Source organism: Strix aluco, chromosome 4 (genome assembly GCF_031877795.1).
Source record: "Strix aluco isolate bStrAlu1 chromosome 4, bStrAlu1.hap1, whole genome shotgun sequence".
Lineage (NCBI taxonomy): Eukaryota > Metazoa > Chordata > Aves > Strigiformes > Strigidae > Strix > Strix aluco.
The window spans coordinates 28,861,814-29,005,992 of record NC_133934.1 but is presented as its reverse complement, the minus strand read 5'-3'; the positions used below and the strand labels follow the sequence as shown (position 1 = coordinate 29,005,992).

At 37.4% G+C, this 144,179-nt stretch overlaps 1 protein-coding gene across 4 annotated transcripts; it reads left to right on the top strand.

Moving 5' to 3' along the window:
- Positions 1-50,595: 50,595 nt before the first annotated feature.
- GABRA2 (gamma-aminobutyric acid type A receptor subunit alpha2) lies at positions 50,596-119,668 on the top strand. Of its 4 annotated transcripts, none has more exons than XM_074822442.1 (10): positions 50,596-50,657; positions 52,665-52,753; positions 55,304-55,419; positions 82,102-82,169; positions 93,898-94,118; positions 95,987-96,069; positions 99,043-99,186; positions 99,984-100,136; positions 108,288-108,490; positions 112,530-119,668. In XM_074822442.1, exons 2-10 carry the CDS (start codon positions 52,683-52,685, stop codon positions 112,836-112,838), a joined length of 1,368 nt encoding a protein of 455 aa, XP_074678543.1. In that variant the 5' UTR covers positions 50,596-50,657; positions 52,665-52,682; the 3' UTR covers positions 112,839-119,668. The 4 variants fall into 4 exon arrangements, with proteins under 4 accessions (XP_074678543.1, XP_074678544.1, XP_074678545.1 ...); XM_074822443.1 differs by lacking the exon at positions 50,596-50,657 and adding an exon at positions 51,963-51,981; XM_074822441.1 differs by lacking the exon at positions 50,596-50,657 and adding an exon at positions 52,181-52,368.
- Positions 119,669-144,179: the final 24,511 nt, after the last annotated feature.

Sequence of the window (144,179 nt, the reverse complement as noted above, 5' to 3'; positions counted from 1 at the left end):
CAATCTGGAAAAGGAGATTATTAGTGCCAGGTCATTGGGGTAGAGCAATACTGGACATTGTGCAGATTGTCTTCATGTTGTGTTATTATTGATAGAGAATTCATGTAGGCAAAAAGTGCTCTCAAAAATAACTCAGGTTTTATTTATAGTAAGATATAGTTAATAAGAGAAGAATGAAAGTATTATTGTCTACTTATTAGGATCATATGATTCCTCAAAGGCTGTGTTCTTCCCTGTAGGAGACCCATAACTGCTCCATTGTACCAAGCTAGCTGCTGAAGAGTACACTTGGCCAAAACATTGTTGCCGCTGCTCATGATGAGTAGCCTAGTCTGTGTGTATGTCTGGTCTTACAGAGCCCCAGCATCAGAAGTGCTGGCCACCAGGACAAGCACAGCCTTTGAATCGGCTGTGGTGCTCTCCTCAAAACATGTGAGTGTTCTTTGCTGAATTTGGAAGGACGCAGTTTTGACAGGGTAACTAGATGGCCAGGCCTTGTGGCCACTTCACAGGATGCTTCAGGTGGTCATTTGCTGGCTGTCCTCACACTTGCGTACTTCACCTACAAACTCATGCTGCTAGCCTACTCTCTTGCACCGAACATGTTGTGTAGGCATGACATGACGTGTCCTCCTTACTGGGGAACACCTAAGCTGCATCTGGTCAGGTAAAATGAGCAAGGTGCTACTGAGATATCTCTTTTCTTGTGGGCATTCTGAGCCTAGCAGTCGTAAATTGCTCTTGACAAACTGCCTATCTCTGTCCGTTCACAGTGTTACCTCTACCATTTGCCTCACCAATTTTCATAGCTCCTTGTTTAAGTAACTCAATCAACAAAGCATTTCACTTGAGTCCATTTGATTAAAATCAGAGAGAGCAAGCAGCTGCTATAAAATAATTATGTGATCAAATTTTTAAGATTGCATTTTAGTCAGTTTTTTCACTTAAACTCTGCTAACCTCCTCTCTGAAGATGAACTTTTCCTGAAAAACAAGGAGAAAGAATGAAAGAGGGGAAAAAGAGCATGTGGTTTTTAAAAATGTGCTCTAGGGGATGTCAGTGACAACTTGAAGGATTGGAAAACACACTGGGGAGTACAACAGAATGGGAAGGTTGTGCTGAGAGAAGTGAGACCTAGGGAGAGGTTTTGCAAAATATGTATCATAGGAAGAATGTCCAATTGTTTTTTTATGGTATGTCTTCCACTGACAATCTATATGTGAGCTTGAGAAACAAGGTCAAGACTAAGATGTTTGATGATGTCACTATATGTTCTTGCTAATATCTATACTCCCTTTGTATTTGGTGTTGATGAGATTGCTGAAAGAATGCTGCGTTCATTTCTGAAGTCCATAATTTACAGGAAAAAAAAAAGTATTGGAGAAGGTTCAGAGAAGAAACAAAGAGTGCGAGAATGACTGGAAAATAGGCCTTTAGTGAGTTCCTGAAGAATCTTGGTCTATTTAACTTATCAAAGATAAATTTAAGGGCTGAAAAGTCTATTTATAATTGTGAGAACAAACTTTGGTAAGAGATGTTCAGTATCTGACTTGTGAAAGAAGAAATATTCAAACTTGAAAGAAATGAAGATTCTTATTTAAAAGTGACTATCCATTGAAATGGCTTGTCAGAGTGAAATAGATTCCTCAGCTCTGGAAGGTCTCTAGTGGTGTTTGGACACTTTTCACTTTTCTAATTTTTGTGTGTGTGTGTGTTTTGTGCTTATTTGGTTTGGTGTTTTGTTTTTTTTTTTTTTGTTTTTTTGTTTGTTTGTTTGTTTGTTTTTTGTTTTTTTTTTTTTTTACTATTAACATTACCTATCTGTTAGCATTTTAATGTCAGTCCTAAATGTTACACAAATCTTAATTAGATGGATACTTGCGATTTCAATGTATCAGTGCTAGGAAACAAAATCTTTCTTTTCAGCACACAGGATCAAAAATCAAGGTAGTACTGCCCTACTGCTGTGTGTTCTCTGCTGGATTTCCAGAAACTTCTTATGGCTTTTGGTGGTCTTAAATTAAATTTTTTTAGACTAGGCACTATATTGCCTCACTATATAGATTCACAACACTGGAATCTCTGAGAACTATAGTACTAGAAATTTTACCTATAAACTAACTGGAGGTGTTTTAGATCAGAGGAGTACTATTTGACACTCTGTGTGTTCATGTTTTTCACTTGATTCTCATTTATCATTACAGTTTCTAAGTAGCTCACACATACACACTAATCATTTCATCTTCCATAAATCTGTGAGATATGAAGGGGGAAATCAATGTTGTGTAACAGAACTATTCCAGATGAGAATAACCTTGTGCTTTGTGAATTTTGTCTGAAGTCAATGCAGAGAGCAGAGGACAGGTCATAAAAATGCATATTCAGTGTTGCTAATGCACTGAAGGTGTAATTACTTTCACTTCTGGAGTAGGAAAGCTCTTGGATCATGTTTTGAATGTTAACTCAATTCTTATACCATCTTTTTCTTAGGGATCTGTTTTATCTATTTATCAGAGTGAAGAGGTTTCCTTTTTTCCTCTCTGCAGACAGAAAGAAAGAAAGAAGCTGGGAGGAGACACAGCCAGGACAGCTGATCCAAACTGGCCAAAGAGATATTCCATACCATATGATGTCATGCTCAGTATATAAAGTAGGGGGAAAGCTGGCTGGGGGCTGCTGCTCAGGAACAAGCTAGGCATTGGTCGGTGAGTGGTGAGCAATTGCATTGTGCATCCCTTGTTTTGTGTATTCTAATTATTATTATTATTATCATTATTATGATTGTTATTGCTATTATTGTTATTGTTTTCCCTTCCTTTTCTGTCCTATTAAACTGTCTTTATTTCAACCCATGAATTTTACTTTTTTTCTGATTCTCTCTGCCATCGCACTGCGGGCGACAGGGAGTGAGTGAACGGCTGTGTGGTGCTCAACTGCTTGCTGGGTTAAACCACGACATATATACAACATTTTACCATTTATGTAGCCAAGGTTTCATGCAATTATATGACGGCTTGCTTTTTAGAGTCAAAGTATCTGCAGGTAAACTTGTAAAATAAGTGAGATCGTTTGATGTTTCGGCAACAACACAAATTTTCCTATTTTAATTGAAACATGAGTTATACTGTCTTTTAAATGTATCACAGGCATATTTCTACAGCTAATACTTGATTTTTTTTACCTTTTTTTTTAGCCGATGGATATGAGAAAGCCAGATGACATAGCTTTCAGCTCATAAAATATGCCATAAGCATCACTTCTGTTTCTGTGGTTGCTATCTGTTCAGTGTCATTTTATACAGGCATATCCCCTGCTAAAGTGTAAGCATGAGTCTATCTTTTTTGACAAGATATCTCTGTAACTTGCTGCTACCTTTACAAGAGTCATGTGTCCTGTATAGTGAGAAGATACTTTTGTTGTATTGTTTGTGTTTTGACCAAATAGCTTTTAGATTTATAAACATTTCTAGAATGGTTATAATGGAACTCCTACCAAATGTTCCATACTTGGTATGATTCATAGTACCACTTTTTGTATATCCTTGCAGTTATTAAAAAAAGCTAATTTAAAAAAGTACGGGATGCAAAGCGATACAAAATTTACAAGACTTCCTTCCAGAACAATTTGTATTCCTTTAGACTGAGTACATTTCGGTTCAGAGCTAAGAGGGTGGGTTCCCTTTTGCTTCAGTTAGTAGAAAACAGATTACATATTAATTTCCTTAATTAGTTTAAATATTTCATGTCACTAAGAAAGCAGTCAAAATATAACCACATGAGCAACTACTCTTCAAGTGTTACAACCATGAAATTCACTGGAAAGTTTCTCACAACAGAATGTAAAGGCAAAATCAGGATCAAAATAATGGGAATTATATGAACAAAATAATCACCGGTATCAAGATTGAAGTCTGAATATTGTATACTTCCAGAAAATAACACATTTTGTATTGACTCCTTGGTTACTGTTTATCACCTATACAGAATATGAAAGACGGAATAAATATTGTCACCTATGACAAACTAAAGGTAAAAGTTTAGCTCAGGAAAACAATGTCCTTATTTAAGCAGGAAAGTCTGATTTATTTATTCTTTTCCTCACAGTTTTTGCTTACTCTGTGTGTATCTCTGTGTGTGTACATGACTTCTGCAGCAAATCAAAATGCATAAGATTGAGGGTGATATGTCTCAGAGATGCTATTTGAATTGTTTTGAGATTATCAAGCCACTGTTCACAGCCCATAGGCACTGGTGAAGCCATTCATGTGCATTGTTGTAAAATAATGTTCATCATCATAAAAATGGATATACTTTTGGTTTTCTGGTTCCATTGCTTGTGGCTAGCTTAAAATTGATGTGAAAGCTCTGAAATATTTCCTGAATTATTATTTATACATAATTTAACAGAACTATTAAATATGACTTATGAATCAAGCGACTTGCCCACTGGATTTCAATGTTCACAAAATGCATACTTTTAAACTTCCTTTGTTTCTTTAGGTGTTCTTTAAGCCATGTAAGTATCCCTTCAAAAACAGATGCCTGTTATGGAAAGGCAAAACTAGGGAGATACAGATATATTGAGGCTCTAAGGGAGCTATAACCATTAGCCCCAGGCACATGGCACATGGCAGTCACTGTTACCTGATGCCAGTTTAGACAGGCAGCAGTGCAAAACAGCTTGCCTCCCTTTCATGTGTTATGGCTTTACAACACACTTATGCCACAGAATGAAGTACTTCCTTACATACTTTAAACTGAGACATTATTCTGCATGGTAATACTTCCTTTCATTGCTACTTTACCCTAGAAAATAGAAGTAAGGTGACATACAAAGATTGAACACAGCAATTTTAGGCAGCCAAATAATCCATTACTGAAGTTAAAATGAAGGTTTTTTTCTGCCATTACAGATATTTATGTTGATAGAGTTGCCTTGGTAGAATATTACCCTTTCATACATGAATGTCAGATCTATCTCAGTAATTTTAAAGTTAGTATGTCTGCCAGACAGGAGCCATTAGGCACTTCCAGAGAAGTCTGAGAGTCAACTAAGAGAAATGTTCTTTATATCCTTTCTGATTATAAGGATTAACTGTATGCGTCCTTTCCTTTATCTCCTACAATCATACTGCCTTGATGTGCATTGTATGGATTAACAAAACAGCAGTCTCAGAGGAGCAGTGTTTTGCTGGTAAGTTTTAGGTGAAACATGTACTCTGGTCTTTGCTGTTGGTATCCTTACTCTCATTTGTATTGCAGTGAAATGAAGCACCCAAGTGTTCTCTGATTGACTGATGCTGGAAGAGACCACTCCTGCTTTGTGCCAGGTGATAGCATTGCTTTGGGGAATATTGTTTTTTCTTTTTTTTTTGGTCTGCCTGTGGGAAAAGTCTGGAAAACCCAAGTTATGAAACTGTATGCAGCTTTCTTGTAGAGACTAGTCCAAAGCAGTCCAAAGAGCTGTGAGCACATCTGTGGTGAAACACACCACCCTAAGACACTCCTAAACTCTGAAAAAGTTGGGGAATGGAAAGTTACACGGGGTAATAATCCATTCTACTTAAAGGAGATCTAGTTATTTGTATTGCATAAATAATAGAAATCAAATGATAAATGTAATAGAATATGTAGTAAATGTTAATCATATAGATGGCTAATAAGATTATTTGAAGGAATAGTATAATATCAATGGTTACTTTGGTTAAAAACCATGCAGAGATTCTCTAATGTATCTGAGGAAAAAAGAGCTTCAGTCAGAGACATAGTATTATTAAACATTGATTATAAATAATAATGCAGAGAGGCAAGAGGCTCAGTAGCCAACCCTATTCTGAAGCAATGTGGATAGCTCCATCATGTATGGTGTGGTAGGTAGGTTACCAATTGTAGCAAAGGGAGCTGTGAGGCATTATCTATTAAATTTAGCTTTTTCAAATCTACATGTTTGGACAGCATATACTTAGACTTTTTAGAGGGACTCAATAAGCATATATATTGTTATTCCAAACTACATTCTTTAGCCAAACCCACAAGGATGTTAAAAAAGTACAGCTGGGTAATATTAAAGGAAACCTCCACCAAACAAAAAAACCACCCCTGTCCTGCAACCCAACGTTCAGTAATGCCTGTGACCTGACCAAGAAGGAAGGAAAACACACAGTTGCTGAGAATATTATCCCAGTCTCCACAAATGGGCTTCCAAGCCAGAAAGCATTCCTTTCTTCTCCACTCCTATCTCCAACAAAATCCAGATGTAGAGTGGTCAGAAAACTCTGCTTTCAAAGAGACAGGCTCCTTCATATGAGAATAATTCAGTGTTTCAAAAGAGTAGCACTGGAGGTACGATACTGCTCCGCTTTCTGAAACCTTAAAAAGGAGGGAAATATTTCCCAAAGCATTTTGTTTATACTGGCCTAGATCATTATAGCATTTTTTTGACTAAAATCTGTGGTGTTATGAATTCTATTTCTCTCTTTTTTTGAGGATCCACATTTTGCAGATCGTAAAAAACCAGTAAGTAGAACTGCATCTCCTGCTTCAATTAAATCTCCAGTGTCAGCTCATTGCCTAGAAGAGTCTGAAGGAATTTACATATTTTATTTACTTATTCATCTGTACCTTCAAACATTTGGTCAGATAACAGGGTAAGTTAAGAAGGTTGTATTCATGTTGTTAAATAATACCAAGAAATCTCTGCTTGTTGTCCTTATATGCTCAGAGTCACAGCAACCATCACAAGCATCTGGGAAACTGACTTCCCTAGATCTGGCTGGCAGAGGCTCTGTCTTGAACCTGAAGTTAGTGGGGCTTCCATAGATGACTTCTGAATGTCTTGTTATTTCCTTGCCTTAGGCTTTGACTTCTTGATTGTTGCTTGAAAAAAAATATGTGTATGTATTCATCCAAGTGTAAAACTTCTGCATAAAGCAAGTGAGAGGGCTCAGTTTAGGTGTGTCTGCAGGAAATTACGATGATCCATGACAGTGGTTACCCACATTTTGAACACATGTGCATCACTGTGCAGCTTTAGCTTTTCTTGTACTCTACCATAAAAGTCATAAAGAAATGAAGAATTTGTACATTTTGTTGTTTAGTAAGCCGTAGATCAGCAGTGATCTGAAGGCCAGACTCTAGGTGTAGTTAATGTAGTGGCTTCCTCTTGTTTAAGCTCTGTGAACATGGTATGAAATCAGAATTTTCTTTTGATCTTTTGTTTAGCCACTTTTTATTAGTGGGCTGCTTTCTACCCCTATTTCAGTCTTCTTTATTACCCTCTTTGCCATTGCAAGAGATTTCTGGGTAGATAACTAGACCAAAATTGCTACTGGTAAGAAAATTTGTTGCTCAAGGACATTCTTTCAAATACTCCTGTTAATATTCTTAACAAGTAAAGAAAAGTGACTTCCTGAAACAAATTAATTTAATTTCTTGACATTTTGTAAAAAAACAGTACTGAACCATCTTTGATCCTAAGGGCTCAGTTTTTAACTTAACAGTAGTCTGCGTGGGGGAAGGCATTGAGAAGTATTTATTGCCTGAGAGACAAGAAAATGTAGGAAAAGCTGTGATCTAGTGCAAGAGTAGAGAACATGAATCATGGTGTCTTGGTGTTTGTTTTTTATTTTTTTCCCCAATCTAGTAAGAAATAAGATAAACCAGATAGATAAACTTCTGAGTGCCAGGATTTCAGGTAGTTCTGTAAAAATTACTATGGCTTGAAGAATGTGTGGAAACACTCCATGAGTATTTATGTATCTCATTTGACACAGGTTAGAAAGCTATCACAGAATGACTTCACATCAATTACTGTTTATTGAGACATTGTTCCAGTTAAGAAAGGTGCATACAAAAAATGGGCTGGCTTGTCATTATAACAAAATATTGTCCTTTCCCATTACTTTCACTGTTCAGTGAAGTATGTTAAAGTTATGATTTTTTTTGCCGTTGAAGGTGGTATTTGACATACTAAATGATGCAACTGATCTTTAGATGATGTGATTAAGTGTTTTGTAAAAATAAGTCTGCCAGCTGTATACAAACTACTTTACCTTGCATGCTTGATTCAGATATACTGTAATTTAGGTACAGCTAAGGGTAAATTCTTGACTACATAAACTCTATTTGACTGATGCACATATTTATATTCCTGGATCACTGATCAAGGGCAGTTAATTACTAAAACCAAAGTCCTGCCTAATTTGAGTCTGAGAGTCTAAAACATGTTGTGACAGCAAGCCCTGCCCTCCGCTATGCCTCAATGTGTGGCTGGAACTGTAAGGTTTATAGCCAGTACGCGGGGGTTTAGAGACCCTCAATAAAGATATATACTCTAACCAGAAGAGAAACAAATTATTCAGTCATTTTGGAAGAAAGCTAACATGGAAGGGAAGCTAGGACTTGCCTGAAGCAATTTTTTTTCTGTGAAATATTCAGCATACTTGATGATTCAGTGGCTTGGGTAGTAAAAACCTTTTTTTTTTTTTTTTTTCTTTTCTAGATAAACACATCTTTTTTGACACCAATACTACTGTAAGACTGATGAGAAGGATACCATCGTGGTATCATCATATAAGAACTGCTTTGGTAATATTGGATTCAGAAGCCTGTTTGATTATAGTCCTGATACAATAATGTTAGTGGTATGAGCTTGGTTTTGGGGCTCATAGATGAGTGGAACCCGTTCTGCAAAGTGATCATCTTCATGAGGAGACTGCACCTTTGACAAAATGATTGCTCCTGTGAAACTCTGCTGAACTCGGGGAAAAATCAGAGTTTTGCTGTAATAAGCTCCATCAGAAGGTTGCCTTGTACTCTTCACCAGCAGATTTAATTTTAAAGAAAATATCTGTTATAAATGTTTATTTGTCTTCTCTACTTTTAAGCATCAAAAAAGAAATCCAGAAGAAAAATACACTAAACTAACACTAAGGGTCTGATTAAACTCGGGAAATACAGGGGTAAGATTCAACCAAACAATTCTCATTTTTGTGCTGAAGTATTGTACCTCATTTAGTGTGCAAGATTTCCTTCCCTGATAGACCATAACAGCTGTAATAGCAAACCTTTAACGAGTTAAGGACTGTTAGCCTTGACCGCACATGATTCTTAGTTTATGCTCCCCTACTTCATCTATATCCTTGAGATGCATCCTTTCATGTAAAAGGTTTATAGAGTAGAATGAAAAAGAACAAACTATAAAATGTACATACTAACAGGACTTTAAATTTCAGCCTCAACTCCTTTGTTAGTATTATGGTTGATGAAAAATTACACTTGAGCACTCTCACTGTAAAAGTGGTTTTTGACTAATCAGAATTTTTGTATGAAAATAAGTACTTTCCCCAGGAGGAGAAACTGACCTACAAAGGACAGCTAAAGAATAAGGCACACAAATCTTCCTAGAAAAGCAGCAGCAGGGTTTCCAAACTTTGACCAAAATATTTGGATTTTTATATTCTCTTCATCCATGTTTATAATCCAACATTTTGATTATGGCCATCACCTACACCTAGACACATCAAAATCAGAAGCTGACTTTATGTTTAATGACAGTCAGGAATCATGGAATGGCACTATTGATGTTGTCAAGATATGTGAAATTGGTTAGTTATTGTAATGGTCCACTTCTGCAATAGTAAGCTCAATAGGCAATATTTAAGGCTTATTGAATTAAAGAAAAGACTTCAGTTATTTTCAGAGAAGAAAATTTAGCACATGGTGTTCGTTCACTGTATATAACTTAAAACTGAAAAGTTTAATTGAGGGTAAGTGATATTTATGTACCTCTGAGAGACAGATTATTCTAGAAGATTTCACGTGGTCTCTCTAACTCCTTCATGTTCACAGTTCCTAGATGCTGACAGCAAGAGAGCATTCAATCAGTTGAACATGAAACTGAGTAAAAAAAAATATACATTTCTTTGCAATGCATAATTAACCTCTGTCATGCTTTGCCCCAAGATATCATTGCAGACAGATGGTAAGCAGGAGTCCAAAAAGTCTTAAACTTTTATACATCTCTTCATAATATTTACAGTTGCATTAGAAGTGAGAATTATAGAAAGGATATAAACATTCAAACTTCCACTTGTTTACAAGATGGGAAGACGAAATAAAATTGGTTAGTTTCAAATTTTCTTTTTTTAGAAAACCATACATCATTCTATACAAGACGAATGCTCAAGGTCTGTGTGCCAAATTCTGCGCTCCTTAATTAAGTGGTGGCTTTTGCCTGACAAAGGCCTATGGAATTCAGCCCAGTTACGTTATTTTTTTTCCATGCAGTGCTCTGTGCTGTAAATTAGGATGCAGTAGTACAACAATGCAAGTCCTAAAAAATTAATCTATTTTCATGGGTAGGAAATTATATCTCTTGCCCATCATTAACCAGCAAACAGCCGCTCTCGTTCAGTATTCTAATCACCACTGAATAGTTTGACACATCTTTAAACAGCCATTTTAACGTGTTGGGTTTAAAAGACTGTGTTGCTGACAGAGCAATTGCACAGCTGGCTGGCTGGCTGTACTTTGAGCACTAATGTAGTTGGACCACAGCTGTGGTGAAGTAAATCATGCAAAAAATACTGACTTTTAAGGTTAGTCTGGTTTGTGGTAGAATGAAGAACATGTTCCCATAAGTTTAGAAAGACCGAGATTTGTATTACTGTGATAGTAAAACAGTACTAGAGTTCATGGAAGATCTACAAAAATTTTCTGTGATGAATGCTTTCAAACAATCTGTTCTGAATGTTGTTGATTTACATTACTGAAATGAGCAAATTTAGAGGTGTCTTGTATGTACACTATCCATAGTGCATCTGAGTGCTGCATATGCTGAGTACCCCATACCACCAAAGACATCAGTGCATTGCTTCTTGGTGAGATGCTTTGCATTAAGATTAACACATACTGCTGAGAGAAGGATTATTGTTGTTGTGAGGAAACAGTGTGGACAAATTGGATGGGGGGAGAATAGATTTTTAGCCTGGGGATTATTGTAAAGAAAAAAAAAGGAGTCAACTCTTTCTTAATGTACTACATTGTAATAGAATATACAATCTGTTTTAGGCTTAAATAACTTTATATTTTCCAAAGCATGTAATAGTTTTTATGTTTTTAATGTGTTCCCAATATTTTAGCTAACAAAATTGGTATAATCTTTTTAAATCCCTCAGGGTTATTCCATCAACTTAGTGACTATCCCATGAATCTGTCAGGGAATGTGTGAAAATATATCCAGATTTTGGAACAAAGGGGAGCTTCCACTGTAATTTCAGATATGCCCTTCGGATCTTGGGAACTGTTACTGAGTCTAAACAAAATCCTTTTGGGTTTTTGGCAGTGTCATATCATATTTGGATTTTTTCTTATTGTGTTGTGAATAACCTAAAAAGACTAGAAATGCAAGGAAGTCTGTTATGAGGATGACACATGCCACATTGTGCTGAGGATGGCATGTCACTGAAATCTGGTGAGAAAGCAGAAGAGTGCCCCAGAGAGCTCTAAACAGGTAATAAAATAAATATTTTTAAAGTGGAGAAAAAGCAAAAGTTTGTGTTGCTCTTTTAAGCTTCCATAGGAGTACTTCAGCTGTAGAAAAAAATGGCTCAGCTTCTGTGGTTATTAGCCCAGAGAGAGTTGTCAATCAGTTTGACTCCCTTGAACTACTCACTGCAGACCCAATTACAGTAGTTGCCAACATTGTTGCTTATACTCTGGCAACAGAAAAATGGCTTTGGCTTAAAATTCATTTATAGAGTTTCACATTTATTTTTTTTTTTCAGAAATATTCCCTTCTTCTGATTTGGGGTTGGTTGAGAGGAAAGAGGAGGAAAACACTGTGTGCCTACAAATACTGGGGTGCTAAAGCCTCCACAAAACTATGCTCAGCAAATGCTTCTGTAGCTTTCCATCTGGGGCATCATCTCTCCTAGCTGTACCAATATTAAATGAAATTATCTTTCACAAATAGAACAACTGGTTAATGTGAGAGGTGTAGTGAGAGCAGAGTGAGCCAGACAGCAGAGAAGAAAGGGAAGTTTCAGGAGGGTGAGGAAGGGTGTTCAAAATAAGGAGAAAACAAAGAGTAGCCCCAGGGCTGGAATATATTTTAGCTATTTGATTAAACATTTGGCTTCCTGCTGCTTGATTTCTCACCAGTAACACAAAATCCCGCGCTCCTGTTGAAGACTGGAGACTCAGCAAAAACCCCTTTTCCTTGGCCTGTTCAGGCACCCATCCTGTCCATGGCTCCCGAGCACAGCAGGTTTGGAAATGCTCCTCTTCCCATGGGGGAGCTGAACACATGGCTCTGGATCCCACTTTCGAAACCTGCTCAAAGAGAAATACAAGTGAGAGACAGGAGACTTGTTTTACTAACCGGCAGTGCAGAAGGAATGAAGGAACGGTCATTTATTATTAGATATTGTAATTATAAAAATTAACTATAACAGTTACCAAACTCTGGTCTTCTGGCTAGAGTAGAAGAAAGCCCTTCTTGACCTTTCATAAGCGAACCCCCATGTGAGATACTGATGGATTTGGTTCATTTGTCCATACCTTCATTAAAGTACTCAAAACCTGAATTATTTTTATTAAAAGAGGAGTAGGAAAATGTACCATTACTGTAGATGCTGAGAGGTTAATACTTGTAGTAGGGCAGCTTTGCACGTCTGTTTGAAAAGAGGGAAAATTTGTCCCCTAAAGATGTAAAACTCCCCAATAAATCCATTCTTTACATTTTCCAATGACTATGCAAAGTAAATGAAGTTAAATCAGTAAGAATTTTCCTGATATTCAGATGAAATACAGCTCATAACAAAGTAAGTGCTTGACACATCGCTGGCTGAAAAATGTCGATGAGATTTAGACCCATCTTTCTGCATGTAGTAGGATTTAATATCTTGTTCCTAAGTATCTTCTTCTAGTTCATTATTTCATAAAAATACTCGTTTCAACAAAAAAATTAAAATGTTACTAGAGCTTAAATTTATAAGGAGTATTTGTTTTGCATAAAGACATAATGTTAGAAGAACTATTTTTCTTACAGAATTTAATAGTTGTTCCAGGAATATGAGAATCTCTTAAGATCTTTAGTTAATTATATACACTTGAGTTTTATAATATAAACCCTACTAAAATACATATTTTTTTTTTCAAGTTTGAAATTCATCAATGTGTCTAAGTGGGCATCTATTTTAAACTAAGTCAACTTGTGCTTTAATACTTTCAGAAGTCTTATTAGTTGACTATGTAAAACCACTGAAAGAATCGGCATAAGTGGAGCTAATAATCCCTGTAAATGACCTTGAATTGTGAACCCATAAATGCCATTTTCAAAATATGACATGAAGTTTTATTCTCATTATACAACATGCATGTAGCTCCCAGAAAAAGTGGTTCAAGCAGAGAGGATACATTCCCAGCCTGTACCAGTCTTACCATGAGAACAGGATGGGAAATGATTCATAGTTTCTTCAGCTATAATGTCTTAATTAGATATATGTGATGAACAGATTTATATGTGGAAAACTTAAAATGCTGACTTATTCCACTTATCACTTGAACTGCCAACACTTCATATTTTCACATTTAATGTTTTCACATAAACTAGTAACATTTTCGGTAATCCCTACTGAATCACTTTAATTGCTATATGGAAGAAAAATAAAAATGTTACTTCAGGAAGAACTGAAAGCACTATTGTTTGGTTTGGGTTTGAATCTTTCCATCTAGGAACAATGAAATTTGTTTAACAACCATTTAATTGGACTTTGTTCTGGTAACAAACAGTACTTGGCAGGAAAATGCTGCCATTATCCTAGCGATGTATGATACACAAAGGCTATCCCTTCTTGGCTGCTTTTTGAAGCCCTCAGAAGAGACATAAGTAGTAACTTTTCCTTTTGTTTTTGCTGCTAGGTCTATACAACCTTAGGCTAGTGGATATTTCCATGCCCTTTTCTCAGCTTGTCCTAAAATAAAGGTGAAATAGATGTGCTGAATTAGTTGCAATGACTGCACAAAACTCAAGGGACCTCAACAGAAGACTATAAGGAAGGCTGCATGTGAGTATGACATAAACAAGAAAAAGAGGAATCAGAATTTCAGTTGTTTTCTTTCTGGACAGCAAATGTGGGAAGGTAGCCTGCTCATGAGTTAATTCAAGTTCAGTCCATAGCAGTAATTTCATGGAAACTGACAAAAAATGCTGGGTTTTGGTGTCTTGATTCCACAGAAATTACTGGAAGTTGTGGGAAACAAAGTATTGTGATTTTATGTTCTCGATTTTTGTACAGGAATGAGCACACATTCCTCAGCAATTTACTTGTTATATCCTTTCTTGAGTTCAACACCACTGGAATAACTGAATTTTCTTCAAATGTATTAGCACAAATAATGATTTCCTGCTCTAGGTAGATACAAATACTCATTGACAATTATAAGTATGAATTGCCTCAAATCTTAATATAATTCTAATTAAAAATGTGGATTTCAGCACCAGTAACTTGTTTCCTTACCAACAGTGAATGTGATCTCTCCCTTACATCTTGTTTGTGTCCGTGTATAAAAATACAATATAAGCCTTCAGTAACAAAGCAATGAAGAAATCAAAATATGGATAGATTACTTGAATCATACTCCACTCTGAACATAGCTGCAGCAGTCTGCTCTTATGCAGCAAGCTTTCTTTATAACTCTAATTCCAGATTCACATAATCTCCCTCCTATATTAATGTGTCAATTCAAGTACTCTTTACTCTTGTCCTACATTTGATTAAAAAAGAAAAGGAAAAAAAACCCAAAACCATCTGGCCTACATAATTTTAGAATAGGTTCCATTAGTAATGGTGACCTTGGTTGACCTTATTTTTGTTTTAGAAATGTACATGCCACATAGTTGAGTGAGCTAAAGACCTATTTTCTAAGAGAACACAGAAATGAGAACATAATGTTAGTGAAAGAAGAGTGAGCCTAATCTGAAATCAGTGTGTAACATGCAGTCACAGAAGAGGGCAGGGAGAACAGGAGGCATGCATAATCCAGTAGTTGTGCCTAGTGACATGCAATATTCAAAAACTTCTCTGCAAATAGTATGGATAGATTATCTTCACTTAACCGTTTTTCCTCTCACCTTGCAATATATTGCCCATAGGAAGCAACATGTAGCTCAGCGTAATGATGAGACTGTATAGGGGAGAATTCAGATGGGAATTGACTGATGTAGTTTCCAAGCCACTCTCTGTGATATTTGAAAAGTCATGACAGTTGGGTGAAGTCCCTGATGACTGGAAAAAGGGAAACATTGCACCCATTTTTAAAAAAGGGTAGAAAGAAAAACCCTGGGAAGTACCAACCTGTCAGCCTCACCTCTGTACTTGAGAAGATCCTCCTAGAAGCTATGCTAAGGCATAAGAAGGACAGGGAGGTGATTCGAGACATCCAGCATGGCTTCACCAAGGGCAAGTCTTGCCTGTCCAACCTAGTGGCCTTCTATGATGAAATGACTATATCAGTGGACAAGGGATGAGCTACAGATGTTGTCTATCTGGAATTCTGTAAGGCCTTCAACACAGTCCCCTGCAACATAGAATCATAGAATCATTCAGGTTGGAAAAGACCCTTGGGGTCATCGAGTCCAACCATCAGCCCTACTCTACAAAGTTCTCCCCTACACCATATCCCCCAGCATCTCATCTAAACCACCCTTAAACACATCCAGGGATGGTGACTCCACCACCTCCCTGGGCAGCCTATTCCACTGTCTAACCACTCTTTCTGTGAAAAATTTTTCACAGAAGAAATCACATCCTTCTCTCTAAATTGGAGAGATATGGATTTGATGGATGGACTGTTTGGTGGATAAAGAATTGGTTTGATGGTCGCATTCAGAGCACAGTGGTCAATGGCTTAATGTCCAGATGGAGATCAGTGATGAGTGGTGTCCCTCCATACTGGGACCAGTACTGTTTAAAGTCTTCATCAGCAAGTTTACAGATGACACGAAGCTGAGTGGTGCAGTTGACACACCTGAGGGATGGGATGCCATCCAGAGGGACCTGGTCAAGCTCGAGAAGTGGGCCTGTGTGAACCTCATGAGATTCAACAAGGCCAAGTGCAGGATCCTGCACCTGGGTTGGGGCAACCCCCAGTAACGATACAGGCTTGACAATGCGTGGATTGAGAGCAGCCCTGTGGAAAATGACTTGGGGGTACTGGTGGATGAAAAGCTGGACATGAGCTGGCAATGTGTGTTTGCAGCCCAGAAGGCCAACTGTATCCTGGGCTGCACCAAAAGAAGTGTGGCCAGCAGGTTGAGGGAGGTGATTCTCTCCCTCTACTCCGTTCTTGTGAGACCCAATCTGGAGTACTGTGTTCATCTCTGGGTCCTCATTATAAGAAGGACATGGAGCTGTTAGAGGGAGTCCAGAGGAGGGCCACAAAGATCATCAGGGGCTGGAGTACCTCTCCTCTGAAGACATGCTGAGAGAGTTGGGGTTGTTCATTCTGGAGAAGAGAAGGCTTGGAGAGACCTTCCGGCAACCTTTCAGTACTTAAAGGGGGCATATAGAACAGATGGGGACAGATTTTTTAGGATGGACTGTTGTGATAGGACAAGGGGTAATGGTTTTAAACTAAAAAAGGGTAGATTTCGATTAGATATAAGAAATAAATTTTTATGATGAGGGTGGTGAAACACTGGAGCGGGTTGCCCAGAGAGGTGGTAGATGTCCCAACCCTGGAATCATTCCAGGCCAGATGGGGCTCTGAGCAACCTGATCTAATAGAGGATGTCCCTCTAGATGACCTTTAAAGGTGCCTTCCAACCCAAAGTATTTTATGATTCTATATGTAAAGTGTGAGCCAAACCTGCACAAGTGTGCCACTAGAACATGGGAAAAGTTGCACTGGGACATACAGTCTGCTCTGTCTTTTTGTAATTCCTGAATTAGACCCCTGAAATCCTGAGCTTCCCATTCCAGGATGCTAATGGTTGTAAAAGGTATTTTTGTATTTAAATGCAAATAGTTGCTTTCCTGGTCCTCAGAAAACAAATACTATCCCCAGATGCAAAGGTAGGAGGCATACCTTCAGAAGCTGTGAAAAAGATTTTCTCTGAGGATGATTATAGAAGAACAGTTGAAGGTTTTCTTTTTGTTTTCCTCCTCTAAATGGTCTAATCAGGCTTATGGGGCTTAGAAATAAGAGGCAAACACAAAATCCAAACCAAATGCCAGGTCCCAACTTTCCTAAACATGCAGCTTCTGTTATTCGTTGCTATGGTTTGTGGACTCTTCTAGGCAGCAGGCCACCAAAACATGCTTCTTTACTGACGTGTGGGAGACCTTCATGCACTGGAAAAGTTCTACCTTCTTCCTTTTTGAGTACCTTTAACCTTACCAAGACATTAGTTCATTAATAAATGAAGAGGAGGAGTGAATTAATCATGAATTGAAAAAGGCAAAGATTAAGATTCCCTGCAAAATTTCATTGTCATATGTACACACACAAATTAAAAAGAAGGTAAGGTCATACAGAAAAGATTTCAGGGGAAGAGAAGGGAACAAGTGAGGAAACACTTGAAGTAGCAGAGCCTGGGGGAGTTGCTGCCCTGGAGAATTTATGGCATAAAGTTTTGGGGGAAACACTTAACCAAATATATGTATCATGACCTATTTTTGAGGAGCCCTCACAGGCAACATAAGCTGTGGACTGAGCATGAACTTTGATCTCTCCCTCTTCCTCTGCTCCAGTACCTGTGTCTCTTGCATCCTGCTGTAGGAGCATGCACACCAGACATTGCCTGCATGTGCCACTGGCATCCCAGAGTGAGGGAGTGGAAGTGGCTCTGCAGGCAGAAGAAGCTGGGACAGCCCCTGTCGCTTGGTTAAAAATGGGAGAAAACACATCTAGCTGTACTGCTTCATGAGTTGGGACCAGAGAGGAAAGGTGGACAGGGGGGAGAAGATAGTCACGGGACTTTCTTACATCTAACTTCTGCTTCTAGAGGCATAATAGTATAGTAGGGGAAAATGTCTCTCTAAACATATAAAAACACTTTGAGCAGGAAGCATGATTCTTATAAAAGCTTTTTATCAGACATGTTTTTAGTTGTTCTTTTATGTTGAAAGTACAATAGAAAATCAGTGGCTGTACAGGCTGCAGCAGCTGAAACGTCTTTGGATTTCATTTCAGAAATTCCTTTCAGCCTATATCCTATGAAATCAGCTGACAAAAGTTATTTCACACTTACTTGAACAAAAGTGGTACTGCTTGTTCCAAAAAAAGGGCTGAAAGACCACCAGATGTAGTGAAAATAACAACATATCAAACAAGGTAGGAGATGTTTAATGAGCTGTCTTAGGCACTAACAATTTAGCAGCTGAAGTAACATGTTTCTTATGGAAAGGGTAAAGCATATCTATGAATTTCAAACAGGCAAAGTAAATGGTAGAGAAAACATTGATTTAGAGTCAAAAGACTGTATATACAGGCAAAAAAATATGAGAGCACTGATATGGAAAGATGTCTGTTAAAATGAGTGAAGTAGTTCTGTAGTTACTGTAGACATGGTGAAATATAACTTACCCCTCTCAAGAGTGTCTTTAAAAATAAAATTAAGAATAAAGTGCACAGGGGAATATTGCATGAAGGAAAACCTGTTCAAAAACAGGTTTCTCTATATGCAATTTTGACCTTAGGGTTTGTATTATTTATTATGTTAATTCTACAGGATTCAGAGAGATTTTTCCTAGAAGTGGAACACTTTGGAAAAATATCTTTAGAGGAAACTGTTAAGTTCTCCTCCTCCGAACCCTCTCACCTAAAGATTTCATCATGGAATCTGTCCTTACGCCATTACAGATGAATCAGGCTTCACTGGAGAGCGAATTACCGGATATATAATTGGCTTACAGGTGAAGAAGAGCAACAGAAATAGAAGGAGTGACATATGGAAAAAGATAAAATGGCGTTAAAAAATGCATAGCTTGGCTTCAGAAATTACTTCGGCTGTGATGGGGTTTGATGATAGTTTGCAGCTATTGAAAAAGTGTGAAATAAAAAGGAGGAAAAGAAATTGTGTGATACTTAGAGTATTTTTGTTTACACCAAGATTGAATTCAGCCATATGCTTTCTGTAGAGGTGGCTGTACATTCCTTTCAGCCTATATCCACTAGATTTTTAACGAGATAGTTTGCATTCTGTGCATAAAGACGATATACAGACCTAATATTTCACTAGCTCCTTGCCATCCATATCTCTATCCGGATCACATCTTTATAGGACAGGGAAGATCGTTATCTCCATTTCACAGATAGGAAGTCTTCCAGTGTGACTGCAGAAGCATGTATGTATCCCAGTTCAGGCTTGCGCATCACCTGCAGAGCCCTGCGGAAAGCCACACCAAGGCTCTCTGAACCATGGTCTACTGGAAGGAGAAGACTTGTCTAAAGTGGTTTATAAAAGTTTACTCCAGAAGTGTGTGGCAGGGCAGGGAGTTGAACCTGCTTGGCATGATGGGAAATAATGCCGTGGTGTGAAAGGAATCCTATCCTATGAACAGAAATATCACTCAATTAAATTTTTTTACAAACAGAAATGGATAAGCAGTTAGTCAGAGGTGGTAAGTAATACTGTTCCTATGATGAAACTTAATTTTCTCCAGTAGGAACACAGATTTTTCAGCACCTGGAAATCAGTCCATTTCATTGTGAAAGGTACATTGCAGCTACGTGAGGCTGTAGTCAAAATTGAATTAGTTTCAAATAATGTCTGCAGTGTGGCCAAGACCTTCCTGCAGCTTTATCTTCAGGCTTCCTCTCTTGCTGTTTTTTCCACTCAATAATTCTAGTAATTTTGTTGGTATGTGCAACTGGCTGTTGTTTCCTTTTCAGTGGTGCCAGGTGGTCATCATTCCTTTGTGGTAGTTTTATTCCAAGCAGTTGGCTTCCTGATAGCTGGATGTCTTTTCCCATTAGCTGGCTGTTGCTTCTTAATGATTGAGCTGCTGCTTCTTGTTTACCATTTTCTTTTCACAGCTCTCAGCTTGTTGCTTCAGTTGACATATCAGTAGACTCCCTGACAACATCAAGTATCTCCTTGTGTTACCTCTCTTCCTCCTGCTGTTTCTGCTTTTTGCTATGCCTGGCATTCTGGTTCTTGTTCATTGAGACTATTGTTTGGAATAAAAGTCAACATTTCCTCGCTGATTTTATTTCTGACTTTTTACTGATCTATTACTTTATTTCCTCTTGTATTGTTGGCTCCAAGCTCTAGAATTTTACTCAAGACAGTTGGGCTATTTTGAATCCTTCTATTGCATATTTATTGTATGTACTAAGACAACAGATAATTCTGGGTAGGCCAGAATGGTTAACTTCTGCATGTTTTAGTTGTGCAAATGTTTTGGACATTTTTAGAGTTTCTGTTCCTAACCAGCTCTCTGTGAATCATATTGGTTAATGGTGTTAACAATGACTTAAATTTGAAGCTGGACTTTATCACCTATTTCAGAAATGTAATATAGGTAACATAATTAAACTTCTTGTTAAGGAACCAAGATATGTTTTTAATTGAAAGATATAGGTTAATTAGCATGGAATGTGGATCAGAGATACTGAACAGCAAGACTTTTATTTTTCAAACTCTGATCTTCAGAAGATAATATGTGCTTTTCTGTTGACTATGCCAATGAATGGGGTGTTTTTCAAAATCAGACTTTAAAGTAACCTGCTAGCAGTGATGAATCATTTAGAAAAGAAATGAACTTCTCTTAAATTCTGAATGTGTCACATGGTTCCATTTTTGTCAAGAAGGGCTCAGACTGAGCATTCTGCCTATCCTCTGTTTGTAAGAACAGTGTCACAAAACTATGGCTCCTTCATATTTCTTATAATTATTTCTGTTCAAAGAGGCACATAAACATTCTTAGGCCACTAAACAGTTTTTGCCTTTACATGCTTTGGCCTTGTTTGTGAGATGAGATAATTTACAAAGAGTAGCACAAGAAAAAATGCTCTCGGATATAGTGATATTTATTTTCTTTTATTTTTTTGAATTTAATTAATATTGTATGTGTACTTCATTATATTGCCACTATTTATAGTCATGATATGCCGGCATGTGGCAGGTGCACTCACCCAAACAAAATAAGGCTTCTTGGCTGCTGAAGTGTAGCAGCTATTGATTGCCTCTGTTCTCAGGGCTTCACAGTAGTTGGGGCCTTTGGTCAGTAGGAACTGCTATTGACCACAGATCAGATTCAGCTGCATATAAATGGAGTCCCCTGGGGGAGCCATTTTGAGCTAGTCCCCCTGGAGAAGCATGCAGTGGTTGAGGACTCTCCCCCTGGGTTGGGATGCTCCCCATGGAAACTCCTTGAGGTTACTTGTGTTGGGATGCTGCCCTGAGAACTTCCTTGAGGTTGAGAGCTCTCACTTGTTAGGGAGGCAACAGGGAGTTTTGGGTTGTCATTAAATCCTGGGAAGTGATAGGGCATTTCGGATTGTCATTAAACCCTAGGAAATGATAGGGCATTTTGGGTTGTCGTTAAACCCTAGAAGTCATAGAGCATTTTGGGTTGTCGTTAAACCCTAAGGAGTGGTGCTTTGTTCTGCGTTTTGAGTTGTCGTTAAACCCTAGGAAGTTGTTTTGTTCTCCTCTCAGGGACATTCGAACCTGTAATTGAATAGTGTGGAAGGCTAGTTAATTGTGTTTATAGTAAATTTTAGTTTTTGGTGATTTTTTGTTTATTTGAGAGCCTCTGTAACACAGCAATGGCTTATACGAAATTATTACAAAACCCAGGTTTACAAAGTGATCTGCAGTAGCAGGTTGATGTGGAAGACAGTACAGTCTCCATTGCCCATTGTTTTCCTGATTACCATCATGTGACTAAAAGGTTTAAAAGTATAAATCATGTGACATGCAACATCCACAACCAGTGCAGCTGGTGGGACCTGGGTGACAAAGCCATCTTTGGATGGCTGAGCTTCAGTTTTCAATTAGCCACTAAGACAGAAGGAGTCTTGTGACTTATGCTAGAAGCCAGAGTGCTTTTTGAGTCAGTGGGTACCAGCCCATGACTTGGGCATTGGATGATTGTGTTCCTTTTGCCTTTTCATGTCCCTTTTTATGCTTCAGACTGCTTGACTCTTCCCATCCCATGAAAAGTAAAATCTGAGCTATTCTTTTGTGCTGTTCCAGAGCTTTATCGGGACACAGGAGCTGTCAGAGCTGTCTGCAGTCATTTGTGTGGGAGGTGTGTGAGGGGACTTATGCATTAACTGTGCTGAAATAATTACCGTATTTGACTTGGCTAATAATCAAGTGGTATTTGTTGCCCAAAAAACCACCTCTGGACAGGGGATAGAGGAATATCTTATTCATTAAACTTTGTACGCAATAATTCTACAAAGATGAAAATATAAAATGCTGATGGAAAGAAGCAATTACTTCTAAAAGGCGTAGGAAGCACTATTTATGAAATAAGCACCATTTGTTATGATTTTTCATTCAAAGTTTGAACTCAGAATACTAAACCCTTTGGGGAATAAAATGTTAAGTAATTCTGCAGTCTTAATTTTTTTTTAGATGCTGCAGTGTCCCTGTGTTGCCATGGTAACACACTTTCTGTATAATTGCCAGACTGCCTTACAGTGATGCAAATAAGTAAAGAAGTTGTCATGTGGCATGACCCAAGCTTATATCTGAGTGGAGATTTATTGCTCACAGAGCAGCAATAACACCAAAGATATCTGTCACCTGCAGGACAAGGAATTACATGTTGCTGAAGTGCTGCAGAAACAAATGGCAGTGAATGTGAAGCACTGGGCCTAGGTGTTATGCCAGAGGATTAGAAACCCTCCCCCAAGCCTGCTCTTGCTGAGCTTATTTTTACTCATGCTTTACATGCGTGGAGGATCAGAACTTCTACAGCTAACACCAGCCCTAAGCACATTATTTGGGAATTTCATTTGTCTTGGAGGTACAAGAAGAAAGAGATTTGCAAAGAAAGAGAGACAACTCTGACATTTGCTGGCAAAATCTGGCCCCTTCTCTGAAAGGAATTAGTGTTGAGATCCAAAGAAAGCCTCTCAAAAAAAAAAGAAAAAAAAAAAGGGGGGAAAAAAGTGGTGAGAAAGGGGAAAAAAGGAAGAGAGACATTAAAGTTTTCCTTAGTTTCTGTTTGACAAAGGCAGCTCTTACATCTTGCACCTTTCTTAGGGTATTTTTGATGTGAACCACAAATCCCAGTGGTTCCTGGGAATATCCACTTGCAGGAATCCTTCTCACGGCAATGTTTTCTTCCCTCAGTCCTCACTGTATTTTGATGTGTTGCTCCGTAAGAAAGAAAGCACCTGGCAATTTCTTAGTGATGAACCCTGGGCATTTCTGATGAGCAACCTGAGAGTGCTCATCATCACATTCAGTTCAGGCTGAAAATGTGGCAAATTTCTTGAAATACAAATTTTAAAACATAGAAGTCAGGAAAGAAGAAAACCCAAAACACCAAAACCTGCAAAAATGCAGTTTTACATCAGTCTTGGCACTGCAAGAATTTCCGAGTTGCTCCAAATTACCCAGTGTGGGGACACAGCAACTAGCTCAGCTGTTGTGTATATCACTTTCTCTGATGCCTTCCTCTCTTATAGGCCCTCTTTGTTCCTTTGTTAAGGATGGATTCTGCTAAAGCTCCCTCTTTCACTGCTTCAGCATCTCAACTAGGATGGGTGCTGAGGGATTACCTCATTCATCCTCATAAAACTGTTTTTTATTTGTTTGGTTGTATTTTTTTAGCAGCTCTTTCTATAAGATCTTTTTCAGTTTTTGTTAAAACTATGGTATCCCTAGAGTGATTTTTTGCTTACACTGACTCAGACTGTCTGACTCTGACAAAGACTGAGAGTCTTTGCTCTCAGTAGACTTTTCTTGTTGGTATTCTTAAATATGGCTGTGAAGTTACTTCCTCCCTTGTGAGGCTACTTGGACACTTCTTGTAAGCAGGATGGTTTCTCATCCCGTGCTACCAGGGGTTAGGTTTCTTTTCTCCTTCCCTCCAAATTTACCTCTAATTAATTAGAATTAAAGAAATCTTACACTGATATTTCCACTGTGTTCCTTAACTAGCCTTTCTTGCTTCTGTTTCTTTCTGCAAATTATTTTAAGGCTGTAACAGAACTTTATCTTCCTAGATTGGAAGTAGGATTCATTGCTTATGCACAACAGAGGGTTTATGACTTCCAGCTTACCATTAGCTTCTTTCTCAGAGACCATATGTGACAAAATTGTAAAAATAAAAAATCTGACATTCAGTCTTGTTTTTCCAAAGCTATTCTCTCCTGCTTTCTGGATGTCTGGGAAAGATCTTGTCATTGCAATATGTAACATTGTAAATTGTGAGTTAGTATGGACAAATCATGACTGTTTTCTCTGTATGAGAATCATTGTAGAATAAAATAATAAAAGCACAAAGTAGGGGAGCTGCTATCCGTAAAACTGCAGAATAGATTCAAATTGCATAGAGCCCATAGCCTCACAGGAACCACAATGATCTTCTTTTTCGCTCCTTTTCTTTTTAGAGGAGAAAAATGTGGTGAGTGGCCATATTTCATATCATGACTGGATTTCAAGAATCACTTTTTGCTTTTACAGTATGGATGGACTTTGTTCTGCCCTTCTTTCAGGAATGGATTATCAACTGGAATGACAGAATACAAAAAGCAATGTCTGAGCATATTTAATTAATAGAGACTATTACCCAAGAAAGAAAGTTATCCGTCACTCCTGTGTAGGAACAGTGAAAGCATCACTGTAAACATCCTGATCATGCAAGCTGAAGTCCATAGACATGCCGCTGACACTCATGGCAGGATAATTTAATTTTTAATATTCAGGAGACTCAGCTGTATCAAAATCAGATTCTTCCTTTGCACTTGTCTTAGAACTCTCATGTTTACAAAAATGTTACTAATTGTCACTGAATAAAAATTACTATGTCCATAGTAATTCTCTAATAAGCTTGTTTTAAATTTCAAGCTATTTTAGATGTAAGAATTAGAAGAAAAAAATTGTCTTTGAAGGTTCTGTATGTGCCACAATTCAATCAGGAAAATCACTGCAATTCAGAATGGTTCTCATTATAACATTTTACACATCCCATTAAAAAGAACATGTAAGTTGTTTGAAGGAGGAATGATTTTGTTGTTGTCTTTATAATGGCATGTTGGGCTATTACTCCTACCTAATGCTAGTAATAAAAATAATAGTCTATAATTGGGATGTCCAATAAAATGTTTTTAAATGGGAGCACATAAAATTATTTTGTGAAGGCAATAACCTTAGTAAGATAGATGAAGACTTGCTTATATGAGTCTGTTGGGAAAAAAAGGAGAGTATTGTGAATATATGTGATACAGGAATTTTAAATTACAAGCTAAATTCCTTTTCTCCCCTTTCTGGTTATATTCTCTTTTGTCCTTTTTCGCATTCTCTTTATTTAGTTTTCCATCCTCTGTTGCTCAAATGAACCACTGATAAAGCCCAAGGGAAAATATGAGACATTTTCAACTCATGCCAACTCTTTCTCATCCTCAAAACATAAGTAAACAAATACTCTTCTCTCCTACTATTTCTGAAAAGAATTTGTTACTTATTTTTTTTACTATGTGAAATCAACCTCAACTGGTCATAGCATTGAAAATCATGAATGAAAACTATGCATTTCCAGCTTTACAATTACACCAATATTTTTTAGACATCTTTCCATATGGAACTTCAGTGTCTGAGATCCACTCTTAGGCACAGAATGCCCAGACAAACATACAAAATAAATGTGTGTGCTTATTATGTCCCACATCCTTCCGATTCTGCCACTTGTGACAATGTGAATGCAGAACAGAAATCCAGAACCTCAGGAGTTCTTGCCCTGCTGTTCTTTCAAAGTGCTCTTTAGTCTTGGGCATATTACAATGACAGCTTGTTGCCACACTTGTGACCCCTTCTGTAAACTGAGCAGGAGACTGTTTCTTACCAAGTTGTCTCCCTGGGGTGTCCTAAGGATTAATTGCTGCAAGTGCAGTTCCTGGAACACATAAAGTTGCCTATAAGTATCCATTATTAAATGTTATATCCCCTCAAGTATTTATTCACATTAGTTTTTCTTACTTAAGTAACCCCAGTGATATCTGTTTCTATTAATTATTTTTACTATTTGTCACTCTCTTTAAACACACGATAAATGGCTTTGTCTGTGGGAAAGCAAATTCACCAGACAGCTGTTTTCTTCTGTATTTAAAGTATACATAGCACTGCCTTTTTCCATTGCTTTATTCACTTATGTTTATCTTTGTCAATGAATTTTTTACTCCAGTGGCTTTCTGACCCTTATTTTCCTTATTGGGGAAGTACTTAAGAATACTGGAAGTAAAAATTGCACAACTCAATAGCAGAGAAATAGAGTAGAAGAGGATCAAGCATCATACATCCTTGCAACTTGCAGAGGTCTCACGATGTCCATAACAGTCTGAAGAATGAGAAAGGATGAGGCGGCCAGGAAGGTTTCAGAAAGCTATGACTTGAGCTGGCATGCAAAAAATGTATGTTTTTAAAAACAATTCCATTAACTTATAATTAGTTTGGCATCCAGTTAAAAAATTGCTCAGAAGGCTGTTTTTAAAACTTACATTCTTTATCTGCCATTTTTCTGCTCCTTTCATTCACTGAAGCTGCTTCCTCTCTCCATGTGTAGTCTTACATAAGCAGACACAGAAGTTGTCTGTCCTGGCATCCTCTAGGCAGAGGGCTCCATTTCCTGCATTTTTCTGATTTCCTATTAGCATTCCTAGTGTATTTACAAACTTGTCTAAGCATAATTAATAAAGTTGACAAAAACAAATCAACCTATCCTCTTCTCTCCACCACCTTTCCACTAAACAAATGTAGTGACTCCCTCTATTAAGTAAACAGGATTTAAACTACTCATTCAGTTTAATCTGCAAGAACATATAGGTAAAGAAACCTAATGTGATGACCTAAATGAATTCATCACCAACAGGGAAGTTACTTCATTCTTTCTGCTGATGTGGTTGAATTCCTATTTTAGGAGTTTTCTTTGTTTCTCTTCTCCTTAACAATTTATTTTGTAACATTAGCAATGTCAGGGTAACTCCAAATTTAGGAGTCTTCTCCCTCTCCTTATTTAAAATAAATAAATACATAAATAAGTGTCATCATGAAGCTGGTTAATTGCTTAGGACATTCATGGCTAGGCCAAGATAGCCCTGGTTCATGATGAGTTTGAAACTTTCCAACCATAGTGTACTCAATATCTTCCTTGTCTTAAAAAGTGCTTAGCAGTATTAGAAACTAATTAAGGCTGAATTCATCATTATGTGTAAGCATGTTCCTTAGCTGGGGGACACAAGCAGTTCTACTGACTCCATGTTCTTATTCATAGGCTTTAATTTGAGTACCTTGCTGAATCAGAACAAATTATGCATATGGTAAATGGGAAAAATAGTTCATTTGCTCTAAATGAAAGCATATAGAACACACATTTTGATTCCAGAAAAAATATGCAGTCCTCTCCCACTCTGCTGAAAAACCCCAACATATTACACTTGCCAGATACCAAAGTAATATTAAGGACTTATTACTTTCAAATTTAAAATCTACCTTTGATTTATCTTAGTTCAAAGCCTTGGAGTTGTAATAAGTTGTTGAATGTTTTTATCTGGTTTCTGATATTCCTTGGCAAGAACACATATAGCAGGGAAATTAAAATCTTGGACTTTTTGTGGGAGAACTCTTATCCTGGGATTCTGTAAATAAGAATCCTGTCTAGGAATTTAAACTAGCCTATACTCATGTATCAACCTGTTAATGTGCCAGATCTGACAAAATGTTAAGTGTATGAAGCTGCCCAGAAACTAATTGAAATTACTGGTATTCAGTATACCAGGGATCACAACCCACATTTTTCTGTACAAGCTGTGATACATAACTGTGCAGCCAATGCCCAAAGTTCAATATTATAAAGCAGAAGGAGAACCTCCCCACCCAAAAAAAATCACACAAAATAATCAGATTATTTCATCAATTTTCCCCACACTCCATCTGCTGTATAACACTGCTTTCTAACTGCATTCCCTCCCTTTTTTCCATTCAAGAGTATTCTGTATTGTAACAAGGGCAGTCATCATCTGGCTCCCAGCAGTAAAGAATGCAAAGCAGATGGAAGCCAGCAAGTTACCCAGGCCAACAAGCATTGGCCTGGGTGAAAATAGGCACGGTGTCTCATTTACTACATGCTAAGATGGCTGTGCCAGGAAAGTACTAATTACAGATGTGCAAAATGGAAAAATCTGTGTCCTCCATGCCTTTTGGAAATCTTATACTTTGCCTTGATCTGACCATTCTCCTCCCAGACCCACAGCCTTAATGACTCACACAAGACCCTGAAATTAATCTTTCAAATTCATTTGTAATTCTCCCATGAAAGCTTTAAAATTGTCTTATATGTACAATTTTGCTGCTCTCAAATCACCTTGCTCCAGTGGAATGTGGCTCTCTTGTGGTAGGCTAGAGGTCAATCAGAAGAGCATGCAATTCACAGTTCTTCAACAAAATTTTAAGCTACAGATTTAGTGGCAACTCTGGGATCTCTGACTAAATTAGGTTTTCCAGTAGGAACCTCTATGGATTCCAAACATGTTCATATATATTAACAGAGGTGAAAGATGTTGGATAAAGATTTTGGCATCATGAATTAGAATTGCTACATTATTTTTGAGTTTACATTTAAGCCTGTGCCCTTATGCATATTTATTAGAGTATTCCATTGATTTTGAAGGGCACTGTAACAGGGTCATCTGTTCTCTGTACATACAATGGCATCTGGGACAAGACAAACTTGTTCAAGTCCTGCCATTTCTAAGAATACAATTTCTGGGAATGACGACCAGTCTAGGCTGGGATGGTGAAAGAAAGAGACTACAGATTTCTTAATGGTGTGATTATCTGACCATGAAAAGGCATGTTTTTACAACAGAAGGTAACTTAAGATCAGGAGAAAACTTGTGATTACTTTCCCTTTAAAGTACTTCATGCATAAGCCACAACAAAGATGGGGTCATAGATGATGAATTATCCAGATTCTGCCTAATGTGGGGGGGTTTTGTCTTAAAGTTTTATAAATTTTGTTGTTAGAAACTTCCTCTCAGTCTTTATGACTTACTCATCACAGTGGTTCACTAACGGATGACAATGATTGTATGTCACCCTTCAGGCATTGAGCCACTCTGGAAATGTGGATTTCCTGGCTTCTTCTCAAGAGAGCAATATATTGAAAAGGCCAAATTGAGAAGATGGAGTAATGGCTCTTAACAGTATATTTCTTAGGATATCAGTAGGAGAGAAATTATGATTGTGAAAGAGGGTTGGCATCCCAAATATCTTTGTCCTTATAAAGTATTAACTCAGTCTCTGAACACCTCCCTCTGGGGCAGTAATGACTTGCATTAGGAGTCTTAGATACTTCCATCAACAGTCTGATAGCCTTAACAAGCCCAGTGAACTCAACTGTTGGCATTAACAAGGACGAGCAGGCAGATTACATGTAATTTCCCATTAGGCTAAAAGTTCCTAAAATCAAGCAAAAAAACCCAGGTGGCTGATGTTTTTGAATAAAGACAAACTGTGGACCATGGTGGCCAGGCTATGGTCCAACTATTTACTAAGTCTACAAAAAGTGGATGTCATGGTACCCTTGGGGGACACAATCCCTTCTGGAAAGTGGACATTTTTGCTCTTGGATGCACTGGAAGGTGTTCTATCCTGTGGTTTTTCTTGTGCAATAGATAAAATAAGCCCTTATTATTCATGGGTTTTTTGGGGGGAATTTGCTGCCTGTATCTTGACAAACAACTTTCCTCAGTCTTGGACTCCATTCACAAATGTGTTCCCTGGGCCCAATAAAGTAAACACAGGATAAACAAAGTCAGCAATGCACACATTCAGATTATGAATGAATCCTGTTACTGCAAGGTATGGAGTCCATTCCTCAAGCTGCCAGAAGTGAGTCAGTGGAAATGTAGGTTCTTCCTAGGTGAGATTCTGTCCTGATACCAGGCTCTTATTTATCATTCTCAGGAGAAAGTTCACTGTGGCAAGCAATCGGTTAATGAGAAACAAATTCTACAGAAAAAAAGTGAAAAATATGACTTGGTAAGTATGTTCCTTTTTACACAACAGTTTGTGAACACATAATTAAACACTTATTCAACTGTGGACTTGATTTATGGCAGACCAACTCAGTGATATATAATCAAGTTCCAGTCTTGCCTATTTAATTGATTGATGGGAAAGTAACATGTTGTAATTTAATAAAACTGAAAGCATCAAATGTTTTCAGAGTGTTGTTATTTGTCTTGGAAGATTGATCATAAAATATGCAAGATGACCCTCAGTACTTGCTGGATCCAAAGGTCCAAGCTGCCTTTTATGCTTGGCTTTTTTTTTTTTTTTTCCCCCATAGCATGTCTAAAAGCCTTATCTTTCTCTCTTTTTCAACATACAGGCTTTACACTTTCAGGCCTGAAGTCTTTGACTTTGTGAGCACTCAAACTGCTTTATTGTTGCTTTTCTTTCCCCAAGTTTCCCATCACTTTCTCCCTTTCCCAGAAAAAATATGGCTTCTAATGTCATTTCCCTGTTCTGTCTCTAAGAATCCATTGGTATTGCTCTTTCTTGGAATCCCCATGTTCACTGATCTCCATATCAACATCCATAGCAATTTTTAAATGAAAAAAGTAGCAAGCAGAAAAATCATTACTGTTCTTCATTTCTTAAGATAGTTCTAAATGTTAACTTAAATCCTTTGTGCAAGCATTTTTTTGTGTGTGTGTGTATGTAGGCGAGGCTATGACTAATGAAGAAGTCATTCAGCCAAAAGAAGCCTCAGAGCAGAAACCATATATCCTCTAGTGACACAAAATTAACTGTGTTTTTAAGTGAACATAACACATTATCATTAGGGCTTTATTGCAAAATATTGTTGTATATTTTTCAGTTATAGAGAAGGAATATAAATATTGTATCTAGAGAGAAGTAGCTGAAGGACATACTCATTCTTGCTCTTAGAAAAGGCACAGAGACATACGTTTGCCACTGTCATTGCCTTTGAAAGACACTTGGTGCTGAGGTATTATTTTTACTTCACAAATTTCCTCCTTAGAACAAATTTCATTCTTGAAAAACATGGTGGTAGAGGACAGCCCTTGTGCTGGCAACTTTCTCAAATCCAAATGTCTGAGTGTGCCTCATATGTCTTGGCAGTGAGGATACCCTGCAATATATGCTGGCGTTCAACGGAAAATTAGCAGCAGCAGCATCTATGGTGGGAGGTGGTAGAAGTGGGAAGGCATGACTAGGGAAATGCAACAAACCAATATCCAGATGAACTTAAAAAGCCTTTTTAGGGAAAGATCCAAACAAGGGTGACAATAAAATCTCCACCATGACGGTAGCAAGGATTAGCATTGCCTAGCAGCTATCTGTTTTAGTATTATAAAGATATAGGAATTACAGCTGTGTGGCAAACCATCCACAGAGAGCAATTAGTGCTAAAGGATAAAAATAATGTAAATCTGAGAAAGGTGGTTGGAATCCAATCTTACTTTAGAAACTGTTCTTTCTCTAACTAGCTAAATTGAATCAGCTATTAATAATGCAATGACCTGATTGATTCAGCCCATAGATGTGATTTAGTCTTGATGTGCCCAGAAAACAGTGTTCTAAAAGGATAAACAAAAGTTTCAGACTACAGGGTTCTTTGCTGCTTTTCTACTATAGATCCTTCACTGGAAGGGGGCAGCAACTATACGCTGGCATCTTACTTTGATATGAGATTCAAGGTAAATCTGGTTATACATCAGATCCCGAGAAGCAGAAAGTGCTTGAGTTTCAAATTGACCCACATGTCTGAGTCTATTTATTAATTGTATTTTCACTTCTTAAGGAATTAATATGGCTCCCCCTTACAGGGAAAAAAAAAAGTAAAGTATCTGTTCCTGCTTGTATCATGATGTATGTAATAATAAACATTATTAGGTCCAACAAAACTGTTGAATAAAAATCTTCTTGGCTGGGAGCATGGCTGGAAGTACAGCTGAGCCTGTCAAATAGCTGCTGGCACGATACAAAGGCCAGTCCGGCTCCTCTTTCTGTCTCCCTGTTAAGCACTTTCCTTTTTGGGTTCCAGCACAGGCTCATTACAACGGCATCCTGTTCAATGATGAATTTGTTCAGCGTTGCTGATCCAGCAGAAGTTAGGGTACAGTTGTGGTAGTTTAGCGTTTGGGACTGGTTCACTGCAAGTGAGATGAATGATAAGGAAATAACAAGGAAAACGGTGGGAGCACTGGGCTGCAGATAGGGGTTAGTTTTCCTTAGCTGCAGTACGAATGTGCATCTTAATTGCATATAAACATATATGCATATGCACAGATGCAAATCTACTAACAGACTTTAAGGAAACATCTGTATCAGTAGAACTGGTCATTAGAGGGATACAGCGTCTCTGTCTTATATTTCCAGACATCTGCTGTCACTTCCCTTTTGCTGTTTTCTTCCTCTTCACCCCTGTGACTGACACATTTTCCAGCAGTATGACCCAAATATTATATCAATGTCCTAAGCTAACTGATCTCTGAACAGTTTGGGAAAAAAGAGGGAGTCCTATCCCATCCCCAGCGGAGGCAGCTGTTGCAGAAAGGCAGGCATTTGAAGACTGTGACTTCAGCCATGGTCCTGTGCAGTGGGTGTACTAGAGCAGTCCTATCACACCTCTATTTTGCTAAAAAAGAATGCCCAGAGACTGAGATCTAATATTGGTCTCCTGACTGTCTGCATTACTTAACAGTTAGCTTTTCTAGCTGGCCCTCTTTTGGACCACCTATCTCACTTTCTAAGGCTATGTCAAAGTGTCCTTAGTCATGTGGACACATGCCTGTCTGGCTTTTATTTAACGATATAGACACAACTTGTTTGATTTAGAGAAAAATCTTCAGAGAAAATTGCTCTACGTATCCCACAACAGTAATGTAATCCCAACCCTTTCTTAATCAATAAGTATCTTTTGTAATCCATCTGATGTGTCAAGTACTTAGTTCAGTGTGCAGGGCTAGGGTGAAGACTCCCTTCCCCACATCTTACAACTGATGTGAGTAGGTCCTGCCCCTGTAGGCACGATGTATCACTTGTCCATCCACAAAGAGGCTGGGTTTTTGGGTAAGGACCCAAGTCACAGCCAAGCTCAATTTGTGTATGCAGAGAAGGAGAATGTTGCTCAGCAATTAGTTAATAATCCAGATCTTGGTATTCAAATTACATTTACTATCAGGTCTGTGAATCTAGCTGAAGTTTGGGATCAGGTCATGGAGTGTGTTTCCATGCTTATTTTTCTTCAGTCAAATCAGCTACTGAAAAAAAAGGGAATTTTATCTGAGTCATTGCTGAATAAACCCTCAGGTCACATTCTGGCACCCCAGCCAGAATGTTGGTCCAGCAATCCTACTGCAATTATATTAATAATGAAGATATGACCTAAGGAAAACTAAACACACCTGGGTCCTCATGAGTCTTTGACAGTGCAGTACTCTGAGATAAAGACACCACTAAATAGTAGTGAAAGTGCTAAAAACTTTGAAACAATATTAAAGTTAGTATATTATCTCTTGTTCCTTTTGTAAACCTCATGGATAGGATTGTATGAAGAAGTTGACTTTGTTTTAATTGAGACATGACAGAAGGAAGTGTTCCTCTGATGTTACTTTAATTACAGCAGAAGGAAAAATCACAATAGAGAAAGTACTTGAGTAGTAATTTCAGCAGGTGTATTGCCAGTAATAAGAAATCTCATTCTTGCTTGTCAGTGTCAACAGGGGGGATATTGTTCCTTCAGCCCTTTGCAGTGAAGCACCAGATTATCACAAATCAGTCCCAAAGTGCTATTTCAATAGCATGAATTTGGGAGACCAGCAATTTTCTGATGTATTCTCTTTCTGTTCATTTTAAAATTACTCTTTCCAGTGGATAATATGGGAAATTAACTTCCTGTGTCCTCCTGGTGCCACCATAGACACATTATTTGTGGAGAGCAATATCTCCCTGGTGTACACAGTGCAGTGATGTTCAACCATTACATGTCACCATGAAGACTATAATGCTAGCCATACTAATACCTGTGCAATAGTGAATGGGAAACAAGAAGCTTGAGATGAATCTAGAGGTCAGAAATATTTCTTAATTGTCCACATTAAAAGTATGTTCATTTAGAATGGATAGTAATTGGAGCTGTTTGATAGATGTATGATAGGACAGCATTTCTTTAAAAGTAATTTCTTTATCCATTTTCTTTAAGATGCCAAAGCACATCTCCGTGATGAGAAAGAGCTCAGATGGATCACCAGAGATGAACATTAAATAATGAGGGCACGTTCCAGGTTGGTACAGGTTTTAACAGCAACTAAATGCAGCAAAGATATGGGTTCAAAATATCTTAGGTGTCTCTTTGAATTCTTTTAAGAGCTGAAATTAAAATTTCAAAGGATTGAAGTAATCTTCTTTTTCAAGCTCTAAAAAAATGATAAATATTCTCACATGAGGAAATGAAAAGCTTTGTTATCCTTAAGAGTGTCCTCGCAAAACATACAGGGTGGAAACTACTTCAGCCATACACTTACACTTCTGCATATCATTCCCTATGTCAGAGCTGTCTAAAATACATTTGAAAAAACAATGTTATCAGTTAGGGAGCCTTTTTTTTTTTTTTAAGTTTTTTAACTGCAGTGTCTAGTGGTATCTCTAAGCACTGGGATCCACTGAAATGAAATGTTTTATCAGAAGTTTCTTTCTTTCTTTTTGAGATAAAGCAGTTTCAAGGAAAAAAAAATAATAGCTAATGTCAATAATTCAACATTCCTGTGTTCCCATCACTTTTCTGGTGTTGAAGCTAAAACCATATTTACAGAAAAGGTAGTGTCTTTTGAGTAGGACAAGGACAGTGAGCAAGATATTGATGTATTTCATAGAGCAGCTAATATTGTTGAAAAAGACAAATTTCTGCTCAATCAAATTAATTCCCCTTCCTCCCCTGTCCTGGTACCTAAACATTTAATTGACTCAGCTGTAGCTATTGTGAAGTGTCAATCAAAAATATTAAAGTGAGATTATTGGAAATATTCTTTTTAATCTCTTGAATAACAGTGGGCAAAATAACCCAGCCTATACTTTTATAGCATATCATAGTGTTAAAATTAGATTACATGTAACTCATTTTTCTCTAACCTGTATAACTAGTGTGATCTCTGCACAAAAAGCAGTGATTTATTTGTTCAGTGGTGCTTGTGGGATGGAAGTAAATATTACAAATCAGGGCTGAAATGTGCAGTCTGTATCACAGGAGTTCACTGGCAAAGATACCCGTGAGATGGAATAGTTGTCATTCCTCTCAGAATCAAAGAGAGAAAAAACTCCTGTTGGACCATGACGACTGAATTTACTAAATGACTTTTCAGTCTACTTAAATGAATTAATACTAAATTGACCTATAAATATTGAGAAAGGCCATAAATTAGCAAAACTTACCCACGTAGCTGGTCTCAAATAAAGTCTGACATATTTGTGTCCCTGGTTTGATGAAATTTAAGGGTTGTTTAAACTCTAGCTGTCTGTTTAAGCCTTCATTTGGATTGGAATGCTTATTAAAGTTCTCATTCCTTTTTCCCTGCCTCAAAAATTCCATATCACAAATGCACCTTAAAAAATCAGGAAGATAATAGCAGAACTATATATATAAAGTTAGAGCAAGAGGAACACAGCAATTGCTTAGTTTTTCTCTTCCCACACGTATTTTAAAGACTGATTACTTAACACACTAGTTCAACCTTATTAGGCATTTTAAAACTTTACATAAAATCATATGCACAGCATCTTAATGTATTAAAATAACAAGGGATAAAATCTGTTTGAAATGGCTGGGGAGACATTTGCTTTATATTCTAAAATGAATTTTTATGAAACTCCTACATGGGAATGAGAAGTTGGGTTAATGGCTCTTTTAAGTACTCTAGTGAACTAGTTTCAGAAACTAGTGCTTACTTTGCAATCACCTCTGCATAGCACAGCTTGCATTTTCATGCAACACTTTCCCGTGTCATGTTGCATAAGCCATTGAATTTTAAACTTTTTCTCCAAAAAACGTTTTGTGTGACTTTGTTATTAGATACCTTTGGCAATAGGAAGAGAATAGTGTTTCTGTGCAGCACAAGAAATTCAAACACAGATGTCTTTATTTTATAGTGTATATTAATTTGAGGTAATGCATTGATTAAAAGGATTTGTATCAATGGGGAATAGAGTCTGTCACCTATAGGCAGAAACTTGGAGGTTAAGTTCAAGTAAACATTTACAGATTTTGCTTTTCCTACTTTGCTAGCTACTTATACACTTTCTGCTCTGCCAAAAATGGTATAGATGCTGAGCTTTTATATACCATCGGAGCAACTGTCCTTGCAAATCCACAAAACCCACCCACCACTCTTCATCCAAATTAGACAATTCTGAAGCATATGGGGAAAAAGAAACAGTAACTTTTCTCATAATCTTTTTTTTAAAAGCAATTTCTTCAGGAACGTGGGTGAGAATTACAGAGAATAAAATTTTTTTTTTTTTTTTTTTTTTTCCTCCTTCCCTCTAGAACACATAGCTTCTGGAAATAACCTGTACAAAGTTTCTGCAGGCTGACTTCCAAACCTGTCTTGATCACAATACTCAGGAATCTTCTCATGATGTCCATGCCTCTTTGGTCATTCTTTTTGTTTCTATGTAACAACATGGGGTACCATAGTTGAGGTGGGGTTTGTTCTGTTGTTGTATGGTGACAGACAAATTTCCCTAGTGTCACACAGAAATAGAACAGTGACTGAGGTGCCATCATGGAAGAGGTGGGCAGATAAATATCTGCCTAGAGTGTAAGAACGAAGTGTCTTGGTATTTTCTATAAATAGATCCCAACTTGATTTTTATAGTTGTAAGCTCAGGAGAAGATGTGTGTAACTACCAGGTGGCTGTTCTGGACTTTGTTTGAGTTCTCTCTCTTTCTACATGCCCTGTGTATTGAGGTATCTAACATGGGGTCTAGATTCTGCTTAAGTTGTAGTTTGGATAGAGCTGCAACTGCCTGTCTTGGCACAGTGTGCCTAGGACCTTGTGACTGTGCACACACCAACAGATTGGACCATGGCAGAACCGTTTTCCTCCTGGGTGCAATACCTGAGGTGACAACTGCACATGCAGAGGGGGTTTGCTCTCCAGAATACTACTCCTCTGGCCCTAAAGAAAGTACATAGAGTTAAATTGATTTATTGAGTTTGTTGATAAGTTTTCCCTTTCCTGAAAGGAATAAAGAGACTGTAGCTGATACAAGGAAGAATTTCTAATAGGTATCTTTAAAATGATTCACTATTGGCAAAGCTCTGATGATGAAATACACAATTCTGTCCAATATATGTAAGCCAATTCTCACCAATTTAATGCTGTTTAAATGGGGATTATATCCTTCGATCTCCAGGCAGACCTGTAAAAACAAATGGTACAATTACGGCCACAAGACACATTCGATGGTTGGTTTCAATCAAGATAAGGCTTGGACACTATGGTGGTTTTTAACTTATAAAGTCTGTGGATTCCTCCCCTAAGGGTCTGAGAAATGGAACCATGAAAAGTATTTTGTTAGTAGGCTTGAATTCACTATATATCTCCACCGGGAGGTTTCTAGAGGTCTGCAAATTGAAAAAGGTTGAAACCAAACTGCATTAGGTCATTATATAAAAGGAGGGACAGCAGGATGATAAAAATATGTATTTCAAAGCTTTATTTGGAAATCCAGGCCCTTTATTAGAAACATAACAGTGTACAAGTTAGAAGGATGATCACTGTGCTTTCATAGGCCGGTCTGTACTTGTTAAATGAAACAGAGAATGTCTAGAGAGGACCAGAGGTTTTCCTGGTGGGTAAGGGATGTAGAGGAAGGGAGAGGAAGGCTGGCCACTGGCTGACTACTGGTGTCAGCCTGCCTACAAACAACCTGAATACTGTTGAGGTTTAACTGTATTGTAATTGCTGTATAATTAATTCATTTAAGCCTTGGAGAAGTGCCTTTGTCATTTTAAATCTAAACAAATTCCTTAATCCATTAGGGCAAAATGCAATAGTCTGGAGGGGGTGTGCATGTTTTGAAAGCTTGGGCACTTAACTGAATCTCCAGGTGGACAGCTTTCATGCTGCAGATTAGTATCAAAAGCAAAACTCTACCTGGCAGCAGCAGTGCCCTGGAGGTGTCTTTTCTGCGTAACTAAGGCAGCTTCTGCTGGGCAGAGCATGACTCCGACTTCAGCAGTCCCTCTCCTGGCCGAGTGTGTGAACGACTATTCTTTGAGTTCCAGGAGACACTTGCTTTATTTTATTCTGATACTTAATTGCTTTTTGCTGAAGAAAGGCATATATTCTAGCTTCAGGTTTTATGAACACCCTGCTACATTTATTACCGTATTTTCTTCTTTAAAATAAGGGTATTGTGATTTATGAAATCGGAGAACAACATTTTGAACCAACTTTTCTGTATTTCTGGTACTTAATTTTGGATAAAGAACTGGAAGTGAGTTGATAGTGTTACAAGCTACTTTGTTAACTGCATCCCGTATAAATAACAGCCCAAAGTCACTGAAAACTGTTTTGTTCTCTGTATTTAGTCTTACCTATTTATATTAACTAATCAAGGTTGAAAAGAAGGCTGTAGAACTCTTTGGGGAATACATCCCATGTAAGAAAGGAAGAGAGGGGGGATTCCTGACCATTGAGAAAAGCTTTGTCAGATGATCACACTGTAGAAAACCTGCAAATGTTAAATCCAGTTTTAACACAGGAAAACAGCAGTACCCAGCCCAGCTAGTAAAAAAGCTTTTTCAATTGAGTAAATATTTCTGTCCTTCTTTCACCTTTGTAAAATTGACTTGTCTCTACTAAAAAGTATTTGTGTTCTACATTTTCTTATTTCAATAAAATACAATTCTACATCCAGGTATCTCTGAACCTCTGGATTCTACTTTTAGCCTTAGATATCAAAGTTCCTAATTGAATTCATGAGATAATTTTCTTTCCTTGTTATGGTCTTCCATTAACCTTTCTCATTTCTCTGAGATTTATTATCTATTCATTGCTCGCCAGTGGCTGGAATATATTTGCCATTTGCTCTTTAAAGGTCTGGGTATAGTAAGAGGGATATGGATTTTAATCACATTAATTCTTAAATGACTTTGCTAATCTTTTTCATTCATCTTTTACTTTCTTGATCCCTTTTTGGAATGGAAAGGAATGATGCATGTCTGCTTCACCAAAATCGGGCCTAACCAATCAGTTTTGTAGAGTGTATATATATAAAACTCATGGCTCACTGATGGAGAAAGAATAAATTTGAAGCAGTAGCATTTAAAAGAAATTACAGTGATATTGTAGAACCAGTAATTCTTACTATATGATAAAATTAGAAGATGCTATATTATTAAAAATATTGTTTTAAAAATACTTTGGCAGTTTTGTAAAAATACTCTCCCATTCAGTAGAAAACTTCCACACACATCTTCACTCATGCATACATTTTCATGAAACTTGAGAAAAATCACTTACTTCTGATTTATGTAAGCACTTATTTTACCCTTCCGAGGCATTCAGAATATATATTTTTAGAAAATATACAACTGTGAATCTATATTGAGCATTAGGGGGAAAATCCTAAGCTTATTAAACAAGGGAATGAGCTGTAGTCTGTTCTCTGTAGAGTTTGTCTCAACCATCTAACAAATCTTTAAAACAAGTCATTCTATGTTTAAAAACTCTAGAGTAAACAAATGCTTACCCAACATATTTTAATACTATATCTTTTCCTTAACCATTTCCAGCTGGCAGAGTGAGGTTTCTTGGACAAGGGCAAGTTTCGTATGTATGTTTGAGATGGAATCAATATGTATTGCTTGTTTTACTAAAATACAATTGTCTGCGAAGACAGCTCTGTCCAAATTCTGGACAGACATGGTATTTAAATACCTATGCAATGAAGGTTATCATTGTTGTCAGACTGACATTCATAAAAAGTGTCTGTACGCTCTTACAATAAAGTGTGCTCCTCGGTTTTGTACCATGTTTATTATAATGTTTTTGTTACATTAATTAGTTTTTACTTTTCTTCTACCACTAGACAATACTGCTGAAACATTCAAGATGTATAGAGTTAAAACACTTTGCTCTGCTCCTGCCTAAAGCTTTCCCAGTCAACACTCTTTCAGTGGACTATACTGTTGAAAATGATGAAAGAGGGGTTTCCACTCAATACTTTAAAAGTTTATAAAAGAGTGAGAAACATGTCCCAAAATAGAAAACATCCAGGAAAGGGAGAACTCTGTTCAAACTGCTGTTTTGTTGCCTTTTGCTTACCAACTATTGTGCTTGTCCCTCTCATAGTCTCCTGTTGCAGCTGTTCCACTTTGCTAGAAACCCTCTAATTTCTTGGGTACATCTGTTCAGGACCTGTGGATACCCACTTCTTTTTTCCTTCAGTGGCAATAACTCTTTTTTACTTTGGTGTTTTCTAGAGACACCTTATCAGAGTTTCCTTTCTCTCTTTGCCTCTTCTCCTTAGGCCTTCACTATAGTAGGCACAAGAAGACAAGTCTCGACTTTCCTCTGCAATAAAAGTGGCCTTTTCAGACACATGTTCCAAGTTTCAATTCCTCCTTCCGAAACACCAATTTAAAAGCTGATCCATATTATTCCTTACAGGAATAACAAGCATCTTATACAGAGATACTAAAGCTTTATTTCTTGCTTTACAGTCCCAGTTTACATCAGTGATTCAGAACCATCTTTCTTCTCTGTTTCTGATTAACACTAAGCTTAGCAACACTATAAAAGGAGCTACTTATAGATGTGGGACATGCTCTACACTGAAGACCCTGCCTGGTGGCTGACCAGACACACCACCTAAGGGGAACTTGACATGCCTGGACACCTGCATGTGTTTCTTCAACAATCTCACTACATGCATGGCCCTATTCATAGTGCAGTAGTAGTGGTTGCTATCTCCTGAGTAGACTTTGAGGACCTTAAGGAATCTTGCTCTTCTATGAATACAATAAGAGCTCTTCCTTTCTCTTTGCTATCACTTTGTACATGCAGATTTATTCTTATTTCTCTTGCCTTTGATGTTTCATGCCTTCTGAAAAGAATTTAGTCATCTGCAAGGTCTTAACTACTCAAGGCCGTAAATGCTGCATTTTAAACCTTTATCCTTGAAGCCTTTGAACTACCCTCAATTTAACATTCATTTTCCTAGGTTACTCGCCTTGAATTAATTAGTCCTCTGCACTGCCTACCCACATTCTTGATTTGTTTTAGAGGCTTCCTTACTCGTACAGAAAAAGATTTCTTCTTTCTTCAAGTGAGTGAAGTGAAATAATGGTCTTCAGTATTCTGCAAGATTATTAATTCAGGAAGTTGAAAATCATATTTCATCCTCTATGGGGAAGCCTATTATTATATCACCATTAAGTACTGATTAAATATACATTGTCCTTGTATAAATATATTATGCTAATAGTCCTTCCATGATCTTATAATACTTCAGGATTATTCCAAAATCAATACATGTAGAAATCCCATTTTCTGGAATCAATAATGTATTAATTTTCCTTTACATAGTCCATCAGATAACAGGTATAGAAGAGAGATTGTGGATCATAGGCTAAACTTTGGATTTGCAATATGTTTTATAAAAACTGTATCAGCATCATAAAGTTTTTAGGGGCACTCATCTTGATACAGTCAGTATAGAGTAAGCTGCAGATGAACACGAATTAATAGCACTGAAGCCAGGGTTAGCTGAAGTTACCTCCCATCATGTGTTCACCCTGCCATCTAAAAAGTGCCAATTTTATTGAGCAACTTTTTTTGCTCATGCTGCCAAATTCTACACTGTTAGAATCTGAGCTACTTCAAAGCTTCTTCACATTTATCTCCCAAATAACTACAGTATAGGAATGCTCTCACTCAACCATAACTTCATTTAAATATGGCACAGGTATTTGGGTGGAATAATGTTCTAGTCCCTGCCATTCTTCTGTGAAAGATATCTGAAGGACTAACCTTCAAATCAGTCTCTGAAGTTAAAAGTCTTGGAAAGAATTATGGGCCCTGTGAAAGTCGAGGGCATTGATTTCAATGTGATTGGGATTTTAACACTACAGCATGGTTTGCCTGATGACTGGAATGCAGAAATATATAAGAAGTTGTGGAGACATAGTAATAATGTGCAATTAGATACATATGATTAAGATCAACATTTTGCAAAATGCATTTATGAGAGAGTCTAAGTACAAAAAATATAAGGTCATGAAAATTGCAAGCAAGCAGAGTTTATTTAAATAATGTGTGGGAATAGTATCCAGGATCAGCTTACACTTACACTGTCATTTTCAGCCAAATAAAACCATGTTGTGTCATCTGAGGAGAGTTACATGGCTTTACAAGTACTATTCACACCTTTTGAGACATATGTTTTCAACACTTGGTGTATTAGTGAGGTATAAAATTCTTCATTGCAAGAATATTTTTTCAGTTTCTTCTAAGTGATGAAACACCAAAGACTCATTTTCTGTTTATAATAATGTACATGAAATGAAAAATGTTGAATAACATTTAACTTTGAAATATTCATTTTACCAAAGTATTTATGATGCAACAGAGGACCAACTTGAAGCCTGTGATTTCTTTCTTAAGATGGAACAGGCTGGTAGAAAATGCAGGAAGCTGAGAAGAAAATCACCCTGAAAAAGGAAGGCAGTTGGGTAAGTGACGTATTTGAAGAAAAGATTCTTTATGGTCTCTTTGGATAACTCGATCCATTTGCGTTTTGTTTTGTTTTGATGGTTTCTTTTTTTCTTTGTTTTCTTTTTTTATACAGGATAAGAATGAATTTGAGGAAACACTGTGTTTAGACCTGAATTAAATAAAGACCTACTGCTGTGCAGAAATAATGAATTTAATATCCTACATTTCCTGAATGTGTTCATGAGGGCCTGGATTAAGTGACACAAAACCAGGGAAGCAAGATGTTCTCTGAAATCCAAACTACTCCAGTGAAAATGTGAGAAAGCTACAAGTGTGCCAAACTGTACTGCAGTTGCATCTCTAACACAATTGTATAAACAGTGCACAAAGACTGCTTCTCATATTCTCTTCAAATTTTTGCACATAGGCTGTTGGTCATTTTTTGGCAGACTGATCTCTTAGTTTATACTTATTATAATGTATTTTTAAGGCTTAGAGCTACAGAAAGGTCCTTATGCAAGCAGAAACTCCTGCTAGTCTTTTTAGAATTTCAAAAATTAAGACTCCATTCAGCTACAATTTTTTCCTTGAAGAGGAACTGTGATTTGGAATTGTAACAGTCATCTACGCTTCTCTGTGGAAGTAATCCTGCTGGGCAAATACATAATTCAAAAACTCCACAAATAGTCAAGGATATGATGATATGAAGTTTCTGTTAAACTGTTGCCTGCAATAAATGAGAAGCAAAAGAGAAGAGTGGGAATTCTGTGAAGAGTGTGGAGTTGGAAGTTGGAGATATGTGACTGGCAAATTAGATTAAAAAATACTTTTTTTTGTCTGTGTCTCTCCAGTCTCTTGCATCCCAGGTCACTGCCCCTCTGCCTCTGGTGTTTGTGAGAACAGATTCAGACTTTTAGGGACAGGCAGCACTGGGGAGCATCTTGCTCCAGCTAAGAGGCATGTTTGTGACTTCTGGCCTGTTTTTTGATACAGCAGCAATTCGGGGTTAGCTAAAAGCTTCCTTCATCAGATGTGGTACTGCATTCCCCAGGAGGACCTGCCCCTGTGCTCCCACAGCATCCCTCAGAGTTTCTCAGGAAAAAAAAGGGACTTGCAATGCACCAGATCAAGCCCCTGAAGCCAGGTGGTGCAGTGAGAAAATTACGTGAAGGGCCACCAGGGAAAAGGGTTGCCATGTTCCCAAAATGTGGCATGCAACTTTGTCCACTGATGCCAGGCACTCACCAGGTTGAGGTGAGGACCTGTCCAGGTTCTTAGTTAGACAGTAGGGGCAATCACCAAGAGCTCGGAGAGCTAAGCCAGGTACCACAAAATCTATTAGAAAGGACATATGTTCTCAAAAAATCTTAGCGATGTTTAACAAACTCTTGCCCTAGGTACCCCTTTTTGTGTGGCAGATTTGAATAGCACTGTTCAGAGCTTTTGGGTAACACAGCACTTACTTTCTAGAGAGCAGCATAATATTTTGCTAGCCGCTGCTCAGTTTCTCTCTTGTGTCAAGCAGTTGCTACCCAGATGCTCTTGAGTACAATACTGTTGACAGAAACTCTCTGCCAGGTGCAATGACTTAAATATTCTCACTATGTTAGTGAGATATGAGGGCAGCTCTGTTTTTCCTTAAAAATCTCTTTGTACTTGCAGGCAGTTTTGACTCAGTGTCGTTGAAATGAATATTAAAACGCAACCTAGTTTTCTTCCCCTATAAAGCATGGATGGCTACTGCAGATGCACATGTGAAAGAGAAAGCATGCTTTGGATTCCCTTAGTGAGTCACCTCTGTTGCACTGGTAATTCATAGCAATGAACTGAAAGGAGAAGAAGGAAGATCAGGCCTGTTTACACCAAGTGTCATCCATTTATCTAGTTAGTTATTTATTTCAACCCAGGGCATTCTTAAAACACTAACTGCTGGAATGCAGCTAGACTGAGGTCTGCCAAAGTCTGATGCTTTTTCTTGAGTGCTGGGCTGTGCTTGGCACTTGCAGGTACAGAATTGAGTAGAGATGAAATGGAGAACCTCCATTTACATAAAGGTCTCTTGCACTGAAGCATGGAATAGTGGGGGAAGGGTTCATACTGCCAGCTTAGGTGCATGTTAGGAGCATTCTGAATTCATGCATCCTTGGGTTCTTCAGCCTCCTCCAGCAGCGCTGTCTGAGGATCCATCTAATCAGCTCCTTGGGAGCTGGGGTGGTTCTCATCTGCCCAGCTAAGGAGATTTCTGATCTACCTGTTGGTGTAGCAAGGGAAAATTTAGGAAACAGCAACATGTGGAGCAAATACTGAAATCTAGCAGTTTATTTATGCAAATGTCTTTACTATGATTTAATTTTCATCCCGCATAATATGTCATCTGCAGTGAGTAGAAAATATAAATTCTTCTTTTAAATGTATAAAAATACTATAATGGCATTTACTTAACCCATATATGTTTATAAATAGCTCAATGTTTTTGCAAAATGTGAGCAAACTGTCACAGGCTACAGCCTTATCCATATGCAATTATGTGTTTTATGTTTTTTTCTAGCAAACACAGGACATAGCACAACACTCTTCCTCCTAAATCTTGCTATCTAGACTCCATAGACAAAGAAGCTACATTTGTGTTGACTCAGGATGGAGCAATGTAATTTTTTTGTTCTTGTTGAATCTAGGCAAGACATTTCATGTTAGAACTGTCTTTGGATTATTTGTTGTTAGTGATAGAAGAACACCATAGCGTGTGTTTTAGCTAACATTAGTCACAGACAGCAGGAAACTCTTTGAAGTCCTGGGAGGCAGAATAATTTTTAAAATGCAGATTTTTTGCCACCAAGGTAGCCTTGGATTGGCAATAAAAGCTTTCCTGACTAGGAGCAGTTATTGAACAGACTGCTAAATAAATTCTGGCCATTCTTTTAAGCAGCACTGAAATTAGGGCAAGGGCTGAAATTTTTATCAGAACTTCAGAAAAGCATCTTTTTTTTTTTTTTTTTTTTAAAAAAAATTCAAGATTTCAATTCCCTCTTAGTAGGAATAAAAAAAAAGACCCAACATTATTCCAGCAGTTTACAGGCAACCTGGAGGTCTGTATTGTGCTTTTTGTTCTAGAGTGACTTGTGCTTGTTCACGAAAGACAGTACCTTTAAAACCAGTTTGTCTGGAAAACTCATCTCTTAGTAATCCCTTTGTTTGTCATGATGTATTCCACTTAACTTTCTGCTTGTTTTTACTAATCTTTCATGCTACTACTCTCTAAAAGCAGACTTTAACTAGTTAATTAAATATTTTAGACATAGAAGTATCACTGCTTAGCTGCGTCATCTGCCTACAGACTGCATTATAGTGGGGGAAAAAGACGTGCATAAGTACATCCCCTCAGAAGTCATCTGAAGCCTTGAGGCTTAGGCAAGCCCATTGGTCATTGATAAATTTGTGTGCATTGAACATTTAAGATGGCCAATATTAGCCAGTGAAGAGAGGAGATGAGGCCTTTGTGAAAGCAAAAACTGCTGTTGACGAATGATTCCTGGTATTTCCAGATTGCAGTCACCACATGACAATTTCATGGGCAGCACAAGGTGGCAGAAGTCTAGTGTCTCTCCTTTCTTTGTATTGCTGGAAAAAGGTTGATCTTAACTGGTCCTATGTCTGTAACATTTTCTCTGAATATCAATATCATTGTAGCAATAGAAGAGCATTTGTCTTTGAACTTCAAAATATATTCAAACAAAATTAACCTCAAAGTAGTTCCATGTTGTCATGCTGGTATTTAGAAACACCAAATATTTCTATCCTTCTAATAAGCGCTACTTGCCCCAAGCTGGACACCTGGAACATGAAACATCAAAAATCTATGAGAAACATAGTCCAGGGAATACTTGAGTGAACAGCTGAAAGATAAAATAGACTGTATTTGTACAAGTAACACAAATGTAAAGACATTTATGAAATTATTTAACATACATTTGCATTTTCTGCATTCTGTCTTGTCTATCCAGAGCGAAGTGTTTTGCTGTAACTTACTTTCAGCCTGCTGGGATATATGAGCTCCCCATAGATGTGAAAAGAAAACAGGAATTTGCAGCTGAAGAAAACTATTGCTCTTTATAAAAGCAGATCTCCCTTTCCTCTTCTCACTCAAACCAAGAGTTATGAGCCAATTCTATTTATCTGAGGTTTCCCATCCCAGTCGGTGTGTGTGTTGCATTGCCTTCTGCTGCTTGTCTTATGTTTGTCCTGTCAAGGAAGATCTACTCTAAAAGGATGATGCAAGTCTCATTGCTTCTGATAGATAGCAAAGACTTTCTGCTCATTCTTTCTGTAGGTCTTAGTGTATTTAGAGACTAAAAATCCTCATGTGGGTTTTAAGGTTCAAATTTAGGAGAAGTATAATCCTGGGAAAGAAAAAACACTCATCAATATATAAGATGGGAACTTGTGTAAGCTCATTTCAATTTCCTGTTCTGCTGAACTTACCAGTGCAAGTCATCAAGTGACTTAAAGCTGATTTCTGCTCTTCAATCAGGAAGTCTGTATGATAGGTAGAGCTTTTAAACAAACACCATCACTCTTCGCAGTCTTGGAGTGCCACAGTTAGATGGAGTATCCTGAAGACCAAAAGCTGCTCAGGCACTTACAACAGTGGGTACCATGTAAGGCTGTAAGATTTTTCTTGCTTCCTTTTTTATTATACTAGCATCTATTTTTGAATGGTGTGTTTAAAAATAATTTCACTTCTCTGAGGAATCTGGGGTGAAACCTTGCAGAAAGTCAGTGACTAGAGGGATTTTGGAGACCTGACTCATCTTTTCTTGCAGAAATCTTATTTTCGTCATCAGTTCAATGGGACATAACATTCTTTTTTGCTCAGATTAGCATTCATGTAGTTGCATGATGAAACAGTCCAGGGACCAACTTGGTCAAAAACTAATTCCCCCTTCAGGTTTTTCTTTTGTCATTATTCACATGAAAAAATAAAATAAAATAAAATAAAATAAAATAAAATAAAATAAAATAAAATAAAATAAAATAAAATAAAATAAAATAAAATAAAATAAAATAAAATAAAATAAAATACATGTTTAAAATTACATAAGCATTTTATCTTGGTTACATATCTCAAACACTTGCATTTATACATGAATGTTTAACTATTTCATTCATATAAAGATAAATTTTAAAAGGATAAATAAAACAGTCTTTCCAATAATGAATACCATATTGATTGAGAGATGTGCTTTATGCCTTTTTAGAGATTAGAATGTGTATAAAAGACATACTTTATAGTAAAAAAATCTACTGCTCTATCACATATAAGAATTTCTGACATTTCACTTCAGTTTTCACATATATGCATCACTATACTGAACCCCAATGTTCATTGTTTTTATTCTTACATCTAAGAGTGTTGCTGGCCTAGATATAAAGGTGAGGACTACTCTCAAGCAGCACAATGTATATGATGATTACCTCAATCTGCCAAAATTTTTATCTGGAACTAGTATACTACAGAACGTACCCCAGATCATTCTGGGTTAAGTACTGTTTGGCATTACTTGGTTATGTGCATGACAGAAAATGTTTACTGTCACCTCCATAGTGGCTACAAATCGGAGGTATTTTTTTTGAGTAATATTTTGTGCCTGAAGGATTGAGTAACTTTGTCATCTAAATGATTCTTTTAAACAAAATAAGGTAAAGGAACCTTTTGATTTAGTATTTTGCAATACAGAGAATGACTTGCCTGGGCTTAACCTCTCCTGGGCTTAACCTCTCCTATGTTTCTATTACCTCTAAACTGGAAGAAGTGCTTATGAAATGTCACATACCTGCCCTGTTATTCAATTTTTCCTCACAGACAAAGTGTTTCCAATCTCACAAAAGTATTGTGAAACACCATTTATCAGTGTGTGCAGAGCTTTGAGATCCTTGGCAAGGGGGAATAATAGGATTGTAAGGACCTTTATTTAAGATACCTTTCAATATTGAAATAGGGATTGAATTCTAGCTATATATTTCAGCAAATATAGCAGAAAAGAAATAAAACCTTTTAAGTAAAATAATTTGTTTGTATTTTGAAAATAACAGTTTGTAGAACTGCTGCCTTCCAGTCAAGTGTTTCAAGTCCTATTCAAACCAATGACATGACTCCTTACCTTCCAGGGCACTTGCATCAAGACTCAGGAGAGTCTCTCAAACCCAGATGACTGTTGGACACCGCATATGACTCAGAGTTAATTGAAATTCAGTAATGAATGACAGCATCCAACACCACTCTGCAAATAATAACGCAGAAGGGAAGAGAGAGTTCTCTGCTGACTACTCACCTGAGGTGGCTCAACTACGCTCCTTCTAACCAACAAGAGCTAACATATCTAGTGTTTGTGAGACATGCATGCATGCAACCCAACAAAACAATAAAACCGCAACAATACCACACTTTTCTCCTCAAATGCCTTCTAGTTCATCAGCTGTGTGGGTTACAAGGGTGTGGGACTATCACAAAGAACCTCTCTTGGGTTATAATTATATTGCCTCTGATCCCTCACACACTGCCTCAGTAATCTGACCCTGTACTCAGCATTGCTGTGATTTGGGATGCCCCATAGGGCTGTCCAAATTCTCATTCTCTTGTCTGAGAATGCGAATGAGGAGTTATTTTCAAGTTTCTGATACATCTAAGGTATGTGGTTCACCTGAAGTGTGACTTCAATGCATGAAGCTATGGTCAATCTCAGAGAACATCACAGGTAATAATTGTGACTAGAGCCTAAAACCCAGAACATTTTTCTGGCGGAAGGCTTTGAGCACAAGCTCATTATAAATACATACCTACCCCATGTGGCTTTTGAAGAATGACAATATGCTATCACACCAACAAGGAGCCACTGTGACTGCTTTCCTTAATAAATGTGTTTTCCTATTTTTTCATGCAACTCATGCAAAGATTAGACTCTAGTCTGGTATTATGGTTACTTGAAGTGTCTGTTGGGAAGGAATGCCATGAATACCCATGGAAAAAAATTATTCTGCTTCATTATGTAATGTATTTCACATTAGAATAAATCACGAAGGCTCTTCGTTTTCAGTATTGTGGGTTTTTTTCTGCATATTGATATTTGTGAAGTCACCCTATCTTAGGACAAGTAGTTAAAACTAGTTTTCTTTACTATAAGGGTTGATTCTGCCTTTAGTATCAGTGGTTAATTCTGCAGTTGCTAATGCCTAATACATGGGGACTTGCAGGCAGATCCAAAGAAGACTTGAATCGTAGATGCTTAACTAATCAGATAATGAAGAATTGTAAGCAAAGGAATTTTTCATATCTGGAAAAGGAAAAACAAGGGCCTTGTACCTTAGGCATGTCCAGGGTTAGAAGGCTGCTGAATGAGTGTTCTACAGATTTGTGGTTTTGCACTTGTGTCCTTACCATTGTAATTTCCCACAGTTTGGACTGTCATTTTACTGGTTATTTAAAAACAAAGAAATCCAGCTTGCTCCATTTCTCTTCCCAGTCTTACTGCAAGTTATGAAATATCTCAAAGTTGGAAGTAACAGATCATCTTGGCAGCCCAAGCACTTTTCATTCTTCTTTTTCCTCTCATGCTCTGCTGTGGAGTCATTAAGCCACAAGAGAAGGAAAGTAAGGGGACCTCCAGCTGTAAGCAGCAACAATTAGGAAGCAGGAAACAGGAAAAACAACAGAAAGGAAGGTAGGAAAAAGAATCCTCCAATTTTTATAGTTGATTCTATAGTTAACTGAAGAAAAATTTGTTTTCTTTTTTTTTTTTTTTTTTTTTTTCCCCCCACTATGTCTGTGCATGCAACGTCACATGTTTGTTTGGGAACTGGTAACGATTCAGAAGCAAACTTCAGCAAAACAACTTCAGTCAAAATGTGATAAGCAGGTAGGCCAGTGATGTTATAAGGATAACTGAGATATGTGTTTTCCGAAATTAACAGACTGAAAGGAAAGGAGAGGAATGGAGGTTAGTTTTTAAAAAAAAGAAAAGAAAAGAAAAAGCCATAATGTTATTGCTGGTGTTATTTCTGAGTTAACAGTGCAAAATGAGGGTACGCTAAATATAAACCCTTATCTGTAATTATCAAGCCTGTCCTGATCTATTTGTGCTGGAAAACCAAAAGTGAATGAGAATGGATCCTAGTGGTGGTCCGGTTACTACCGTAGGAGGACTGGGTATAAGAAAGGAGGGCAGCGTGCTTTAAAAGACAATACAGCGGAAAGTAATGCAATCTGGGCAAAAAAGCAAGGTTTGTTTTGTTGGCTGCCTGCATCCTGAGCTCACTTTAAGTGACAGACTTTTCTTCTCTCTGCATTTCAATTAGACTGTGCCAATGGGCAAGTGGGGAAAGGAATATTAATGAGGCAGCCTGGGAGCCGGGAGCCGGCGGTTGTTCCCACCGCAGACCGAGAAGGGCGCAGGGTGGTGGTTGGGTTAAGCCCCGTCAAACACGCGCTTAACGGGAGGTGATGCAAAGGTTGAGAGGGGCCACGGAGAATGTGGTTTACCGTTCTGGGGATCGCTGCTCGCCCTCTTTATCGTCCGCGCACCGGCGGAGTTGCCGCGCCCGCCGGCTCCGCGCAGGCGGCACGGCCACGGGAGCCCCCCTGGCAGGAGCCGCCGTGGAGCAGGGTGACTTGCATCTTCCCTGCCGCCCGCGGAGACCCGGGGGCGGTGGGCACGGCGCCGTGACGCGCCCCCCCGCGCGCCCCGCGGAGTCGCCGCCGCCCGGGCGCGCCGCCACGCGCGCCCCGGCCGCCCGCCAGCCCGCCCGCCTCCGCGCCCCGGCACGCGCGCTGCCCGCCGCCCCCCGCGCGCCCAGGCACGCGCGCGCGCCCGCCGCTCGGGAGCCGCTCGCCGTCCTGCCCGCGCCCGCCGCCGCCCCGCGCTCCCCGCCGCCCGCCGCCTCCTGCCCCGCTCGCCGCCGGCGCCCGCCCGCCCGCCCTCCCACCCTTTGCCCCCCGCCCCCCGCCCCCCGCCCCCCCGGCCCCGGCCGCCAGCCCGTCGCTCCCAGGTAGGGTCCCCGGGGGGTCCCCGCCCGCCGCGGGCGACACGGGGCCGGCAGCGCCCCCCCCCCGCCCCCGCCCCCTCTCGCCCCCCGGCCGCGGGCAGCGCCTGCCCGCGGCCGGGCTGTACTGCGGTCCGCAACTTGTCGCCCTGCGGGGGTTACCCCCCCCCCCCCCCCCCCGCGCCCCCCGCGGCGGCGGCGGCTGTCGCCGGTGTTTTGCCGAGCAGCTGTCAAACGTGTGGGGCGCTCGGCGGCGGCTGGGGGCGGCTCGCCCGCGGTCCCCGCACCGAGCCCCTGCGAATGGCATGACTCGCCCTCGCCGCCCGCCCGCCCCCCGCGGCTGCGGTGTGCCGTGGTGAGGCGAGGAATGGTTAAACCCCGGCCTTTTTATACGTACGTTTTTTTCTTTTTTGTTCCTTTTCGTCTCGGGGCTTTCAGCTTACGGAAAAGGAAAGCATCTGATGCGTCTGCTCACATGCCACTTTCGATCATACGTTGCCTCTTTGCACAGAGCAGGATCGTTGGGAAAGATGGAGATACAATAAGTTGCTAGTAGTGAAAAGTGCTGCAGGAATCCAGTGGTTTCCTTTCTCCACTGAAGTGACATATTTTTCCTCGGGTTAAGTTGAAAGCGCTGCTTGACGGAGACTGTAGCTGAGAGTGGGTTTGTGTTTTTCTTGCACGGTTAGGTTTTGCAAAGAGCAGCGATGAAGAGGAAGCTGGCACTCTCCGAGATGCAGTTGGTTCTTCTCGTTTTATTGGTGTGGCCACCAACAAGGTGAGAGGATGTTTTCGTTGTTCAGTACAAACATGTATGTTACGATCTGCTAAAGGGTGAGCTTGTGCGAGAGGTTATAAAAGTATAGTATGTAGCAACGTAATAATAATAAAAAATCTTCCTTAGCTGTTTGAATGCAGTGTTACATAGTTTCCAGAGCAAATGCAGTAGAAGGTAGTCTAGGAACCATGCAAGACTAATCTCTTGTCGTTAAACAGTTTGTGAATTGATGCTTTATTTCACCATTAAAAAAAAAATTCCTTTCAATGCCTTATTGGATTTTAAAGATTTATTTGAGTTATCACGGTATCACAGTGATTCTATACCACACAGAACAGTTAAGATGGAGAATTAGATTATTGTGAAGTCTAATAGCAAATCACAGTCTCTAAAATAATGCTCGCATATTTTTTAATATGGGCATGTCTTTTTTTTTTTTTTTTTTTTTTTGTGTCAAAATAACAGAATTCAAAATGATACTTAAGCTTTAAACCTCTAGGTGGAGATAGCATACAACTTCACAATCATATATAATAAAACAATAGCCTCATTTATTAGTCAACTTTTCTTATGTTTTTTTAAGTTCTCCATTTCTAAAGTGACAACATAAAAGAAAGTAATTTTAATCACGTAATAGTTTTGTGTTGCTCACAGTCCCTAAACACGCAACTAACTGTAGTTTGTAACTTCAGTCTACTTGCTTTGGTTCTGACTGCAGTAGGTCTTGTCCTAATATGGCAAGGGTCTCAAGCTAAATAATGCAAGTTTCCTGTGATTTGAAAAGTCTGCATTTATTTTAGTGTATTTCCTAGTGAACAAAATATTTTCTGAAACTATGTTTCCTATTTCACTTTATGCCTAACTATGATGCAGTATTAGTTGAGTCACAGTGGGCCAGATCCTGCAAACCCTACTCAAGTGAGTAATCTCACTGACGTCAAAGAGACTACATGCGTAATTAAGGAGTTTATGCCTGAGTAAAGTTTGCAGGATTCGACCTTAATTTGATATAATGGTATGATCTAATTTTTTAGTGGTATCTTGAGTTCAAAAAACTATTGTATCTCAAAAGGAGCTTAAAAAATGGCAGACTTACAGTACAGAAATAAATTGTCAAAACAAAAAATGAGCCACCCAGTAATTAAAACTAAGAAAAAACTCACACTTCAGTAAAATCACACATGACATTTCGGTATGTTCTTTACAACTTATCTGATTTTGGTCTATTCTATGGTTTATGTGATGGAAAGCACAGACTGCAATGATTTACATTTAAATACTTCCTCCATGCTGTTGAATTGGAGACCAACATAAAACCCTGTCTTTAATCATATTATAGCTTGCTTTAGAGAAAATGTCACCCAAACCCACTTTTGGTTTGGAGGAGGAAGAAAACATGCTTGTTTTTATGGCATTCAGAATGCTTTCATCAGTAGTTCATTTAGAGATGATAAATACTCAGACATTTCAGGTTAAGAATTTAGATGACTGAAAAAGGTATGAATGATAATGCATGTAGCATATGACACTTTCCTTCCTTGATTCTAATATTCCCGTGTTAAGTAGGTAAGACTGATGAGCTCATGCATTTCACATGCATGGTGCTTAAGACTGTTGGCACAGTAACATTTGTATGTGTAAGGCTTTCTGCATGGGAGTGTTTCTCTAGTACACAAACCCTTTGGTCTGGGTGTCCAGGTCTGAGAGGACTGTTTGGCACCACAGCTGACTGGGCAGCAGATTCATGTTCCAGCCCCTAGTGTTTTCCACAGAGATATGACCCATAAAGGCTGTAACATCTCTTTCTTTATTAGGGAAGTTTGAAACAATCAACGATCTATAGATTCTTCTTGACACTTCATTTATGATTTTTTCTATACAACTTTTATAAGGTTTGTCTGCATCTGGTGGAACATCAGATAGTGCTCTTTGTAACAAAACAGCATTTTAGAAACATGAAGGCTATCCACAGCTATCCTGCAGCTTGCTAGTCAGCATCGTCGTTCCCACCCACCAAATACTGACATCAGAGGACTCCCTGAGCATGATTGCTGGAGTTTTCCCCTCATGTTAGTTCTTCTGGTCATGTACGTTACATGACCATTGGGTGGAAGTATATCCACAGGATTTACCCAGAGACAGTTAGGTGAGAACAGATAGGATAGAGCTGAAAGGAGAGTTTTGTGTGTGGGAACCCGGGTTGTCAGTCGGGGAGTGACATGCCACCGAGGCCTGGAGAGCTCTTTTAGGGTTTTGCACCTGCACAGCCAAATGCGTTAGTGGAGCTTGAAGTGGCACTCACGGTGATGCAATGCTGACTAGAAGCAGAGGCTACTGGAAAATGACTTCCTGGAAATTTTAAATAGTATATCATTGACTCTTATGTTTCTGAACATGTTATATATAAATTCTGTATTCATATACTCTTAACTACACCCTTCCTGTTAGAGGGCAGCAAGTTAAATATTCAAGGCCCGTCTGCAAAAACTGCATGTTGAGTGTACATTAAAACATATCTAGCACTTTCTAAAATGTAAAATGTCCATTTAGATCAGTGCTGGCTGACTCCCTGGAAGACGAAGCTAAGAATAACATCACCATCTTTACAAGAATTCTAGACAGACTTCTGGATGGTTATGATAATCGTCTCAGACCTGGATTAGGAGGTAATAAGAAAAATTAAAGATTGATTTTAAAAGATCAGTTTTGATGTTCAGATTTTATGCAGTGATATTGTTCCTTCAGGTTTTCTTTTTTTTTTTTTTTTTTTTTTTTTTTCCCCCTAACAACTGGTATGTGTCTTGATAAATTATTTATAACTCTATATTCACCCAGCTGAATCACTTGAAGTTTGCGGAAGATAACATCTATGAATGGAAAGGAGGCACTTTCACACATTTATCTTAAGTAAAACGAAAAAAAACCCTGGTGATTTAACATAGTAAAACAGAATGAGAACAAAAATAACATCTAAAGCTTTTATTCCCGTCAGGGAATTTTGGTTGAGCAAGGAATGCAGGCTTGATTCCCTGCAATGCGATGAGTATATATTTTCAGAAATCTGCACAAGTGTTTTGTGTGGTATGTGTAAAATCCACATCTTAGATTAATTCCTTGTCCCAGTAAATTTAATGGAAATGTTGTATTTTTGACTTCCTTGGAATTAGGCTTTCACAGGTAATTAGCATTTTGTTTCTGGGTACCTTGCATGTATTTGGGCATTTGAAAAAAAAAAAAAAAGAAAAACCGGAATATTGGAGGACAGAGGTCACTGCACTCTTGTGCCATGACTGTCAGTTATTTTTCAAAATGTCAGTTCACATTTTCATTTGAAAGCTGTATGCCAACTCATGTAAGTATGCAAGCAAGAAATTTAAATAATTTGTTTGGTGTTGGAAGTATTACTGTTCAAAAATATCTCTATGGATAGGGAGGGGCAGAATATCTTGGTTTTGATAATATTTTATCTTCTATTATTGTTTATATGCCATTTATACTATCTAACAAATATTTTTATATCAGATATAACACTGTTGCTATTATTATTATTATTATTATTATTTGTAACATGTAATTGTAATTTTCAACCTGGAGACTGTTTCAGCTTGCTAAAACTAATTCTAGTGCAAAATCCCTGGGAGCCATTCCTGTTCCTGTTGATTTCAGTAAGATCTGACCCAAAGCTAGAGACCTGCTCTAACTTTCATGGAAATTACTCTAACAACAACTCTGATCAAATTAGGAATTAAAGCTCAGTTTTTAGCCAACGCTCTTCCACCCTGACCTGTGGCTCTGCTGTTCTGGTTCTGGAGAATCTTGGCTTGCATCTCCCACATAACGTGGAAGCTGGTGATAGCTGGAAATACCTAATGATACGTTAATCTTAACCCAGGATATCTTTTCATTTCCATTTCTGGCCTCTGTACAGTGGACACTTGTGCAATATTTTATATTTAAGGACTTTTTAATTTAGATGATCTGTAAAATGAGACATACAGCACTGTTGATGTGAGAATTTATATAGTGATGTTTTACATGGAGATTCGATTTCTTTGCAAAATACCCAAATTTATGAATTTAGACATAGTATAAACATACAATGCCTTGCAGGTGACTTGCAGAAACATTTCTTATCACAAACCTCATGCTTAATCGGCAGGGCTTTTAAAATAATGGTTTTTATTAGAAAAATAATGAACAATTCTTTTCTTGTTTACAAAAGGGAATGTGCCATTTAATGGGAGCAGTCTGCAGTTCCTTTGCATATCATGTATTCTTTTTAATATTAAAATTTATATTGCTGAAAACATGAATTTTAAAAATTATTTTTGTAATGGATATTTATTTTAAATTTTCCATTAAATCTCCTTCAAAATACCTCCCTCTTCTTCTTTGCCAAGCCTCCTAGATAATTAAAATATACTTTGGGAGCATAAAAATTAAAGAATTAACATCTGTTTGATATTGGCATACATGGTAATCAACCCATGCAGAACATGTGTGAAATGAAACTGTCATGCATATTAAACCGTGATGATTCATGATACATTAATCTTAATCTGCAAGAATACTTCAGTTGTGGATGGATGGATTCTTATAGTTTAAAAGAAAGCTTGTAAAAGCCACTTGTGGTAATCCATGATATGAAATATGCCAAACAATGCTTTTGTACATAATGCTTAATATTTATGGAGTATTGTATTTCAGGAATTTTGTAGCACTTTATTTCTTTTTGTCTATTAACCTGTACTCTAAAAGAAAAATGGAAATAATTCATCTTTTTTTCAAACACTATACGCCTAGTGAGTCCTGATCATTTCTAGAAATGTTTTTGCATAGACTACTGCATTTTGACCATGCCACATGTCATTCATTTAATATACTTAATCTCAGTTCTGTTCCACTTGCATTTATATGAATCTGAAATAATTCAATTGAAACCGGTAAAGCATTTACTTTGTCATAGCAGCTTGCATTATCCTGCTACACTACTATGACTGAGATCACAATCTGGCCTAACATGTGCTACAACAGAAATAGTCTAGGGTCTGAGATGGATTCTTTTAAAGTCTTCTAAAAGCAAGAGTGGTTCACCAGCCCACTTTCACCTGTTGTGAAAGACTTTTTCAGAGATGTCTTATAACAAAAATTCAGCTCACTTAAAAAAATTATTAATCTTAAAAAATGTTTTTAATAATGAAAACTGTTAGCCTAACAACTGGCATTTCAGCTAGTTATTGACCAACAAAATAGAAATGTATAAGCTTCTTCAAAGACTCTGTCAAATTCAACTAAGTAATTGTCTGTTTGGGAATTCATTCTTGAATTTAGGGATAGATTTATAATTAGTTTTACTGGAAGACTTGGTGTGAGTACTTACAGTATGTAACTTGATTCTTTACTGATACATCGATACACTTCAGAGCTGAATACTATTTTCTATAGACTGTTAAGGCAGATTTAACTTTCACTGGTGATGCAGCTCTGTCATATAAACTGGCTTTGGCTGTTGTCTATTGGCTGTCCTAGTAGCTGGGATCCTTGACTGATGTATGAATACTATATTGATGAAATATCCTGCAAAATGGGTGTGGGCAGGGAAGAGAAGACACTGCACTGTCCCCTGAAGTCAGAGACACATGACTTAAATAATACCCTGACCTACTGTTTAGCTATGGATAAGCATGAGGGTATTCAAGAGGAGATAAATTTTTCTCTGTATTCATTTTATGCTAAGCACAGGATTGCAGATGGAACACTTGATTGCACTTTCAGTTCTGACATGAACTATTTTACCCAAACATTCCATACCATTTCTGTTTAGACATCAAAATAAATTACAAGTTCAGTTTCAAAAGAAATTCCCTATGTCATTAGCCCTAATCTGTATGAAATACAGCCATGCAAATGACAAATCATAAAGAGTTTGATTGTTTATGATTTTCTTCAAAATCATGAAGGTATTTTCTTCTACTTATTTGCTGTAATGTTTGCAAGACACTTAGGGTAGCAATTTTCCATAAATCCTTTGAGTTTTATTAGCACATTGAAAAAGAAATCCACAAAATAACAGACACTAAAACTAAGCAAGAGACAAAAAGAGAATTTAGATCTTCAAATAATGAGACAACAGAATGTTGAAGCTGAGATATAGCTGCATTCAAGTCTGGAAGTGATTGAATTATCTGTCTGCTCTGTCTGCTTTACTCTGCCCCATGGACAGACATGATTAAAGGAAAAAGGGACATATATTAAAACAATCACCTCTTTTAATATGTTGATGTTCTTGTGTATTAGGTGTATCAGCAAATATGTATATATGTTTTAAAATGGTAAGTTCTTTTTAAAGTTGAGAAAGAGGAAGGGAGAAGGAATGGAGATGGTGTTAGGATCTCTTACCATCTCCATAAGGTGTTCAGCCTGTTTTACTTTCTCACATTTGAAATTGGTTATTTCCAGCAACTATAGAACTTCTGTTTTACTCTTCAAAATTTATAAAATATAATTGAATACAAGACTTAGAAAGTATAAAATTTCAATCTTGGAAAAAAACACAAAAGAAAGTTACAAGGACAGAGGACTGGACTTCATAGCCTGGAGTTCAGATTTTCAACAGCCATATTGACATTGAAAAGAGCTATGCAAATTTGTACAATTTGAGGATCTTTCCACAAACTGTGGTCAGTCTCACCTGTTTCAGGAATGGCATTCTCATTGTAATCAAAGACGTGAATGTTGGTTATTGAAAAAACTGAGGAAGATCAGACAGAAGGCAGGTGAAAACTAAATGCCATCATGGTTCCGTTTTGAAGGATCCACCTCTGCTGCAAGGTGACTTTCAGAGGTTCTGATTGCTTTAAACAAGAATCTCCTTTGCATTTCACTTATAGACATACCATAACCTTATTTCTTCCACAACATTTTGTAAATAAATTGAGCAGGAAAAGCCAAGGAGAACTAAGAAAGGTTATTGCTAGTTATTGCTATCAGAGAGATGGTGAGCAGTGAGCAATTGCTGATCATCTGGTTGTCCCGCATCGTTCATCTTTGCAGCACTGGGGATATATCATTGCATAGAATTGGTGTACTAATGTAAAATATCAGACTGTGTGATTAAAAGTTTTATGATGTGCTCACCAATATGAGCTAAAAGGGAATAAACATTTTTTCACAGAAAACTTTTTGTTTTCCCCAGATAAGGAGAGCTATATATCTATGTATGTTTGTATTTATTGAAGCATTGTATGTCTTCAGTTTCCAGAAAACAAGGCCATGATCATTTGCTGATAACCTGGAATATATTAAATTTAGGACAGTGTATTTATTTATCTCTGTGATTCAGTCTTTAATCAGCTTTAGAAGAGTTTGTAGCTGTAGCAGTCCGCTAGGTGGGCATTCAAAACTTAGTGGTGTTTTTCAGCCTCATCATCCTTAATACACATTCAGAGTATCCTAAAAGAAAGTCCTTCGACTATTTTTGCTGCAGAAACACTAAAGGAAAGCTTTCACTACTGTTTTTAAAGGAAAAAGTGCAGTTCCCCTGCTCAGTTCTGGTTGCTTCCTTAGACTTTCTTTGTTCCAGTTTCATCTTTTGGAAATGGTAATGTGTCTCTGCCAGTGCTAGTGCAGAGCAATTCAGAACAGCACTTGCATTTTCTGAAACCCCACTATCTATGTAGTTATGCCAGGATACAAAGGAGTAAACTACTTCATGCTCTTTCTTGGGCATACCTGGAAAGGTCACATGGAGTTTGGCTATAACAGTGCTTTCAGAGGAGTCAGTGAGAAACTCAGATTAATTTATGTTAGAGTTGTGGATAAGCCAGAAGACAGATACTGGGAGAACAACCCCTCTGCTATCCAGGAGGAGATAGTCAGTGACGTACTGCATCACACAGACATACACAAGTCTATGGGACCTGATGGGATACACCCAAGGGTGCTGAAGGAGCTGGCTGGGGTGCTCGCCAAGCCGCTTTCCATCATTTACCAGCAGTCCTCGCTGACCAGGGAGGTCCCGACAGATTGGAAATTGGCCAATGTGACACCCATATGTAAGAAGGGTCGGAAGGCTGATCCGGGAAATTATAGGCCTGTAGCTTGACTTCGGTGCCCAGGAAGCTGATGGAGCAGCTCATCCAGAGTACCATCATATAACATGTGCAGGACAACCAGATGATCAGGCCCAGTCAGCATGGGTTTATGAAAGGCAGGTCCTGCTTGACAAACCTGATCTCCTTCTATGACAGGGCGACCTGCTTATTGGATAAGGGAAAGGCTGTGGATGTTGTTTACCTTGTCTTTAGTAAGGCCTTTGACACCATTTCCCACAGCATTCTCCTGGCAAAACTGCCTGCTTGTGGCTTAGATGGGCACATGCTTTGCTGGGTAAAAAACTGGCTGGATGGCCGGGCCCAAAGACTTGTGGTGAATGGAGTTAAATCCAGTTGGTGGCCAGTCATGAGTGGTGTCCCCCAGGGCTCGGTTTTGGGGCCACTCCTGTTTAACATCTTTATTGATGATCTAGATGAGGGGATCAAGTACACCCTCAGTAAGTTTACAGATGACACCAGGTTGGGTGGGAGTGTTGATCTGCTCAAGGGTAGGGAGGCTCTGCAGAGAGATCTGGACAGGCTGGAGCGATGGGCCAAGGCCAACTGTATGAGCTTCAAGAAGGCCAAATGCTGGGTGCTGCACTTGGGCCACAACAACCCCCAGCAGCGCTACAGGCTTGGGGAGGAGTGGCTGGAGAGCTGCCAGTCAGAGAGGGACCAGGGGGTGTTGATTGACAGCCGGCTGAACATGAGCCAGCAGTGTGCCCAGGTGGCCAAGAAGGCCAATGGCATCCTGGCTTGCATCAGAAATAGCGTGGCCAGCAGGGACAGGGAAGGGATCTTACCCCTGTACTTGGCACTGGTGAGGCCGCACCTCGATTACTGTGTTCAGTTTTGGGCCCCTCACTACAAAAAGGACACTGAATTACTTGAGCGTGTCCAAAGAAGGGCAACGAAGCTGGTGAAGGGTCTGGAGCACATGTCGTACGAGGAGTGGCTGAGGGAACTGGGGTTGTTTAGTTTGGAGAAGAGGAGGCTGAGGGGAGACCTCATCGCCCTCTACAACTACCTGAAAGGAGGTTGCAGAGAACTGGGGATGAGTCTCTTTAACCAAGTAACAAGCGATAGGACAAGAGGTAATGGCCTCAAATTGTGCCAGGGAAGGTTTAGACTGGATATTAGGAAGTATTTCTTTACAGAACGGGTTGTTAGGTGTTGGAATGGGCTGCCCAGGGCAGTGGTGGAGTCCCCATCCCTGGAGGTGTTTAAGAGTCGGGTTGACATAGCGCTGAGGGATATGGTGTAGTTGAGAACAGTCAGTGTTAGGTTAATGGTTGGACTAGATGATCTTCAAGGTCTTTTCCAACCTAGATGATTCTGTGATTCTGTAATATATATTGGCAAAAAGCATTCCTTGTAAAAAATGGAAAGTAATAGAGAGGAGGATATGAAAATCCCATTTAATTAGTTATCTGCATGCAGATGGTGCTAAAATCCAAGAACAGAACTAAGTCAGTAGCTATAAGCATTCTAGGAAATGAATCATTAGGAAAGTGGAAGGATAAAAAAACATCAGAAACTGTTGTGATACTGAAGAACAAACCAACAAAAATGATGTAGGATAGGCTAATGGCTGAGGAGCTAAAGAAAGCTTATTTATTTATTTATTGAAAGTCTGTGAATAAATCAACAGTGAACATATCAAAACAAAATTAATGTTACAGGTGTGCAGAGTATTGCAATTGGGGAAAGTGTTGCACTGTGCAAAGTGGCAAAATGCTGTGCTTCACAACAGTTAACAAAAATCTAGGTACTTTACAGTAATGTTTATATGCCTATAAAGGAACTTATCTGGGAAGATCTCCTAGTTCACTGAACATGTATATTCAGTACTTTTTTTTTTTCTTTTTTTTTTTTTTCTGGCAAGTCATCAGCATTTGCTTCTAATGCTAGAAATATTGCTGATGACATCAAGGCTGAGTTAAGGCTTTGTTTACTTTTATTTCAGCTACAAGGAAGACATGAAAGCAGATACTGCAGATTTCTGCGGAGCTCATTGGAGTTCATTGTGAATCAGACTGACAGGATGGTTTAATTTTTCAGCCAGATTTGATGGGCTAAGAAAAACATCATCTTTTTTTTCAGTGAAATATTTATTCTGGATTATTTAGAAACTGGTTGCAAAGCAGTGGCCCTGCTGATATTCAAGGTATTCTACTGTTGAGTGTTTCCCACTAAGGCCTCTTATCATATTACATACATTTTGCAATGAGTTTGCTATCAGAAATATAGAGCTGCTTCTCACTCACGCTGACTAGTTTTAATAGCCAAGTACCAAAAGATTGCAATATTATAATTCCAAAATTTTTATTACCCTTGTGAAATGATACAATAGGTGCAATGCCACTTGAATTGAAAATATTATTTAAACAATCTAACTCTGAAATGTTTTCAAAAATATTTAAATGCCTTAGATATTCATCCAGGATATCTTTGGAGGATTTTAATGGATTTAATGGATTTTAACCAAGCAAAAAGTGAATTTAAAATGTAGAAATCAATGTATATGTTGCTTACAATGAAAAAAAAAATGTTAGTCATTCTGTAGCAACAAAGCCACATTTGTAATACAAAATTAATAGTATTCTGGGTTACACTAAAAGCTGTACTTATAAACAATATCAGGGAAATCCTTTAATATTTACTGCTATGATGTGTCCATGGAGTACTCAGTTTCATATATTCTTCGTATAGGAGGCACACAGAAAGTTATATTTCAAATCTTTTCTTTAATAAGGTGTACTAAAAAAAGAGTGCTAACTAAAGAAGATAAGAAAGAAGCTGTGGAGATCTCTTAATGAATTGTATAATCACATAAAGGTATTAAGAAAGTTTTGGTGAAGAACTATTAAACCAGCAGTTAATAAAAACATTGATGCTCCTTGAATTTTTGCTTTTAGATATACAGGACACAGACAATAGTTGGAATACACTGTCCTTCTCAGAGCTGGAAAAATGGACCTTAGGAGTACATTTGATTTAAGGAAAATGGTAGTTACATCATATGACATTGTTTTAGTGATGTTGATTTCTGCTCATGTGACAACAACCAATATTTAAGCAAATAGTCATGCATAACTTTCTTTCAAGACAATTCATTGGCAAGTTTGACATTTTATTTTCCATGGAAACTAAAAACTTGGGATTAAATGGACATGCAGAACTCCTTCAGCTTCTTTGTGTAGAAACGGTTAGGCTTTTTTAACCTCAGTTCTTGTAGTCTCTAATGGCAAATATAATATTCAAGTATATTTCCTGTATTCTAGTACTCCGTAATAAAAACTGTCATGAGACACACGTCTTACTATGTGTTTCTATTCTGCATAGCACAACAGATTTCTACTCCATTCAAGGCCTGTTTGTAATGAAAACATTGTAGAAATGCTGTCTTTATTTATGAGACATAATCTAAAATGATAAAAAATTGAAGAAATATTACTTTTTTTCCCTCCTCAGGTTTACTGGGCAAACTCGTAACTGTTAGGCTAATGATGGTGATTTTCAACACAGTCACAGAGGTAATGGTTGCTCAGAGAAGTGGTTGAGTCTTCATCTTTGTGGAGACACTCAAAATTTGAAAGAATATGATCTGGGCAACCTGATCTGTCTTCAGAGCTTGCTCTGCTTTGGACCATCCAAAGGTGCTTTTTAAACGGAATTATTCTAAGATTCTGTGATTTACAGCCAGCAAGACACTGAAATCATGGCTGAAGTTTTCCATCTTAAGTGGCAACTGTGAAAAAATTAAATTTAGAATATCAGTTCTGGAAGATATATCTGAATAAAAATACCTGTGTAGATGAAAGTTTTAGACTGCCTATGGATAGCAGAATGCAGTGTTGTACAACTCTTGAGCTTATTATTCATAAACAATCCACTGTGATGAATAGAAGATTTGGGGCAAATGAGGAAGGTCTGGAAAAATGCAGAGGACATATCCTTTTTTATGGTCTTTGCCTTGGATTTTCTAACATTCAGTAGAAGCTTGAACTTGACTAATAGACTAAAAGTGACTCTAACCACATTTTTCCCACTATCACCTGGAGTCCTGGAAAGGGTAAATATGGGAAAAGACAGGATTTAAAAGGAGAGGCATTGTATTTAACTGAATCATTCCCAATTTACTTTGTCATCATTAGATGGGCAGCGTACAGGGAACTTAAAAGCTGTACAGCATTCTCTATCCTAGAGCTCAACACTTCCTCAGGAAGCACCCAGAAACCTTTAACCCTGCCCTTCTGAAGTGTCCTGAGAGAGGTCTTCCTTTTTTCTTCTTCTGTGTTCATAGTTGCCTTTTCCCTTTCTAAATACCTATTTCATACATTCTTCTAGAAAATGCGTAACTCTCTTCTTTGACCAAAATTCCATTAATTTATTTCACTCCATCTAAATATAGCTTTCCCCAAATCCAGTCCAAACATGCCATGTAGATGCAGCTGTCTAATTTTTTTTTTTTTTTTTTTTTTTTTTGTGGTATGAAACCCAGACCTTACCCTCCTCCCAGGTACAGTTACTTACATCCAGCTGCCTGCAAGATTTCATACATAATGAAACTGGATTGGTGAAGTTGAAATGATGTGAGGGCAGACTCATGGGTAGGTAGACAGCAAAGATCCTTCTCTACCCACAGGTTGTATGGCCCTCCTTTTGTGCTAGTACAATTTTGTCGGTGGTGTTGAGTGGTCTGAGATAGATCTGTTGCTTCTGGCAGTATTCTTGACTACATATTCCTGCTTCTGTTTTCTTGGAATGTGACCATTTTGTGGCCATTTTTAACAATAACCTTTCCAATGCACAATCTAGTGCATCCAATTTTTAGAATTAGTGTTGTGTAGAAAGAGAGGTATTTCATCAACAAGGATCATGCAGAAGGACATTGTAATTACCTGTACATTAAAACTGCATCTGTTTTGTTTTTTACAGTATTTTGATCTGTATTAATTGTTGGTATTAGCTCTTATTCATGGCTACTATTAGTATCTAACAGTAGCTTCTAAAGACTCTGAGACATAGATACGAAGTAGAACATAACAATGTTTTTCAACAACCTAGCATTAGGGTAATAGAAGCCACGGTGAAAAACAACTATGAGCGAGGAACGGGGGAAAAGGCAGGAAGGCAGGACAAAGGAAATGGAGAGTGAAGGAGGGATATAAAATGATGCTACTAGACATCAGCCATTTTTAAACAACTGGCAAATTAAGACAGCTGAATGATAGGTTTTTAAAATACCCTTTGGAAACTTGAAAGTAGAATAACGTAAGCAGCTTTATCATTATACTATGTGCATGTATTTAAATTTCTGGCATTAATGTTTTTAAACAATGAGTCATCAGTCTCAAAAAGCAGCTATAGAGGATATATTGGATAACATTTTATGTTGCTGTACAATTCACCAGCCTGCTAAATTAAAACATCAGCAGAAGATTTTGAATTAATACTATCAAAAGTCTAATAAATTTTAATGATAAGAATTAAAGCACTTTAATATGCCAAGATTAATCTTTAAACACATTTTTATGTCTGTTTTTTTCAGGTTAATGCTTGAATTAAATTAATCACAAGCTAAAGGAAGTTTTGTTTACCACTGTCATCCTAATAATAGTTTGTTTTATAATGCAGAGTATGTCAGCACTAGTTTTCTGAAATTGTGTGTACATCAGGAAGGTATGATTTTGTTAACCTGCTGGAAGTGGTATTGCTATTTGGGAACTATTTGTGTGATTACTTTGTAGGACATAGCTCTTGATTTATATTTTATAATTCCTTGCCATATGTTGAGGGCTATTTAATAATTAGAGCAGTTAACTCTGTGAAAGCAGTGTAAATCTATTTCCTTCTTACCTGGGATTATTATGCACATCAGCCAACACGAAACATTTAATAAAGTTGTGTAGCTGCAGTCAGAGATTGGATTTAGTTGCACCTGAACAAATTACATTTATTTTTTATGTCCGTACATACATATTAGGTCCTGCACGTGCATTTTTTGCTGAATCAGTAGAGATCATGCATCCTAATCTGTAATTTGTTTGGGAAAAACATGGATACCTCATGTTCCATCTCCATAATCTGTGTTTTTTACAAACTGTTCAATAAGAATCAGTTAAAAACTGATGTATGCTGTAAAACCTACGTGTTTGTTATATGTACATCATGACTTTTCTCACAGCAGTGACACTGAAAATTTATCAGAGAACTCAGACTACTTTGCAAAAGAGGTGACTTTTATATCTGAGTAAATAAAAAAGGTACATGAGGGTGAAGTAACCAGGAGGTATGATCCACCATTGGTAATGGAACAGATCCATGTCTCCAAGCCCCAGTGCAGTGCTCAGTTTTACAGGTCACATAATTTCTAACACAGATTTGACCTGAATGGAAAGGTTTATACAGAAGACATATTCCACCTGGAAAGATGACTTCCAAATAAGATATTTTCTGAAACTCCTGATTTTTTTCTTGAAGTGTCTATAGTCTGCTTGCCTTTGTGATCTTTCATGCAAATGTAGTTTCCTGGAGTTTCCTATCTGCGTTTAACAGATTCTTCTGTTTTAATTTTAAAAATTGTATCCTCTTGATCCCTTAAATACCTGAATGTCAGAAAAGCAATTTATCTTCTGACTGAAAGATTGCCTTGTCTTTAGGAGTTCTTCTCTTTGTTGGTCTCCATTGCTTGTTGCTGATTCTCTCAACCAAGAGGCAATTTTCTTTCAACACACTCCCTGCTTTTTCTTTCTTATATCCTTTCTCAGTTGTCCTAAGATAATAGGTTCTTCAGACCACTTCTGTCAGGAGCTTGGGAGTTATTAGAACCATCCTTTTCCATTCCCTCAAGTGTATGAGCCTTTCAGGACAACACCAGAGAGCAGAAAGGGAATGGAGGGGGAATGAGAGTGTGTATTTATGTTTAAGAAATTAGAGGTGGGTTGAAGCGACAATTCCTGCCTTGAATACACCAACCTAATATTCTAGATATTTCATTCTGACTGACAATTTAAAGGCTACTCTAGATGCTTTTTTATTCTCATTATTTGAAGTAATTTATATTTTTCACAATTTATAGGCTCGCTGAATGAGGAATATAGTCCCTTTGGATGACGAGAGGCTGAGGAACAGTTATAGTGTGGAGTATATAAATGAGGAAAACTAGAAGTTTGAGCCTTAGTTTCAGTGTTGTGCTGATAAAACCCCTCTGCCATCCTGAGGGCATACCATGGCATTTCACAGACTGTCCTTATCAGTGTCCACAGTGCTAATTGAGTACCAGTGAACTTCTTTCTACTAGGTCTTTAAATGTGAACTTGGTATTGCGTTGCCTCATGCAGTTTCTGAACAAAAGGGAAGATATTAGGGGAGAACTTTGTAGAGTAGGGCTGATGGTTGGACTCGATGATCCCACGGGTCTTTTCCAACCTGAATGATTCTATGATTTTATGATATTTCCTCCTGGGAAAATAAATAAATAAACACATAAATAAATAAATAAAGGTGAAAAGGTAGAAATATAAGTGCCTGTGGTTTGAGATCAGAGAGTGTCATATTCTTAATAATCTCTTTCTATCTGCTGGGTGCTAAAACCTATCAGAGAATTTTTTTTTTTACCAGGTATTTTGTCTTTAGTTGACCATAAAAAAAAGAACAGATTATCTTGTTCGCTGCTGCATAATATACCATTTTTTAAAATAACCAATTGTTTAAAAATAATATTCTGTGGTAGATGCTGTCTGCATTTTCACAAAGCCGTAATACCTGCCTAGAAGAATATGCACTTTAAGAAAATGGATTCTAATTAAACTCATATTAGGCATTGTTTCAAAGTAAAAAAAATACTGTTTTGTATTTTCTGCCTGTGAAAAAGAACCCAAACCTGTTAATTTGATATTAAAAACAGATTCTTGTCCCAAATATATAGCCTTTCCACATATAAAATTCTGATGGTTTCTGCAAGTCCCATGGACAGCCAGAGGGAAATTCTCTTGTCACGGGCAACCATAAAAGACGAATCTGAGGCTGCTTAATCCAAACTCTGGGAATATCCTGGGAGTTTGTTTTAGAGGAGATTTGGGGAAACACTGCTATCTGTAAAGTAGCTTGGAGACATTCAAGTGACTCAGCTGTGAAACTATTGAGTGCTACAGTACACTTCTTGTAAGCATATTACACAGCCTTAATCTAAGACTTTTTATTATTATTATTATTATTATTATTAACTAGATAGCAGAATAGTAACTGACAACTCTGTAACATAAAATGGGATTTTTAAAAAGATTGCCCCATTACTGTCCATATTGTTGTTTTTTGCTCATTTGGGGGGTACTTGTTCAATTTAAGTATTAATATGATTCTCTGTTGGGTCAAGCCATGTACTCATCTTTTGTCAGGACTCCTGTTTAGCAATGACCATCCCACGGGTTGTCCTGTCAAACAAAAAAAAAATGTTAAGAATAAAAAAAAAAGGCAGCTTGGCAGCCAGTCTGATTTGTGCTGTGTCTCAAAACCCATAACTCCATTCCTCTTTTCCCTGAATTTCAGCAACTGTGGAGATCAGGGAAGTATAAAGAAAAAGTGTGCCTACTTGTTCTTATACACCCTGGGTATTTAGGATGTTAACATAACACAACATCCAGCTGATTTTAGTAAGTCCATGATAGCTTTTTTGAGAATATTAGAGTAGTCTGGATAAGCATTAATTTCCTGTACTTCATAGTTATTTCACCTGGCTTAAAATAGGAATTACTGGCTGGTGGTTGGAAGGATTAGAATGCTGTCAGGTTTTTTTGACAGTCTATCACAATCTTCTGAAATGTTATTACATTACAGAATTTCATACAACATTACCTATTAGAAATATATTTGAGGCTTCTGCTACAAAAAATACATTGAGTGCCCACTAATACACAGCTTTATTAAATAAAGGCACCACCTTTTCCTGTCATTGGTTCTTGTCATGCTTGAATGCAAAGTACAAGGCTAGCAAAAGATAAAAAAATTGTAGCTCCATTTTTAATGACTGTACAATCCAGGACTATAGTCACCAGGCACTATACATGAACATTAAAATGTATCTGTCTGAAAAGATCATAGTTTTCAATGCTTTCTTAAGTCTGTTGGTCTCCAGGTGAGCTCCATCAGCCTTTGGGACTTTGGAACATGTGAATTTCATACTTTGCTCTGATAGCAGTGGTCCTTGGAAAGATGCTGGCCTCTGGTGACAATGAATGCTTGGTATAGAACAAGCAAGACCTTTCTTCCCAGAGCTTCATCTCAATTTATGTCATATCCAGGGTGCCAACCCTTTTTGCCATGACTGACCACAGAGATGGGCATTCTCCAAAGACTTTCTCTGAAGTTGGCCATCACCAGCGGAAGCCTTTTTCACTGACTTCAGTGGGCTCTGTCATGCTACACAAATCTTCATTAAATAATTAACTAGGGTAATAAGCACTGTGACAATGTCTGCTTGAGCTTAGAAAAACTAGTATGTAGCCAAAGGGTGAAATCCTCTATGTATTACGTATGTATTATCACAGTTCCTTGGTGATAACTCACTCTAGTGTTAGTTCTGCAACCATTTCACATGTCCTTGATGTGGAAGGACTTTGACCTCTGATGTTTTTCCAGGGAATTATGAGAATTTGTATTTTTTTAATGTTTGGAATGTGGGAAGCTACTGAAGGAGAGCCACCTTTCATAACTTTTATTTTCACTGACAAGCTGACATGTTACCAGCATAAGTCAAAGTGTCTCCTGAAATCTAACCTGGAGAAAATCTAGACTGTGATCTTGGTTAGAAAAGCACCTGGGCCTGTGTAAGAGGAGATGAATAAGCAAATAAACTAGCAACTAAAATCAAGTGAGTCAGGAGTCACTGTGCAATTAAAAACATATCTTAAGAAGCCCAGACTTGCCACTTCATGACTGTAAAAAGAAACCTGAAGATGCTGTTTTTTAAAAATGATACTGCTGTTATGGGGAGATATGTTTTGGAGTACAGGAGAGGCTGGCAGAGTGGATGTATCAAATGGGATGATTTAAAAATGTTGTGACTTGGAATAAGCCACAGAGATTAAACATGAAATTAGCCTAGAAGGGTAATGCAGCAGAATTTGACTCTAAGTACTGAGGTCATAAAATTGAAACAAACACTAAAAAAAAAAAAAAGAGAGGGAAAGACTTCTCAATATAAGTTTCTAAAATCTGAAATAATTTTGGGTATTGTTCTGCCTTACCTGCACGTTATGGTTTCCTTTCTAACACCACAAGCCTCTAAGCAGAGTAGATGGAAATACAGTTGCATAGCAATAATAACTTTGTTATCCTTACTTGTGTGATGACACTGATTCAGGTCGGTCCAAATAATTACTGCTTCACTTTATCAAAGTCTGCTCCTTCCATTTCCAGACTTGTTTGAGTGCTCTTGTTTTCTTTGTCTTCCTCTGTTTCATTCTTTAGACAGTGTTGGGGCAGCCTGGTTCATTTTAGCTTTATCATGCTCATCCAGTTAATCTAAACAGTGCAGTAGTCCCATTTGTTACTCAGCCTGGTTATTATATACAATCTCTTTGCATCCTGATGGAAGCTGTAGTGTCTAAAGGGATAAGGTTTAGTGCTGATGTTTTATTTTTCATTTGAATGCCATGTAGTTTTGGTTTGCTGCCAAATGTGTTGTGTGTTAGCTAAATTCATTTTACTTCAACCTTTTAAGTAACCCATCTCAGTAAGATCACATTTCTTCCAGCCAAACTCTAATATGTTTTCACTTTCATGTTTCTATTGAACATTTTGTGCAACTCCAACTAAAAATGACTTACATTTGTTGTTTATGTTACAATGTTTTTTAATTCTTTTTCTTCTTTTCTTGGTGTGTGAGGATGTAATGAAAAGGGAACAAATTGAGATTTGGTGGATTTCATGATAATCTGACTTTATGGGAACAGATTTCATATTATCCGTGTGTTTAGATCACGCTTCCCAATGATTTCATTCACTCCTCCTTGTTCCTATTTTCAACATTTTGTTTCTCCCTTTGTTAATTGTACCATAGTCAAGACTACTGTTTATAATACTCAGTTGTCTCAAATATTTATACAGCCAAAGCATCCATGTTATATTTATATCTTTACCATGAACCTGTAAATTAGAGGAATACTCTGTTTAAAAGAAAGAAAAAAAAATCCAGAAAGATGTCTAGATAGTTAATTGTTATCTTAATCACTTGGCAGTTGATAACTCTGAGATTGTCAAAATGTTGCTTGAGGTGCCAAAAGTCTATGAAGTGCAACAGTAATGACCAAGAGTATCTACATTTCTTCTTGTCCCCATGCAAAGACCAATTAAGTTATGCACTTTTGGGTTGCTTCATACTCTCTCATGTTCAAATATGTGCTGGGTTTGAGTGAGTGGAGGGGGTTTTTGGTAGTGGGAGAGAGGGTTACAGCAGTGGCCCCCTGTGAGAAGCTTCTTGAAGCTCCCCCAGCTCCAAGCTGGACCTGTCTTTGCACCAAGGCTGGGCCAATTCCCTGTGCCTCTGCGATAACATATTTAAGAAGAGGAACCTGGAAGGAGGAGTTGGAGTTGTGACAAGTTGCAAGGAGAACATCTGTGTAAACACTGAGGTCAGTGAAAGAAAGGAGGAGAAGGGGGGGAGGTGCGCCAGTGCAGAGCCCCTCTGCAGTCTGAGGTGAGATGGAAGGGCTGCCCCACCACCACCCATGGGGGTCTACGGTGGAGCAGATGCTGACATGTGGCCTTTGGGGGGCCTTACACCGGAACAGGTGACTGTGCCCGAAGGAGGTAGGGACCCTGTGGGAAGAAGGCCCCGCTGCTGTAGGTCGGCACTGGAAGGATTGTAACATGCAGGGGTGACCCACATGCCCGTGGGAGTGACTCATGTCGGAGACAGTTTGTGGAGGACTGTCTCCTGTGAGAGACTGGAACAGGGGAGGAATGCCAGGAGTTCCCCCTGCCTCAAGGTGGAACAAGCGGTGGCAGGACTGACCTCACCCCCCATTCCCTGCCCCACTGAGGGGGAAGAGGTAGACCATAATGGATGAGTCATCCCTCCCTGTCCTTATCTCAATTCCTGAGCATTTTGTTTTATTTCCTTCTTCCCAGTGCTGGGGGAGGAATGGGGAAGTGAGCAGCTGTGTCTGCTTGGTGGCCCTCTGAGCTCAAACCACCAAGCCTTTTGCTTTATTTTCTCCTTCTCAGTGCTGGGGGTGGAGGGGCAGGGGGGAGTGAACAGCTGCGTGGTGCTCAGTTGTCCTCTGAGCTCAAACCATGACAAAGTACCAGCAGGATTCAAGTTAGACCCTGGTTGATTGGTTGGCCTGATGTGATATGGACTGCACCAGTCAGTATGGTAGTCTCATTAGGGATGAAGTATGTTCTATCTTAAACTTTTATTCTCTACCTGATTTGGAAAAGGGATCTGAATCCATGTCTCCCACTTTCCAACTGTGTTAACTAGACAGAGGGCTTTTGATCATTCTGGGAGAGTGGTTTCTTCCACTGGAGATGTTTTACTTCGTATAAAATATCTACATATGTGTCAGAACATGGACTGAGACCTATGTTTTGTACTACTGGAGTGCAGAGGCATTCACAGTCTTTGGCCAATCAGACCCACACAGACTGAGGGCTTAGGTTTGACAGTACCTCCATCTCTTGGACCCCATGTATAGTGGAACTCATTGCCAGGTCTCCTTTGTGGAACATGGGGCAAGATAGGCATGTTGTCACACCTCAGAAATGGTGTGGGTATAATCTTAACTGTCTGCAAAAGAGCTTCATAAAGTCAATAAAATGAGTGGGGATCTGTCAAACTAACTAATAAAAAAATGTTGAAGGGAGACATGCAACTGAAGTCTTCTTACCAACACAGGTGAAACATCCAACTTTGGCTGGGAAAACATTACCAGTCTCCACTTCATCTGTTCATAGTCGTGTGTCCACTCTAGAGCTCAGGCCATTCCTCCTTTCCTGTAAAAAGCCATGAGAGTAGCTGATAGTCTGGGATGATGGAAACTTGTGTGAGAGAGAGAGCACCTCTTGTCAAGTGCATGCTCTGATTTAGAGCAGACATGAACTCAAGTCACTGTGTGTCAGGGTCTGTCGACCACAAAGGTGAATTTCTAAGATAGGTCATTCTTCCTCAGTCTTTGGAAGGAATTATTCTGCTTTGTGCAAATAATTAGATATTGAGCAGAGACTTCAGCTTATGTCTGCTACATCCCATGAGTACTGCTAGGCTGTGGAATCAGTCTCTTGCTTGTTTTCTTGCTTTCTCTCTCAATGTCTTTCTGGCCCAGTAAATTTGTAATTATTTATAGTTTAAGGAACTTGTTGGGGCTTGGTTGAGAGCCAGTACTTTAAGCTGCTTGGCAGCATCAGGATATTTTTGCCTTAAGGTGGAAATATAAGCAGCCAGGGAATTTTAGGTACTGACAGTGTTAGACAGGAATTTGGGACTAAAGGGGATTCAGACAAATAGAAGTGCAAAATTTAGTCATTATGATCTGGACCACAGAGACATTCAGATTAACTTTTATTGATTTAAGTGGAAACTTGGAGCTTAAATAACTTTGTGGAGCTTGTCCAATATAGTTAAAGAGATAATTGGGCACCAAAATCAGTCTTTAGCCCTACCCTTGAGTGACTTTCTCAAACTTATGGAGGAAGCCTGCAATAAAGTTAAAACTGCACCTCAAATGTCAGTTGTATCCAAGGCTCTTCCTTCATAGGACCCTTTGGAAATGTGTTTGATTTTGTTACCTGAAGTAATAAGGTTTACAAATTAAAGGTCTCTTGGTAGAAAGAGAGAAGAAAAAGTAGTAAAGATAATGTTTGTGTATGTGATCTGCACTCTCTTCTTCAATTTGAGTGAGAGTTAAACCCGAAATCTGTCATATGCATGTGATAATTATCTTAGTAATGTGTGAATGTATCACTCAGCACAGAGAGAGCTTTCTAACTTTCTGTTTGCTAGCTGGAAACAGTGCTCTTACAGTTTGCACCAGTGTGTTTTACATACAGGACAAATCTGAGTAATTACCCGACTGTGGAGATATATCACATTATTTAACTTGCAGATATGCCTACATTTCATTCTGTGCACATTTTGTGGGTAACCTACACCTAAAAAAGACATTAGCTTAGCTAAAAACTAAAAATGTTTTCCCAAGTCATATTTTTTGCTAAAGAAAAGGATGTTGACAATTAAGCTAAACACTTTTTTTCCAGGTTAATATGATGTTTTCTAATGGTCAGAAAGTCTCATTCATCTCTAAAGATACACCTACTTTTAACTGAAGTTTTGTATTACAGTAAATTCTCCTACAAGTTTGTATTTTCCTGCTGTTTCAGACTATCTATATTCAATTTCAGAATAATAAATACTGGTTTTCTGAAATAAAAATTCCAATTCAAGAATGGGCTTATATACAGGACCAGGTATTAAGTTAGTCTAAATGACATAACGGTATTTATTTCAAGAGTATAGTATTGCTTTACAGGGTTGCCCAACTTCATGAGTTCTGTGTAGACCTTTGGAAGGTCTCTGATAGTCTTTACATGAAGCTGTCTATTTAGTATAAGATATAATGCCTGTTAATAGATATAAGCTCTTCAAAGGGAAATCAGTTGGGGGTCTGTTAGCCTACTGTCTTTCAATTCCTGTATCATTCTTCGAATATTTTCTTGTTCCAGTCAACACCATGAGAAATCAAGTACAGCACCTGATTCAGGTCTCATTTACACCGAAGTGAATCCAGAGAACAACTGTTAACAGTAACATAGCTATTAGTAGGTCTTACTGGTAAACTTAATCTACATATGCTTCATTAAAGATGGAGATTTGAAAGAGAAGTTTACTTATGGCTCATATTAAGAAATTGTCTTGCTGACAGCTCGAGGATAGAGTGAGGCTATTGGAAGTGAAACGCTGATATCAAGGAGGGAAGTGAATTTCTTTCTTCTCACAGGTGGCTTCAATTTACAAATTGGAAGTACATTTATGTAGACATATGTGGCTTTGAAACTGTTGTAATTTAACAGTGGATAATGAATGGAGATGCTGAGTAGTTGGATAGATAAAACTGTCACATAAAGCACCAAAACCATATATAAAGAAGAACAGGCAGAAAAGTATTTTGAAATATCTGTATTCCTATGAGTTTTGATGCTCTTACGGTTAAAAGTTGCATGGCCTCCTCTGACCCCCACTCCCTGCCAGCCAGACAGTGTCTTGAGCTGTCAACAAACACACTAAAGAGCTTGTCAGATAAGGCAGCATGTTGAGTTGGAACAGTGTTTGATGGATTAAGACCCTGGCTGTTTCACCTGTGCAATTCCTGGCTTGTATTATGAATGACAATTTCAAAGCCTTTGGGCAACATTGCCAAGCATGCCCTTGGAGACCATATTACAATGTCAGAACAATGTCAATTTCAGATAAATATTTTTTTATATCAAAATAATTAAAATAATATCAAGATTTTGACAGCATTTCCACAAAAACTCAGAAATCCTCAGTTAAGTCTCCTAGGGCACTGCAACTTGAACTCCTTTTTTATTTTTTGTTGACATAATTAAAGAGCAGTATTTTATTTTCACTTTTTTTTTTTTGTTTTGTTTTGTTTGTTTTTCATGCTATAACAGCCCTTTAGTTACAGCCTTGCAGTGTTCTCCTGGGTACTATTTACTCTACATTTAAAATAATGTTTGTAAGAAATTGTTTCATGCTATGCATTAGATAGAACTGCTTATTTATATTTTAAAAGCTCTGTCCCCCCAAGAATACTTTTGATGGTTTTGGATTACCTCAAACAGATTGGCTTTTATTTTAGCTGCTCAAACCCTGGATTTACAGTTTTATTGACTGAAAATTCAAATAAAATTTAAAAAAAGTCCAACCCAATCTATGGGCCTGTTTTCTTGTGAAGATAGCCTTGACACATTAATAGATAATATACCCAGCTTCAAGTAAACAAACATCTGGAACCTTGCTGATGGTCCACTCTGAAGACTTTGCAATGATCACACTCCTTTATTCTCTTCTTTTGAACACACCTAGAAGGAGCCATGCATGTTTTCTCCTTACTCTCTGTGAAGAAAGGAGTGTAGATTATTTTGGTGAGAAGAGAAAGAATGAGCAAAACACAGATCATTCTCAAATTTGAGAAATATTCAGAAACTTTATTTCAAGAAAGATAACCTTGCCTCAGAGTTCTCCAGGAAAGGGAGAGCTCTCAGGTGTGCCCGACACTGCATGCCCTACCTCATGTTGCAGCCACTGGAACCCTGTGTACCCCTTCAGAGATGCAAGCAGCTCAGAAGGGACATCTGAAAGAAAGCAGAGAAGTTTTGAAAACTCCCTAGCAGGCAGCAGTCCAAAGGAACTCATTCAAAATTGAATTGTATCTGTGAAAATTTCCAATTTTGACAAATTGGTAAATGCTGATGAGGAACCTTTTCATCTGACTTTTCTGACCATCTCCATTTCTCAACCCGTGATTGATTTAGACTTCAGCCACTGCAAATTCTCTGCCAAGCAGCCTACTTCAGCTGAGCCAGCTCTTCTAATGAGGAACAAGTCAGCAGGACTTTGGACCATCAGAAAGGGTTTCCTAGCAGCAGGAGAGCTGGCATAATGAAATGGATAAAGGCACTGATACCAACTCTAACTAAACTCTGAACTCCTCTTCTAATCTTTGATGCGTCAATGATATTGACATTTTCCAGTGTGGATACTTAATGTTGGAGAGCTGAAAACAGATTTGGTAAACACCTGTACTTCACATTACTTATACTTCATTTAATCCTTCTGCCTCAACTTCCCAAGTATGGAAAAATGAAGGTAATAAAATTATTATCTTCAGAGAGAGATTATTATAATTAATGGTTGTAAAATCTTAAATGTAATTAAAGCACACAGTAAACCTTCCAGCTAAGGAGACATAGGGATCTTTAAATCTGTAATTTGGTATATCTATTGCTTTTTCTTTTGATTTTTTTTTTTTCCAGTATTGATATCAGGATAGTTCAAGTAAGTAAAGGGAATCAGAGGAAACCAGTGCTTGAGAACCATGTGAAACATGATCTTAATAGTTGTTGCTTTTACTGCTACTGTAGGATGTGTTTTTCTTCCTCTCTTTATTCTTAACTTACTTGACTCTTTTTTTGTCAGTTTACCTTTGGCTGCTATCTTCTGAGAAACTGGCCTAAGCCAAGTCAGATAAAGCTTCTCTTTTAACATTTCTGACCAAGTCAAGTTAGAAATGATGCTATAATAGCATTTTCTGAATTTCAGAGCACTTCATGTGATGATGACATCTACATGTCATATTCTTTGCCCAAGATTTTTTCCCCTAAAAGAAGCATCAGAAATAGAAACTATATGCTTACCCTTTCCTGTTCCTGTTTCTTTGTTTAACCTTCAAAGGCAGTGATTCAGAATAACTTAAGAGCTCACAAATATAAATTAGTCAGCCACTCTTCCTCCCAACAGAGGGTTCTTCTTTAAAAACTAGACTGTTTTTCAAAAGCACTAGGCCTCCATTGATTTAATCACTTTTGGAAATAAGGCCTTTGAATTATGTGTTTACATGTCAATTAAAGAAAAAGATTTTAGAATTCTAGTGGAAAAACTTGTCCTTAATTTTTCTCAAAAAAAATAGACTCTAAATTTGTACATGAACACATGTTGCATCGAATATTTTTTAGCTGAGTACATTCCTTTGGCTTTACCACAAGCACTGATGATCCAGAACTCTTTGAATTTCCAGTGGGCTAAGTGTGATGACTTGTGCTGTTCTTGACAGAATGTGAGTTATAAAAAGCCTTTAACTGTGGTGCCTGCTGGATGAATTCTGATTAGAGAGTCCATCTGAAACTGTACTTTGTTCCTATGAATTGTTTTCAGTAAGTTAGTAGCAGGACAAAGTAGTATGTTTTAATAGAGACTTTATTTGATGAGCATGTATTCTTTCAAAGCAATAACTACAATATTTGTTGTAAAAAAGGAGGATTCATTTTTTCTTTTCATAGACCCTGATTCTGAAACCCTGAGTTCAAATTTGTAATTCAGAGGAATCTTTATTTTAACACTATGTAAAGTAGCAAAGAAGAAACAGACACTAGGCTCAGGCTGCTAACACTAACATATGGTAGTAGGAATAATTCAAGATTTATTACATTTCAGCTTCTTTTGTCTTTAAGGACAAGTTTCCTTGTATGTAGGGTATGAATAGAAATTTATAAAATACACAAAATTTTGAGAGAAAATAGGAGGCAGAAATAAAAATCTGCCAGTTCCTCTTTTGTGTACTTTCCTCTTTCTTTTTTTCCTGTCTTCTTTTGTTCTGTTTTCTTATCCTTCCTTTCCCCTCAGTCTTCTCATCTCTTGTAACTTTTCAGCTTCCTTTGTTCCTTTCATACCCGGTTTCAAGATGTTCTACCTACTCCCTTCACTCTCTGCTGTGGTGTGACTCTTGCCTGAGGAGAAGCAACCTGGTGGAGTGAGTGCTTGTCATCGGGGTGAACCCTCACTTCTGGGTTGTGTTAAAACTCACTGCTGTCACCATTGCCTGGAGCTATGCTGGTTTAAGGCAGTTTTGGCAAAAAAATGAAATAAAGGTGCATGATTAATTTGCATCCATTCCCATTCCTGAGGCTATCAGGGATGAATTTGCCCCATGACTTCTTATATACATTTAAGTGTTTATCTTAATTATGACAGCCTGAAATTAAGCTCTTGCAGCTGAGGATCTGTGGATAGCAAGCAAACGTCTTCTTCTTCCCATCCGTCCCCCCTCCACTCCCCAAGTCTTGATTCTGCACGCCAAGGATTTGAAATGATTTGAAGTGAGTAATGCACACCAAGGGGAACCTACAAACTGTTGTAACAGCATTTAACAATGTGTTGCGGTCAACTTGTTTGTTCTCAGCTTTGTCTTCTCATTTCTGATGGGAGGATGGATGCAGAAGTATTTAGAAATAAATTAAAACTTAAAATGCAGGCAAGCCTGAAGATTACATGTCCTGTGGTTTACTATATGCAAATTGTAAAGTCATTCCCATGTGCCAAATAATATGTCAGATGCAAACAACTGATAGCAATAGGGTGAGGTTGCAAGATGACCATACTTCCAACCATTTGGGGGGTGTGGTGTGTGCAGGTTAAGATTTGCCAAGTGACTTTGTTGCCTATAGGAGGGTTCCTTCAGATTATATCAGTATAATTAAAATTAGCCTTTGTTCTCTGCTGTCAGGATGCTTGATTTTCAGTCATATTTTTGTAAAACCAGTGTTTCTCATGGAATTGTAATTAAGATTTTGTGTTGTCATTATAGTACAGGCCAAATCTCACAGTAACAGGCCAAATTTCACAGTCCCTGCAGCACTGTTTTACCCCCTGAAGAGTAGCTCTCCTGTCACTTTTCCGTCTTGTCTCAGTCTGTGCCAGGTAACCATTTGGAGAGAATAATCTTTTTTTCTGGAGAGTCTCCCACAGGCAACATGCAGTCATTAGTCTTCTGAACTGTACCTGTGGTTTCTGTATGATATTTCAGACAGATTCATACTTTATCCTTGTTGAAAACCAAGAACAGTGCAGACTCAGCACCTCTTGTCCACTGAATTAAAATTAGTTTGTAAGATGTTTGGAGTAGAAATCAACTCAGCTTGTCTATGGATGTTGCATATGGAATTACAGAGGTCTCTATCACACAAATAAACATCTCTCAGGACATGGAGGGAAAGTGTGCTTTTGAACTGTCAGAGTGACACATAGTAAGAGTCAGCCTTTATTTATTTGCTTAAAAAGAGACAATCCTGGAAAGAAGATTCTTTCAGGTAAGAAAGGCTTTGCAAATTCCTGTATTCTAATAAGCAATTGTCTACTGTTTCACTGGAGAAGGAAATTCAAGTTTCCTTAAAGATGAGAGTGCAGGAATCTACCTCCCCTGTGCTCCAGAAGTTTTCTGAAAGTACTGTATCACACCATCTCTGTTTTGCATGCAGCTACTTCCCTTTGAAAATACATTGCTCCCCTTGCAGCTGCTCATGGAACAGTCTTGCGTTTTCCTGGTGGCTGGTAGAGCATCTGCCGTGGTGGATGAACGCTGCTGATCTCTCCCAATAGAGGGCAGCGATTATACTGTTGGCCTCAATACAATTCAAAGTAAAATCTGCCTATGCCACATATTTGTCAAAAGGTAGCTTTTAGGAATATAGAAACTATTAACTACCCATATTAAATGATGATTAAATATGGAAATCATAATATAACAGCAGGATCGCTCATACAACAGGCAGCTGTATTTTTTAGGAATGGGAAATTCTGGGGTGAGTCAAATTGCAGCTAGTTATATTCAAATATTTCTTTTCTAATCAGCAACTGGCTTTAAGGCAGATAATTCCTTGTGTTGACTGTCTTGAATGCAGACAGTAATTGGCAACTGCTGTAAGAAATTTCCTGCAAGTGTGTGCTATCGCTCTAAGTGAATATCATTCCATTTTGAGCCTAATTGAAAACTGAAGATAGAAAACTCAGCAATTATTTTTCCCTGCAGTACAATATTTAATATTCTGATTTCATGGCTGTCTGACTACAATGATTAGGAAGAACATTTTCTTATAGTATTTACAGTACCACAACAATGTATCAGGAGCAACGTGTATCAAAGGGAAGGACCTATTATGTTAAAATACGTGCCACTTAAAAACATACCTAATTAAAAAGTAGGGTGCTGTTGAGTGTTACATTTGGTCTAGTCAATAATTGCTTTGTAAGCTTTTTCTTGTCTTTGGCTTTGAAAAAGCTATTCAGGATGAAGAAAACAGCCTTGAACTAGAAAGGCTTTAATAGGAATGATCTGCAACAACAAAGATAACACCTCTGCGACAAAGGCATTTTATGTTTAGAACTGTACTGCCATGTTAAGTCCAGGACAGTGTGGTTATTTCTGCTGGTGGAGAAACAGGAAATATGTGTGGTAGTTGCTGACAGTTGTGCAGTCCTTTAACTGAAAGAAACTACTCAGTGGGACAAATCTCATCCTATAACCTCTGTGTTAAGTGGGGTAGAGACCCCCAGTATTTACAACAGGATACTGGTTAGGAGGAGTAAACAAGAACAGAAACTTGTTGAAAATGTCCCATAATTTTGCATAGAAAGTTTGAAGAAGTACTATAAATTTAAAATGTTTGTTTGTTTTTTTCTTTTTACATCAGATAGTATTACTGAAGTCTTCACTAACATCTATGTGACCAGTTTTGGACCTGTTTCAGATACTGATATGGTGAGTTTCTGAATCTTTTATATATATGGTAAATGGTGTAAGATATATACTATTAACTTCCTTTAAACTTCTATTCTGTTTTTACTTATTGTGGACAAACTGGGAATAATTTCACTGAAGTCAGGAAGTGCCAAATCTCAGTAGTTCTAAAGATAGAAATTAGTTTATAGACCTTACATGATAAGTACACTTGCATTATCTGTTTAGTTTGGACCAGATCCCACTGACTGTACTTTGGTTCATATGCTGGAGCAGTCTTGGAGATTGGTGAACTGGATTCCTCTTGAATGAAACTAGAGTGAAAGGTGCACTGTATGAGCACACTTAATGTTAGCAGCAGTCTGAGGGACCTGACTGGGGTCAGTCTAAACTGAACTTCTTGAAAGATATAGCTTGGAATTTGGGTCATCAACACGATTGATTGTTCTACATGTCTGTCCTTCATAATTTGCACTATTTCATAACCATTTAAATGAAGTCAGTGACATGAAAAAGAAAGAAACTGTCAGAATATTTCTCTGGATTTCAGTTTTTCATGAAAACAACAATGGAAAAAACTCTGAGACAAGTAGTCCTTTGTAGGCTCACTGTAAATCATACATAGATCAGTTGCACCCGAGAGAAAGATCTTCATGGATTTAACATCTCTAAAAGGAAAGAAGGGAAGAATAATCTGAAAGTTACTTTATCTGCCCTTGCCATTCCTGCAAGAAATTATTTCCTGCATGAAATTATTTTTTGAAGTGTTTTGAACATTCATGTTCATATATAGGACATATAAAGTACTACCTATGTGTATCTGTAGGTATTAAAAAATGAATATTTTTAAAAACAGGTAATATTTACTTTTTCTATGAAAACTTTCAGGTTATGCATCATACAAAAGAGAAAACATCTTGATGTTACAATCTAGGTTATAACAAATCTAAATATTTCATGGTACACTGTACATTTTAAAAATTATTTGCTCACTGACTAACAGGTAGTCCTGGCTTTGGAGAATATTTTCTGGTTTTTTGTGTTTGTTTTTTGTGTGTGATAGTTGCAGTTTTCAAGCTTTGTTTCAATTGTGATGAATACATTACTGAGTCTTTACATGAAAAGTAATTTCATAGGAAAAATAGACATTTATTCTCTTTTTGTCACTATATGTTACTGATTCTCTTGAGATGTTTTTTCCTAATGATGTTAAGTTTCTGAAATTATTCTTATTTTACTACTAAATATAAAACCCAAATATCTACAGCTATATACAAAGGGCATATGAACATCTTGATCTTGTTAGTCTAGTTTCTCATGACTTCACAGTGTTTACACTTATGGTATTCCTGTGAAATGGGGATTTATTAACCCAATTTTAAAAATGTGGTACTGAGGCACAAGAAGACTTACCGAAGGCTGTGCAAGTTATTTGGCTTAAATGGGAATTTAATTAAAACCTCCCTGAGCCTAATCCCTAGCTCCTGAAACACTTTTGACATCAGTGTGTAAATCTGTGGAGAACTCTGGGTGTCCATTTGCACAGACAGATATGACAGCACAGTAAGGGGTCAGGTCCTGTGATGCTACAGCTATAACAGCTCTGTGCAGAGGTGTTAGTCGAAACAGAATGTAGTGCATCAGAACAGCAGCTGTTACTGTAATGGGTAGGTCTACTTGCAGATAAACAGATACGTAAGAGCAGTTTAATAGTTACTACTACAAGTTTCAGGGTTAATTTAGCTTGTTCAGTTGATGGTTATAAAAACATCTTGAAACGTATGAGCAGTCAATTAGAAAATTTCAACATGTAAGTTTTGAAATAATGGCTTTCAAACTATCATATATTCTGTCAAAAAGGAAGGTGACATTAGAGTTTTTATCATGAGTACGCTTTCATTTAGGTATTGCTTTAGTGAATTGATAATGTAAACTACCATACAGAGGGTTTACTGATATTTTCTTCTGTAAACGTTGGATGCTCTGGAATATTCTCATTTTATAAGCGTCCTCCTTAAAAGGCTTCATTGGAAGAATTTGACTCTTGCTCATGTCCTCTTAAATCTCCAGAGGACCCAAAAGTGAATCTCAGATCTTTTCAGGAAGGTTGGGTCCCAGCCACTGAGGTCCTCTGCTTTCACAGTGTGCGTGGTGAGGCCCTCAATTGCATCGGGTTTTTATGCTGGACACTGCTGTTTCCCAAAACTCTCATAGTCATCCCTGCCAATAGGATTCTTTCCCCTGAGATTTTTCATAGCAATGAAAGTCAACAGATGTATGCCTGCACCCCTTTGCGTTATCTATTTGACAGTGTGGGCTTTTTTCCCCTTGGTTAGCATCTTGGGAAGAATAACAGTGCTTAGGAGAAAAGCCTGTTGAAAATAGGAAGGGGACTCACTGCCATGGGAGATGATTAATATGTGTTTATACTATGGAAGAAGGAGGTGGCACACTGAAAATGATGGGTGGATTAGAGCTAAGGACACAGTTGTTGCATAGTGATGATTCACAAAGTTGATAAAATGTCATTCTAATCTTTGCTGTTGTTGAATTGATAGCAATTTGTGAGGCTTCTGTTGTCCTTACTGAGTATAGTAGTTCCCATTAATGATAATACTGTATTGTGTGCAATCTGTGACTCAGTATGATTGCTAGAATGTAGGTTTTTATTCATATTCCCTGTATTTTTCCAGTATGACAATTTTGCCAAAAAGTAATGAAGTCCAGGGGAATTTGATCTCTGACTGATTTTAGGCTAGTTGAAGTTGTCATTGATAAATTTAGGAGGAAAAGCTGAGGTTGAAATTTTTCTCCAGCTGGAGAAAACCTTTTGATCCTTGTTGTGCATTAACATTTTGACTAAGTTAAAAAGATGCTACTCTCTGTTGTGTCGAAAATAGTCAGCTACCAAATCTGTTGACTCTTGGCCAGAACTCTGTTGCAAACTGCACTTCAAATGAACTGCTGTGACTAAAATATTGGTGTATCTGTACTAGCTGTCATAAAGTGCTATTTTATGTCAACCACAGTATTTAATGTCAAAGGAAATGCCAATATACGACAGGAATTTTCAACCGTTTTGCAAACTAATAAGAATCAAGGAAGGCAAACCAAAATACGTGATTAAACAGATTGTACTTTTACTGTTCTGTCTTTTTGAACTGTTATTTCTCTGAAATGTTTAAGTTCAATATTATGATGTTATGCCTTATAGGCTTCCAACCAGATCAGTGATACAAATTTATTTTGACATTGGCCTGAGAGAAGAAAAGCTGCATTGTTTAGAAAAACAAACCAAAAATTGAACAGAACAATTGAAAAGCAAAGCATATCTGAATTTTCTATAGCATTATAAAGCTAAATTATTATTAAAGAGACTAATTAAAACATTTGCATTTACATTAAAATATTTAATATTTGAAAATTCTGAGGTCAAGGATAATTTTGGCTGGATTATGATTTGTAGGATAACAAAATGGAAATAATTTAATTTAAACATTAAAACTGATTATTTCTCTGTTTTTTCAAAATTACTTATTTGAAGTCTGGTAGATTTACATATCTTTATCAATATACATGCTGCTAACTGATTTTAGCACTGCAAGCAAGGTACTTTTACAGCTTTTTCTCAGACTTTCTTTCCAGGCTCTCCTGACACTTTGACTTCTAAAATTTCCCAGATAGCCATAAGTGCTGATGTCCTTGGTAGAAAAAAAAATATAAATAATAAATGAGAAACATATTTACTCCTCAAGCAATGGCTGTTGAATGTTAGACAGAGTATATAGGCACTGGGAGCCTTTACAGCCTTCTGCTGTGAAGAAAGCTTTGCCAACATTTTGCCAAATTTTGCCTCAGAGCAGTCTTTCTAATTGTCGCTGGGAACAGTTGTCTCTGCTTTACTACAACACATAGTTAGTAGGTGGCAGGACCTGATTCAGTTTTGCTTGAATATTAAAACTAACAAGTTTTCTGAAAGTTTTGTGTTTCAGATTTCAACCTTAGTATTTCATTGTCTTCGGCGAGTTTTATTTACTATGGTTGCATCTTTGTTTTTCCCTATGTTTCCCATTTGTTTGTACACAAAAATTTTTCCTAGTTTCTTGATAGACCTCTATTTTTTCACTCTAGATTCAAGAAACATTAATATTTCTCTGCAGAGATGGTCATACCCAGCTAGTTCATCACTACACAATACTTCCATCTTGTCAGTTCTCAATTAAACCTTCAATAAATGTTTCCGATATTTTAAATGGATCTAGAACAGAACGTTTCAATGACAGCTGAAGGTCAAATCCAGAGATGACCAAAAGGATTGTTACAGCATCTCTCCTTACAACTGAGAATGGTTCTTTAGAGAGAGTGGCTGAACTGGGAACCATGTTTCATTTTTTGTGTCTGTTTTTCAGATTTACTTATTCCATTTTGTATTTCAGATTTTTTTTTTTTCCTACAAAACTTATTTTTTAGCTGTTTCAAAGTCTAATTATTAGCTATGGTTCCTTAACTGGAGCAAAGCTTTACAGAGGTTGTATGATATGTAAATCAGGACAGAATAAGGGAATGAACCAAGATGATTTTTTTCACAAAGATTAAAAAAACCACTGCAATTATTTTATTGTAGCTTTCGTTTTAACTCAGTAACAGAAGAGTAAAGAGTAAAAAGCAAACAGAAAAGATAAATATATTTGGTTTTCTTAGGTCTTGGGGAGCACTTAGGTTATCTTTTTATCATTTATATGTTTCTGAAAAGTCAATAAATTAGTTGCTCTATTCCCTTTTATTATAGGCTCAGGTCATTGCCTTTGCAACTTCAATCCATAGGCTGAAATTTTGAGGAGGATATCTCACACGATCTCTTGCAGAATTTCTGTCCTTTTATTCTGTTGGGAAGCCTTGTTCCCCTGTGCAACATCCTGCCAAGTGGATCAATATCGGAGATTGATTTGTCAGAGGCTGTGTCCAAATCCTTTACTGACATTAGCTCTCAGTGTACTTCTTGTTTGGATTCATGTCCCTGGCACCAGGCATCCATTGTGTTTCAGGGTTGCACTTTCTGAATGTCTGAATAAAAAAGTGTTTGTATTTTCAGTGACAGCAGTGTGAATAATATCCTGTAGTCTCTTTTCTAAATAATCCCTATTCGTATCTTTCACATTACTCTCTTATTCCTCCCCAGTGCTTATTTTAGACTCCGAGTTCATTCTACATCAGGTCTATGGAAAGAGAGAGAAAATCATTCAAACAAGGTTCTTTTCATAAATGGATATGAATAGGAAGACATTCTCTTCCCTAGACACTATCATTCAAACATTTTTTCCAGATTTTTTTCAAATACTTCATGTTTAGATTAAATGCTTAGACAAAAATGACTGAAGTTGGCAGACAAAGCAGAAATAAAAGGCTTGAAATGAGTTCTTCAAATAGAGGAAAATCATGCTACAATTCCCTAGAAATATACCACATGTTCTTTATAGTATTAAAGGTTATATATATCTGGCAGACATTATTTATGCATTTAAAAATGAATACATGTTCCTTTGAAATGCAGTGATGGCATAGTGTTTAAGTTTTTAACGGGGCTGTTAAGGGTTTTGATAATAAATAACCAACAGTGCAGTTTCAAACCACAGCCCTCCTTCATAAGGGAGTTTATTCAGAATATTTTCAAGAATTCTGTTCACACCTCCCAAAGACCTGAAAGGATTTTCTGGCCGTCTGCTATTTACTTCTATGTTCTGTGTGTTGTAGACATCAGAAGGTAAGTTTTGTAAAAGAACAAATGGACTTAGTTTATACATCTGTGCGGTGAGATTTGATGTTAGATACACAGCTAGTGAAATACTTTTACAGAGCCTGAGTTGTCAGTGTTTGTGATTGGACCACTGAGGTTTTTTTTGGGAGAGAATTGCATCCTGAACTCTTTTAGTCCTGATATTGTTAGAAATTTTTATTTTCTTTTGAGCAGAGATAAGTAGAAAGTGAGATGGAGATGACAGAAATATTGTTTGTCTAATCTGGTAGACAGGCCTAGGTAAAGCCAAGCCATACAAAGGTGTACTTCAAGAACTATGAGGTTTTGCAGGCTGTTGTAGCGTGTTCGCCCTTGTGTATGCCTTTTGCACCATGCATAAATCTGTCCCACAGAGAATAAAATGACCAAGAAAACTAACTAATGATTTGACCCTTCCACTGTAAAGCTGATTTCAGCTTTCTTTCAAAAGCTACATACAAATGCTTAGTGTGGAATTTGGTAAACTAATTTGCAGAAGTTCCATCACAAACTTGTACTCATCAAACCCACAAATATCAGATTATAGCAAGAATGCGTATACTGGGCAGATTATTTTGCTTTGAATAGAATTTTTTTGAGTTTCCTGTCTAAAACTCCTTCCTGATTTTCTTGGAAGTGTTTTTGATACTTAGTTACATACCAGCCATGTTAATATTCAACTGTACTAGTTGTTTACTAATATTGTTAATGTTTTTAAGATAAACTAAAGGAAAAATTACACATTGCCTTAAGGTATATATGACACCAAGAATGTGCTTTTTAAGAACTAAAATTAAGAAATTAAACTAATGTAAAAATAAATATTAATATGAAGCTCCTGTATTAGCTAGGTGAGATTTAGGTCCATGAATCTTATGTGTTCATCTCATTAGTGTATCAACCCCAGCATTTCTGACTGTCTTTAAGGAATCAATAAAAAGATATGTGTGCCATTCTCCCTCTCCTTATTTTTAATATTTTGTACTTGCCTTTTCAAAGTTTTATATTTTACAGTATTTTAAATTTGCTTTCACAGTTGCTTTTATGGTGTGTCAGTTAATGGCTTTAACAGTGGTCAAGAAAAAGTCAGACTTTCTTCAGAGAATTGACTGAGAAAAATCTTTACAAGTAAGGAATGAGGAACTCTGGCCTGAACTATTCACTAAACAAAATGCTGTGTTCCAGAGGGTGATTAATAAAACGTTCAGCCTGTTCCATGACAATACTGCTTGCTAATGAACACTCACAATTTTTGAGATGTTTGGATCATTTCCATCTTTAGTCCAGATGCAAAGACTGCCAAAATCTGCCAACCATTATTTGAGAGGATGAGAGTACATTTTTTGTTGTTTAAACTCTTCCCATTCAAATCTGGCCTTAGTAAAAAAGACTGCCATGTAGTGAGGAGGGATTGCTTATACTCAAGTCAGTTAAAACTTATCCCAGAGATACTAATGTCTTTTTTTACTGTGCATACTGGTATGCACAACAACTGCATATTAAAAGAAGAATGAAATTACTTCACTATTTTATTCGTCTGACCATTGAACAGGCAGAGGCTCAAGTGTTTCTTAACATGTAGTAAGAATCTCATCATCTGTACCTAAAATTTCATGTAAACTTGTATAATACATATTTGAAAGATTATGTTTAAATGTACTGTGTCAGAGCCCAGCTGTGAAAGCTCCATTTCAGACACAAATCAGTAGGAAGCATTTGCTTGTCTAGAAATGATCGCAGGAATCCTTTGTAGTCCTGGAAGTATGCTCTTGTGATTTTGTGGAGATACCACGCTATATACTGGAGAGTCGTTTCTTAATATCCAGAGACAGCACAGGTTTTTTCATATAGGATAATATCTGCAGATTGTATTAAAAGAGTATCAGGTATTTGAGTCTTTTTTTCCAGAGTCCAAATTTATGTTTCTAACAGAATGTTAGTCTTGCTTGAAAAGTAAATTTTACACAGCATTTACCCCAAAGTGGTAGATATATGGAATAGGAAATAGTTACAAAATCTTTATGTAGCATCTTTCAATAAATTGTGATTTTTTTATCACATTGATTATATTGAAAATACTTTTATTGTTTCCTGTTTTTTCATTTGTTTTGTATGGTCACCATCATAGGGATATTCATGATCATAAGTAGAATAAATTTGGCTCAGGAGGGAACATGGGATCATTGAATATAGCACTGGGATGCAAAAGGCATGGATTTCATTTTGCTTTTCATAATCACTCTGTAAATGGACTGGGACAAGTTAATTTCATCTCTGTGCTTTGTTTTCCTTCATACAAAATTGAGATCACAATGCTTCCTTTGAAAAATGCACTGAGGTCTGCAGAAAAATAAGTTATTTAAGAACTATGTGAGATTTTGTTGTTGTGGTGGTAAATGGAAGGAGAAGGTGTTCATGACCATTCACACCAAACCTTGGTTTATGCTCTGTTTCCATCTTCTAAATGGGGTGTTCTGCAAATAAAGATTTCCGTCATGGGTTGGATGAAGAGATTAGAATTACCTGTGGATCAGTCAGAGATTTATCAGTGGGATCTTTCAAGGCTGCAGCTTAGATTCTCTCCTGCTTATTCCACTTCCTAAGCAGTTGCCATGCATCAGATGTGTTTTTTTGAAATGTTGCTGTTTTGATTTAGTGTCATTTTGTGTCTGCTTTTTTTTTTTTTTTTCTATTTTATTTCTCTTGTAATTCTTTTTATATATGTTGGAACACAGTGAAGAAGTGGGACCTTTGAAATTCTTTATTGATGGAAACACTACAAAAACTTAAGTTTTGTATTGTAATCGTTTATTTTCAGGGATATTTGTCAGAGGAACCTGTAGGACTTATCACTGACTTCTGTTGAATTTCAGTGGGTTCAAAGTCTTACTCCTTCAGGCTCTTCTTTCCAGTTCTTTATACCTCAAACATCAATCTTATCATACATAGCAATGATTTATTGTCAAAGCCCCTCAGACAGAAACCACAAGGAGGCTTTTAGGGCAATTGTTTTCCCTGAGTTACCTGTTATTTCTAACCAGATTTCATACATTCCCCCTGCTTCAAGCACACTGTTCCTCCTGCTCCTGCTCCTCCATGATTTTATGTGTTTTGTGACTTTCCCCGGTCTACAGCTGAACTGATAGATAACTTGGAATTTGTAAATGGGAGTTTAAGTGACATGATATTTATCAAATAAAACAACATACAAATCAGCAAATAAAATAGGACAATTGAATGTAATCTATCATAGAGAAACGGGCAAATTACTTGTCATGAGGCAGTGATGAGAACCAGTAAAAAATCAGGAATAGTGTCAAAGAAGTACATGTTTAAGAAGTGCATAATTTTGTACTTCACAGATATATTTACTAAAAATTACTAGAGATAATAGCAACTGGCATTAGAAACCCAAGCAAATGAATTTCTAGTGTACTGTAATGTTGGTTTTATTTAATATTTGTTTGAGTAACTATAACTTTAACTAGAAAAATACAAAATTGTATTGTAGTCATGTAAGTCCTCTTAATATAGCTAAAAACTTCACTTGTGGTTTTTGTCAGGTTAGTTTATAAGCACCCCACTACATCATTCCAAAAATATCTCCCCAAGCACCTGCCACAGTTCCTAATGATAACTGCTTTCTCTCCTGCCCCTGCCACGCTCCTTCAGGTAACAAAATTCTCTTGCCTTTATTCCACATGCTTGTCTTTGCCTCTGGTGCTGACCTGGAAAAGGTCTTTACAGCTCCTTGGCTCACAGACCAAAGGAGCTGAAAAGGACTGTTGCTTCTTGCTGTCTACTCAGCACTCCTTTTATACCACCATATGATTGACTGAGAACAAAACTTAAGCCTTCTTAATCAGCACACAAGGGAGCCAGCAGAAAGTGAAGGGGGCTGATAAATTCCTTGAAATCACTTTTATATTGAAATCACTTGAATATTTTATATTGGTTAAATTTTTTCAGGATATACCCATTCAAAGATAATTTACTCAAAAATAGTTTATGTAAACTGTAGCATTTGCAGAGTAATTGCAATAGTACAGACTGTAGTAACATACTAATATTTTGAAATCATGATTCCATTTTGTACCTGTCCCACAAAACTGAAATTGCACCAAGGTAACATTTACCAGCTCACAGAATAGAGTTTGCTTCCAACAAAGTTTTTAAGTTCTTCCATTTCCAATTTATATGTTTTGCTGATGGTAACAAACCTCTAAATCCATTTACAGATCCAATTTTAAGTTAGTTAATTAATTTACATTATCAATGTTTAATTAGTATTTTTGTTTGTTTGTTTAGAAAAGCAACAAAACCCAGCAGATGGGATATCCAGTACTGGCTGACACAGACATGTGGTCTAGGTCATCAGTCTGTTTTTGCTTGCATCCTTTTCTCCACAGAATCACAGAATCATCGAGGCTGGAAAGGACCTTGAAGATCATCTAGTCCAACCGTTAACCTAGCACTGACAGTTCCCAACTACACCATATCCCTAAGCACTATGTTGACCCGACTCTTAAACACCTCCAGGGATGGGGACTCCACCACTGCTCTGGGCAGCCCATTCCAATGCCTAACAACCCGTTCTGTAAAGAAATGCTTCCTAATATCCAGTCTAAACCTTCCCTGGTGCAACTTGAGGCCATTACCTCTTGTCTTATCACTCATTACTTGGTTAAAGAGGCTCATCCCCAGCTCTCTGCAACCTCCTTTCAGGTAGCTGTAGAGGGCGATGAGGTCTCCCCTCAGCCTCCTCTTCTCCAGACTAAACAACCCCAGTTCCCTCAGCCGCTCCTCCTACGACATGTGCTCCAGACCCTTCACCAGCTTCGTTGCCCTTCTTTGGACACGCTTGAGTAATTCAATGTCCTTTTTGTAGTGAGGGGCTGAAAACTGAACACAGTAATCGAGGTGTGGCCTCACCAGTGCCGAGTACAGGGGTAAGATCCCTTCCCTGTCCCTGCTGGCCACGCTATTTCTGATACAGGCCAGGATGCCATTGGCCTTCTTGGCCACCTGGGCACACTGCTGGCTCATGTTCAGCCGGCTGTCAATCAACACCCCCTGGTCCCTCTCTGACTGGCAGCTCTCCAGCCACTCCTCCCCAAGCCTGTAGCGCTGCTGGGGGTTGTTGTGGCCCAAGTGCAGCACCCAGCATTTGGCCTTCTTGAAGCTCATACAGTTGGCCTTAGCCCATCACTCCAGCCTGTCCAGATCTCTCTGCAGAGCCTCCCTACCCTCGAGCAGATCAACACTCCCACCCAACCTGGTGTCATCTGCAAACTTACTGAGGGTGCACTCGATCCCCTCGTCTAGGTCATCAATAAAGATGTTAAACAGGACTGTCCTTTCTTCCCAAATTAGACACTAGAGAAATGTTAAGCAGACTGTGTGTGTCACCCGTTAATCATCAGTCCTACCTATGTACTTTTGTTAATAAAATCCACATCACTACGGAGCCTTACTTTCCCCTTTGGAAAAATCTTTCTCATATCAGTCTGCCTGAATGTACTGTACCCTCTATGGGTAGCCTTGTTTCCTTGCTTCCAGTCTCAGCCATTCTCTGTGCTTCTGAAATGCTGTATTACTATTCTTTAGGTGCATCTGCTGCAGGAACTACTTAATATCCTTTGGTGTATTTTTTTCTTACTTCTTAATGTAAAATATCTGTGTTTATTGAAATTACCCTTGTCACACATACTATGTGTGTCAGGTACAGAAATCTAAATATTGGAAGGGTTTGACATACAAACAGCAGCTAGCAATCGTAAAGGAGAATATCATACCCTTAATAAATTGACTTCCTTTTTATTATTCTCAATATTATACAATTTTGTGTGATGGTTTTTCTCCCTTGATAATTTTACCAAGGGAATTTTTGCAACCAGAGATTTTTTGTTTTGACCCTCAGGAAGCAGATTAATGTTTCGTTGTGTCAAAAAAAGGCATATCTTTATTCCATTACAGGAATATACAATAGATGTTTTCTTCCGTCAGAGATGGAAGGATGAAAGATTAAAGTTTAAGGGCCCAATGAACATTCTTAGATTGAACAACTTAATGGCCAGCAAAATCTGGACCCCAGATACATTTTTTCACAATGGGAAGAAGTCAGTGGCTCATAACATGACAATGCCAAACAAGCTTCTACGAATCCAAGATGATGGGACTCTCTTGTACACCATGAGGTAAGTCTTTTCATCTGTTCTTTATTCAAGCTATTTCTCAATGTGATTTTTCCAGATAACAGTTAAATAAGATTTCAGGAGGACTTTTCTTTGTTTCATTTCTGTCCCAGCAGAAAGCAAGCTAGGAAAACATATGTTTTGTTTCCAGTTCTGTTACAAGTCTGTTGGTTGATTATGAGTTAGATCAGTTTTCCTACATGTTCCTCAGTTTTCATACCTCTATAATGTATACTGGCCACCTGCATAAAGTGCTTGGAGACCTTCAGATGGGAATCACTCTGTAAAAATTGTTAAGAATAACCAAAGTTTACCAACTCCCATCTTAGAACAATTAAAATAGTATTTGACTTTTGCCTGTTACTGCACCTGTCGTACCAAGTGAGCTCTTAAGCAAATTTATTATTAAGATCAGTGCCAATAAAAAATAAAGAGGAAGAAGAAAGGGTTAATAAGGCCTCAAATTCTTTCCAGCAAGAACTACTGGACATAAAAATATGTCTTACTCTCTAATAACTGTTTCTTTATCTCTAATTACAATATTTTACTTAGACTTTTTTTTTTTTTTTTTTTTTTTTTTTTCATCCTGTGCATGATTAGCAGCTAAGATAAACATTTAGCTGGGAAAATGTATTAAATTTGTTTATAAAATAATTTATGAAAAATTTTATATACGTATGTATAGGCATAAGCAGCATTTTTATATGACTGATTTCTTCTTTGATTACTCTTGTTGCAATAATGTTGCCTATGTGAATTTTTAATCGAAATTTCCAGAAATCCCTGACCTAGTTTCTTTTTTTATTTTTTTGAGAATTTTTAATAAACTGAATTTGTTGTGAATGTAGACTTAAAATCTCCAGCCTAAGAAAGATATAAATTGTGACCTGTAAAGCAAACATGTACTGTGCAATTTTTTCCATGCAGCCATACCAGCATTCCTTAAGCCTGATTTACTATACAATACCCAGACCCTTACAAGATTGAATGTTGATGGGTAGACTGCTAATAATGTTGAGTGATGCAGTGGCTGGAGAGGTTCAGAAAAATTTGCTGGAAATAAATTGAGATCCCCATTTATAGTATTTTTCCTTGGACTCAAATCAATATTTTAACCTGTATCAGTATAAACTGACTGAAATTCTCTCCCTCCAGAAGGTGTTATAATCATATGCTACAAATAATAAGAAATACTGTTTGAAACCACTGTGAAGAATTTAAAAAACACCAACCATTTCAAACTGTTTCAAATTATTTTTTATGGTATTAATCCCCATGTTTGATACTGGGGTATTGCTGGGATATTTTCACAGACTGAGCAAAAGTGAATGTATTGTTAACATACTGTCATGCTTATACATAAATAAAAATAATAATCACAAGTAACATGGAGAGCAAGTAGCAGCAATCTTCTGAAAGAACACCAACATGTTTTTTTTCTACATCTTCCATTCAAACTGTAAAAAAAATAAATTCAGAAAACTATGGAGTACAGTCCTTTGGCAAATTAACTGTATTTTATGTGCTATTGTAATGAGCCTTTGGGAGCCATGCAATCACACATGTGCCTCGGAATATTATGAGAAGAAAATAACTGCTCTTAATAACCTGCAGTTACATAATTTATATTTTCATTTAAATGGCCTTTGCTCATAGTTTTGAGGTCAGCTCTTTCAGGTTTTTGATGTGATAAGTCAATGCCTTCCAAAGGCATAAAAGAGAAGAAGCAAGAGCTGATTTAAATTTTAATTAGTTTAATATAACATTTCAGTTTCATCTCCTAAATCAGCATGAACTCTGTTCATTTCTGTGGAATTGATTTTCTTGTCCCGCTAACTGACTTAAATGCATAGCGGTCTTTTGCCTTTCAGGCTTACAGTCCAAGCTGAATGTCCGATGCACTTGGAGGACTTCCCTATGGATGCTCACTCATGCCCACTGAAATTTGGCAGCTGTAAGTATATAACAAGAAGTACAGCCTTTGGTTAGTGAATATCTAACATTGCTCAGCATCACTTTGTTTCAGTAAATTGTTACATGAGAGGTTTAAAACACAAGATGGTACTTCTAAAAAAAATTGTAACCTCAAAAATTGACACATCAAAATCTCTTTATTTAGTGTTGATCTTCTAATGTATTTTAAAGCTTTCTTGCCTCCAGTTAACAATAAACACTATGCACCTAATTCAGCACTGCACTGATCTAATTTTATTCCAGCATGCAAACCATACCAATGAATGCAGACCTAGGTGCATGTAGCCTGTGTAGTATTAATGAAAAGCAGAATAAAGACTTCAAAGAATGTTTGTTTTCATTTACTGAAACATTTATTTTCTCTTTATTATTAATGATATTTGTTTTTATTTTTGTCAATGAAGGTAACAACAAATGGCTTCTTGTTGATAAAAAAATTTCACTCATTAGCACATCTGCATGTTATAGACAGGTGGACTTTGATCTCATTAGTATTAAGAGCAGCATAACTTCATTTACCTATATTACAGTCTTTATTCTTCTTCATGAATTAGGATGACATTATAGATATTTCCTGGATTTTGTACACTAAAAGGGTTTTTTTTTTGTTGTTGCTTTTTTTTGGGGGGGGGGAGGGGTTTGGCTGCAGCTTATGTTCTCTGCTGGGCCCAGGAAAGGGAAAGTTTTTTTGAGGAAACTGGTTAATACCTTTAAATTCTGGCTGATTTTATGTTAATTGCAGCCCCCACAGGTTGAAAAACAGGTGATAAGCTGCCCCTAAGGACATTGTTAACCAGATGAATATTGTCAGAGCACTGTGCACACTCTCTCCACAACCCCGACATATCCCTTTTCCTTGGAGTTTGGAGCAAATTAAACCAAGCTCGTGTTTCTGATGGTGTTTCCACACTAGAGAGAAATCTTAACAGTGGAGATAAAAGATCATTAGAATTACTAATAATAAAAGCCTTTTTTGCCCCCTAAATATTATATTTATGATACATAATACAGCTTAACGAACTAACACCAGAGATGTTAGCTGAAATTGGCTACTGACTAATAATATTTACATATATGTGCACAGCAGGATATGTTTGATTTATAAGATGTGGGAGGAAAAAAGACTCATATGTAGGCTTAAAACAGCTTAAAAAAACCCTGCAATAATGAAACTGATATGCAGGCCAAGAGGCTACTTTTTAGTACGACTTCATTTGCATTCCTAAGTTGGAAACCCTTCTGACTAGGTATATTAGACTTTGTAGAAACAGTTTTTTCCTTTTTCTTCCTTTTTTTTCCTCTCATTTATTTGTTTGGAATTTTTTGCTTACTAATTTGTTCTTTGGTCTCTGTCCATGGTTTCTGGTTTTCCAGTAAGCAGTAGAATTTAAACTGTAAGCAATGCGATTTTAGAAAAGCTGTCTTTAATTTCCCCTGTAGTCACCTGTGCTTCATCCTGTTGTCACATCCAGGGGACTCTTATTTCTGTTCATTTTGAATGGCCTCACACTCATTTTATTTCTTTACCTAGAACTCATTTCTAGACTACTGTGCATTTTTCAGCTTTTATTCTGAGATAGAATTTGAATGAGGAATAGTGGTGAAAATGAGCAGGAATCCCAAGGATTTTGGTTTAGCTGAGGCAAGTGTGCTTTGTCACAGCTCTTCATATGCCACTAATCTTACATTGCTAGGAGGATCATTGGCCTTACGAATGTCTCAGGATTTTTTTTTTTTTTTATACATAAGAGAAAAGCCAAACTGAATGTATTGGAGAAGCTGTAGCTTAATAGATCATCTATCTTTATTCTTATCAAATGTCTAACCAACAGTGGGGAGGATGGGGACAAATCAGCAATTGGCAATACAGCTGGTATGCATTAAAGCAGAGGTCTTCTTGTGGGAAGCTGGAAAGATAGAAGGGAAGTGTTAAAAATCTCTACATGCTACCCACCTAGATTTTGTCAGTCATGCAATTTATGGCTATTTACATGAAGCTTCTTTCTGGACCTCCAGAGATTTCCTAAGTGAAAATGTTTGCAGCTCAACAGAAATGTTGCTTTTCTTTTTCACTTCACTACAGTTATGGTATAAGACTTAAAATGCACTTTTCTCAGTCAATCAGAGTGAACACACAGTTTCTTCTATCAGTGTTTTTTTACCCTTTTCCTTTCATACTCCATTTATTAGTAGGGTATCAGACTGGAAAAACTTGCAGGACATACTCAATTTTTTTCTGTCTTACTGGAGAGGCATCAATGCTTTTTAAAATACAGTGTTGATTTGCTTTCATTCTAGTTTATTTGACAGACCCTAAGCTAAATGTATGCTTGATCATGAACGCACTGAGAGAGCAGCCTGCTTAATGTCAGTGTGTCCCACAAAAACATGCCAATGAATGAAATTTAAGAGGGTACGCAAGGCAAGGCACAGAGCCACTATAAGTTTGTTAAGGGCATTGTCACTGAACATGGCTTCCCATATTTAGGTATGAATTTCAGCTAATAATAAAATGCTTGTGATGCATTCCCAACGAGGAGAGTGGGGACAATGGAAAGTCAGAACAATATATGTATGAATTTTCAAAAATGCTGTGTGTCCTAAATCTTACAAATTGTTGTTCTTTTCATCTAGCTTACCACGAGTTTTAGGGTGCATATAATATCTAATCTCTGACAAGTTTTTTAACAGTGTAGAAGAGATGTTGTTTGTAATTTAATAGCAATAAATTGTGGTTAATAAGATCACAAATGAGTGCTCTGTTCCCATGATGCAATGGGAATTTACCCTGCAGTAATACTATTTTAAATGGCCAAACATATATTTTACCATATTATTTTAAGCTTTCGGGGTGGGTTATTTTGTTGAAAAATAAGTAGCTCTTACAATTCTATGAGTTTTAATGGAAGCTGTTTAATTTAAATTGCTGATAAAATATTTTATTTCCCCACAGATGCATACACAACTTCAGAAGTTACATACATCTGGACTTACAATGCTTCAGATTCAGTGCAGGTGGCACCAGATGGCTCAAGATTGAATCAGTATGATCTTTTAGGCCAAACAATCGGAAAAGAGACAGTTAAATCAAGTACAGGTTAGTAAAAGATACTTTGAAAAAAAAGGCACTCACCTGGCCATGAAGAACATAGGAATTGCTGCTGGTGTTAGAAGGTTACTGAGAAACACTGTTGCAAAATGTGAGATATTAGACATAGTTTATTAATGTATGGTACAAGTATCACATAGCAGCGCTTTACTGATTCTTTCAAGTTTATAAGTAACTGGTGATAGCAGAGGTGAACTTGTCCCCAGTAACAGTTATTAAATATTATCTGGAGCTTAGTCTTGAATCTTAATGTTTGTAACCCAAGACTGGGATAATTGTTTAACTTCATATGGTAAATGACACTTTTTATCTAGTAAATGGTGAAGCATGCAGGTTTCAACCAATTTTCCCTTCCATCATTTTTTTTGGAATTAAACACTGGATTATTCTACCAGACTATAGACTGTGTTCCTACATGTGCCAGGCTGTGATGGATCTCCATGATTGCCTTCTGACTGTAGATTAAGTTCTCAGGGTGCTTTTGTGTGAACGCAGAGAGTTGTTTATGTGCAGAAACCTGCAGGACTGAAGTTTTTGTCGGGTCTTACAAGAGTTCCTATAAGCTCCTGAACACTGGTCTTTCTTGGAGATCAATTGGAATAAGATATAGTTGTACTCAAAAACTTTCTTATATTCTGTAGGATGTTTTCTACTACAGAATAGATTCTGTGCAATTTAACCCTAGCACATTTGGTTTATATAAACATACCAAACTTTTACCAAAGGGACTTTCATAAGATGATAACCTTTTGTTTCATTGTATTTTGTTTGTTTGTGGCACTTAGGTGAATATACAGTAATGACGGCTCATTTTCACTTGAAGAGAAAAATTGGTTATTTTGTCATTCAGACTTACCTACCCTGCATCATGACTGTCATTCTCTCTCAAGTGTCATTCTGGCTGAACAGAGAATCTGTACCTGCCAGGACAGTCTTTGGTGAGTATACTGAGTAGCATTAGCTTTGTCTGCAACAGAGCTGTTAGGAAGCATTTCTGAAGTGTGCTTGGTAAAGACCTTTTTCATTCAAGTTAGTGTGTTTGTAGAATGTGATGTTTTTTCTAGTCCAAACAGCTTTCAACTGCAGCTTACAGATCTCCTGAGAACCCCAAAGTTTTTAGAAATTATCACATAAGAGAGAACTGTCTATATATGCTTGACTCTCTTAAGAGGAAAAAGTTTTCACAGAATGGAAAAAGATGACAATGTTTCTATTTTAAAAGTAAATTTAGATTATTTTCTGAAATGTCTTACCTTAATATTATCCAAGTATTTTGGTACTTGGTAGGTAAACGCATTTCTAAATATATTTGTAAATTAAGCAAATTAAATTTGAATTTTTTGAATTAGTTGAATGTGTTAAACTTTACAAGCTGCAGTTACTTAAAAGAAACCCTATTTCGGGGGTCTGGGCAAAACTTTCTCACTAATTCAAATTAGAATGTACTATAAGACAGCAAACAGCTTCAGCACTGTAAAATGATGCTGTTTCACTTACAATAAGGTTTTGCTCTCTTCTTTATTAAAGTACAATAACAAACATATTTCTTATTTGCATAACTTAAAAATATTTTAATTTGTTTACTTTTAAAGAAACAGAGACTAGCACAACAAAACATAAGTAATACCTGCTTGGAATCAGCCATCAGAACTGCTGCATAAAATTGTACGATTAGTCAGCAGTAAACACCATGCAGTCTTCAAAAAATAGGCCAAGCTCAAATGCATATTGAGTATGATGCACAACAAAGCACTTACTTTCTCTCCTGGTAGAGAAAATGCCACACAAAGCATTGTGAAAATTTCAGGTTTGAATATGAGCCTTACTGAAATCAGATGAAATGGGTCAGTGGTTTTAGTGGGACCAGAATTCTACAATGTTTTCCCAGGCAGTTATTAGGCAGAATTTTATCTTTCTTTCTTCAAAATCTTCTGTGAATTTGTCCATTTCTGCTTATCAAAGTGCACATTTCAGTTTTCCAGCCTTGCAAGTACACCGTCAAATCCTTCTATATCTCTGTCTTTGACCTTTTCTGTACCTCCTCCTATAGATTTAAGACAGTGTAACTGGTTTGTCCAAAGAAAAATCTCACATCTTCTCTTCCTAAAATGCGCTGTTACTGTGTTGTTGGTAAAAAGGCGCTACATCAGTAACAAGGCACTAGGATAATTTTCCTGGAATGTTGTGTCCCTTCCTGCATACCTCTTTCTTGTTCTTGATTTATTTTTTGTTTAATTTATGTTTGGGGTGGTGTTTGTTTGTTTGTTTGTTTGTTTGTTTTTAATAAATAACATCTGCATGGCAGCCTGCTGCTTTACTCTCCTGGGGGTTTATCATAATATGGCTAATGAACAGTGTCTTGTTTCGGGATGTCTTGAGGGAACTGGGCCGAGTGGTTGCAAGAGCAGAAGCACACCACCCAGTGACATAAAATCTAAGATCTGTTTACTAAGCACAATGGGTATATCAAGGAGGTAGTAATTTCTATGCTAGTATTTTATTTCTGCCACACAGACATGCACCTCACACACCAGTCACGGCTCCGTTCCTTCCAGGCCAGCTTAGACTGGCACCCTTGCTGCCAGGGGAACAAGACATGTAGAGGCTCTGCCTGATGGAACAGCCTAGTCCCTGCATGCAGCATTTGCACCTCAGGCTTAACCTTCTGCGTTGGGTTGGATGTCCCCTGAGGAGCTATTTCTTAACATTCTTTTACAATCTAGATGAGATTGTCAGCATAAGCTGCCAATGGCCTCTCTAATCATGTAGCCCCAGGAGAATCTCCCAGTCTTTCTCCATACTTACTGGCAGCAGTTGTCACTTGGATTTCTGATACCCTCTGGTCTCCTGCCTAAATGTGTTACAAAAATGTGAAGTTAGCCACAGTTACACAACAAAGTTCATCTATTGCTTCTTACTGTTTTCTGGCTTGTACTTAATTAATCTTGACAGATAGAACTGGACAGATACAGTCAAGGTCTCATTTGGATGGTACTTTCAGGTAGACTCAACCCAGTGACACATGAAGCCCATGTTAAAGTTAATAAAACAAGTTACTTCCAGCAGCGAATATAAACACTGCAGGAGATTTTACTTTACGTTTTTATTGATCATACTTAATTTTTAGTTTTTATATGGAGTTGTCACTTGCTAGATACCCATCTTTGCATTATGTAATAAATATATCAGTATTAAAATATAGTTAAGTAGAAGGTATTAGTTTCGATAAGGTGTTTTTTATAATCAATGAGAAATTTATTTCAAATACCTTCTTGAGAGCTACCAAGTCCCTAAAAAGACTAACTACTGGAGTACTGTTCCTTTCAAAGAAACATAGCTTCCAGTTATTCAAAGCACCACTTAGCATTTATTTTTTCATATTAGAAAGAATTTACTTTTCTTTCCCCTTTCTATTCTCTCGTAATGTAGTTTCAAGTTCTAGGTTAACATTAAGGGCTTGGTATAATGAGGCTTCTTTTATATTGAGCTCTTTAATCCCTTTACTTTATGGCATGTATTTAATATTGCTGACCTAAGCTATCCCAAATTAATTATGGCATAATGTCATATTGTTTCAGTTTTGCTTTAAATTATTGGAAGGAGAAAGTTTTATCTTTGTTAATTAAATAAGTCTTGAATGTGTTTTCTCTAGCAGATAAATTTGAAAAAAATTTGATTGCATTTTTAACGAAAGGGAATAAGCCTGATTCATAATGCCTTCATTTAGTGCAAGATTACAATCTGTTTCATTTAGTAATGTGTTTATTGTTACGCACTTAGTGTCAACAATATTAGCAAAACTAATCTTGCGCAGTTTATTGAATTCTCACTTCATTTTTAATGGGTCATAACATTTAGAAGCATCACATATATTTGAATAGCAGCATTAGATACAGGTGACAGAAAAATCAGAAATTAGTTTTCTTAGTGCTACAGTTATGTATGTGTTTTAGCTCACATGGAGTAGGAAAGAGAATGTTAAAATGAATGTAGTTTGATATATATTCTTTGATACACAAAGCAAGCAAGAACAATAATGAATAGTTGTATTATTTTTTAGTACCTTGTCCAAGATGTAGAATTTTAAATTCACATATCTATGTTCTTTTGTCAGGGCTATGCTCTTTTGTCAGAACTCTGTTCTCTGTGATCATTTTATTCTTATGCTGCATTCTTATTCCTGTGTTTTGTTTGTTCTTGTTTTATTTTTTTTGAACCTATATTAATTTATGTACATTTTGAAGCAAAAAGACATTTAGACCTGAAATAGACAGACTTTTTAATTGTGCAACTACAGAAAGGGGAACCTAAGAAAAGTTCAAATTTGTTCTCTGGTTATTTTTACATGGGAATTGAATAATGTAGACCCTTCCTTTTGAACAGTTCTGTATATACAAGGTACCTTTTCCCATTTTGTTGAAAAAAATCTCAACTGTTTTTACTTCTCCTTTCGCATGTTGCAGATTATCTTTTGTGCCTTTAGAGATATCCCACCACTCACAACTTTCAGTCAATAATTTCTTAATTGGGAATTTCTGCTAACTGTAAACATAACACTCTAGTGGTAAGCAGTGGGCAAGCATACCTGGAAAACTGTAGCCCTTGGAGACTGAGCTGGCTGTGAACGAACACAGCTTAGTGTTTGTTCTAGCTCATGTTCCAATAGTGTCATAATGACATGCTACTTTTACTGGAGCTGACGTAAACGGCCATTGAGCTTTGGGAATTAGCTTGGCTGTCCATCGATGGGGAAGTCTGTTGCATTGCTCAGTATTGGTATGGTGAAGCAACATGAACACTAACTGCATGATACCTATTGTAACTTAACCAACTGAATGCAACTTTTTGGAAAATAGATTATGTTATGGTCCCTGACCTCCATTTAAAAAGGCTTCTGGCCTTTTCTGTTTTCTTTTAGTAAAAAGGGTAGACAGAGCACTTGATCTATTTTCTACAATCTTTCTGTCAATGGTTGTTCAGACTTATCTCCCAGTGTATAAGAAGGATTAATGTACACTCCTTTTGTACTGTATTCTCAAGTAATATATATACATTGCATAAGTAAAAAAAAAGAAACTGTATGGTGTGTAGCCAAATATTATGGCATAATACTTAAAATTACACTATCTCCAGAATTTTTAAGCTTTTGTTTAGACCTCCAACCATTTATTCTTGGATTGATAAAATGAAGTATTAATCTGTAAATGGGCCAACAGTTTTTTCTTTCTGCTATGTTATTTGTATTTATAAATCTATTGATGTTTTGGGCCGGGTTGAGTGATCTAATTACCTAACAACATTTGCAATTACTGTTAAGAAAAAAGAAAGAGGGAAATACTAGAGTAATAGAATTAGCTTCCTAATAAAAAAAAAAAAAAAAGGAAGTAATTTATCAATCCTTTTACGATATGTTCTTCAACCATTATGTGTATCTTTGCAAAGTGCTGTGGTGGAAAGATAAAATTGTGGGAGGAGAAGCATGACATTATAACAAATAGAACACATTTTAAGCATTTTGTAGAAATTACTTGCAAAGCTGAAATACCTCTTTTGCAACAGAAATTCCTTTGGTAACTCATTATTTAGGCCTTTCACTTTCATTTTTAAAGGAGATGTCCACATTCTAACATGAGAAGGCTAGGACATGATTTAGCTGGCTAAAATCTGTTCAAAATAGAAAAATCAGTTGATACACAAGAGGTAAAATTAGGGTCCAAAACACCTTGTCCCTCTCTAGGAGTAGCCTGAATTTTGCATACAAATTTAGGCATAAACTAGTCATCATGACAGATTTTAACTTTAATATTTACGTGCTAGCTCCTCCAATTTCCACTGTATGTTTTTACTTAGGCATTTCTAGTTTTTCAGTTCACCTCTTCTGCTGTTGTGTGGCAGTGCCCTATGCTGTTGAGTGACAGAAATTGGTTGACCAAAGGTTGCTGTCTAACTTTAAACACATCTTGAATGGTATCCATCTGTCCTGGAATCCAAAATACGTCAGAGATGGTATTTTCCACATAATAAGTTTGGTGCCAGTGAAAAGCATTGACTTTGCAGACCTGGACATGGGTATTCTCTCTCCAGTGAGTGGATGCCATTTCAAAAGTGGGACCATAAAATGAAGTCCTAGGCAATCAGATAGCTCCAGCCTTCACTTGAATAGATAAACCTGTAGTGATAGAAGATATTTAACTTTTATAGGCATGCACTGCTGAGAACAAAAGTTATAGTGATGTTGAGGTATATTGACTGTCAAGTATAAAATGCTTGGTCCTCTTCAGAGAAGGAAAATGTCAATGGTTTATTTTTTGGATTCTTTTTAAAGACAAACTGATGACTGCTTGTGGTCTCTTACAAGAGGATAGCTGTCCATGTCCTTCTGGCATGCATTCAGTGCCACATCTACAGGGTGCTGGGCTATAGAAGATAGTTCTTGGCCTGTATATAAACTGTGGTCTTTCTACATCATAGTGAGATATTGTGCAGTCTTTACATAGCCTGTTAAACTATTTAGGCTGGTCAGAGTAGTTTATGATTTAGGGGAGAAGACTGTTTTCCTCTAATATTTTGGCTATCTCATTGTAGAGGGACAATCTACTCACTGATTTTTATACCAGTTTTAGTTCACTAGTGTTATGAATTAGATAATGCAATGAGGAATGTTTTTGATCTGGTCAGTGTATGGGTTTTGTGGAGTTTTAAGTTCAATCTTTGTGAAATAAATGTGTTTTGTTTTACAAGTTGACCATGTTCCTCCACATTAATAATTTTTCAGTCCTCTCAGGTTTAGCAGTGACAAGGAGGTAGGTTATTTCCATCCACTCCTTTTTCTTAAAGAAGGCTTGATAAAACTGATTTTTCAAATTAACTATAATGTGCAAAATCATCTGTCTTTCGACTGAAGGAGAATAGCAACTATAAAAATACTAGAGATTCTTAAACTGACAGGTATCACAGATTAAATTTTCTGTCCAATTTTTTCCCACTCAATTCAGGTTAAATGACTGCAGTAGCTTGAACGTCACTGAACTTATAGAGTGAAGGAATAAATGAAAGTGTGTTGGCAATTGTCTGACCATGTGCTGTTTGATTAGCATTTGGGTCACAAAGTGGTGTGGATTGCTGAACTTTTTGGAGAAACTGTCGACTGATAACAAGATAGGCAAGATGTAAATTCATGATGTTTTAATTGAGACTAGAAAAGGTCAGAAGTTAATCTTAAATTAGATTTCTTAAGAAGCCAATGTGACTTCCAGAAGATAAGTTCATTCTGAAAGGCAGGAGTTAAACAGAACACTACCTTAGCAACTGTATATATATTTACATGTGGATAAGGTCACCTTACCTCTGAGAAACAATCACTTTACTGATACTTCTGTACAATTAAAATGGTTTATCTGCATCTCAGGACCAGTGTTAAAATTTGCATGTGATAATTTTAAATGTAAGATAGACTGCCTTTTCTCTGAGGTGCTGAAAATAATTAAGTCATATGTTGTGTAAGTGTTAGGAGAGAATAAGTTCTTTACAAAATATATTGTCTACCCATTTTCAAACAATATAGTATGATAGCTGTTTTTCATTGTATAGGTTAGTAGATCCCAACGGTGTCACAGCTGATTTCAGACCAAATCCACTTTAATTTATGGAGGCTGAAAAACAGCAATTAGAGAATTATGTTTACTAAGGTGTCTGGATGACTCAGCAGGATGTTTCTATGCCTTGTTTTCCCTGCTGCACAGGGAACACATCAAAAGAGAGTCGCACTGAGGCTGAGTCCACTTAGCTTTGCTCTGTCATCCTTTGTAGCACTCTCAGAGATGGAGATTCTTTATGGGAGGGATGGAAATTGCAAAGCCTGAAGAGGTCTGAGTAGGTGTATTTGCTGCCTCTCTTCCCTCTCACACAGTGGTTAAAAATGCTTCTCTTGTAGCAGAGGGAAAAATTTGAGCTATGTTGATCCTGCAGAACCCAGGTGACAGGTTGCTGACAGTGGAAGATCTGGCTTAGGGAGACACTTTACTTTTCTTGGGCATCCTCTTACAGCAATTTTATGAGTGTGTAGTTGCTGAAGCTGTGATGTGTTGTTACCAATATTTTTGCCATGGCATCTCCTTTGCCTGTCATAATGGAGTGTAGGTTTGCTGATCTATGCTAAGTACATCACTGTGTTGCTTTTCATTCTGGAGATGTATTTAATGGTGTGCCACAAAGGAAATAGTTTAGTTTGTCTAAGTGTGATTCAGCCTGAGGTGGGAAAACTGATTTACCTAAGGAATGGAGACTGTGTTTGTGGCTGTGGGTTTCTGCTTGCTAAAAGTGATTCAGAAAAGTGTTCTTCTCTTCCTTTCCTCCCACGTACCTTTTTTTCTGATTTTTTTGAGTGTAATTCCTGTCTTCCTGGCTCTTCATTATGTACAAAGTACTCTAAAGTGCCGTGCTTTTAATAACTGCCACAGTGAAAGAACAATCTTCCTGGATCATCAAGTCTTTTGTTTTCTGACACATAATACACAGTTATAACAATCTGTCATTTCAAATCAATATGCTGTTCTAGAAAAAATCCATGTTACCTGAATGAAAACTTAACATGTTTATGTCTTCAACTATGTCACTAGATGGTTAGTGAGACAGCTATAGGTAAAAAAATAAAAAAAATCATCATTTCTAATAACAAAGTTCAGTTAGGGTAGTGTCCGTAGGATAGGTGCCAGACCTGCAGCCACTGCAGTGAAGTCATCAACATATTGATCATTATTACTCTAATGCTGCAAAATATTATGATTCCATTAAGTAACTGTTAATGTTGTCCCTTCTCCATCCTGATAGCTAAAAAAAAAAAGAAAATTTTCTATCTCCTCTAAGTAAAATCTTCAACTGGTTAAAACAGGGAAGTTTAGACTTCAACTAAAATACTTCAAAGGAAACTCCAGATACAGCCTTTAATATGGTTCTGGTCACCAACTTAGATAAGCAAATTTTCCATTGTGTTTCACAAACATGACGTAAGAATTTTTGGTTTGTATTTTTGTTAATATTCAAAATCCAAGTAAAATTGTTGATGTTCTGTTTTTTTTGTCCCCTTGCAGGAGTAACAACTGTGTTGACAATGACAACACTGAGCATCAGTGCTCGAAATTCACTCCCCAAGGTAGCATATGCAACAGCTATGGATTGGTTTATTGCTGTTTGTTATGCATTTGTATTCTCTGCATTAATTGAATTTGCAACTGTAAATTATTTCACAAAGCGAGGATGGGCCTGGGATGGAAAAAGTGTAGTGAATGATAAGGTAAGTCCTAAGGAAATAGCCCTATTTCCAGTCAATTGCACTAAAACAGCTGTAATATATTATTTTGATAGGTTTGGCTATATAAAAAAAAACCCAAACTGTTTAAATCAAAAGAATGTAGATGTATTTTCTGTCCTGAACAAAAATATATCTGTCCTCATGTAGCTAATCTCACTTGGTGTCAATAATCCAGATTTAGTTATCAAGCACATTTTTTTTTTTGTGTTGGGAATGGTCTGACCTGTTTCTTGACTCCTCAGATACAACTGTTTATCTGGTTATTCAAAAAATTTAATCCAGATTATACTGATCACTTTTTTATTATTTAATCCAATTGAATTGGAAATAAAAAAAAAAGATTAAAAAATACAATATATATTAATTTTCCTGGTAACTAAGCATCAGAAAAACAACTGAATGCCTATATATGTAAAAACTATTAATTACAAATTCTAGAAGTTTTGAACATTTTCAACATTCTGAAACTGATCCCTAATGATATGTAGGCATTAATTTTTAACTAATTTAAATAGAAGGTGTACAAAATTCTGATTACCTCACTTGTGATGTATTGATGCTCTGAGTGTGAAGAAACATAGTCACGCCTTTATTTTCTGGTATTGATAGCAGTGTAGGTGTGATAGCATGAAGAAATTTTAACCTGACAGAATTTCTTATTTTGTGAACAAAATGAACTTGGTGATACGCCTCAATTTGTGTCAAGCTTTACAGTTTATAATTTTAATAACAGGACAAATGTTAAAGCTGACTTCTTGTTTTGACTGTCTTGCTATATTATATAATTTTGTTTTATCCTAATCCCTGATTCTACCAACGGAAAAGAATTTCTTCTGACAAAGAATACTCTGATTTCTGTGGTTCTCCTTAAAAAAGGATAGACTATTATTTGCTTTCTAGATGATAATAGTAGACGTGAGGCTAAGTTTAATTAACTGATGGTTTCAAAGCACTTTGAATGCATAAAGCACAATGCATAAAGAAGCAAAATGTTCAGTTAATGGTAAAGGAGAAATAGAGAAAATGAGTATATTGCTTATAATTCCCTATGGCTTCCGGAAAGACATGAACTATTCATAGCTTCAGGATCTGTTCCCGTGTGCTAGAAGTAGATACCAAATCACTACAAGTTTATCAGTACGTCACGAGTGAAGCTTTTCAGACTGGCACATTGCCCTGGCATTGTAATAATGTAGGGAGCCCTTATAACCTCTCCAATCATCCTTTGGCTGCTCCTTTAAATTAATATAGCACTGTTGTCTCATGATCTTAGGAGTGGCAACTGTTTAACAGCTAGTATTCTTTCCCTAGGAATGACAAAATCAGCCATTCCATTTTAAGATTTATATACCATTCACATACCCAGTTCTTTATTTTCTTCAAAATGACTTTACAAAAAGCTAAACTTCTAACATATTCATAGTTTCTCATACAAAAATATGGTTCATTTTACTATGCAGGTCTCATTAATGATATTACAGATAACTTTTAAAAACACACTAAATGTGTCTGAAAGGAAGAAATTATAGATCAATTAGAGCGTTCCTCTTGTAATTTGACTTGGTAATCTGCTCTTATTTTTGCTGAATGAATCTGTGCACCTAAAGCCAGGCTTACTCTTCACCAAGTAAAGTGAAATGTGTTCCCTCAGTGACAGTCATCTGTGTTTACGTTATGTGGAAATTCCCATCTAAGTGCTGCCAACATGGAATTTGTCTCACAAGAAAGCAGATGCAGGAACAAGCTACATATTGGTCAGCCCGTTTTCATACTCCTGTCAATAAGGAACAATACTGAATTCCCACCTCATCCCAGATTTTCTTTTTATGTGCCAACATCTCCTGAGACAAGATATTTGGGGTATAACATCTAACCATTAAGATCTTATCAAGATTTTTAGATGGCCCTGATAAATATCAAACTGGAGCTAATTTAATACCAAAATTGGAAACTGGGTAGATGCCTCCCAGTGGAAGTAAAAAATTGGAATGCACCTGTATGAGAAATGTCACAAGGATTCCCTCAGGTGTGCCACTTCCATTAGATTAAAAATCAAACCAAACTAACATAATAGCTGATGATTTCTTATATGAGCCAGAAGTTAACCATTTCTTCATCTCTTTAATTCTGTATTTGTGGAAGAGATGGACTGAATCTAATATTTATTTGCCTGCTTCTAAATTATATATGGAGACCCTTGCTTCCTGAGAAACTGAAATCCTTCCATTCTTTGGAATTGCTGCAAAACAGTGAATCAATTTATAGCATTACAGTCTTATTGCAGAGCTAGTCTGTGTACCTATATATATATATAAAAATTAAAGCCTGTACTCATTCCCTATACATCCTTGTCTCTATCTATAGACATACTGTGTCCATTGGGCTGCCATTGGCTGAACTTTAGCCATTTGAAAGCAAACACCATCCCATAAAAACACAGAATTGCTGATCTTGGAAGGGACCTCTGCAGATTGTTGAATTTAACTCTCATATACTCCAAGCAGGGTCAGCTAGGGACACTTGCCTAGGGTCATGTGAAGATATTTTTTTTAATATGTCCAAGAATGGAGACTCCACAAGCTCTCTGGGCAACGTGTTTCAATGCTCAGTCACACTCACAGTAAAACAGGTTTTTTCAGATGTTTAAGTGGAATATTCTGTATTTCAATTTGTCCCCATTGCCTCTTGTCCTTCCATTGGACATCACTGAGAAGAGTCTGGTCTGGTCTTCTTTACTCTCTCCCACCAGAAATTTATACACATTGATAAGATTCCCCCTGAGCCTTCTCTTCTCCAGGCTGAACAGTCCCAGCTCTCTCAGCCTTTCATATTTCAGATGCTTCAGGCCTTAAATCATCTTTGTGGTCCTTCACTGGACTCACTCCATTATGTCCATGTCTCTCTTGAACTAGGAAGCCCAGAAGTGGATCCAACACTCTGGATGTGTCCTACCAGGGCTGAGTCAAGGGAAAAGATCACATCCCTCAGACTGCTGGCAATGTTCTTTGTAATGCAGCCCAGGAGATTGTTGGATTTTGTTACTATGAGGGCACACTGATGGCTTGTGTTCAACTTGGTGTCCACCAGGACCCCCTGGGCTTCTTCTGCAAAGCTGCTTTCCAGCCCATTAGCCCCAGCCTGTACTGGTGCATGGGGTTATTCCTCCCCAGGTGCAGGACTTAAGTTTCCCTTTGCTGAACTTCATTAAATTCTTGTCATTCCATCCCACTTTTCTTATCATCTGTTATTTTTTAGGTTCTAATCCCCATTTTTATCACTATTATGCATTTTTTAAACAATTTCTGAAAACAGGAAATAGTTCTTGCACTAGTTCTCAGCTCACTTCTGCAACTACAAGGCTGGAGTAATTAATTGCAATCTCTTTCTGACCTCTATGTGTATGTGTGTGTGTGTGTTGGACCAGGATGGTATATATACATGTAAACGCGCACATATTTCTCCAGAATCTCTTAAAAATGTAGACCATTACTGGAGTTCCTTTATATGCTGGTGGTATGTTATGAGATGTTCAAATAATAGTAATGCTTGATTTATGTGTGAAAGATGGCCTAGTTTTCATTTTATTACAATGCCGGGTAATCTTTTTTTTCCAGTCCACTCATTCACTCCTTCTAGTTCGCTTAACATTTTAAGAACATTTTAAGAACATTTTAAAGATCTCACAATTCTGTTGTAAAAAGCCAGATACAAAGCAGCTAGAGAAAGACCAACTCTATCCAGTTATCCTTGCAATCACAGTAACAGATCCTCATATAACTTCACTAGGGCATTGGATGATGCAAGAGTACATAATTTTAGAGCATTCTTATGTTACCTGTACCTTCTTTTTGGATAGACTGGAAGTGTCTTTATATTTGAATTTATCAGTATGGTATTCCTGGTATTGTTTTTACATACTCACACAAACTTATTTGTTTCTTTTACATTTGAAATGATGTTTTATGAAGTCCATTCTGGCAAATGCACATTAAATATTTAACTTCATGCTGTCTTCCAATAGAAAAAAGAAAAAGCGTCTGTCATTAAGAAAAACAATGCCTATGCAGTGGCAGTTGCCAACTATGCTCCAAATATTACCAAGGACTCAGTGCTACCAACCATCTCCAAGAGTGCTACAACTGCAGAACCCAACAAGGCAAAACCAGAAGCGAAGCCACAGGAAGCAAAGAAGACGTTCAACAGTGTTAGCAAAATTGACAGAATGTCTAGAATAGTGTTTCCAGTCTTATTTGGTACTTTCAATTTAGTGTATTGGGCTACATATTTAAACAGGGAGCCTGTCTTACTTGGTTTTGCGCCATCAACCTAAAAGCTGAATTGCACTGAGGACTTAAAGCATCATTCTAATCAGATAGCTTGTTTGCTATGTACAGTACGACTAATAACTGCTAATCTGTGAACCATTATGTACAGAGTGTATATAGATGTTTTATCTGTGTATCTCCAAAGGAGGAACACAGTGTTAACTCATGGGTCTGTAAACAGATAGCACCCATGGCAAATATAGCCAGCTCTTTAAAAGTTATACCCAGGGGAGTTCTGTTAAACTAGGATACATATATACAGAATTATATTCTCTCCGTACAATGGAATGAAGTTATGATCCTACATAATTATTTAGGAACAGTATTTTTTTAATTTAAAGTTAAAATATTTTTCTATAAAGTAACTAATTCTACTTTAATGAAAGAAACTGTCATTTAAAAAAATGATTTTTTTAAAAAGGCATAATTGTTTCATACAATAGCAGTACCCATGTACATAACAGAGTACGGAAATCGTACAGTTCTACTGTTCACAAACATTCTGGATACTAGTTAGGCTGAAGAGGTAGTAAAAACTACTATATGGCAAAAGCCACAAGTTTCTTACTTCTGTCCTGTTTGAAGTTGTTAACAAACTCTTCTAAATGATTTCAGGGAAAAACAAGTGTTAATCAAATTTCCAATATCAACCAACTTCTGCTAGTGAAACTCTTATTCTTTTCACTGTTTTATTTATCTGATGTTGCTAAGCCAGGTTGTCTGGTTCAGCAAAGTTGGATTATTTTTCTTTTTTCTTTTGTTCTTAATAGGATTATTGTCAGGTTCATAAAAGCACTCAGAAATTTTTCAGGGTTAAGTATATCAGTAATATATCACTCTTTTTCCTTGCTTAATGTTATCCTAAGACCTGCCATTAAAACATTTCCCTGTATTTGTCCCAGAAAGCATTGTATTCAAGGGAAAGAAGAACCGTGATTTAAGTTCAGGAAGTTGTCCATATAATAAAATTTACTGCTGCTTTTGTAAATTGCAACTTTACATTTCGCTGACATAACTTTACAACAACTTTGTATACTAGAAATGGTTTTGCTAAGATTTGAATGTTATTTTTTTAATAAAAGGTCATGCATTATCAGTAGGTATCAACTGTATTTCATATACACAAATATAACAAAATTGGAGCTGCCATTTACAATTTTATATGAACATTTAATACTGATCAGTAAAATTGTTTTTCATCTGAGCCTTTGCAAAGACTCTTTAAGCCCCAAAAGGCCTGGTAAATCATGACATAAGTAATAATTGTGTACTGTATTTAGATTTTAGTGTACTTGGCCAATAAAAAATATTTTGATTCACACATACATTAGCAGTTATTAGTTGACCTTTAAAAAATGATACACCTTTATGATGATGTCTTCTAGTAGAGACATATGTAGTCGTATAGTGTCATTTATTGCAGTTTTGTACAGTACTTGAGTATAGTGCATAAAATAGATATGTTCAGAATTTAAAAAAGTTGTACAAATATTTCTAAAAATCAAATAAAAGAGTATCTTAAGACATGGAAATGCGCTAAAAACAACAAAAAGAAACACTGCTTTCATTTGCTGTTTTATTTTCTTGCTTTTTCTTTGCTTTTAATGTGATTCTGTTTTGTACTTTGTGTGACAGTATAGATGCCAAGGTCACAAATGTATATTATGAATAGAATTAATAGTAAGACAGAGTTGACATCAGTAAAATAAAGACATTTCGTAAGTTCTAAATGAAAGGGAGAAGCATGGACAAGGTGTGTATCCCTTGAAGTCCCTCTAATTAAACCGTCAGATTCAACCTTTCTCATCAACAGTAGTTAAAAAATGAGCACTTTACTCAGAACATTAAAATAAAAATATCCTTATTTTCATATATATTTATATATAAATGTAGATCTTCCATCTAACATGGAGATGTGTGCAATAGTGTGATTATGAGCATAAGGCTGGAAGGCAAGCAATAAAAAAAAGGTCTTTTCATAGTATAATTATACATTTTTTAAATGTTTCATTTGTAAATTATAAATTATCCCTTTAATGTCACATTGTCCAGGTATGAATAAATATATAAATATGTACATATGTACAAATAATTGTAAATATAAGAACTGTAGAAAAATCCCTTCACTTTTAACTCTGTTTTTGGCAAAGGGCTCTGACTGTATAGTTTAATGGAGGCCCATGCTAAACTGCTCTTGAACTTGAGTAGCTCCATTATGTTTTCTGTAGCTGAGGTCTCCTTTCTGTGACCTAGTGGGAGTTCTTACCTTCTGTTCACATCGGCAGATCTAGGGACTCTCTGAACCTCACTGGACTGGGGTATGAGAAACAGAGGATTGTGTTTCATCCTTGGCCACATCCCAGGTACTCCATACCCTTCACACTGTTTAAACGATGTTGTGTATTGCTCCATGCATGACACTGTATAGGCAGAACTCTCCCCACTACAAACATGAGTGTGCTCAGAGCCATGTTTGATTACCTGATAACAAAGGATTTTGCATCTTTATCCAAGAACGGAACCCCTCAAAGATTTTTAACAGTACAAGTCTTCTCCAACAAGACTTTTTCTCTGGAAGATAACACCTGTGTAATTCAGAGCTGCATGCACAAAGCGTATCTTCAGTTTCCACAAGAAGCCTGATGCTGTCTCATATTAGTCAGTTCTGCTATTACCACTTTCATTTGGTATAGTTATTTTTTCATTCACTGATCATTTTCTCTACACTTGTGTATGTTTAGAGTCAGTCAGAAGAAAAAACAGGTGTTTATCAAGTGCTGAAGATACATTTATTGCACATTACTATAGAAAAATAGGCATACCATATAAATTCACTCAGTGGAAAATAATACATTTTAAATATCCACATGCAGTTATTGTGGGCATCAGCAAGGCTGTTGAGGGCATACACTCCAGAAAAGTTTGACTTTTACTTTTAGTTCAGTTGGTCTGTGTTAAAGCAAACTCCTTCGGTGGGAGGAAGGAGTCTGCTTTATAGTTTCACTGCTGAAACACTTATAGTGAGTAAACTGACTACACACAAGTTGCAAATTTTTGAACCTAAGAGCTGGATAAGTGAATTTGAATGTAAAGATTTAAGTGAATGCAAGCATCATGCAAGGAACACCGGAATACAAGAGTTAGGCCTTCTTTCATTTTGCAGTATAATCTGTGTCTGGGAATTTAAAGCTGGTCTCCCAAATATATGTGCCAAATACTTAGAAGTTTCATTTAATTTGAATAAAACTTGCTGGTCTTAAATACTTAAAGCGGGGAGAGAGAGTATGAGTGAGCACACGCCAGTCACTTCGCTATCAAAGACTTGCACATGGAATCTACTAGTGAAATTTTTGGTTGACATGTTAATCTATTTTTCCCAGTATGCTTGGGTCAGGTTGTCATATTTTATGTGATTTAAGAAATTAATACAATAAATACAATGATATAACACTGTGGTAAACTTGGATGGAATTACCATAATTCTGAACAAGGTTTATGAAAGAGGTTTCCAGTGTAATACTGGGGCATGTACTTCTGGATGTATGTAGTTGGTAATTTAACAGTAATTTATAAATCAGCATGAAGAATATAGAGATCAGCAGGGTTTATCAGCCAGGGTTGTCTGTGGGAGACTTCATAACAGATTCCTTTAAAAGAGTGGCTTCCAAACTTCTCAATTATGTTGTAGCCAGTGAAAATACCTTCACCTTCCATATCTGGGTTAATTCAACTTGTAACTGCTGCACTGTCGAACATCTTTAAAAAAATATTATGGTAGATGTTCTGAGATACGAGCTTTAGCTTGGGAGACTGCTCATACACTGAACATTATGCTAAATTGAGGAGCTAGTCTGCCTCTATAGTCTTAGGAGAGAACACGAAATAGCTTCACTAGACACCAAACGGGAGCCTTACTGAATCACCTTCCCTTCCCAGTGATTATAGATAACATATGGGGTGGTGAGAGTTTTCAAAAGTGGGGTCACCATAAACTGCCTGTGTGAAAGCAACCAGAAGCAGATGGGAGGAGGTAGGGATGTATGAAGGAGGAAAGGGGGAAAGAGAAGAAGCAAATGGCTTTGTTACTGTGTCAGTGAATTGCGAGATGATTGAGGAAGAATCCACTGAGGAAGGTAATGCCTGTTTTTGCTTCAGCTTCAGTTCTGAGCCTTCATTACCATATGTGAGTTGTGGGAAAGTAACTTTTAGAGAATATGAAATTGAAATACTTCTTGTATAATTCTGCTGAACTTGAAGGACATGAGTTGTGCCTTTGAAACTGAGAGGCTTCTGCTCACTGCTTTGTGAAAACCATGCAATGTAGTGTGCTTCCTGCTGTATGGGACATCTAGGGCAGAGGGGGAAAAGAAACTTCAGGAATTAAGTAGAACTTTGTTAATTCTAGGTTTTGTTTTCTTAAGAGATGCGACTTTCACTTAAGCACAGATAGTCAGCATCCATCCTCCATCTCTCTCATTCTTATTCTGAAAGTGGTGCACAAGTTTTTGCCTTGTCCTTTCACAAAATAGATTAAGTCTATGCTTCTGAACATTTCCATTCCTAACAAATTTGCATGAAAGATGATTTCAGTATGGATATGAACCTATCATCAGTCTATGCCCAATTATGTGTAGACACATAATGCTAAAATTTAGAAAGCAATGCAATGGGTTTTAAAGCGGAGGAAGAAAACATTTTAAAATCAGTCCACAAAGTTAAATAGCTTCATCTAAAAAACACAGAACATAATAAATGTACAAACATCTAAACTAATCTAAATAGAATTTCTGTGTGGTATAATTTGATATCATATATAAAGTTTTTTTCTTAAAGACTTTGAAATGTTAAAGTAATTAAGTGAGTTTATATGAAAGTCAGGTCACGCTTCGGCCTCCAGTGAAGGGAGTCATTCTTTATAGAGCAGAGTTTTAGGATTCCTTCCACCTCTTCCCAGTGACAGTGTACCTTCTGCTAGAATGCTGTCATTTTGCAACATAACTTTAAGTAATATCCCTTTAACATTACCTTCTCTTGATTTTTTTTTTTTTTTCGTCAAGGAGGCCTCCTCCACCTCATTTCTGTAGATAACCCGAACTCCCTAACAACCAGAAGTTTCAGTAAGGGACTTCATCATTTTAGACCTTTAGTAGTGGAAACTAAAGGGTCAAAAGTTTGTTTCAATGAATGGCAGATGTTAAACACATAAAAAAGTTTGTTTTCCTTTACTTTGAACCATTTAATTTTCTAGATTCAGATCTCTCTAGCTGAATCTTTGAACTCATATTTTGGAGTCTGTGATTACATCTTACTGGAAGAGGCTAAACTTTGAGGGTTTGACATGTCTGGCTGAGATCAGGGCAAAATTTGCACTGAATTTAAAACAAAACTGATTAGTATCCTCAGGATATTTGTCTACATCACTGAAGTCAGTAAGGATTTTTTAAAGAAGGGAAGTACACCTAAGAGTACACCTGGGCTCTTCTTTGGATAGAGGTGTTTAGTTCTTTAACCCATGAAAATAAGCCCTTAAAAGAAGAGCCAGCCATATTGAAATACAGGACTTGATGTCTGTTTCATTCCTGGTATATATTAATGCCTTTTAAGATATTGTGGAAGTGCTGAGTTAGGAGTAGGTGATAACACAAAAAGGAATTTGGAGGATGTTTTAAAATATGCAAGATGATGTATACTATTCCTCTAGTGTTGGTATCTACATAAATATATGTGAATATATTTTTATGGTTGGATGATTTAAAAGTTATATTTTGCTTTCAAATTTTAATTCCTTACATAATGTTGTGAATACCTCACTCAATCAGGTGGCCTGGAGCGCGTCTTAATGCATTCAAGGTTTTTAATGATTGCACTGAGTGCTTTCATTCATCTGATATTCAAAGAGGTGAGCTTCAGCAGGTTGAAGTGTTATATTTGTTTTCCAGTACTTCATCCATCTATCTACACTGTTAAGGATGGATGGAAATAGAAAATGGAAGAAGATATTGCTTTGATCAACTGCTTTTGCTATTCTTTATTAGATGTTCATTTTGGCTGAATTTATCAGTTTATAGGCTACTGTAGCTTAGCATTAGCGCGGAATGCAATGTAGTACTTTACATCTATTAGAATACATATGTACAATATGTACTGTATCTATAAACTGTTAAAAAATCAGTTCCTAAACAGCACCCCTTCACTCCTCTCCCCCCAAATAGTCACTTTATTAGGAAACATTTGAAGGCACTTTAATTTTAATGGAAGTGATTACACTGAATCTTGTTATACTTGATTTAAAAAAAAAAATAACATGGAGTCTGATTCAGACATTGTTAGCAATTTCTCAGCTGGACTGGAGTCAGAGAGCATTTATGCATCATATGAAAAATCTACTTTAGTGAGTCACTTAGGTGTAAGAATATATAGGAGTTTGAAAATAGATGCTTCCAGTATATTAACAAGAAATAAGGAAACAGGAAGAATGGAACCAATAATTTTAAAGAAAATTAAACACCAATCAAATATGCATAGTAAGAAACTGCATGATAAATGTAAGTATACTTAACCTTGAACATCAACGTCATATAAAATCTTCTGGGTGACAGTTCACTTATTTAGTAGGTTTCATAGTTATAAATAATTAAAGAGGATGATAATATTCTGTAATTTGTGACCTTGTTTTAACTGGAAAAAGTTGTTACTTTTCTAAACTGTAAAAGAAATAACTGGATTTATGTTTGAATGTGTCACTGCTTGCTGTTGAAGAATATTTATTAACCACATGCAAAATATTGCTTAACATTATCTTTTTGTACTTCTTATTAAAGTTAATTTAAATATAGCACATTTTGTATTTTTGTTTTTAATGCTTTGACAGCACAAATGTTTAATTCCCCTCATGGCTCTTAGGATTTGTGTGTGGGTTTTTTGTTTGTTTGCTTTTGTTGGCTTATTTTTAAACAACCCATTACAGCCTCTGTGAAGGTGCTTTTTTATTAAGGATAGAATTTCCCAAAGGAAGCAAATAATATATTGGAAAGAAAATATTTCTTAGCTTGTTGAGAGTTTAACAGGGTTTTCTATTTACATATTGAGAATGCCCTCATGGATTCATATTATGCATGGCAATGTTTCATGTTTTCAGAAGGTTATAAAACATACTGCTGCAGGGTATACACTAACCACCAGTTGATGTGGAACATAAGAAACCTCCTACTAGACAGCTTGGTTCATCAGAGTGAGTAGATGGGGTAACAAAGTTTGCTTGGAAACAACCCCAAATATTTATATTGTTAGTAGGGAGTGGGTTTGGTTTTGGTTTTTTGTTTGTTTTAAAATGAGTGTTCTGAGTTCCAAGACTTTCAGTGGAAAGGCTATAAATATTTCAGGGATGGCCCTTTCTTTTCCTGTATAGCTGCAGCTTCTGATGACAAACACATAAACTTTCTTCATGGAAGATGGAAGTAATTTTGTTTACCAGAAGGGATTTGGGGCTCCTTGTATCTGGGTTGGGGCTATGTAATGCTCTCCTAGAATACCTGGGGATGCCAGGACGGAGTGTGAGCACTCCAGATTGTGAATAGATAAATATATTACAGTTGTAATAATTTACATTGGAAAGGATCTCTGGAGGTCACCCTGACCAATCCCCTGCTCAAAGCACAGTCACATTACATGAAGTTGTGTGAGGCCTTGTACAGTCAAGTGTTGAGCATCTCCAAGGATGGAAATCACACAACCTCCCTGGATCCCTGTCATCACCTTCATGGCATAAAAGCATTTATTTGTATTTGACTGGAATTTCCCATGTTGCAAATTGTGCCTATTGCTACTTGTTCTATTGCTTCAGACTTCTGAGACAGGTGTCCCCATATATATAATCCAAGCTATAGCTCTAAGTGGTTTGGTTTTATTGTTAATTTAGACAATTGAAAATGCCAACATTTGGGCCCAGGCTTCACCACAAGGCTGCTTTTCCTAGGGTTTTTCTTGGAAGATCACTGCTTTGATCCTACTTGCTTGTACCCCAAAAGAGATATTTGGACTGGTCGATAACAAACTCTCCCTGCCTCTGTGAATCAGGACAATATCCTTTGCATGTGTACGATGACTTCTGTCAATTAACAAGATGCAGTAGAAGAGCCTTGCTATCACATATCCTCATGTAATCAAATTGGGTGATTTTTCACTTGCTTTCCCACAGTAAATTTTCAGGTATTAAGGTGATACAAAATACATATTATATTAGGTGAGGAGAACCCTCCCTTTTATACATTGACTACCATTGGCCATGTGGTAAGGGTTACAATGTGGCTGATGGACTTAATTTTTTAATTTCAACTGCATGTAGGTACTTGACTATAGAATGCTATAGATCAGGTAGCTGCAATTACCTGATCGATGTCAGCTCGAACAGCAACATACCTCTGTGATGGAGCAAATACATGATGCTTCATAGCCAAATGTCTGCCCTTTCAGCCTTGGAGCCTCTTGCATGAGAAGCCCTCCCTTAATAGTTGCTGAAAATGTATGGAGGATTTGCAGGCAGGCAGTGCACAGACAGTGTGCTCTTCCCCTGGGGAAAGGGTCCTGTGCTGGTTACACAGCCTTTTGGTCTGGAAAGACCTGTGCTTCAGTGCCAGCGCCTCCCTACAGGAAGCTGGGAACCTGTAAATGAAGGGCTGGGTGATTGCAGTTGTGGTCCCAAGGTAATATATCACAGCTCCTTCTTGTGCTTTGTATTCTGGCAACTGCTGGCAGGACAGGCTACATCAGTTAGGTGCCTTCTGTATGCACCAGCAGCAGCCTTCAGCTCATAAACAAAACTGTAAAACCTATTGCTCCTTGTGGTCCTTGGTTGGGACCTCTTTATGATCTCTGTGGCATACCTTGTAGAGTTCAAGATATTGTGTTACTTGTAGTTCAAATTCTATTAGATGATTCAGCTTGGATTTCAGGCTTGTAAACTCTGAGTGTTAAAGGTACCAACAAATACCAACAAACATATTTCTTGGCATTGGAATATTTGTCAAAGAACACAGTCTCCTTCTAACTGTCATCGCAGTCTCCTGGATTTGAAGGGAAAATCAAAATGTGAGGAGTAAAAAAAAGTCGAAGTTCACTTACATTCTTCAGGTCAAACTGCTATTTACAGCATATCTCTAACTGTATCCTGCACTAGGATGTACACTCCATCTGCAGATTGGCACAGACTGAGTGAGGGCATTGCCTTTCTGTTAATGGACTGGCTTTTTTCTGGATTGCTCTGTGACAGCTCAAAAGTGTCTTTTTTTTTTTTTTTTTTTTTTTTTTTTTGTAGCACACCTTATACTATTAGTCTAGTCTTGATCCTGAAGTCCCAGAGAGACTGTTTTATTGTGTTAGAGACTGACACTGAAGTACAACATTCTCAGTGAACTCCAGTCCTACTAAAACACTGTCACAACACTGTTCCCAGGGAAAAGCCTATGAACAGCACACACACTGAATATTGAGCAATACATTGGGGAATGCATGAGCCTGATTCTTGTTACCACTTCATAGCTTGCCATTTCTTTGCCACTGCTCCAAAACCATCAACCCTTCCTTCAAGTGGTGCTGAGAGTTTGGTCAACCCATGAAACACGGGACTCATACTGGGATGCTTCTGGCAAGAGTCTGGATGTGGTTGTTCAAACACACTCATAGGTATGTACTCGTGTTATCTGGGCATTGTTCCCTGCTTTTCTCTAGAGCTGTAAATCAGTAGCTTTTGAGTGTGTACCAATAGGGTCCAACCTCAGTAGTATGACCAGTACTTTTATTATGTATCTATTCAAGGTATTTGCTCATTAACAGATTTACTATTTTATTAGGACACTGCAAATAAGATCTCCTGGAGTCACTGGATGAATCTGACTTCTTTTGCATTTCTTCCCCTTCAGAGATAATATTGTAATATAAAGCAACCAACATCCCAATGCTAAGATAAAAATAAGGATGAAGTTATTGCTGAAGAAACAGCCTGTTCTGCTTGTCTCTTTAAAAATTTCCTTCTTCATGGATGCAGAAATGTAGGCAGACCAAATATGTTTGGAGGGCAAAATATACTTGTAGTACTCTCTTATTAGCAATTGTCCAAAGATAGCTATTGATCCATTGGAAAGTGTTTTACTTCAGTTAGAATATTTTTTTTTCTGATTATTTCACCAGCATCAAAGATTAATTTTAAGCTCTTATGGAATGTTGAGGGATTAATAACAATGCAGAAAATGGACTGTAATATATTGTATTTTTTCAGAAAATATTTAATCCAAAAATCAGATTGCAATTAATGAGGATTTCTTTTCAATAGTATGCTTTATGTATGGATATGAAGTAAACAGGGGGCCTGAGTAATATTTGCAGAGTTGACAAATCCTGTGGGAGAAGAAAAGCATTTAGTTAGACCCAGCATGGAAAACATTTTGAACTTTGCATTTGTGGTGGATAGGAGCCACAGTAAAAGTGAAAGATGAATATTCATAAGATTTTAAACATTGAAAAACAACACTGTTTTCAATTTCTTTGCAGATCTTTTGAGACCTTCATAAATTGTTAAAGTGGAAGGAATTTGATGTCTCTTCCACTTTCCAGACTAGCATCATTTTTTGCTAATACTGGACATGAGTAGTAAGTGCAAAGAATGTGACTGACTTTCATGAAGATTACTGTTTTGTGCAGAGCAACTTATTTAACTGCTGCACTCCTCTCCCTCCCCCAGGTCAATTGTTAATATTTTGAGGTAGTCAGAACTGGCAATGAAAATTCCCCTAAGTTGTGGCTTGACATATTGCTGTTAAATCTTTCTGATGGAACACATTTTCCTTCAAAATCCTTTTCTGTTCTTTCTATCACAGTCACTTGACACTAAACAGGTTAGTGTTTACAGAAATGACAGTGATAGGAGTTTAGAGTCAAACTATGCTTCACACTGTATTATAGGTAGAGTTCAACTGCTTTTACTGTGGGCTGTGTATGGTGGTCAGTGTTTCTATTTAAAAAAAAAAAAAAAGAAGTCTGACAGTATTAATACACTAGAACAAATGTCCAGTAATGAGCCAGTGACCAGGTAGTACTGGGAATATCAAACACTAGATCCATATCTTCACACCTCACACTAAGAGACAGTATTTAAAAAAAAAAAAAAAAAAAAGTGGAAAAAACCTAAAGCAGTACAGGAGGCTTCTGAAGTACACTGATGACATGGCACAGGTGATGGAGAAGCCAACAAGGTGAGATGCACTGCTGTAGCTCATACTTACAAACAAGGATGGACTGGTTGGGGATGTGCAAGCTTTGGGTGCACTGACCATGAGATGGTGGCGTTCAGGATCCTGAGAGGAAAGAACAAGGCGAAAAGCAGAATTTCAGCCCTGGGCTTCAAGAGAGCAGACTGGCCGTGACTCAGATATCCGCACAGTGCTAACTCCACACTCAGCCCCAGGCTGCTGAGGGATATGCTTTAAAGAGTCCCTTGGTAGATGGTCCTGGAGAGAAAAGGGGTCCAGGGCATCTAGTTGATTTTCAAGGATCTTCTCCTTCAAGCACAAGAAAAGTCCAACTCAGCATGCAACAAGTCAAGCCAAGGCAGCAGGAGGCCTGCATGGATGAACAAGTTGGTCCTGACTAAACTCAGATATGAAAAAGCAGACAGGAGGTGGAAGCAGAGCCAGGTGACCTGGAAGGAATATAGAGACACCGTCTAAGTATACAGAGACACTCAAGAAAAACAGAAGTCCACCTGGAGTTGAATCTAATGATGGACATGAAAGGCAAAATAAAGGACTTCTACAGGTATCTCAGCAGCAAAGAGAAGTCTAGGGAAAACATGGGCCCACTGTTGAATGGCACAGGGACCCTGGTCACCAAGGACATGGAGAAGGCCAAGGAAGCCAATGCCTTCTTTTCCTCAGTCTTTGTTGGTAAGAACTACCTTCAGGAATCCCAGACACCCAAGTCCAGTGGGAAAGTTGAGCAAGGAAGACAGCCTTGATGGAAGAAGATCAGGATAGGGAACATTTGAAAAAACAGAACATACTCAAGTCCATGGGTTCTGATGAGGTGCACCTGCAAGTGTTGAGGGAGCTGCCTGATGTCCCTGTGAGGCCATCCTCAATTACCTTTGAAAAAATCACAGTGATTTGAAGTAGTTCCTGATGACTGGAAGAAAGCAAATATTACACCTACCTTCAGGAGGGCAAGAAGTAGGGTCTGGTGAACTACAGGCTGGTCATCTTTTCCTTGATTATTGGGAATGTAATGGAGCAAATAATCCTGGAAAGCATTTTCAAACATCTTAAGGACAAGATGGTGATTGGGAGTCATGAGCATTGATTTATGAAGGGGAAATCATGCTTGACCAACCTGATACTCAGCTTTGTGGACAAGGGGAGATCACTAGATATTTTCAATCTGACTTCAGTAAGGTTTTTGACACTATGTCCTATAACATCCTATTAGACAAACTGATAAAGTAGAGGTGAGGTGGACTGAAAAGTGGCTGAACTTCGAGCCTCAGAGGATTGTGATCAGAAGCTTGAAGCTCACTTGGAAGCCAATCACTAGCTATTTATCCAGGGATCAATCTTGAGGCCAATACTGTTTAAAGTCTTGAATAACAACCTGGGTGATGTGATGGAGTGCACCCTCAGCAAGCTCACAGACAATACAAAACTGGCAGGAGTGACTGATACACCACAGGATTGTGTTGCCATTCAGAAGAATACTGACAGGTTGGAGAATTGGGTAGAGAGGAACCTCATGGAGTTCAACAAAGGGAAATGCAAATTCCTGCTTCAGATGGAGAATAAGTCCATGCACCAGTCTGAGCTCGAAAGCAGGTCTGCAGAGAAGTACCTCAGGGTCCTGGTAGACAAGAAACTGAGCCAGAAAGGTGCTGTTGAACTGCTACTCAGCATTAATGAGACCATGTTTGGAGTACTGTGTTCAGTGCTGGGCTTCCCTGTAGTACAAGAGAGACAGAAACATGCTGGAGCAAGTCCTATAAAGTGCCAGAAAGATGACTAAGGGCCTGGAGATTTTGAAATATGAGCAAAGGCTGAGAGAGAGGACTGTTCAACCTGGAAAAGAGAAAGCTCAGGGGAGGGACATCTTATCCATGTGCATCAATATCTGAGGGAGTAAAGAAGACCAGACTGGACTTTTCTCAGTGATATCTAGTAAAAGGACAAGAGGCAAATGACACAAACTGATATACAGAATGTCTCATTTAAACACACAAAAACCCCTGCCTTATTGTGAGAATGACTGAGCACTGGACAGGTTGACCAGAGATGTTGTGGAGTCTCCATCTTTGGAGATATTCTGGACATGTTGCTGAGCAATCTGCTGTAGGTGACCTGCTTGAAGTAGGGAGTTTAGACTAGATGATCTCCAGAGATTCCTCCTAACTTCAGTGACCCTGTGACTCTGTGCAAAATCTGACAAAGCTGGTGTTGGGAGGAAAAATGAACTTGCAGGTATTAAATTGCTTTCCAAGGATCCAAGCAGATCACTGTCTCTCATGGCACAAAATTAAATGAGCTCTAGGTTCAACCTTATTTCCTCTTCTGCAAATGTGTTCTTGGCTTTCCACCTTGGAAACTCCAAGATCTGTGTTAAATATGAACTGTACAGATCCTGAAAATGAGTCATTTCCAGCTCTGAAGAGGTCTGCTTGTGAGATAATTTTGGCCTCTTGGATTACGCAGCTCCACCAAAGACTCATTGCTGGGGTGGACTGTGGGGCAATCTGATACCAACAATGACATTTCCTCTAACTTATGGTTGCAAATTAATGTGCTCTTCCCCTCTTCATTTTCAAACCCAGAATCTGTAAGACTAGAAACCAGGTTTTCTTCAGATTCCAGTACCAACACAGGCTGTATAAAGAAAGTGTGATTAAGTTAGAAGTCACAATGATAGCCCTTTAACTCTAGATATAGATTGACTTGAATAGAAGTCCATTACAAAAAGAAATGAATACCTAGCTTTTTAGAAAGGAGCCTATAGGTACATTGAGAAATTAATTTATCAAACTTGAAAAGATATACCTAGCCTTACAATTGAGCCTGAGGCTGTATATGACTGAACTTGCTTTCTCTTACTCTCCAAGTCACCTAGCTAATCTGAAAAGTTCAGAATTTGGTTCTTGGTGAATTACACGACAAGTTAAGAATAGTCCTGATTTAAGGAAAAACCTAAACCAACCCAAACAAAAAAAACCAAAAAACAAAGGTAGGAAGACTTATGTGGGTATACATAAATGCAAATATGTATGCATATATTTCAATCTTCGAATTCTAAAACACTGAAAAAAATGGTTGTGCACAACAGAGGCATTATAGTCCATTTCTGTATGGGAACAAACACAGACCATTATAGTCCAGTCAGTGATTTTCTTTCTTCTTTAGAAAATGAGGAGCCTGACATGAAGGGAGCATTGAGTGTGACTGAAGGCAAGGGATTCAGCACAGCTTGAGTTAATACATGCACCTTGCTACTTTGCCAAACCTGACCAAATTGCTAGCCTTCCATAGCCTTTGGTTCATACTGGGTTTCTGATCACACATTACACTGCAAGCAAAGCATACACAATGTCAACTGGCGCAGAAGCAGAACTTAATATACTCTGATACATCTGTAATGCAGTGTACATCCATGTCTGTTTCACTAGAAGCAACAGTCATACTTTATAAATATGATACAGCCTGGGTTTTGTTATGCAAGTTTGTGATTTTACGCAAATCATGAGTATATCATCATAGCAAAAAGTATTTCAACAAAACCCTCATGCATGCTGAACAGGGGATATGAATTATACTTGATATTAATGAACCATGCATTATTAGAGAAATGCTCAGCATAAGCTATGGGCCTAAGCAACAGCTTTATGGCAATTATATTTGTATTAGAATTTGTGAATGGCTAAAAACTGTTGCTTGGATCACATTTTGAAACACCTTGAGCAGAACAGCTAATGCCTCTTCAAACTGTTGCATCAATGAGGAAGTTTCTTAATCTGGATAGACATAATAGCACAAAATGTTGAAACACTACTACTGATAATGATGCTAAATGTTAATTTACTTTCTTTATTCATTTATTTTTGGCCAGATTAGCTCCTTAATTTGACCAGTTAAGCTAAAACAGAGAGCAAGTGTTAGCCAAAAGGAAAGAATGGGAATGAACATCCAGAGGTGAGGGAAGGGCTGAGCATAGCTGTGAACCCACATCTTTTAGCTTTGTCTGCTCTGTTGCTGTTTGAATCCTTGGGTAAAAAAACCCGTCCTGATTCCAGCAAGTTGTGAAGCTCCTTTTGGCACCAGGGCTTATCCCCCACCTTGTTACTAGCATTTACTTTTGTTTGCAATTTAGCCTTTTGATAAATGTCAAACTTCTATGATATTTTTCATAGGAGGCACCTTTCCTGACTGTCACGAGCTGCTTTATCAACTGAGTTCTCTTTATATTCAGTGGCATGCTCCCATAGACTGCTTGGTTAGTCAGCCACAAAAGCAGAGCTGGCTGTCTAAACTCCATGACCCATACATACCCTGCTAGAGAGAGGAATAACTTATGTTAGCAGATCCATTGAACTCCAGGGAAAATTTGTCTGTGTGACATTACACATCAAAGTGCAGCATTGAGGACTACATCTTTTCCAGCATTATCTGCATGTAGTAGAACATTATTGTTAGGACTGCTAGGATTTTTGCTAATTCTGCAGATATTTTTTTCCTATGTTAAGGGCTTTTAGGAAAAATTAGCTGGATGTCTTGCATTCCCACAACAGTCAACACAGTAGGCAACCCATCACTATTACCCCTTTTCTTACTTTGTATGATGATGTCTTGTTTTCCTCAGAACAACAGCTTCTATACCTTGCAGTTGCAAAGAAAGCCTCTAAGTTGTATACTCAACATCAAAAGGTACATCACTCTCTGAATCTACAATCAGACTCAAAAATCACTTCTGAAAAGTGCCATTTTAGCATGTTGTGGACCAATCAGTTAATCATTTAATTGGTACTCCAATTAAGATAATTTAAGCCATTTAAGCAACAAAGAGGCTTGTTTCCTCTGCTAGGCTACAAATACATATTTTTAACTGTCTGTAGTGCTTAGGAGCTGGGAAAGAGGAAATCATAACAGAAGAGTGAACAGATTTATGCAGTGCTACACTATTAGTAATCAAACAGAATTAAGTATTGCAGGTTGTAAGACAAGGAAGAAGTTATTTAGAAGTACCTACAAAAGTTACTAGAAAGCTATAGATCTTACTAATGATGTAAACTCCCTCTAATAAGGAACATTTCCCATGGTGGGGCACAGACTAGAATTGCAGCTACACCTCATTGTGGTGCTGGTAGGTAGAAATCTTTTGTCCACCACAGAAAAGCTAGTGTGTGAGAAGGCTTTTCATGTGCTTCATGTTGTCAGCAGTTTCTTCTTTATTGCATGACTCTTATTACACTTTGATATCTTATGTTTGCTAGTCTAAAGTTGCATGAAATCATCCTTTTAAAGATCCTGCAACTGAATCAATGCTTTACCTGCTATTCATTCTCCATTTTCACAATGAAAATTTCTAAATTGCCCATTCCCTCTTGCAGAGCATTAATGATAATCAGATGATTTCCATTTATTCTGAGCTATCACAATGTCATAAAGAGCTGACTAATTGAAATTAGTGCCTTTCTTACCACTTACACATTACACTTGCTGCTAAAGCCTAAGTATTTATGCCTGAAGTGTAGCTGCTTTGTTGCCAGGTTACAATAATAGCAACATGTTAACTTTCAAGGCCAGTGAGTATGATGCACATATCAATATTGTTTAAATTATTTCACTGTTGATGAAATAGTGATCATCAACGCTAAAGGAATAATCACAATTAAATGAGAATTTGCTATGAGGGGTATTTTGTTAATTTTAGCAGTGTATTTGGGTTATGACAAGAAGTATGTCTCAGCTATTACTTCCCCCACTAACTCCCATCACAGACCTTGATCCTTTCTGTTCAGAATTTCTACCTGTTTTTATTAACTGGACTCTTTTTTTTTTTATAAAGGTGGATAAACTATTCCCTTTCCACATAGGAGAATTACTTCTGACATTTATTTTTTTATGGATGTTTGTATTTGATTTCTCATGGTAGTAATTACACATGGATCCCTTAAACCTGCTCAAGAACCAATTGGCTATTATATCCTTGCATCCAATTACATTTTCCAGTAACAATTAATTTTTTTTTCATTGCGGTATGTGATGCAATCACAGATTGAATACTACTGTTCAGAACATTCATAAGTCTCCTTCATCAGAATTTATTTTAGTCAATGGTGAAGGAATCTTATAAGTTTTGAATCTCTAATTAACACATGATACATATATATTCACATTGATTAATGGTTTAATTTACAAGTTCACTTATTGATAATTTCCAAAAATGTAGACCATATATAAACTCTGAAACAAAAGGCTCAGTCCACCCAAGGATTTCTTCAGTGGGGTAATAGGTCACTGCATATCAGAATTACATATCTGTATTAGAAGAAATTACCATTCAGATGATAAACTCTGCTTTGTATCTATTCCTTGAGGAAAACCATAGCATTTGATGTTGGAATCAAGTACAGAGTTATACTGCAAACAGCCAAGGAGGCTGGACTTGCATAGGCAAGTAGGCATTTTTGACCTAGTGAGCACTTGACTTTATGATTGATATGATGTTCTCATATGTAATTGTCTACATGTTAAATTTCATTTAAGGAAAAGATCAAATAAAATGTTATTAAGTACCAGTCCTTCACCTTTGGCCTCACCAGCTCAGACTTCCGCTCAAACTGCGGAGTAAGTCCTCCTAGGTTGTAGCTGAAGAAGTGTGGTGTGGGTTGCATTCCCACCTTTCTGAACTTCAGAGGATCCCTGTCATGGAGTCATTTCATCCTCTGGCAACAGTGACCAGAATATTCTCCAGATGAAGGCACTAAGTAGGCCCACATTTAAGGGAAACTTTTAGTAACCCAAATGCAGAGGGAGGCAAACCCCTTTGGTACTCGTTTCAGTTCTAATTTGCACATTTGCTCATATGGTGGTTACTTTCTTCAGGTAATCCTGTTTAAATCAATGGAGCTCCTCACAAAGCACTTTCCTGACCAGGTGGGCTGCGAGGGCAGGTCTGGTCTACATGACTTTTTGGTTTGACTTTGGTTTTTCCATCCAGGATCTCTGGTTCCCTTCAACACGAACAGCCACCTTGTGGGACCACTGTAGCAAAGCTTAATGGCTCTCTGTCCTACCTCCTGTGGAGTCCTGGTGATCAGTGATAGTTTATTTGGTTTGGTACATAGTAAGTGATACACTGAAAAACTGGAAGGTAAGTACCCTCCCAATCAACCTCTCATGGTGCAGGTGTGCAGCAGGAAGGGAAGGTCCACAGCTGTCTCTCTGCTTACCTACTTATTCATAAGCTTAAGTGCAGTCCCAAAGAAAGCAGGATGGTATGCAGTAAGGATGATGCTATTGCTCTGTCCTCTCATTGCAGTGGTCCATAGTGTGGTCTTATTGCAGAAAAGATGTGACTTTTTTTCATAGGAATTGTACCAAGAATTGTCTCAATCTACCTAACCAAGGAGTGATGTTAACAGTTAAACCTGAAGGCATTATCTGTCCTTCAGGGACCATTATTGTTCATATTTTTCCATTTTGCATAAAAGCTTTTAAAATGTAATATAAAGTTGAGGCTGTAAAATAACCTGGATGTCTGTTTAGCATCTCACTCAAATGATAGCTCAGTGAATTCCCTACTGAAAAAAAAAGGAAAATGGTTTAAATGAGAGAGCAAAAAGCTATGGAAATCACCTTTGTTGTATGGTACAGTACCATAGGGAATCAAAGAAAAGGAAAATATGCAAAGCAGCTAAGAAAATAATTACTTTAATTGGGAAATAATTAGAAGGGGGGAAATCATCCAGGAAGAATACTTAAGAACATGACTCACACTATTTTCATAACAAGTTACAAACAAATTGCTTAGAAATTTCGTATATTATTTCTATGTTTAAATATTTGGAATGAATTTTAAAGATAAAATCTTAGAAAATGTTCTTATTTTTAATCCGGACTGCCTGACCTACCTTTAAAGAATTGATGCTTCTCATTTTCTTTTGCAGTTCAGAATATCTGACTACATAAAGGAACATGATTTATTGATACATTTGTTTTAAAAAGTAATTCAATAAAAAGCACAACAGACATTATTCTTGCCAAGCCAGAAATATGACCGTTTCAGTAAACTGTTAGAGTTAAAAATGGAAATTGCACAAACCACATTGTATAAACAAGCATGAAAACAAAAGTTTCTCATTCATATGAAGCACCTATAACCAAAATAAGTGAGAAAAGTCTTCTATGAGAGAGATCACTGATGCTTTAAGAGTTATTTTTAAAGTAATTTAGAGTAAATAAATGTAGTAATTAAAAAGAAAAGTAATTAAAAGTATTTAGAAAAATAAAAAAAACCTGTGTAACTTTTCAATCCTCCCTGCTCATGGAAATGTACAATACTCTTTAAAGCATAAAAATATTTAACAGGCACCTGGATTTCAATAAATTTAATGTGGGATGAGAGTTGCATTTTCATTTCGTGGTATATTTCCCTCATTGTGAATCAGAAACTCAGTTTAGGGAATTGTCATTAGTTAAATAATTATGGAGTAACTCAAAGTCGTCTCACACCCAATGCAACAGAATATGAATATCACTACCTGTATGATTTGTGAATAATTTAAAATAAGTATTTAAGTGTTTAGGAAAATGTATTGCTAACTTCTATGGCATGACATATCACATCCTGTTGAAACCTCTGCATAAATGGACCCTTGATTTCATTTCTTCCCCCAGGCAGATGATGGTGCAGAGGTGTAGCTCTCACCTGGGCATGTTTCCCTCCAATATGCGCACACGAGGAAAGAGACATACAGATTATTTAAAATTAACGTAAAAACATTTCTCTGTTTTTGTGAGTTGCTCTTTCTTCTTCTATACCTTTTTCTTCACCAAAAGATTAATACTTAGATGTGCTTTTTACTCAGAAGCCATGCCACTTAGATTTTGGAAGAGGGGGCTGTACTGAATTGGACTTTAAACTTAACAGGGAGCTCTTGTTGCAGCTGACTTTTAGAAAACCTTTCTCTACTTAAAGTGCCTCCCTTTTTGTTCTTGCAGCCTTCTATCAGGTTACAGAGGCTATATAACAAAGGGGAGGTTATGTAATAATGTACCTCTTCAAATAAAATATATTTCATATTCATTCTTCAGTACCATATATTGCTTTCATAGTCATACTTGATAGTCACCATAAATAAATCCAGGGTTAGATTGTACCTCTCAAGGTGACTTGTGCAGGATAAAGGCAGTTGTTATTGTTTCAGCTCTTTGTAATGCATGTAGAAGGTAAGGAGGGTTTTATCAAAAGAAAAATATTTCAGTTTCGTGCTTTTTTTTCATAGCAAAAAGTCAGACAAATAGAAAACTATTGAAGTTGTACTTTGTCAAAGAAAACTTGCTGAGCAATTGAGGGGGAATAGCTTTTCCCAAAATCAGTTTCTTTAAATTCCATTTGGTTAAGAGCTATTTGTTTGGTTTTGGTTTTTCTTAGCACATTTCATCCTGGTGAATTTTTTCTTAGATTAGTGAAAAGAATTCTTCCTTAGTGTCAGGCTTCTCCAGATCTTTCCCAATCTTTTACAGCTTCAAGCTTTTCCAAAATTGGTTTGTTTAAATTCTATTTGTTTGGGGGTTTGCGGTTTGGGCTTTTTTTTTGGGGGGGGGGGGGGGGGTTTGGTTGTTTTCCTGACATGTTTAATTTTAGTGAATTCCTTATTAGCTTAGTGAAATGAATTTTTCCTTGGCTTCAATATTTCACATCATATTTCTTTCTATAAAAGTGTGAGAGCTTACAAGAGCATTTCTGAGTCCCCTATCTCCCCTCAAACCCAAGGAAGATTAGATTCTATGCACCTTTTACTTAAGGCACAGAACACTGAGAAAGAAACACTTTTATTTTCAGAAACTTCTGCACTCCTTGGAGAGAAATCAGTAAAAGGCAAACCTCAACTACATAACACCCTTTGCAGTTAGTTTGAAGGTATGAAAGCATAAGCATTTATAATGTATGTAAAGCCATAATCCTTTCCTTAGCTTTTCCGAGAAATTCTGCTTGGTTGCCCAGCACTGGCTCAGTGACTGGGACAGGGAGGGGATAAAGCAGGGGCTTTTGAAGCTGCAGGCAGGTGCAAAAGACACGGCCAATCTCCTGCTCCTGTAGGGCAGCAAGGGCAGGCAGGGGACTGCCACCGCTTCTGCTGTTCCTGAGAGGCAGGCTGTTTCCTGTCCCCTCTTTCTCCTCTGCAAACTGAGTTCAAACTGTGCAGAACTGGATGCAGGTTGGTGTGTCCCATCCTTTTGCAGCAGAAAAGAAGGCTCAAGTAAGAAGTAACAAAAGTTATTCCAAAAGTCTCGTGGAGAATTACAGTTTCATGGAGAGAGCAGCAGAACTTACCAAGATATAAAAGAGAACATGCATTTAAGTCAGAGGATCCATATCATTAGATGGTTTTTTTCTACAGAAACCAAAATTTGCCCAGAAATGGCCTAGAGATGATTCAAACCCTTATTAATTCCCAGCAAATCCCATGCTAGTACTCTATCATAAAAATGGAAGAGTACATTTGTTCTGATAGGAAGATAGTAGGTGCCTTAGAAATGACTTTGAGAATAAAATTCCCTCTATGTGTATCAGATGTTAGCCACCATTTTACCTGATGTATTTTGGCAAAGTAGCTTGCTATATTTTTTCCTTTTAGAAGCAACTGGGATTGTTTAAGTATTGGAACAATGTAGGAGACAATTAGAAATTGTAACTAAGTATTAAATAGCCCTAAAGGAGCCTCTTGGCTCATAAAACTCACAATATTCTGACAAGGGATGTTTAACTTGAGTTTATTTAAGCTATTTTCTACCTCCTCCAACTTGCCTGATGTCTTAAATTATTTCTGAATGTAGAGTGAGAGAGTATATTCATTCTTGCACTTGAATGCCTTGGACTGATCTCCAGGGAATTCTCTTAAAGAAGATCACATTGTAGCTTTTGATAAAATACAGCTCAGACTTTTATAATTTCCTTTCCTTCAGCATTTCCATTCCCAATTCAGTTAGTCTGAATTGCATGAAAAAGAATGGTATTTTGCTTGTCCTTTAACTTGCTTCACAAGAATTCTTTGCACTTTGCATGCACAAAGGACGCATCTGTACTTTCTTTTTTTTTTTTGCCTGTACAGGAAGAGTGAAACGGTACTGTCATTTCCTTCTCTAGAAATAATAACAAAGAAAGGTTATCTTCAAAATCTTGTTCTCTCAGGTATCTCTTCTTAAGTTTGATTCTGAGGTTTATGAGGCTTCTGCTAACTCATGAGGCTCTTCCCTCCAACACAATAAAGCTCCTAGGAGTCTATCCACAGGCAGTTCCCTGCCGGTTGCAATTCGGCCCCAGAAAAGTAGTTGTTGGGATAATCTCACAAAAGGTCATTCCTCAGTTCTGTTACGGATTTCTGTTACTAGGAAATTCACTTACATAACTTGCTTACATTTTAATTGTGTTTTCATTGGCACAAGCATTTTATGTGGCAAAGGAACATTTATAACTCTTTGTCTATATACAGATAGAGTTTTGTCAGGATGTTAGAGCTGCTACACAATATCCAGTCACTACGGCATCTTTGAGATGCTGTGTTTAAAGCTCAGCTGGTAACTTTGCAATGAATTTTATTTGGAAATGGTTTGTTTTCTGTTAGAACAGCCTTTAGACAGCAACAGGTACAGTTGGGAGATGACTAAGTAGTAGCCACATTCAGGGATGCGTAGTGTAAATGATGAGGGAGCACAAGCAGCCCTTCCTTATCCCTGGCACTTTCATTTAGAGTGTATGAAAAATGTCTTGAGACATATATTAATACCCAGGTAGTGACTGTGCTTTGCAAAAGCTGTCTTTTAAAAGACTTGTTTGTCTACTATAGTATCCAACAGGTTTTTTTTTTTTGTTTTTGTTTTTGTTTTGTTTTTTTTTTCCTAAAATGAGTTTTCACCCTTAGATGCCATTTAAGTCTTGGAGAACTATTACTTTAATCTGCTGAACACTGGAGGGTCCCTAAGGAATTTTAGGACACCACTTAAAGTCAGCTTTTATAGCTCTTTTATGCTTTATGACTAAAACAGCCATTTTGAAGTGGAAAGAATACCTACAAAGTAGATACAGGAAAAAAAAAAAAGACCACTATGCTTAGGCAATTCAGACTAGGGAAAGGAACAAGCAAACACATTAATAATTTGTTATATTTAATCAAAAGCTACTGTATTGCTCCCTTAAAGGGAAATTTCCTGAAGATATTCTCCTTAAAGATTATTGATTTATGTTAGGATGACAGATTATTTAAGAACTTCAGTGAACTGAAGGAATCAGACACATCAGGGAGGTAAAAAGACAGTGATTCCCTGGAAGGACTTGTGGGGTGGTTATGTATTTAGCGGGCTGCTATATTTAAAGATACATTGTAAAAAAATGTGGTTTACAAAGTGATTTGTTGTTCAGTAATTGTGTTTTGGTCTGACAGGCTTCGACTTTTATCAAGGATTGTAGCAGCTCATTTCATAGGTATTTACCACTATTTTATAAACATTTGTTTTTCCCAAACTCCCTCTACTAGTGAAAAACTATAATTATCCCCCCAAATATTAAATATATAAGGAACTTTTTTGTCTGATTTCCTCACTTATGTCTCAGAAACATTGTAATTTTAAATAAAAGGCTTCTGCAGGCAGGAGGAAGTATGGCTTTCTGTGCAAAAAGAAAAGTTTGACCTCCACAGGTGCTGTACAGGAGCATCAGAAGAGGAACTGTGTCTGGTGAAGATTTAGAGAAAGAAACCCTCCAGCCAGCCTGCATCAAAATGGGATTATCTGGCCATCCGCAATTGCAGCAAAAGCATGCAGGCATTTCAGAGATGGCCAGGAGGTCAAATGGTGTCTGTATGGATGAACTGAGGGTACAGTTAAGTTGTTCATGTGTGACATAGGGCTCCTTATTTGTGTGATTTAGGAAGCACTGCTCAGTGACTGCAGCTAGCTAATGCTATGAAGGCTTCTACTTTTAGCTCTTGCTATCCCCGTTTGTTTCCAGAGCATCAGGGGCTAGGGGGCAACCATGACAGTCTTTTCACCAAATTTCCACTATTCTTATTTTGATTGTCATGGTATAAAAGGTGATGAAACACACCTACTCACTAGACCCTCATATATGCAGAGCACTTCATTAAAAGAAAAGCTATCCTATTAGTTTGTCTGTGATTATATTGGATATTTGTGTTAAGAAGCAAAAGATTAAAAGATACTTGTTATATGCTACATATCTTTAAGGAGTGATGCATCCAAATTACAATAATGCCTCAAGGGTGGAGTACCAGACCAAACACTGTGCAGTGTATGTGGGCTAAAGAAACACACCTTAGGCAAAGTCAAGAATTTATTGTTAGTCCAATTAAAGTATTAGAAATCTAATCAAATACTTATTAATAATCTAGTTACAATGACGCTAAAATGTACAGTTGAAATTATCCAATTACAGTTATTTCTCATTTATAATACAATTGTTGAACACAGACTTCTTAGTATCTATCCTTGTCTCTTTTATGCTCACCTTCTTTATTCTGGGTCATTAGATTAGAAAAGTGTTACTGTTACTTAAGCAGAATATAATAAGGGAGCAGAGTTGTACCAAGGATCCAGCATCTCCGGTGCTTCACTGGAAGGAACATGTGGTTATAGTAGGACTTCCTCCTAGTTTCTGGTTTCACTTGGGGTTATTTTTATGTTTACCAGCAATCTTTTTTGCTCTTTCTTCAACAGTCTGCAAATTCCATGTTCATTGGGTTTTAGTATATATAGTGTGTTTTTCATGTGTCAGATACTTGTATTTTGCTGTCTTTGTTATCCCTAAATCCAGTACTACCCTGGTCTGCAGCCCTAAGGCTTCTGGTGTCACCCTGCTCTTGCACTTTCAAGGCCCATTCTGTAATCTTGTGCTTAAATTTTTGGAGCTCCCTGATGTTCTTCAAAAGCCTTGGAGCTGTTCTTTTCCAATAATGTATTAATGTTATATTAGCACAACCTAGTCAAGCATACATCCTCGTTCAAGGGTTATATAAGAGTTCACTCCACAAAAAGAATGCCCCACAGGCACATCTATTTGTACACCAATATGCTTTGGTAACTACTTGTTAATACCTATTAGTTATGGCAGTATCACTGTTATCAAAATGGCTTTACAACAGGAGGAATTTCAGTCACTAGAATTGGAGTAGCTAATTTTAAAAGTTTATAGTGTGTTACTTTTGGTGACCATCCTAATGCATGTTTATAACTTGTCAGTGTGAGTTAGTGGCCTCTAGAACTCAGAGCAGATTTGAACAGTTGAACTCAAATCTTTAGTGTACTTTGCACATTGTCAGAAGTGGTGTAGGATTAACAGTGGAGCAATTCTGTTTGAGTGCAGTGCATATGCCTGATTTTTGAAAAGAATATTTGAATAAGTTTGACAAGGAGTTGAAGACGATTTAGTGAAAGACTTAAAGGCATTGAAAGGTTCTAAAACTTACAGCATTTGATGGAAAAAAGTAGTATCTGAAGACCTGGTGACAGAACAGTCCCCTGATGTTTGGAGAATACTGGTCAAAAAAGTCAACCCTTCTTCAGACCTTCAGGCATCAAACATCAATTCTCTTAGTCCAGCAACCAAAAATTCAGAGAGCTATTTAAACCTAAAATACTGATACAGAATGACATTGCAAATGGATCATTAAACCAATCTACCTGGTCTCCTACTTCCTGTTGAAGAGGTGCTAAGTGCTCTTTGCTTTCAACTTGTCTGTCTGACAAGTACAACTATGTTAAATCCAAAGCAACTGCATTAAATCTCTGTTTTGCTTGGAATTTCTCACAATTTTTACAGACTTGGTGAAGACATCATGTATTTGCAAGCTTGTATGCTTTCTCCAGCTATTTCAGCTGTTCACTATCTTACATTTGTTTCCCTAAGAAAAGACAAAAATCATCACAACAGATGTGTTTCTGGTATCCTGGGTGATAGAGCAATAGGGGAATAAGGTTGGACAATCTGCATGCAACATAAGATTCCAGGCTGGCAAGCCTGAGCAATATTTTGGGCTCCCGCACAGAAGCAGGAGTAAGATGTGAAATTCAAAACAAGACTAGAAGGTATTGGAAAGCCACCATTATCTAGAGGGATGAGGGCTATAAATGCTTCTGCAGCCAAAGGTGAAGGACTACAACTGGAAATGGCAGAAGGAAACATCTATGTTACTCAGCTTGTGCATACCTATCTCTGCTGTAGGAAACAGAGAGGCTGTGATCTACTGTCTATCTAGAGAGACTAGATTGACAGTTCCTGAGAAGAAAGAGGAAAGGCATCCTGCAATGTGTAAAGAAGCATTCAGTCCAGTGGAAGCAAAGAACTAGACAGACACTTCATGTTGAGGAAAAGAAAGCCTTCTGCAGACCCAGCTTGGAAACATCTTCCAGTCACATAGTAGCCACAGGCCTATGTATGATGAAAGTGGGAAAAGCCTACCCAGCGTCAGAGGAATGATAGGCAGAGTTGATTTGGCACATTCATCTATGACTAGAAGATTTTCAGAGAAGTGAATCAGAAAAGTGTGGTGTTTCTTTTGGTTACCTCTAGTTGGAAAAATTCTCAGTGATTACCATAGGTAGCATTATCAGCATGAGATCTGCAAGACCCCGATAAGCAATGGGTTCGGGTTTTTTTGGCTTTTATCATCTCAAAACTCCAAATAGATGCACTGTGGAGGGAAGAGTGCAAGAGACTGTATAGTGGGGCATAAGGCAGAAGGGAGACTCTGATCATATTGAGCTTTCAGGAGTTGAGTGCACTCTACTAATTTGTCAGAAACAGTAATTACCTGTAGTGACATCTACAGTGAACAACATCTGAAGGAATGGGAGGGAAGGGCTGGTCACACAGCTGAACTGTATGTTCTCTATGCAGCAGAGAAACTGAATCCTCCAAAAGATAATTATCTTCCTCACATGGATTACATAGGGATCCTGGGAAATAAATCTCTTAACCTAAGCACTTCAGAACAACATCAAAGTCAATATCACATATATCCAGTCAGTTGCTAAACTGGAGTCTTAGTTGTTCACTTCCCAAGTGTTTAACTGTTAAAATAGCTATAGCATTATAAATATCTTTGCTTTCATCAACACAAATACAGAAAAAAAATTTAAATATTTTTTATATTGGGTGGACCAATGTAGAATTGCAAATCAGAGAGCTTGATGTGGTTATATAACAGTGGTCACTTTCTAACAGTGGTCACTTAGTTGTTGTCAGAGTAAGAGTAACAAGAAGTCATTTCTGCTGGTGTGAGATGGTAGCTCTTCAGTATGAAGAATGACTCTCATAGATAATGTTAGTTGATGTATTTATCAGGTTCAGAGACAGCATGAATATCTGGACCAAAAGAATGAGCTGGGCTTTCTCTCTCCCACATCCCATAGGTAGGAAGATACTACGCCATAAGATTACAAGTGCTGAACCTATTTTGCAGGTAAACAGCAGTCCATAGGGTTTCCAATTCAGATTCTACCATGATCTGTATGTCTGCACCCAAACCAAATATATTGGATCTATGTCTACAGCAGCATTTTCATTGTTTCTTGCCTTTTCCTTCTTTCTTAAAACCTCTACAAAAGTAAATAAAAACGCCATTAGATTAACTGGTTAATGTATAAAGTAGCAGGTATAAAATAGCAGGAGGTCCAGCAGCATTATTTTCTCTTACTCTGATAGGAAAATTACTATTAAAAGCCATGATAACAATTTACAGTGTTAGAGTAGTGCTTGTGTGTACATTTTCTGACCTGTTCATCCCAGAAGTACTATAGGATTGCAGTCATAACACCATACTTTTGGCTGAGAGGACAGGACCACTGCAATACAATACTCCTAAGGCATGTCTGCTTAGAAAGAAATGTGGTAGCTTCAATAATTTAGGTTAATAAATCAGTTTAGTTTTAGCTTAGCACTTGGCTACTGACATAATTTTGCCTGTTCTCAGGAGTGTCTTTCTATTTGTAGACACAATATTAATGAGGTCAAGTTGTGCCTTCCTGAAGATAAGCTATAGCTTGGACTGAATCACCTCGCTTTCCAAACACACAAGTAAATCATACAGATGACTTTTAAAAACTTTACTTTCTGTAGATAGATAACAGAAGTGAGATTGTTTCAGTATAGTGAATTTTTTTACCTGAATTACTTCTTAAAGGAAAATTTGACAGTATTTCAGGGAGCATTCTTACAGGATAAAAGCTTATCCTGATATCTTGAAATGCCTCTAAACAAGAACAAAAGACAATCAAATCACAACATATATTTGGTAAGATTACATTAGGTATATCTAGTAAGATGTCCCACCATTTATCAAAAACTCTATGCTGTAATTTAGTCTATGGATTTATTTTCAATACATTCTTAATCAACAAGGGCTTGAATAGGATTAATGAACTCATCTGTCCTCAACAGATGCAGTGTGTAAGGTCACCAGGTTGTCACAAGTCTTGAAGATGATATGCTTGTGAATAGGCAGCTTACTCTGAGTTCAAACAAGAAACAGGTGCTGCTGTCTAGTACATTTACATAAGGCTTCAGAAAGAATACTTGCTGCTAGCAAGAATCTCCATCATCCCAAGAAGGCAAGTGGCTTTACTTTTTAAAGACAGTTTTTAGTGTTTACTCACCATGACAAAAATGTTCTGTGATAACTATTTAGCAGGTGACTACACCACTGCTATTCAAAAGTACTTTGCAATTGCAGTAGGTTCCAGCAATCCCTGGTATTTGTGCAGTTATGACTCACTTTGTCTGGGGCTTACACAGGGACTACTGCTCGGCATAATGTGGCAGTGACTCAAGGCCAAGAGATAGCACGAATGTGTCTTTTCCATTGGTACTACATTTATTCCAAGGGGAAGATCTCATTCTGTTATCGGCTCAGTCTATGGAGATACAACAATGTCTGGGACTGGCTAAAAGCAAAGTCTCTCATTCTTGCCATGATTCACCTAGAGAGCGCAGCTGGACTTCAGGTAATGCTCACATCTCAGGCTATAAATGTCAAAACCTGGAGGCAGGACTTTACCGGAAGGTGGCATAACAATTTATTGGAAGAAATTTGTAAAATCAGCAAAGACAAGCAAGGTTCATGACAGAAACAAGGCTCTGCAGAAAGACAACACTGAAAAGAGTGACTGCCTTTATATCCTTCTGTCTTTTTTGTCTTTCCATAAGATTTTCCACTCAAATCCTACACTTTTGACTAAGTGGAGTGTGCACAACCACCACTGAAATTTAATGAGGTAGTTTAAGAAATTATACAAAGTCACTCATATTATAGTAGATACTTTGAAGAAATTCTGGGGTGAGAAAAATACAAGTTGGAAAAATGGAAGTGGGGGTATGGTCCTCTTAAAATGATCTTTTCTTAGCAAAAACAGTGTGATCCAGGAGGAGCTGCAGACTCTCTTGTAAATAGACATCCAGGTCCTGGTATTGATCTCAAGGAAGTGGGGACTATGATAAAGAGCTGTGGAAGATGGATGCTGAAAATTCCTCAGCTATGGGACACACTGTCAAATTCTGCATGAATGGCAGCTTCTAGTCAACACCTGTCATAAGCCTGTGACACACTGAGACTGGCAGCTGTTAACATACTGCAGTCTTTGCAATACTTCCTTAAAGAAGAAGGCTAGCCTCTGGGTGGACAATATTGTGCCAGGAGCTAATGAGTATTTAATGGTGAAAAAGCATTAGTAGTTTAGAAGAAATATTTTAAAGGAACTATGAAATAAAATATATTAGAAAATTAATTTTAAGTTACATTTTATTTTATTAAATCTGATTAAATTATAATGATATTCTTCAGACTAAATAAAGAATCTGTTTTACATGGCTAATACAGTGTGGTAACTGAGGTGAAGCTTCACAAAAACATGCAGTGCTTTTAACAGCTATTAGGGAAATCAAAGACTAACATCCAGAGTATCATTTGCAACACAGCTGAAGCAGAAGATAATATGAATATCAACAATCTTGTCAGTGGAATTATTTTAGGAGATACTTTCAAGAGAATTGTTGAATTACCCCAGGGAAGGATCATACTCAAGAATAATAGAGTCATCAATGATATAAACTGAAGCAGCTGTTCCCTTAGTCTCCAATCAAAAGGGTGAATTGGTATTGATAATCATAACTGATAATGACCTTCCTGAGAGCATAAGATAAACCATAAGATAATTCTTCCACTTTTAAAAATAGTTGATTTCTATGTCATTCACTAGAATTATCTCTCCACAGCAACAATTTTTTGTCATGCTAGACTGATGAATTTTCATCATATGCAGATGCTAGAATATGCAAGTCAGTGATTAAAGACAACTGCAGAAGCAATAGTTTGTCTAGGAGCAAAAGACCTAAGACTAAGGGTCTTCAAGTCCTACTTTCTGGTACTGTTTGAGAGAGAAAAATACTATTCTCCAGGACATGTTAAAAACCAAAATCAAAGCACTTTTATATTGATGATGCAATGAAATAGTTTTGAAAACATACCATGAAATACATCTTTAAAAGATTAGCAGACTTCTGCATTTTGACACAGTGGAATATGCATTTATTCTTTAAGCTCCATTATATCTCAATGGTGCTTAATGTTGATATGTTTGATGTCATCAGCAGATGATTACTGGTAATTAAGAGCATTTTCTTTAGACAATCGAGTGAGGACCTGCCATGACACACTATTTAGGAAGGTTAGGATTTTTTTCTTTTTCTCTCGGTAATTAAGCTTGGAAGTGATGCTGGTTTTACATGATGGATTTTGTCCTATTCCTGCTACTGCAAAATAAATCTATTGATCTGACAGCTGAGTTTACACCAAGTTATACTGTAGGACAGTTCTGTTTGATTCTGTAGTAATACTCAATAACAATTAAAATAATTTGAAGCTCAGCTAGATCTCTGCTTATTTCCCTAGTAAGCACAGGAGATACTGATGATTGTGATGCATTCAAAATGGAAATTAAATGTTTTTTTAAATTGTCCTATAGTAATCAGTAATGGGAAGATGAAAAAAGAACCTTAAGAAGAAAGATGAAGATGCAAAAGAAAAGGAGAAA

Coding starts and splice junctions, on each gene's coding strand:
- GABRA2 (XM_074822442.1), top strand. CDS start 52,683: ATGAAGAGGAAGCTGGCACTCTCCGAGATGCAGTTGGTTCTTCTCGTT. Junction 82,170..93,897: donor CTGTTTCAGATACTGATATG/GTGAGTTTCTGA, acceptor ATTCCATTACAG/GAATATACAATAGATGTTTT. Junction 99,187..99,983: donor GACAGTTAAATCAAGTACAG/GTTAGTAAAAGA, acceptor TGTGGCACTTAG/GTGAATATACAGTAATGACG.